Raw genomic sequence first — 127171 nt, 5'->3', positions numbered from 1 at the left:
ACTTTTTATTTCAAATATCAATGTTTAAAACAATCAAACAAATTAGTATGTATTTTGTTAAGTCATTTTCTTTAACTAAGAAGTTTTTAAATTAATTTTTATCATATTATATGTATTTATCATATTTTTCCATGCCTCAACTCCTCCAAAATGCCCCCCACTCACAAAAATCCAAACAAATAACAACTATTAACTAAAAAAAATAACAAAATAAAACAAGCAAAATAAAAAGCACACAAAAACAGAGAGTGTGTTTTGTGCTGGTTAACTGCTACTCCAGTGTGGCTGATATACCCAGTGCCGCTCTACTGGAGAACATAGATTGTTCCTGTCCCAGCAGGCAGCAATTGTATATAGCTTCTTGGTTAGGACTTTGTGTACATTTTCCCCTTTCTGTGGTGGTTTCCAGCTTTTTAAAGGGTATCCAACTGAAGTTCATATCTTCTGGGGGACCACAAAATAAAAAAAAAAAAAGATGAATGGACTCTAAGTGAAAGAGAGGTAAGGACACCTACCTTTAAGGTGGAGCAGCAGAGGGACGTGGTGTCTAGATAGGCCCTGTCTTCCTTTGCTCCTAACGTTACCACTGTTAAGCTGTTAGTGTATTTACCTTCTGTTCACCACGAGACTTCAGGAAAGGTGGACAGCCAGATAGTGTTGGTGCACGCCTTTAATCCCAGCACTCTCAGAAGCTGGTGGATCTCTGTGAGTTTGAGGCCAGGCTGGTCTACAGAGTGAGTTCCAGGACAACCAGGGCTATAGGAACACTCCCACTCCCCCCCCCCCCAAAAAAAAAACCAAAAAAAAAACAAAAACTAAAAAGGAAGAAAGAAAGGGCAGACAAACACAGCTACTTACACATCTATCTGGGAAGCTGACTCATCCCAATCCTCCCTGCCCTCTCAAAGAATGTGGCTGGCTCCCTTCCCCAAATGCTCTTCCCCTTTAACATTTAACTGTTGCTCTTGACTCTTGTAGGTTCTCCTTCTAACTTTGCCTAGCACTCCACCTTGACTTTTGTCCTGGTTAGTTTTTAATCGTAAACTTGACACATAAAGTCATCTGGGAAAAGGGAACCTCAATGGAAGAACTGCCTCAGACTGACCTGTAGGTGTATTGGTAGGGCGTTGTCTTGATTGCCAGTCGATGCAGGGCAGGGGTCCTGTGGGACCAAAGGACTTACTGTGGTCCTAGGCAGCTGGTCCTGGACTGGATAAGAAAGCTAGCTGAGCCTAAGCCAATGGGCTTGCCTGTTACACAAATGTTCAGGGAGCTGCCTAGGCAGGCTCAACAAACAGCTGGGAAGAGCAGCATTCCCTCCACCTCCCCCTTCCAAACCCACACTTGCCCGTGCTATAAGTAGACTGGCATCTATAGTCCCGAACACTGGAGTTAAATTACCCATGCCCAACCCAACCCTCTGCAAGCTCTCAGCTCTGAAGGTCTTTTGTTGTCGGTGGTGGTGGGTTTTGTTTTGTTTTTGTTGTTTTTTGAGCCGTAGTCTCATGTAAGCTGACCTGGAATTTCCTTTATAGCCAAGGATAGACTTGCGATTCCTGCTGCTCCAGCCTCTGCCTACTGAGTACCAGGGATTACATGTGTGTGGAATCGCACTCAGCTCCCCTGTGTTACTACTTAGGAAGATCTGAAATCCCACAGACCCCCAGCTCTATTCCACATTTTCTTGTGTGTTAGAAGCTGTAGCTGTATTGTGGGTCTTGTGACTAATACATGCTCTGAGATGGAGATCCTATGGATACTTGGGGTGAAGTAGCAGACTCTTTCTCTGTTCAAAGTTAGGCTAGAGTAAGGCCTTCCTGTTCTTTCCTGTGAGGTGTAGCCCAGCCCCAATGTGCTCATTAAACTCCAAGTGCTAGCACTGCATGGAATCTGACCTTGGGCTTAAGAAAACAGGCACACCACCATCACCACCACCACCACCACCACCACCACCACCACCACCACCACCACCACCACCACCATAACCACCACCCATAGAATCAACTGGAGGGTAACATTAGCATTCAGATGACATTTATGTGCCAAATATTTGTTTGTTTGCTTGTTTGTTTTCTCCAGCATTCTTAGTGAATGTTTCTGCCCTGGGAGTGGTGGTGCATGCCTTTAATCCCAGCACTCAGGAGGTAGAGGCAGATGGAGCTCTGTGAGTTCGAGGCCAGCCTGGTCTACAGAGTGAGTTCCAGGACATCCAGGACTATTTCATAGAGAAACCCTGTCTCAAAAAATAAAAATAAAAATAAAAATAAAGGCTTTGACATCTCTTGGCATCTTTCCTTTATTCTAGGCACACCATAGGGATCTACAGTGAAGGACAAGGGGCTCAAGTTCACTTACCAGCTGTATTTGTCCCTTTAAGGGGCTTCCCTAGAAGCAGTCTGCGTCTCATTGACCAGAGATGGTCAAGAAGCCTCACCTTTGACTCTGCCACTTGGAGACAAACCAGGGTTCTCTCTCTGAAAAGGAAACGGAAGATTAATACCTTGTAGGTTGTTACATCTAGCCTGTTATGCACCACAAGGAAGGAGAGAAATGACACTTACAGGTTTTAAAGATTTTATTAAGTCACCACAGAAGTGGGTCATTGATCCATCAGGGCTGCAGGACAAGGACTCAGGAGCCTTGTTTCTCCTAACAGTTTTGAGCAAGGACAGAAGTGGGGTTTATAAGCATAAAATTCATAAACAAACATTTGTTGCCAAATTACAGTTACAATTTCCACCAATCAGAGATCAAAGATTAGGTGCTTTCCTTGTCTGTTCCATCATTGTCAACTGACATACAATGCAAGCCTTTTTAGTCCAACCAATCAGATTCATTTGTGACGATTCTGCGGGAGAGAGGCCTTGGCGGGTGGGTTCAAACCACGGAGGTTGAGAAACAAACAGGCAGACAGGCATGCAGAAGGAGCTTACGTGGAAGGTTTTATCGAGAGAAAGGGAATGGAAATGTGGGGAGGGAAGGGAAGAGACTGATCTCTGGGGACAGGAGTGGCAGAAGAGAAAAGAAAAGACACACACACACACACAGAGAGAGAGAGAGAAAGAGGAACGAGAGAGAGAGAGAGAGAGAGAGAGAGAGAGAGAGAGAGAGAGAAAGTGGAAGAACAGATAGAAGTAGGCGGAGTTCTGCCTTCTAAAGGGACAGGATACTGTTTACCCTGCATGCAGGCAGGTGTGAGACAGGAGGGAATGTACTCTGCAAGATCCTCCCAAGGGTCGGATAAATTACAATTTGTTCCTTCTGTTGTTAGGAACAGCCATAATGTTTCTAAAGAACTAAAGGTGCTTAATGACTATCTCTATGGTTGAGGGAAGAGACTGGTCAGCCATTGGAGAGATCTCAGCTCCCCAAGGGCTTGGGAACCTGAACTTTATTTCACTCTACAGCTAAAATGGAGTCTGAAGTTAAAATGGCAGTACTTGGGCCAAGGTGGATTTGCATGCTCTCTTCAAGGTGGTTTCCCATTCCTACCATACAGAGACTTCTCAGAGCACCCCCAGTCAAGTACACAAACATTTATAAGTTCTGACGGTTGATGCAAATCTATACATTATACAGCATAGCAGTTAAGAGTCCACACTGACTGGCAGGGGACTTCTCTAGCATATGTGAAGCCACAGCTTAGTCCTAAACACAAGAATCTAAATTTTGGAGTCAGAGACATGAACATTCAAATCTGTACGATGCCACCCTATAGACATAGACAAGTCACAAAAGGCCTTGGATTCCTTATCTAAAAAGGGTAATTGTTATTTTTGCTTCCTAGGGTTGGGGTAAGAATTAAATAGTTTAAATATATACCCCATGGAACATAATAAAAACTCAAAGCCAGGCACAGTGGCATGTGTCTTTAATTCCAGCACTCAAGAGACAAAGGAAAGTGAGTGGATGTCTGTGAGTCTGAGGCCAGACTAGCCTAGGTAGAGAGTTCCAGGACAGTCAGGGTGACACAGAGAGACCCAGTCTCAGAAACAAACAGAAGCAAAACCTCAACCAATGTTGATAAAGTTATGAAATTGCTGGGACCAGCGACATGGCTCATTGGTAAAGACACTTGCTAGCAAGTTTAATGATCTAGTTTGATCTCTGGGGTCTATGAGGTAGTAGAAGAAAACCAGCTCTCAAGAGTTGTCTCTGGTTTCCACGTACACAAAATGGTATGTGCATACAGATAGATAGATAGATAGATAGATAGATAGATAGATAGATAGATAATAGATAGATAAATGGATAGATAGATAGATAGATAGATAGATAGATAGATAGATAGATAGATAGATAGAAATGGTAAAAATAAAGCTACGCTGTTCCCCTAGTGGCAGCAGTGGGCAGCGGGCACGAGACCACAGGAAGGCAACCAATTCCAGGCAGGGAACTGCATGGTGGGTGAGAGATGGGGATGGATAGGCACCACACCATCATGCAGAGAAAGTGGGTATTTGGTTATGGAGGGGTAAGGGAAAGAGGAGATGGGGCAAGAGCAAAGAGAGAGAGAGAGAGAGAGAGAGAGAGAGAGAGAGAGAAAAGGAGGGGAGCCATGGCTTAGCTACCTCTTTGGGAGAGAGATGGAAAGATGGAAAGGGAAGAGCTCAGACTGGAAGTAGAGGGAATATCTGTCCGTCTCAGTGTGTGTGGGTGAAGTGGAACTTGTCTCTTGAAGGGACAGGAGACCATTCCATAGATAGATGATAGATGTAATTAAAAACGTTCAGTCACTGTACAGATCATACTGAACTATATTTGAGCACATCTGTGAAAAGCCAGGAGCTCCCTGAGCAAGGATGCCACCTAGTCTCCTCCTGGTGGCACTTAAACATTGAAAGCAACCATTTTTAACTGTCAGTCGTATATAAATCCACCTGCCTTGTAAAAATTTAAAACACAACAGAGGAGGCTAAGGTCCCTTTTAACAGTCATATCCTTTACCATTCCAGGAAGTCAAAATCCTTAGTAGTTTGTTCTCTTCCCCCAGGCCTTCCCTTACATATTTTATATACCCCATACACACAGCTGTAGAAAATAGGAAGTATTAAAAATGTCACTTGGAAAAAAAAAATGTCACTTGGAATTTCTTCTTCAAATGAGCTTGGTCTTTCTTTTTTATGTACAGGGAATGGAATACAGAACCTTGCAGATGCTAGGCCAGTCCTTTATCACATTAAATATTCACATTAAAATTTTTCTTGTTTTGTTGAGACAAACAGATACAGATGTTCGTGAGCTGCTGTGAGGGTGCTGGGAACCGAACCCTCTGGAAGAACAGCCCGTGTTCTCATCTACTGACCCATCTCTCAGCTCCTCCTCTTTCTACTTTTTACTTGGAGACAGGGTCTTACCAAGTTATCCATGCTGGGCTTGAGTTCTCAGGCTGACCATGAACTTTGCAGCCTTTTGCCCCAGGCTCCTGGGTAGCTGAGAGTTCAGGTCTTCAACACTGGGGCTGGCTTTGATCACGCCTTTCTCTTGAATTCCTGATCCCACCCCACCCCCATCTACCCTGTTCTGGAATTACAGGTGTGCACCACTGCACCCAAATTGATTTTTTTTTTCAAGCTCTCCTTTTGCAGCTCTGCCTGGGTTGGAACTTGCTATTAGACTAGGCTAGTGTCAATCACAGAGTTCTTCCTGTCTCTGCTTCCTGAGTACTGAGATCAAAGGCAGGCATCACCAACTCCAGTCACTTTTATTTTTTGAGACATAATCTCTAGCTGGGAGTGGTAGTACACGCCTTTAATCCCAGAATTTGGAGGCAGGAAAATCCCTGAATTCAAGACCAGCCTGGTCTACAGAATGAGTTTAAGAACAGCCAAGGCTACACAGAGAAACCCTGTTTCGAAAAACAACCAACCAGCCAAAGAAACAAGTCAGAATCTCAGGTAGCTCAGGCTAGCCTTAAACTCCCAATTCTGCCTTTACCTCCCAAGCGCTGGAATTACAGGTGTGTGACACCATGCTCTGTTACTCAGGTCTTTCTTTCCTGTTTTTCTTTTTGAGATAGGTACTCACTAAGTTGGTCGGGTAAGTTGTGAACTCCTCCACAGCCTACCAAGGAACGGATCTTGTGTGATCCTCCTGCCTGTGAACCTCCCTAGCAGCTAGGTTTGCAGTCCTGCATGATCTGGCCCATCTTATGCTGTTTTCTGATTTTGGAAATTCTCTCTGTTGTTGACTCCAATGCGCTCTCCTCCTGACCCTTGTACTCGGTGCCTTCGCCACCCTTAGGACCAGAGAGAACAAACCTTATTCCTACTTCGCACACTGTGCCAAGCCTATAACGAGCTCAGATTCCTGCCTCCACCCCCACCGCCCTCATTTGATTGTTCAGTGTTTGTGTGGAGATAAACGAGATAATTTCTGTGAAAGCAGCCTAAGTTCTTTTCAAGGCTGGGATGTATGGAGAGATAGCTTGTTCCCAGGGAAGGCGCGTGAACGAGTCGTCCCTGCTCCCACCTAGAATATGCTAATTTTTATTTAGATATTTCTGAGGCAAAGTCTCATGCTGTAGCTCAGGCTGGCCTGAATCTCACAGCAATCCTCCTGCCTTAGCTTCTCAAGTGCTCAGGATTACAGGCCTGAGCCACAATATCTGGCTTAATTTTAAGTTTGTGGCGATTATAATGTGTTCTAATGGCCCATGTTTGATTCCCTGGGCCCAGGTGGTAGAAGGGGAGAAGAGACTCCTGCAGGCTGCCCTGGGGCCTCCATGTCACATGAAACATAGAATATGCATGTATGTGAACTTACACACACACTAAATGAATGAATGTAATAAGATATAAAAATGTATTCACTGGCTAACAACACATGAGAGAAAGGCTTACCATCCCTAACACTGGGGAAACTCTGAGAATGTCAATGTCAGTGTGTCATGGTCATGTAGGTCAGTGTAGAGAGAGGTTCCTTAATGAACTGGACCACAGTCACATACACTTGTAAGCCTTCCATAATAGGACAAAGGTAGAGTTTCAGTCTGGGCCATTATTAATATCCTATTTCATAAACAAATAAATAAAACAAATCCCTCAAAAACCAAATCCAAGAGCCAAAGTGCTGACACACACCTATAATCCCAGCCTTTGGGATGCCGAGGCTGCAGAATCTGAAGTTCACTCATGGTCATTCTCAGCTATATATAAAATTCGAAGTCAGCCTGGCCTATACGAGACCCTGTCTTAAAAACTAAATTAAATAAATTAGAATGAACATTAGAAGTAGGTAGTGTGGAAGAATGGCCCCCATTGGCTCATATATTTGAATGTTTAGCAGCATTACTTGAGAGAGATTAGGAGATGTGGCCTGTGGGAGTAATAAATATGTCACTGGGAGTGAGCTCTAGGATTTCAGAAATCCAAGCCAGGCCCAGTGGCTTGCTCTCTTCCTGCTGCCTAAGGATCTGAATGTAGAACTCTCAGCTACTTTTTCAGCACCATGTCTGCCTGCATGCCACCATGCTCCCTGTCAAAATGAAAATAGTCTAACACTCTGAAACCATAAGCCAGCCCCAATTAGATGCTTTTCTTCATAGGAGTTGCTGTGGTCATGGTGTCTCTTCACAGCAATAGAACACTAAGGCAGGGAGGCCCTGCAAAGTCTCGTGCCCATTTTTTTCTCTCACTTTTTTTTTTGTTTTGTTTTTGTTTTTCAAGACAGAGTTTCTTTGTATAACTTTGGAGCCTGTCCTGGAACTCCCTCTGTAGACCAGGCTGGCCTCGAACTCACAGAGATCAGCTTGAGTCTGCCTCCCGAGTGCTGGGATTAAAGGTGTGTGACACCAGCGCCCAGCTCTCAACTTTTCTGATCCTGACTCCTCTACTAGGCCCCAGGGAACTACCTGAACCAGCTTAGAATTGCTTTACTTATAAGAACCAGCTCACACTTTTGATGACTTTTCACTGAGTCCCACTGCCAGTCCCCATTTCTTATTTGTTGAACAGAAAGTCTCGTGCAGTCTGATCAGAACCTGAACTCCGTAAGGGGGGGAGCGGGGGAGGGAGTTTGACCTTGAGCTCTGGTCACCCTATTATCATCCCATAAACAGTGGGGTTGCAGGCACGCACCACTAGGCATGACTAATTTTTCTTCATTATTTTTGTTACTTTAGTTTAAAGTATTTAGTCATTTATTTATGCTTGTGTGTGGTACATGCAGGCCACAGCCCTAGGGTGGATGTCAGTATGAATTGTTTCTTTCCTTGCACATGTATCCAGGCTGATTTCAGACTTGTGGGCTTCGGCTTCAGCCTCCTGAAGGTGGGACCCCAGGCTTTTATCACCACACTCAGCTCTTCATTTCCAACGGTCACACATTTTCTTATGCAGAGACATGTACCACATTAATTTGTTTGCTATTTTGTTTGTGTTTGTTGATTGTTGTTTTTTTGTTTTTAGACAGGGTCTCACTATGCAATCCCGACTGGCCTGGAACCTGCTATTTAGACTAGACTGGGCTTGAACTCATAGAGATCTACTGGTCCCTACCTTCTGAGTGCTGGTATTAAGGTGTGCACCACCATGCCTGGTGGTTAGTTTTCTTTTGAGACAGGGCGTTGAACTCCTGATCCTCCTGCCTCTACCTTTCAAATACTAAGACTACAGGTAGTCACTACCATGTTTGGAATCATAATTTATTTGGCCAGGGTTCTGTGGGTGGATGATTAAATTATTTCCATGGTTAAATTATTTTTAATAATGGGGACTAGTTTTATGTGTGTATACATCTATCAGGTTTGTCTAACTTGCATATTGTCCAACTGGCCATATTTGGATATATTTAGCCAATGATAGCCATGAATTGAGCCCAGGAAAAATAGTAAACTTCAGTAAGACATCTTAAGAATTTTGTAATTTCTTCTGTAACTCAACTGTGTTGCTTCTGAACATGAGCTTTGTACATGACAATGTCAGCTGCTATGTGACAAGGTTGAGCATTCCCTGGTGGGGGTGGTACCACCTTTAACCCCAGCACTCAGGAGGCAGAGGCAGGCAGATCTCTGAGTTTGAGGCCAGCCTGGTCTACATAGGGAGTTCCACACTAGCTAAGGTGACATAGTGAGGCCTTGTCTAATTTTTTTAAAAAATTGGACATATCTGATTCCAGATAATAATTTCACTAATCATAAAAGAGAGGTGGTTTCAACTTGGAGTTCATTAGATTTAATCTTTTTTGGAGATTTATTTATTTTTTAGTTAATGTATGTGTATGTGTACTGGTGTGTTGAATCCCTTGGGCTGGAGTTACAGGTAGTTGTAAACCTGATGTGGTAGCAGGCCCCTAGATCTCAGCACAATTGACCCCATGATGTAAGTACCATTCAGGTAATAAAGCTTACCTGCCATAACTAACACAGAGGCCTAATCCATCAAATTGCAGAGTTCTGGGAAAAATCTCTAAATGTACTAACCTTGATTTTTGGCTTCTGTAGTTCTGCTTCTGGCTAACTGTTCTTGTTAACTGAAGTGTGCCAACCAAGAACATGGTTTCTGTGCTTACAAGTGCTCTGCTCATCCCTAGTTAATAAACAAGACATTCTTTGAAATGTGTGTGTGTGCCACCTGATGTGGATTCTGGGAACTGAACTTTGGTCCTCTGCAAGAGCATTAAGTGCTTCTGAGTGAGTGTTTCTGTTCTTAAATGTACTTCTAACATGAGCTACAAAGTGGAACCTCACATGGGTTGAGAGCCTTACCTAACGTCAGCCAACTAGTAAGAAAATTAAAATATCACCTTGGCTTTCTGAGTTCAAATATTTCCCCCAATGTGTAATTACACTATAACATACAGGAGAGTCATGGGGACACTTCAAGATAAAACAAAAGCTTTAGTCATAGCAAGGCATGATGGTGCATATGGCACATGGTGGCAGAGGCAGGAGGATCAGGAGGCCAGCTTTGGCTGCATACTTAGAGGCATACTGGGCTTCATGAGGCCCTGCCTTAACAAAATTAAGTCAAATTAAATTATATCCTGTAGCACAAATAAAAAAAAATCCAGAGACAGATATTGGAGTTCAACCTGAAGATCAGACAAGCAAAGCAGCCAGTCACTAACTCTTACCTCTACCTCAGACCAAAAATGAGTGAAATCCTATTGTAGACGGAGGCTGCTTGTTTGTTCCTGGCTGCCCAGACACAAAACAATCACACAGATACTATATTAATTAAAGCACTGCTTGGCCAATCACTTAAATGTATTGCTAGCTAGCTCTTATATCTTAAATTAACCCATTTCCATCATTTTATGTATTGCCACGAGGCTTGTGGTTTACTGGTAAGGTTTTCCAGCATCTGTCTCCTTTAGCGACTATATGGCATCTCTCTGGCTTTGCCTTCTTTCTCCCAGAATTCAGTTTAGTTTTCCTACCTCGCTCTATTCTGCCCTGCCACAAGCCAAAGCAGCTTCTTTATTAACTAATGCTAATAAAACATATTCACAACATACGGTGGGGAATCCCACATCATCCTATCTCTACGTATCCTGAGGGCTCCACACTCCACACTCCACTGAGGGTCCCCCTTACATTCCTCTCTCTGCCCAGCCCTACAGCGCCTGTCTCCACCCCTAGTGCTGGGATTAAAGGCATGTGACCCCAAATGCTGGGATCACCTTTGTGTGAGCTCTATTTCTCTTTTAGACAGAGTCAGTCTTGTGTAACCCAGGGTGGCCTTGACCTCACAGAGATCCTTCTACCTCTCTCTCCCCATTTCTGGAATTAAAGGTGGGTGCCACCACTTCCTGACCTGTATAGTTGACTAGTATGGCTGCTTTGCATACTGATCTTCAGGTAAACTTTACTTCTTAAAACACAAAAAATACACTACTATAAAACCCACACAAGCAGATGAAGAAAAAAAAAGTTGACCATTGTCACTTTCTTTCCTAACAGGGCACTGGAACCCTGGTGTTGGTTGGCTTCTAGATTTCTCCTCTGCAGCAGAGTTCATGAACTATTAGAGGTGGGAGGATGCTCTGGAGTTAGTTTATAGCAAATCAGAGACCTACTACAAGAGTCATCTGGGGTAGGAAGACCCCTCTGGCACTGTCCAACCTCATTTCCTCCTGTTCTGTGCTCATGGCTCTGGTGTTGTGCAAGGAAAGGCACACACAGTTTGGAAGGGAACATCTGAGACAAACTAGCAGGGACAACTGGGGTGGGGCCAGCCTGGACAGCATCAGAACCATAAGCAGGTTTTCTGAGCTGGCCCTTGAACAACTTTTTCTCTGATGATTTTGAGAATGTGGCACTATTAAAAGTCACATGGACATAGAAGGTGCGACTGGAACTCTCGCCGGGAAACAATGATGCATGATTTAATTTGAGGACTTGATTCATAGCCTGCCAGAAGCTCAGAGATGAGGAGTCTCCCTGCTGGCAAAAGGCTTCTTGAAGTAGTAAAATCCAATGAGACCTTTTCCAGACTGAATAACCTTGCGTAATTACTCAACCTCACTGAGCTCAGTTCCCTCATCTAAAAAAATGATGTACCGGGCGGTGGTGCATACCATTAATCCCAGCACTTGGGAGGCAGAGGCAGGCAGATCTCTGTGGGTTTGAGGCCAGCCTGGGCTACAAGAGCTAATTCTAGGACAGGCTCCAAAACCACAGAGGAAACCCTATCTCGAAAAACAAAACAACAACAACAACAAAAAAATCCAAAAAAAATGATGTTTACCTCAGTGGCCCACTAATGTGGGAATCCCCTCTATGTGCTGTAATTACCAATGAACTTCCTTGGCCTGTTAATAGGGCAGAGCTTAGGTAGGCAGGGAAGATGGATCTGAATGCAGGGAGAAAGAAAGGCAGAGTTGGAGAGAGACAGCATGGAGCTGCCAGAGTCAGACATGTTCAATCTTTGCCAGTAAGTGTAGTGAGGGGCTGCGGGCAGGCCTGCTTTTCGCCTCACCCAGCTCCCACATGGCTAGCTTAATCCCAGAAATAACAACACACAAATTGTATTCATTTAAGCACTGTCTGGCCCATTATCTCTAGAGAGTTAGTTACTGACTAACTCTCACATCTTGATATCAACCCATTTTTAATAATCTGTGTAGCAGCACGAGGTGGTGGCTTACCGGAAAAGATTCAGCATGTCTGACCTGGTGGCTGGCTCCATGGCTTCTGCCTCATAGCCCTCTTCCCAGCATTCTCTTCTGTTTTCTCCACTTACCTAATTTTCTGTCCTATCAAGGGGCCAAGGCAGTCTCTTTATTGACCAATGAAAATAACACAATAGACAGATAACCCTCCTCCATCAAGTAAGCCACTGCCACGTGGCGATACACAGATTACTAAAAATGGGTTAAATTAAGATGTAAGAGTTAGCCAATAAGAAGTTAGAGCTAATGGGCCAAGCAGTCATTTAATTAATATTTAATTAATACAGTTTCTGTGTGGTTATTTCAGGTGTAAGCCGGCCAGGTGGCAGGAATAAACAAGCAGGCCCTGCTCCAACAGTCCACCTAGAAATGTCATAGCTAGCTCTTGGCTTTTGCTGTACTTCTTTCTCCCCTTCTCTTCCTCTTCCCATCTCTTTCTCCTTTTTTTTATTCCTTTCTTTGTATTTCTTCTTTTCCTTCCCCCCTCCTTATTTCCCCTCCTTTCCTTCTCTCTCTCTTTCTTTCCTTTTTCTCTCATGGTAGGATCTCATATATCCTAAAATTCACTGTATAACTAAGGATGAATTTCCAACCCTTTACCTCTGTCTCCCAAGTGATGGAATTATAGGTGTGAACCTCCATGTCTATTTATGCTTTGCTAAGGGTCAAAACAGGGTTTTGTATGTGCATGCTAGGCAAGAGCCAGCTACATCGCTAGGCCTATATAGTATTCCTTTTTCAGTTAGACTGGGGATGCTGATGGCTGGTGTTGGGGGAAGGCACTAAATATTTATCCCAAGTATAGGAAAATTCTACATCTTGATATCTTGAAAGTAAGTTTGGGGATCCTTGACTTTTCTTAGTTGATAGACATGGTGCCCACTCATTTTGATTGCTCAATGAATACTCATTCACCACCTGAAAATAAGAAGGGAGGCAAAATATTGGGTGGTGGTGGCGCACACCTTTAATCCAAGCAGAGGCAGGCAGATCTCTGTAAGTTTGGGGCCAGCCTGGTCTACAAAACGAGTTCCAGGATGGCTAGTTTTGTTACACAGAGAAACCTTGTCCCAAAAAATTAAGAAAAATGGAGGGAAATCAGCTGGGAATGTAACTTAGTGGTAGAGCATTTGTCTTCCATGAGCATGGTCCTAGGTTCGGTCTCCAGTAGAAAGAGTAGGGGGAGGAGGGGAACATGCTTCTCACGGCGGCTCGGAAATGGTGGGGAGGCTCCACCAATACAGGGCTAGCTAAGATAGTTCAAGTGGAGCTCATCTTGCCTGCGGTGGTTATAGTAGTCCTTACTCCATCTCAGGAACGCTTCTCTCTGCAATCGATAGAAAGCACATGACGGAAAACCACAACAAATCCAAAGGCAGAGCTGTGGTACCTAGTCCCAAAGGATGCATCTCCAATAAAGCTCCCATACCCAAGGTTCAGGGATCATTGTGGAAGACAAAGATCCTCACAGAGGATTGGGGAGTTTGCTGGCTCCTAGGAGTGTCAGAAGCGACACCCATAAAGGCTCACCAACACGAATTCCTAACCATGAATGGAACAGGACGGCAATAGACATGCTACCATGGATGGGGAAAGCCCTTGAGGCCTCAGACCTACACAAAGAGCTACAGTCAATTAAGGAATGCTGAGAGGGGAGAAATAGTCTTCCTCAGCGAGAAGCACACCAAATTGCCGTCCAGTACCAAACAGTCAGGCCTGAAACATACATGCAAATAAGATCATACAGATGGAACAGGTGTATTTATGTATTTAGGGATATGTATGTTTGTTGTTGGCTGTTTTACTTTTTTGGGGGGCTTGCTCCCCCAAATATATCACACATAGAGTCTTATTCTTTCTTATGAATGCCAGGTCTTAGTTTGGCTTGTCTAGCTACTTTTCTTAACTTAAATTATCCCATCTATCTTTTGCCTCTGGGCTTTTATCTTTCTCTATTTTTGTATACCTTTCTTTACTTCTTTCTCTGTGGCTTGCTGTGTAGCTAGCTGGGTTACTGGCCCCAATGTCCTCCTCTCCTCCTTTTCTCCTCCTATTTAATCTCTCTGACTGCCACCCCCACCTATCCTTTCTCCTGATCTGCTATTGGCCGTTCATCTCTCTATTAGAGCATCAGGTGTTTTAGACAAGCAAAGAATCACAGCTTTACAGAGTTAAAAAATGCAACATAAAAAATGTAATACATTTTTTACATCATTAAATGAATGTTCCACAGCACAAATAAATGCAATACACCTTAAAATAATATTCTAAGCATATGCACATATATGTATGTAATAACAATTAATGAAAAATGAGACCATGAGTTTGAAAAAGAATAAGGAGGATACATGGAAGGGTTTAGAGCAGTGGTTCTCAATTTTCCTAACGTTGTGACCTTTAATACAGTTCCTGTTGTAGTGACCCCAACCATAAAATTATTTTCGTTGCTACTTTGTAACTGTAAGTTTGCTACTGTTATGAAGTATAAGGTAAATATCTGTGTTTTTTGATGGTCTTAGGCAACCCCTGTGAAATGGTCATTTGACCCCACAAAGGGATCAAGACCACAGATTGAGAACTGCTGTTTAGAAAGAGGAAAGGGAAGGGGCAATGATATAACTTCAAAATATAAATAATTTTTTAAAAAAAGGAACTGAAGAAAAGAGCTGAGTATTCTAAGTGTAAAGCAGGAAAGGTTCTGAAATTTTGCCTTTTATCTGTTTTCCTTAGCCTCAGCAACAGGCTGACAGCGTTCTGTTTGGGCAGTGGTCCTGTAGGCATGTGAACTCAGGGAACACTCTTCAAAGTGAACTAGAATTCAGGAGAAGATGCTCTGAGCAGGGCCCTGAGGGAAGTAAGGAAGGAACCCTACTCCTGAGGATTACTGGTTTTGCTCAGAAGATAAGACTGGAGAACCCAAGGCCTGCGTGCTCAATCCTGACCTCATGGTCTAGGAGAGAGCGGCTAGATCCTAGCTGTTAGAGGATAGGCAGAGGGTCATCAGTTCCCCGGGGCTAGGCTGGGAATCAAATAAACTACAGTCAGGAAGGGAGCTGGAGTTGGGGACGCAACAAACAGGCCTCTCTTAAAACCCAGCACATTGGTGGGGAGCCCAGCCTCCCATCTTGTCTTCACCCCACCGTCAGTCCTCTGCTGAGGCCAGAGGTTGCCTCTGTTTTCAGCTCTGGGGGCTCTTCCTTTCAGTCTTAGGGGATGAGGAGATGCACTGAGATGCTAGGAGGCACATGGCGGGCGCTATTTATGGCTTGGGCCGAACTTGGAAGGCCTAGAAAGAGTGTCTCTGACACTTGCTACTTTCTGGGAATCAGGGAGGCTCATGACAAACAGTGCTGGATGGTGCTAAGTACTCGTTTAGCAAGAAGTTTGCAGTCCATGGCATGGGTGAGGCCTGAGCAGGGGAAGGCGGACACAGTGACATCATTGAAGGGACTTTCTAGGGGCTGTCTTAGATGCTTCATTCACTCATTCATGCAGTTACTTAGCAGTTACGTCTCTCAGACCCCATTCTGTCTGCATGAGATACATGGCAACAAAGAAGACTTGCTATTCCCATCTTCATGGGTTTTGTGTTCTGGCAAGAGGAAGACAGTCCTCTTTCTCTCTCTCTCTCTCTCTCTCTCTCTCTCTCTCTCTCTCTCTCTCTTAAGTAACCAGTCATGGTGCTTACCTGCCACCCCAGAAGAAGGAAATAGGATCTGCAGCCTCCTCGATCGGCTTTGCCCCATGCTCTGCTTTCTTTTCCTGAGGAGTTGTGTATGTGTGTGCCTTACCGGGAACTGAACCACCGGCCTCACATTCTAGGCAAATGCTTTACCTTGTTTTTAACACTTTTCAAAGATTTAAGCCTTTCAAGTCAGCAAGGTAGCTCAGAGGGTCCAGGCAGTTGCTACCAAGCTTGACAACTTGAGTTCAGTTGATCCTCCAGCCCACGTAGTAGGAGGGAGCCAGCGCCTGCGGTTGTCCTCTGACTGTACACTTGCGCACACGGCCCAGGAATAAATAATTTTTTTAAAAATTTAAATTTAAATTTAAATGAGAATGATTTTTATTTGTTTGCCCATCTTTCTGTCTGTCTGTGTAGATACAAAGTTTCATGGAGCCAAGGCTGGCCTCAAACTCACTGTGTGGCAAGGATGCCTCAGCTTCAGATCTTCCCGCTCTCGGTCACCAAGTGTTCAGGGGGAGCCTGGTGCCTTCGGATTTAACACAATGAGGACATCAACAGAGGTTTCAGATGACTTCCCAGGGCTGCTGTAAGGGGGTGCCACACGACGAGTTATTTCAAACATTCTCACAGTTCGGGGGATTAGAAGTCTGAAACCAAGGTGTTGGTGAGATTAGTTCCTTTTGGAAGCTCGGGAGAGCCATCTGTTCCATGTTTTTCTCCAGGTTTTTCCTAGTTTCTGGTAATTCTTGGAATCCCTTGGTTTGTAGATGCAGCTTCTGAAGCTCAGGGTCTTTCTCCAATGCTGGGTGGCATTTCCCTGTGTTTATATGTGTCTAAATGGCTTAGAAATTTTTTTTGAAGATGTGTAACTCTGATTTACCTGGAACACACTAAATAAACCAGACTGACCTAGACCTCACAGAGATCTGCCTGCCTCTGCTTCCCAAACCCTAGGATTAAAGGTTAAAAGTGTGTGCCACCACGCCCAGTCCAAATGTGCTTCTTATAAGGACAACAGTCACATCGGATGTAGGGTCTAAGTGAGACCACTATGAACTCATCTCGAACTAATTAAGTTTGCAAAGATTATACTTTCAGATAGGCTCCTACTTAGAGGTACCAATGGGTGAGAATGCCGGGGGTCCTACTCAGTTTAGTGCAGACAGCTCGGGTCCTGCCTGTTGAGCTCAGGAGTCTTACCCAACTCGGCTTTTCAGGCTACATTCCATGTCTGGCTTTGTTCTCAGTCTCGACTTCCTGTCCTGCTTCCCATTTCTCAGCCTGGACCCTGCAAGTCTATCCTTTAGATAATATAAGCCAGATTGTATTGGATTCATGGGAGCTGCTTGGACACGGCCCTCTTTGGCCTTTTCACCAGTGATTCACGTGCTTATCAAAGTTGATATTACAGTTCCATTCGTTCATTTAGTGTGCTTGTGGGTGCAAGCACATAGGCATACCCCATGGCACACATATGGAAGTTAGAGGACACTCTAGAGAACCTGGCTCCCGCCCTCCAGGCAGGTCCTGTAGCTTGAACTCAGGTCACCAGACTTAGTGGTAACACGTCTACCAGGGTCTCTCTGGCCACTGCATATATTTTTAACTAGCACTAGAAGAAGGATGTCAGAAGGAAGCCCTGGTATTCGGCAGAAGCAGTCAACCACAACTCTAACGCTGGAAGCTCTCGGGTCTTGTTTAAGAATAAGCTCAGGCTGACGGCTCTGTTGGTGATGGAGGTATTTTCTCGGACGGTGGGATGGTTATCCCCACACATCTCAATCACTTGGCTACAGCGGATTCCTATCAGTCACAGCTGAGCCGCTGAACACTGCGAGAGAAACCTGGAGGAGGCAGGGTCCTCCCAACTTTAGAGCGGTTTTCTACGACAGAGGTTCCTACTCTTATTTTGGACCAGCTTATCAGTTTTGGATCAGGTTTTATAACTCTCTCCTGGGCCTGGACTGGGCTCAAAGGCATAAGAATATGTGAGAAGAATTCACTAGAATTCACCTGTAGTTTCTGGATCATTTCTAGAGAAGGGGAAGTAGGGACGCCGGTGAGGGAAGCATTGCTTGTATCTCTTTGCTCCTTTTAGGGTACAGAGTCCCGGTTCTCGGCACCCTGTGCACAGAGCTCAGCTGCCTGTCTGGACAGACGCTGCTGTTCATGGGTAGGAAGGTGCAGCCATCCAGTGAACCTGGAGCTTGGAGGAGTGGACCGTTCTATTTCACCTCTACCCTCACACTAGACAGAGTCAACTTTCAGTCTTCTAGAGAGTCATCTTTGGGTCAATTATCAAGTGAGCATGCTCTTTCCTTTTTCTCTGGAGAGCTGCCAATAGCTTTTAGATTTTTTTTTTTTACTTGAGAAAAATCACACCCCCACACGTGTGCTTGGTGCCCATGCAAACCAGATCCAGATCCCCTGAGCGGGAGTGCAGATGGTTGTGAGCTAGTTGTGGGTGCTGGGATTCAAGCCTGGCTCCTCTGGAAGAGCATCCAGTGCTCTTAACCATTGAGCAATCTCTCTAGCCCCAACCAAAACCTTTACACTGGTGTGTGTGTGTCCATGAAGTGTTATTAAAAATACCAAAACTTTCATTTCTCTTTTATTAACCTGACAAGAGACAATATTTCCCTTCTTACTTTCTGCTACTTTTTCTTTTCCAGTTGTCAATTATAATTACCAAACATAAAACAACAACAAAAGCAAAACAAAAAACCAAAAGCCTAAATATTGGGAGGGTGAAGGTCCTTGCACCCACAGCTCTCCAGGGAAACCAGGAATGTTAAGCAGGCAGGATTGCCCTCTCAGAGGATAGGATATATAACCTGTTTTTCTGTCCAGAAGACTGGGAACTGGAGGTGATTAACAGCCTGGTGACCTGCATTATCTGAATGTGCATATCACATTCCGACAACTAGGACCAGAGGTGGCTAATAGTCTAAATTGCCCTTACATTGTCTATATAGCCAGGGGCTCCCCTAAACTCCCACAACCAGGACCAGAGGTGGCTAATAAATAGCCCAGATTTCCTCTGTATGCCAATACCTGTATGCCTGAGACCAAGCCAGGTCCTTCCCTAGTCCCTTAAGTTAGTACAGGTAGCCTGTCTCTAGAATCCATGTTCTTGGAAGAAATATAACTTGGAGTTTCAGTGTAATTATGTGAAGATTGTATTAGACCAGGAAACTTTTCCCAAATTTTACTGGGTTTAAATATGCTGTCAATAAACCGCCTGGCACCAGACTCCCACAATTTGATCTTACCTCTTCAAGGGTCATTTCGCTGCCTGTTGTGACACCTGCAGAAACACCCCCCCCCCTTACATTTGAGTGCATCTTTGTCCATTTCAACACATTGGAGGCTGAGGCAGGAGAATCATGCATTCCAGCCCAATCTGGGCTATTTGGAGAGAACTTTTCAGCAAAACCAAAACAGGATCAACAAGATGGCTCAGTGGGTAAGGGTAGACTGCCACGTCCATAGACCTGAGCAAATAAGATCCCCAGAACCCATATGGTGAAAGGAGAAAACCCCTTTCCAAAAGTTGTGCCCTGACCTCCACACATGTGCTGTGGCATGCATGACCACACAGATACACAAAGACACATAAAGCAGATCAATAAACTACAAAACAACAGCGAAAACAAAGTCATACGGAAAAGACTAAACTTGAAGACGTTTGCCAGGTCTTGAGAGTAACCAAATCCTTCAACCTTTCAGCTTTCACCAGACCCTTTGAGACTAGGTACAACAGTAACTGTCCTGGCAGAAGCAAAGGTACCCTGGACACTTGTGCCCACCCCTCCTCCCCCATCTGAATGCTGAAACAATGGACTCTGAGGATGTGGGATTTCTCCAGAAAAGCTCATTCTGGGAGAAGGGACCTCCTGAAGCCCAGTGCCATCGGCAGGAGGAGGAACTTGTCTCTCAGAAAGAGATTTCAGAGAACTGACAGCTTGTTAGACCACCTTGTAGGACAGACTAGATTCCAGACAAGGATGGGTCAGTGATGATCAGGGCCAGGACTTGACAGGACTGCTTGACTATGCACATAGCTCTTGCCCTCTGTTTAAACCCAAACCTCACTTCAGTACCTGAAGATGGAGGTGGGGCTGCCAAACCTCTCTGTTTATTCTTCTTCCTAACATGGACACATCGAATAAAACCTTCTTTTATTTTGCGCTCTTCTAGTCTCTTTCACTGACAAATTGAGGACGGGTGACTGATTATCCTATTTCTCAGAGAAGGAAACTGAGTCTCAGAGAGGTAAACAGAAGGAGATAAACCAAGGCAGGTGAGGGCTCAGTTTCACTTCTTCCTCCCTTGACAGCCATTCTTTCTCTCTCTGCCCAGGGCAGAACCAATACAGCATGCTGCCATTCTGTTTGTACCAAGATGCCATGAAAGTGTAGGTTGATGGGGAAAAAATCCGCTGAAACCGCTCATATGGTAGGAAAGAAGGGCTCAGGCTATCTGCAAACAACTTTCCTTTGGGCACCAGTCCTACAAAGGGAATTCCCCCTTTGCATCAAACCTAGGAACAGCTGTTTTCCCACTCACTCCTTGTTGCATCTGCAAAGGGAGGAGCTTGGCAGTGCCCTCGAAGCAGCCAGCGCTTGCATTTTTCTCACCCTCACCCACAGAGACGGTTCCTTTACCTTGCAAACATCCTTGTGCGTCATTCACTGCAGTGCTGTCTCTTAGGGTGAAGTCTTAGAGTTTCTATTGCTGCAGCTAAACACCAGGACCCAAAAGGCTCACACATCCATATTGCTGTTCACTATTAAAGGGAGTAAGGACTGGAACTCAAACAGGGCAGGGTCCTGAAGGCTGGAACTGATGCAGAGGCCATGGAGGAGTGATGCTTACTGGCCTTCTTTCTTACAGAACCCAAGACCACCAACTCAGGGATGGCGCCACCCACCTTGGGCTGGGCCGTCCCTCCCTCATTGATCAGTAGTTGAGAAAATGCCTTACAGGTGTGTCTCAAGGAGGCATTTTCTCAGCTGAGACTCCTTCCTCACTGACGACTCTAGTTTGTGTCAAGTTGACACAAAACCAGCCAGTGCAGGTGACAATACCTTGTAGACATCCTTAGTTCAGGAGTTCATGGTGGCCTCAGTCCTTCCTCATATGCCCCCTGAGTGTAGCATTCCCCAAACCTTGGAACACAGATATGAAGCATCAAGATGTGAAGCCCTGACTTAAAGCAAGTTTTAAATTGGTTTCTTTCATCAGTGTCTATAATTTCTAGACAGGCTGCCATGTTGTGAGCCTTGCCAGTCTCCTGGGTCCACAGTGACTTCCTGGCATAAACAGACTTTGCTCCTGGGACCCCACGGCCACCACCTGTCATTCCCTCCCAGCGATCCCGGCCTCACCTCTTTCCTTCCTGGTCCTGTAGCCTGAGCCCCATGTGCAAACCCACAGAGTCTGTCTGGTTATGTAAGTTTCCCATCACTGAGTGGGGTGACTCAGTACCAAGGTGATGCCCTGCTTTTCCCCAGCCCCAGGCGGCAGAGAAACTGGAATGAAAAACAAGTCCTGCTAATGGGGTCCAGCTGAGAGCCTCACTTTCTCAGCCAGCCTGGCAAATCCTCTGAGCTCAGGGAACTGTCCTGGCCAGTGGAATTCTCCAGCTTCCTGCTCATTCCCTGGTTCCTCTTCCCCTTCTCACCTTGGCTGAGGATCAGAATGGTTCTGATTCAGTTCCGCTTTGCCCCAGGCCTACTCTTTTGAGAGTCCCAGCTATGGGCTGAGATATCTCCCATTTTTTCCATTTTTTTCTTTTTTCTTTTTCTTTCTCTCTTTCTTTCTTTCTTTCTTTCTTTTTTTCTTTCTTTCTTTCTTTTTTTTGGTTTTTCGAGACAGGGCTTCTCTGTAGCTTTGGAGCCTGTCCTGGAACTAGCTCTTACTGGCCAAACTGGCTTCGAACTCACAGACTAAAGGCACGCACTACCACCGCCCAGCCTCCCATTTTCAAGTTCATATACTGAAACCATTATTCCCAAGGTGATGGTATCAGAAGATGGGACCTTTGGGAGACGACTGGGTTCAAAGAGGTCAATGAGGGTGGAATATCTGTGATGGGATTGGTGTCTTCGTAGGAAGAAGGTCTGAGACACCGTGGAAGGGAAAGAGATACAGTCTGAAACACAGGAAGTCCCCTGTAGTAGACTACTAGCCTATGGCATGCCAGCGCTCAGATCTCAGACATTCCACCTCCCAATGTCTGTCGTCCAGGCCGCACAACTATGCTCAGGCAGGAAGTGAGTCTGGTGTGGAAGAATGTACAGACTGCCGCTCAGCCTGGACACAAACTCTCTCCTCAACTGTGGGATCACCACAGAGTAAAGGCATTATTCAGGAGCACTGGTGACAGCAAGGACAGACCGTGGTTGACTTCGGACTCATCCCTGACCTTCCTCATCCTCTTTTCTCTTTTCCAGAACAGATAGAAGGCTCTGGAAGAGGTTCTCCCACTGCCCAGGCACGGAGGACCCACGTCTGCCTGAGAATGGTTGTTCATTCCATTCATTAGCACCAAGTGTCAAGCCCCTACTTTACGTGGGCTCTTGCTGCCAGTGGGATACGATGAGATAGGAGCAATCTTGTCTGCATAGAGCTACACAAGGTAAAGAGAGGACCAACATGGAGAGAGCAGATACCTACTAACTGGTAAGTACTCCGTGGAAGATAAACAGAATGGATAATGACTTGGAGGAAAAACTCTGATTGAAAAACCTCTATCTACAATGTGAGGAAACGTCTGGAAGGGGTGGGAGACAACAGAAGCAAAAATGCATTAGAAAGTACATGGTGCAACACAGCAATCAAGCTTAATATAAACAAATCAAACGCCATCTTTGGACTTTGCCCATTTCCTGTCTGAACATAACAGCCTCGTGTCTGACAAGCATGTTAGAGCTGTTTAAGTCACCCAGGATCTCAATGTTAGGGTCCCTGTAAGGAGGGGGTAGAGGACATATTGGCCAAGTAAAAGTTATGGTCCCTGTGAAGACGTGACAATCCAGGATCCAGTCTATATAGAGAGATGCTCTCAGAGATGTGCACATCCTTTGCACCCTTTTTATATTAAGAATTGCCTTGTATTTCTGGAACAACTGCTAAAGGACAAGGGTCCCCAGCTCCTAGAAGCTCAGGATACAACCACCCCCTTCCCCACACCCTAGGCCCTGAGAAGGCTACAGTCTGTCCCTCTTTGAGACCATGTTGACTATAGTCCACTCTGCTTGTTATTTTGCTTCTCAGTCCAAGGAGGTGTCTAAAATCACAGTGTTTCTGCATGCAGAATTCTCTCTGGACAAATGACGGGGGGTACAGGGCTTCACCACACTGCCATCCTCCGGGAAGCCCAGTGGTAAAGTTCATTGACAGTGTTGAGAACTCAAAAGGCTATCCAGGTAGGGTGCAGCAGGGATTGGTTTCAGACTGTCCCTGGGCATCTTTCCTTAGATTTCCTTAGAGCCAAGTTTACTGGACAAGGGATCTTGATCCCATGTTCCCTCCTGCACTGGACAAGACGTCTTGATCTCAGGTTCCCACCTGTCGGACACAAGGCCTGATCTGAGTTCTGGGCCTCTTGAGTTCTGACATTCAGTAGGCCTGTTCCTTCAGGAAGACAGTGTTTTTCTAACTCCAGTGAATTCTCTAAGAGCTTCCAGGGATGTAGATTGGAAAGCCTGCTGAATCGGGAGCACAATGAATGGAGTGTAGACATTTGTCCCTTGGTGAACTCTAACCTGTTCCTGTTTCTCAACAACCCCTCCCCCTGCCCCATACCCCAGCTCTTCCTAACTTCCCAGGCTTTGACATTAATGATGCTCTGTCAGAATGTCCTTTCTCTGACTCCTTATAAAGGCAATTCCCTCTCAGCCGGGTGGTGGTGGCGCATGCCTTTAATCCCAGCACTTGGGAGGCAGAGGCAGGTGGATCTCTGTGAGTTCGAGGCCAGCCTGTTCTACAAGAGCTAGTTCCAGGACAGACACCAAAGCCACAGAGAAACCCTGTCTTGAAAAACCAATAAATAAGTAAATAAAAATAAAAAAAAGATAAAGGCATCTCCTTCTCTTTTAGGTCTCACCTCAGATGTCACCTCCTCAGAGAAACTTTTGTTTTCTTCTCTTTCTGACCTGTCCTTCCTTATTTATTTTGTCTACCACTCTAACTTTTTTGTTTATGCATCTATTTATTGTTTATTACAAATTCCCACCAGCAAAGGACCTTGTGGTGTTAAGTGCTACACAAGTCAGTACTTAGCAAATATTTGTAGAACAAATGTGATCTGGGATGCCCTTCTATATGCTGTGAATATGTTTTATTACTATTGGTTAATAAAGAAATTGAGTTGGCTAATAGTCATATAGGATAGACCCAGGCAGGAAATCCAAACAAAGATACAGGGAAAAAGAAGGCAGAGTCAGGGAGCTACCAGAAAGCCCTGGGGAAGCAAGATGTGAGGTAACAAGCCACGAGGCTCATGGTAAAATATAGAATAATAGAAATAGGTTAATTTAACTTGTAAGAACTAGTTAATAATAAGCCTGAGCTAATAGGCCAAACAGTTCATAATTAATATTAAGCCTCAGAGTGGTTATTTAGGAACTGGTGGGTAGGAGGAAAACCTCCAGTTACACAAATGAATATGTAAAGAAGATTTAAGACCCGGGGTATTCAATCTATAGTATTTGATCAAATCATCCCAGAAACCTATAAACATTTACTTAATCTTCATTTTGAGAGGAACATGTCTACCAGGTTCCAAGTGCTCCTCCTACAAATGTACCTGAGAGCCACTTCCTACAGGAAATCCCATCAACACCATACTAATATACCATCATGCTTTATGGTTTGGTCAGTGCAGGATGGCTTATGTGATGGTGGCCTGTTGGTCTGAGAAATCCATATTGCTTAGTGACATTACTGTCCTCATAGTGTGGGATCCAATGCATTTCTTGTGTTGTGATAGTGATGTGTAAACAAGTCTACTGTTCAGTCGGTCACACAAAAAATACAGTATGTTTAGTCAAGGTACAGGCCATAATACTTGATTGTGATAACACAAGTCTGTGTTGCTTGCTCACATATTAATCATTACCATTGCTTTATAGTGTGTACTCCTATATATATTTTTAATAACCATTATAAAATAATACATTGTGTCTGATCAATAGCACCTCTTATACCTTGTGTTTACTGGGTGCGCTCTTGCTTAGCTTATTTTCTCTTGTGCTTGATTTATTTGTATTTGCATTTTTGAGACAATCTCAGCTAGTCTATGCTGGCCTCAAACTTATTATAAAGTGGAGGATGGTTTCAAACTCCCAAGTGGTGAGATTACAGGCATATGCTGCTAAATCTGAATTTTATTGATTTGTTTTTATTGTTTAGGAGATATGATGGTTTGAATGAGGCTGGCCCCTATAGGCTTATATATTTGTTGTTGGACCTTTGGAAAGGATTAGCTCTCTCTCTCTCTCTCTCTCTCTCTCTCTCTCTCTCTCCACACACACACACACACACACACACACACCTCTTGACTGTATCACAAGATGCAAGCTCTCAGTTACTGCTCCAGTGCCCAGCGCTCTGCTTGCCTGCCTGTCGCCATGTTCTCTGCCATGGTGGTCATGATCTTCAACCTTCTGGATCGGTGACCCCAAAACTAAATGCTTTCTTTTATAAGTTGCCTTGGTCATGGCGTTTTGCCATGGTAATAGAGAAGTTACTGAGCCAGGTTTGTTGCTGTTACCAGGTCTCACTATTTAGTTCAGGCACTTGTCACCACGTCTGGCTTGTGCTTGATGTAATCATGTTTCCTTTATCACAACCTTAGAAACAGTAGGCTAAATGACATAGACAGGTATTTATTAGCTATATAGCCTAAGTGTGCACCTGGCTCTAGCATCTAGGTGTGTGTCATTTAGCCTACTGTTTCTAAGTATCAGCGAATCAATCCCACACCAGTTATGTTTTAAGGGGTTATTAATTTTGGGGGGTAAAACTTACATACACCATAAACCATCAGGAAGGGAGCCTAGTCGCTGGAGCAGGAGCCGGAACCAAGAGGGCCTGATCCGGGATCTGTGGCTCTTTTTAAAAGAGAAATATACCACGCCCCAGTGGGCTGGTATTTCAGCGGCTATTGGCTGACAGAGCGGAAGGCGCTCCCCGCAGCACTGTGGGCTCCTGCTTCAGCGACTATTGGTTGAGGCAGCGGAAGTTACTCCCACAACACCTCCCCCTTTTGTTTAAGTAAGAGAGTTCTAAGCCTACTACGAAATTATATACAGTAAGTACAAACCTACACAATTATATACAATAAATACAAATATCCTATTCTAACTAGCTTAAGTCTTGTATAAGAAATAACTTGGCCAAGTCATGAAAGGAAAGTAACTACATTTATATAATCTTCAATCCCATCAAAGATCTGAGAAGGGAAATAATGTTACCTGAGTAATTAGGAAGTGCAATCAAACTTCCAGAACATGTAACAAATCACAGAGACAACTGGCTACCTGGGCAAACACCCAAAATCACGTTTGCAGCGTTGAAGCAACCAACTTTGGCTAAGGCCTAACGTAACTGACATACCATTTTCAAAGGCAAGGAACTTTTCAAAACTATCTTATCCTGTCTTGGCAGGATATGACAGTCCTGTTTTATCCATTTACGGATACTCTGTAACTCTGTCAGTAGTTGAGGTATGGGCATTTCTTTACCCAAAGGCCAGTTCTGCCAAGAAGAAAGGCTCCAGGTGGAGTGTCTTTGGTGCTCAACATTCTCTCGGGAATAGATCAGTGTTGCCAGGAGCAATTGTGTCTCCCTACCACAGAACTCTGAGTTAGATTAAAGGCCATTTTTTACAGCTCTTTGAAGAGGTTGAAGATTATCTATCTATACTGAATATAATCTCTATGTATCTAAAGAACCTGATTAGTCTAATTATAAATGACAAACTTAGATGACTATTGATCTATATTATTCTCAATATCTATCTAACTTAAAGACTGAAATAGTAAACAACTGTGCAATAAATGGGGACAATATGACCTCCAAATATAAACAATGTGCAAGTATACATTGCAATATGGTAAATATATATCAATACATAAACAATATATAAGTATCTTAATCAGAGGTAGAAGTGTACAATGCAATATGGTAAAATATATCAATACAATATATATATGTCAATACAAAAAAATGTTTTAAACAGAGGTAGAAGCATGCATGCATAAAATAGTCAACATAATTTAACTTTGTATCAATATATAAGAATCAATACCAATATATTTGTCTAAAAACAATAACTCACAAGTACAAAGCTATTATCCCATAATCCAATTATCCCCCCCCCTTTTTTTTTTGAAAGATTTCTGCACTTATAAAATATTGGTTGAGGCAGCGGAAGTTACTCCCACAACATTTAAGGTTGTGATAAAGGAAACATGATTACATCAAGCACAAGCCAGACATGGTAATGCAGTTTTCAGATACCCCATTGTTTAGTGACGCCTGTCTAAGTAAGTCAAGAAGAGCCCAAGGGAAGGGCTTTCAGGCATCCTCAACAGGCAATGGAGTCTACTTACACACACCTAGATGCTAGAGCCAGGTGCACACTTAGGCTATACAGCTAATATATACATGACATTTAGATGCACGTGTATGGACATGAACATACACATACTCCCCAGATAGGCAGGCAAGAAAGTGTTGGGAATGACTCTTGAATTTCCCTCCGCTTCCAAAAAAGGAAGTGTTTCTGAAGTGTGACATTCTTGCTGTCTGCACGGGGTCTGCTCAGTAATAGTGAGTGGCGGGGAGGGGGAGGGTAGAAAGCATGGGGGTGACAATAGGCTGCCAAGAAAGTGCTGCTCCAGGCAGCAGAGTAGAAATTTCTCTCCAGAAATCCTTTTGAATGTACCACCCCCAACCACGCAGATTTTAGGGCTAAATGACTTATGTCTTCATGTACAGTAATGATTACCGTTGCTGCAGTGCTAACATAGGAGGTTTATCTATGGGGATAGAAGCAAGGATGCCCCTGCCCAAGCTCCTTAATCCTCTCTGAGTGGGGAGGACTGTTCTGCCTTTCAAAAATAAAATACAAAAATGAACAGCCACTTTGAGCCAGTGAGCATTTTCTCATTGGCCACAGAGACAGGTTTTAGTGAGAAGGCAAGATGAGAAGTTAAAGAACCCTTGGGGAGCAGGGACTGGGAAAATGGTGGTATCTTGTCTCCTGAACCATCAGAAACCTTGCCACCAGGCTATGTGTCCAGGCCCCATGCATTTATTTTTATAACAAGTTAGATCTGATAACCATGTGGGGGCAGAGTCCTTGTCTTTAGATGGGGTTGGGGTGGAAAGAGGTGGGGTATGGGGTGAGATGGGGTGTGGCAGACTGGGGAGGAATGGAATTGTCCATTCCCTGAACCACAGAGAAGTTTTACTCTCATCCTTGGCAATCAACCAATTCTAGAAAATGGAACTTTGTTTTAAAATTTGTCTATTTCCAAAGGCTTCCTGCCCCTCCTGGCTACTCTCTTCCTTTTTCCATAGGGAAAATGAAACAATGGACAATATTACTATTCTGAAGGGTAGCATCAATATATAGCATCAATACCTCAGCGTTTGCCTCGGGGAGCTGGGAGAAAGTTTTCTTTCTTCCTTTTTCTTTTCCTTTGGAGCCTGTCCTGGAACTTGCTCTTCCTTTTTCTTTTCCTTTGGAGCCTGTCCTGGAACTTGCTCTTGTAGACCAGACTGGCCTCGAACTCACAAAGATCTGCCTGCCTCTGCCTCCTGAGTGCTGGGATTAAAGGCGTGCACCATCACAGCTCCACTATGGGAGAAAGTTTTCCATCAAACTAAGGCAACCTGAGTTACTTACTGTGTCACTCCTGTTGAAAGACTCTAAATGCATTTCGGAGGCCTCTCAGCTCTAAAGACATTTTCTGAAGCCCCTTAGCATTTGGAAAGGGGACAGTCGCCTCCCCCTCCCCCCCACTCCCATGCTGGACTGCTCATCCTCCTGTGTCCTTGTGAATAATCTTCAAACATAACTCCATTCTGGGAACTGAGGCAAAGACAACCCACAGATGTTGACTCAGTTCCTGATGTATTGATTTAGTCACTGGGACAAGATCAGGATGGCCCACAGATGCTCCCCCTTATCTTACCCGATCACACAGCTATTCTCCTGCCCTGGAATAGACCAATCACTGCTAGTAACCCTTTGAATAAGCCAATCCAATAAGTTGGAAAACAACCTTCAGGTTCCCCCCTTTGTATCTGCGGCTTTTTGCTTTAAAGGATGGGCTGTAACAGCTATCGGAGGTTCTTCATATCCCGAACCTCAAGGGCCCTGTCATGACAGAATAAAAATCCTCTTGCTTTTGCATCAATTGTGGTTGTGGGAGTGGTGTCTGGAGCAACTCCTCCCTGATGTTTGGACTTTGAGTCCAACACTGTTCCCTGAGAAAACAAGACAAAACTCAACAAACCCCAAAACAACAGTAACACAGAAGATACAAAGTCTCATTATGTAGCCCAGGCTAGTCCTAGATTCCTTATTCTCCTGCCTCAGCCTCTCAGCTGCTGAGACTACTTTCTGGAGACAGTTCTCTTCTTTCAGCATGGAGTCTGGGGACTGAAATTCAGGCTACAGACTTCCGGTGCAATTGAACCAGCCCATTTTTGGTCTAGTACTTCGAGTTTTGAGACAGAATCTTCCACTGCTATAGCCCAGGTTGCCCTAGAATATCCTATGTAGCCCAGGTTGGCCTTGAACTCTCCATCTTGATTACTGGATCAGAAGAAACCACTATGCTGACTTGAAACTAATGTTAGTGTTAGGAATATTTCCTAACTGAGCCTCTCTGCTGTCGCAAAGAACTCCAATCAAACCAGATTAAACTGAATCGAAAATGACGTTTAATGTATGCAGTGCTCTGAGTGGCCAGGAGCATGGTGGGGGAGGGGCGGCAGAGAGGGAGAGCACGTGCAAAATCCGAAACCATGTGTGTCTGTGCCCCTCCCTCCATCTTAAATACCATGTGGGAGTGGTCCTGACTCTCCTGGGGAGGGCTCAGCACTCAGCAGGCCAGGAGTTGGAGTTTAAGCACTTGGCAGGCTGGGAATTAGAATCCAAGCGCTTAGCAGGCTGGGAATTGGAGTACAAGTGCTTGGCAATTCCCAGGCCAGGGGCTGGAGTGACACCTCCAACTCAGTATTACAATTAGTACAAAATGTATTTTTCATTGAGCTTCAACTTTGAAACCCTGATTCCTGCCTCCATCTCCCAAGCGATGGGATTAAAAGGGTAAATGTGCCGGAGGTGGTGGCGCACACCTTTAATCCGAGCATTCAGGAGGCAGAGACAGGCAGAGCTCTGTGAGTTTGAGACCAGCCTGGTGTATAAGAGCTAGTTCCAGGACAGGCTCCAAAATTACAGAGAAACCCTGTCTAGAAAAACCAAATAAATAAATAAATAGGCAAATGTACCACCATGCCCAACTCAGACTTAGTTAGAATTCTCAGTATAGATTTGGATCAAAAAAACCCTGCAGCTTTCAGATGAATCCCCAGTAGCTGAAGAAGATCAAGCAGAGAGTGCTTTAGAGGTGGTATTAAGGGTGTACTGGGCACCTTGCTGTATTTAGCAAGCGGGGTTCTGTATGGTAGATCACGTGAGGCCTGAGCTCAGACCAACTGCTTTGGAAAGAACTTCTAAACCAGATGGACATGGCTATCAGAATTTATTTTTGTTACATTTAAAATTTTGTACTATATGTGTTGGGGTAGGGGGTGAGTATGCCTGGAGTGTGGAAATCAGAGGACAGCTTGTCAGAGTTGGTTGTCTCCTACCATGTGGGTTCCAGAGATTGAACTCGGGTCATCAGGCTTGGCAGCCTTTATCCTCTGAACCGTATTGGGCCCTAGAGCTGATTTTAAATTCTGCCTTTAGGGCCGGAGATGTAGTTCAGCTGGTCAGCACTTGGCTGGGTTTGATGGACAGCGCAGTGGGAACCAGGCCTGGAGATGCATACCTATAACCCGAGCCCTTGGGGAGGAAGAGGAATGGGAGTTCAAATTCAGCTACTTAGTGACTTTGAGACCAGCCTGGGATACCTGAGATCCTGTCTAAAAACAATAACAATAAACAAACAGACTACTAAACAATGATAATAATAATGAGGGCTGTACTGGGTGATGCATGCCATTAATCCCAGTGCTTAGAAGGCAGAGGCAAGCAGATGTCTGTGAGTTTGAGGCCAGCTTGTTTAGTGAGCACCAGGCCAACTAAGACTATGTAGTGAGGCTATCTCAAAAAAAAAAAAAAGAAGCAAACTAACAATAAACAGACTAATCTCCCCCCTCCTATTTTGCCTTTACCTTCTACTCCCTCCTTAGCAGATTACTTTTCGTTCCTGTATCTTGGTTCATTGATCTGTAAACTTATTATCTGAAAAAAATAACTACAGGGTTGTTCCAAAATTAAGTAATATATTCAATGAAAAAGGCTACCAAGTGCTCAGCCGATCTTCTTATAGATTTATTGATTTTCTTTCTTTCTTTCTTTGAGACGGAGTCTGGCTAAGAAGCCCAGACTAGCTCTGAATTTACAATTTGAACTCATGGAGAAGAGTGGTTAAAATGATCAAGACCACATTGTGCCAAGCCTCATGAGTCACCATGCCCTGCTTCAGGCTTCTTTGTAGTAAAGAACCGTGTGAAAGAAGAACGTTTGAAGGTACCTAACCAGAGACTGTTTCTTCAGCTTAAAAAGTGTGGGTGGATATTGGAGGCGAACTGATGTGAGAATCCCTTCCCAGTCCAGGTAGACATGGGCTGACTGTCAGCAATACATTCTGAGAAATTTGTCCTTAAGCAGTTTCTGCCTTATGTAAATATCATAGGTCACATTTACACAAACTCCAGTTGTACAGCCTGCAGCACACAGACTATGTGGTATTTTATGTGTCTATATACACATGGTGTGGCCTATTGTTCCCAAGGTCACAAGGAACAAGACAACCTTCTCACAAGCCTCTCTACTCGTAGGTGAAGAGCTACAGGCAAATGTCGGTTGCTCAGAGAGAGTCAGTCTTCTCCAGGGACGAGCCCCACATTAGGTTAGCCAATCCCAAGAGATCAGCCTTGCATAGGAGCAGCGCTAAGTGAATTTGGCAGGTTGTCTTTATAAACACATATACGTGGAAATATGTAACAATAACAAGAAGAGGTCAAAAGTTTGAGAAGGGGGTGGCTTGGGAGGAGTTGGAGGGAGGTGAGGGTAGGTGACGTGAATACAGTACTTGTATAGAAAATGCTCAAACAATGGCGACCTCAGTGTAAGTCAAGCACCCGAGGAACTGATGCAACTGAGAGACACAGGGCCAGGTGTGTGTGGCCCATAGCTGCAATCCCAGCCCTTGAGGCTAGAGAAGGAAGGTAGAGAGTTTGAGGCCAGCCTGGGCTCCACAGAAAGACCCTTTCTTGTTCTCAGAACCAAGAACCAAAAACTAAGAACAAGGTGTCTGGGAGTGCGACTGTCTTGGCATGTCTTTACAGAAAACTTTTTAATATATAAAAGGAATGCACTGCAAGAATTATAAACAATTGTATACTAACTGCATAGATCAGTAACACTGTCATTTGTTGTTATTGTTGAATATGATTCTCTACCTGTGTTGCAGGTTTAGACAGCTGCATTGCAGCAGATTTGTTTGTACTGCCATCATTATTAGAAATTTTGGACAAAGCCAGGTGGTGGTGGCGTGTGCATCCCAGCACTCAGGAAGCAGAGGTAGGCAGATCTCTGTGAGTTCGAGGTCAGCCTAATATATGAAGTTCCAGGACAGTCAGGGCTATGTAGAAAATCCATACCTCAAAAACTAAATAAATTTGGGGCAATATCTTGTTCTATGTCATTGGGTGATGGGATTTCCTCCTCTTTTATTGATTTTTTTTTGGGGGGGGTTACTTATTTATTTACTTGAGACAGGGTCTCATATATGCCAGACTGCCCTCAAACAGGAAATGAAGCCAAGGAAGGCCTTGGACGCCTAACCCTTCTGTTTCTTCCTCCTGTATGGTGGGTAAAGGGCATACTATTCCCAGCCTATTCACTTCTGGGGATCGAGTCCAGAGCGCCATGCATGCTGGGAAAGTACCAGCTAGCTACCATCCCCACCCCTCCTTGATGTGGGAGAATTGTCTGTATTCTGTCAATCATATTTTAATAAAACGCTGATTGGTCAGGCAGGTAGTATAGGCGGGAAAACCAGACAGGAAGTAGAGGTGATGCAATGAGAACAGGAGAATTCTGGGAAGCAGAGAAGTTCCTCAGCCACTCCTGCAAGCAGACCACCGAAGAGGCAACATGTAAGCTGTCACATTGAGAAAGGTACTGAGCCCGTGTGGCTAACATAGATCAGAATAATGGGTTAAGATAAGTCATAAGAATTAATAAGTAGCCTGACCTAATGGGCCAATCAGTTTATAACCTTATGGAGTCTTGTGTATGATTTTCTTTGTTGCTTGCCAGCTGTTGGGGTTCTTGGAGGGATGGAAACCCCAACAAGCCGGCCCCCTCATGTTACACCTCCTCCTGGCTTCCATCTCCCGATGCAGCTGGAATGATCCCAAGCGCCTCATCTCCCTTCCTGTCTGTCTCAAGTGCTGGGATTATAGGTGCGTGCCACCACACCTGGCTTCCCTTTATAACCTTGTGGGATCACTGTTGTTTACTGAAGCATTGTGACAGAGTGCAGATTGCTGGGACCGTGTTTGCCGGGATCATGACACACCTTTAGAGAGGGTTTCCAGCCACCCCCACACTTAACCCAATGTCTGAGGATTTCCTGGCATCTTAGACCCACTTTAACTCGGCAGGACCATCTGTTGCACCAAGAGTCCTGCCTGCTGCTCTATTGTCCTCCTTCACAAATTATTATATTATGGAACCAAGCTGGAACTCAGGTTGTCTGAGTGATACATTTTTTTTTTCTGTTTTCTTTTGTGGAAGATCTCTTGTTACTGTTCACGTGACAGAGGATCATCGCACCATCTCCCACGGCCAATTTTGGATATTTCTGCCTGAGAGAGAGAAGATCCTGGGTCCCAGTGTTGGTCTTCTCCAGAGCGCCCCCTGGAGGAGGTGGTGACCGCAGAGCTTGAGCGCAGAGAGAGATAACAGGTGACTAAGGGTAAGCAAAAGTGTGCTTCGGAAAGTGAGGCATTTGTATGAAGGAGTCATTTATAAATTTATAAATTAGGGAGCATAATAATAAGTCTAACTATGTAGTGTAGTAATTTTATTACTATATAGAAGTAAATATAAATTTATATGTAATATATTTTATATTTATAGCAATATTAATGTTTATATTTGTTATATAGAAATATATTTATATATAAATAATATATTAATATTTTTATAGTAAGCATACATATAATTGAACATATATTATATAAATGGAAGAAATGTTTCTCAACTGATTTTTTAAAATTATAACTTTCACTGATTCTTTCTGGATTTCACATCATGCATTCAGATCCCACTTATCTCCCTGTCTTCTTGTAACTTTAACCCTGAGCCCTTGCAACCTTAACCCCAAACCAAAACCCCAAATCAAGAAAAGTTAAAAGAAAAACCAAAATCCAAACAAAACAAAGAGACAAAACAAAAATAAAAGTACACAAAAAGTAGAATCTTATCATGGTAGCTGTAGTGTGGCCCACTGAGTCACAGAGTATACCCTACCATAATTTAAAAGCCAAATTTGAAGCAAGCTTTAACTAAATGCTGGCCAGGTAAATGGGCTCTGGACAGGTTTGTCTCTTGGTTTCCAGATCCAAGTATCCATTTACAGCAGCTTAAGTATTTCTCATCAGGTCTAATCAGAGACAAGCACACATCCTGACAGACCTCCAGCCTATAGCCAACCAGAGGCAAGTGTACATCCTGATGTATTTCATGCCTAAGAACCACCACCCCTTCCCCCATGCTCACATGTGATCAAGCACATCTGGTGCAGATGGGTCAAACAAACTTGTTTAAGGTAGTGAAAAACATTGGCTTGTTATTTCTTATAAACAGTAGTCTCCAGCATGTTAGGAACTATCTGTCCTTGGGCAAGGGGCTTACAGATGGGGGCTCTCATGCCCTTAGGACTGGCTCACTTTCACCCTCTGATAGCAGGGTCAGCTCTGGTGTGCAGCCCAGGTGGGGTGCAGGGCCTGTTCTCCCATGTGTTGCAGCTGGTGAGGGCCAGGCTAGTTCTCTCACTCTTGAGACCCTAGGGCAAGTGCTCTCACATGCCACAGGTGGCAGTGGTTAAAAGGGCCATCTTTCCCTTACTAATGCTACCACATGACAGATGAGGGGTGATCAGATCAGGTCTCATGCTCTCATGCCCTCAGGGTTGGCTCACCTGCTTCCTTGACCACAGGGTCAGCTCTACTATGTGACTCAGATGAGGTGCACTCCTATGGTGAGGTTGGGGATATGCTGGAGTGGGGGCTAGCTCTCCCGTGAGGAGTAAGACCAGCTTACCTGCTGCAGTATCCAGTGAAGGGTAGGGCCAGCTATTCCAGGTTCAGTGAAGCATGGGGCTGGCTCACATAGAGTAGTTACAATGACCCTGAGCCCATAGCTCAGGTTGGATGCAAACATGGCCCCAGTGGCATCATAGGCAACCCAGATAAACATGGCTCCTGGGGCAGCATAGTCCCTGGGCACCGACATGGTCCCAGGAGACTGACCAGACCCCAGTCTTAGTGACCCTTGGTGACAACAAGAACCCCAGACATCAACTCAGACCCCAACTGCTGTCAGGCCACGGACCGAGATATGACTCCCTGAAGCAGCCCTGGCCCAGATGACAGCACAGGACGCTCACATCAGGATGTCCCTGGTGGCAGCATGACCCGCGGATATCCTCATGGCCACAGGTTGCAACCCAGACTTCAGGCATCTATGTGGCTTTTGGTGGCAACCTGGGCCATGGATATCAATACAGTCCCTGGTTGTGGTAGGACCATGGACCCAGACATAGTCATAGGCAGCAGCCCAGGCAACACACTCATCATCCAAGTCTGAGGGCTACACGGTGAGTTTTAGGCCAGCTTGGGATACATAGTGAGATTTTTTTTCTTTTGATTACATTTTATTTTTCAGATTATTATGTGTGCACATGATGGGTGGGTGTGTCATGTTGAGAGTGTAGAGGTCAGAGGACAATTGCTGCACTCAGTCTCTTCTTTCACCATATGTGTTCTGGGACTTGGACTCAGGTCATCAGGCTTGGTAGTAGGTGCCTTGACCCTCTGAGCCATCTGGATGCTCCAGTGAGACTTTCTCACAGACACAAAGATAAATAAATGAATGTTATGTACACACAGAAAGAGAGAGAGAGAGAGAGAGAGAGAGAGAGAGAGAGAGAGAGAGAGAGAGGAAGAAAGAAAGAAAGAAGTAAAGAAAGAAAGAAAGAATGAAAGAAAGAAAGGACTAGTGATCTAACTAGACTAGACTCTACACAGCTCTCTCTGGGCTTTTCCCTCTGTCTCTCTGGTCATATTACCCTCTTGAAAGCAGACATCAAGACTGATATTTGCAGACTAGAGTTACTCGTAAGCCTCAAGACCTCTGCTTCTTCCCCACCTTAACAGGTTCTACACACTCAGATACTGAATAGAGGGAATGGTCCCTCCTTTCTAGTTCCCAGTGGTAGGATACTATCAGCTCCCTAGAAATAAAAAGTTTATCTGTCTGGCCAAGTGTGCTTTCTTTCCCAATACAGAGTCTCCCTGCAAATCACAGCTCCTTGTGCAAGATCCTGCGCCCTGGAAGTCCCAGAAAGGCACAGGGCAAGGCAATCTGGTGACTTTTTAAAAAAATTTTTTAATGGTTTATTTAACTTTATTTTATGTGCATTGGTGTGAAGATGTCAAATCCCCTGCAACTGGATCTTTAGACAGTTATGAGCTGCCATGTGGGTGCTGGGAATGGAACCCAGGTCCTCTGGAAGAGCAGTCAGTACTTTTAGTCACTGAGCCATCTCTCCAGCCCCTGCTTGGTGACTTTTTTAAGGTTAGTAAATCACCAGTAGGATATTGCCTAGGGTTTTATCTGAGACCCGACTTTGGTTTGTTACCAAGTGGATTTTCCTATCTGCATATCTGTTGCTCAAAAATGGAAGCGATTTCCACAATCCCCGGCTTCAGTCCTTCCGCTCCAGAACAAGGCGGCATTGTGCAAGCGAAGCTGCTCCTAGTTTTGAATTCGTCTTGTCCTAGATTTACCTGTGGGAGTGGGCAGTGCAAAGAAGGGATGGCTTGTTAAAAATTTTACAACTCAATAGCAAAGCCGACATTCAAATCTATAACTGATTTCTGGGTCATTGCTCTCCCGGCACCAGATTAGATATGGTGTGTGCAGGCGGTCCTATCAGGATACCTAGGCCTCCAGCTGACCAGAACTTTCTGTTGCTAATTCTAGGGAGTGTCACCTCCTTCCTGTTAAGGCCAGTTGTGACTTAGAGAAAAACATGTCCTTCAGTTGAATAAGAAGGTATAGTAACAGTTTGGGGTGAAAACTCAAATAAATGAAATTTTAGAAAAGATTTTCGACTTCAGGTCTTAGGTATCATTGGAGGGAGAATCATATAATAAAATTTAGTAATTAAAAAAATTATCCAGATGTGGCAGCACATGCTCTTAATCTCAGGACTCAGGAGGCAGAGGCAGGGGATCTTTGAGTTTAAGGCCTGACTGGTCTACATAGTGAATTCCAACCCAACTGGAAACTCTACATAGTGAGACCCTGTCTCAAAATAACTAACTCAATAAATAAAAACAACAACAGTAATAAATTATAATTAAAGATCTCAGATGATGGCCAGGTGTGGTGTATGCCCTAGGAGACTGTCAGGAATCCTATTGGCTGTTCAAGGGACTTCTGAATTGGTTTACATGTTGGCTCCTCTTTTGCATAACCTGTCACCCTCCCTTCCCTGAACCCTTCATTCTTATCTTGGCCTTGGTGGAGAGGTGGCATCCTCTTCTCTTGCAAGTCCCCTTGGAGTGGACCTCAGGTCAGAGTCTTCAAATGTTGGGAATGGATTAGTAGTGGGATCCTCCTCAGATAACACATCTCTGGCAGTCCCCCAGCGATTGCCTGGGAAATGTCAGAAAAGGGAAAGCCTGAACTAGGTCAGGCTTGCTTCCCAGGGATCCATTAAACATTTTCAAGTCCAGGATTTATGCCCATTGCTGAGTTGTTCTTGTGGTCTACACTCAAATATATCAGTCTGTGGCCTTCTATCTTCCGAACCTGGGTAATGCTGGTCTCTGGTTTAGGCAAAGAGTAGTTGGCACTTGGTAAGACTAAACAGGAGGCTTCATAGTCAATGTCCTGTTCCTGGATTTAAGATCAGGTCTATTAAGCTCCAGATTCAATTCTTCTGGAAAATGCTATCTGTCTGGGGGACTTCTTTCTGGGCAGTAAACATACTACTAATTCTATTTTGGTGTGATTGCTACTGCCTGGCTGCTATCCTTTCTCATCCTAGACCACGAGGGGCAAGATTAGGGGGCCAAGCCGTCATCACCACAGAAAAACACCCTTTTTGTTTGGTCCGCTCTTGCTTCAAACCCACCCTAGGCACACACACCAGATCCCTTCCCGTCTCTTCAAAGACATGATTGAAACGCCTATGTGAATTTTCATCTACAGTCTCGCCATTGTATCAAGTGTGCACTAAAGCTCGACGTTTGCCTAGGGGAATCAAGGCAGTGCTGTTAGGGCTCCTTCAGCATCTTGTTTATGTCCTTAGCTGGACCGCAGCCTACTGTTGTTTCAGCCATGATCATGACAGAAGCAGGCTTGCCCTTCTGATCCTGGTTTTGAATGTCTTGCTGGAGTACACTTCACACTGAGGATAAATGTCTAATCCTTTCCCCAGTCAGCGAGACAAACGTGCATGCCAAATGTACCTGCTTATCCCCGCTGGTGATCTGAGCCAGGCCACCTTCTCAGCGCTTCTTTGGCCTAAATGCACCAGAACATTCTCCTCGGGCGTGTGGACTTGAATCGTTACAGGTTCCAGGAAGGCGTCATTACAGGCAGCCAGAGTCAAGGGCGGCAGTGCTGCCTTGGACCGCAGGAGACAGATTCCTGCTGAAGACCTGGGAAGCCAGTTTTCTGGCCAGAGCCTCGAGCAGAGCGGAAGGACAACTTTGGGTTAGACAGAAAGATAGTAGGACTCTCCAAGCTTAGGCCACCTCAAAGCTGGTGTCTTTGAACCCCCACCCCTCTTGTTTTCTTTCTCCTTTACCAGTCTGCATGCCCTGCTGTCTCTTTTGTCTTTCTGCCCTTCCTATGGCCACCCTAGCCACGTCTCTAACCAGAAGACCTCCTCCAATTAGTTTCGGTGTATTTTTTTAAACATTGAAACAGGGTTTCTTGCAGCTTAGGCTGGTTCTGAACTCATTACATAGTTGAGGATGACCTTGAACTTTTGCTCCTCTGGCCTCTGTGCTCCAAGGGCTGGTATGTCCATGGAGTCACATGTAGATATTACGAACTTGAAATGTGGTAGGTCTGAATTAAAATGTGTTATAAAAAGAAAGTAGATATCAGATTTTAGAGTCATAAAAAGAGAGGAGAGGGTGCCTGAACTGGCCTTGTCCCATAGTCACACTGATGAACATCTCGAATATCACCATAGAACCTTTGTCTGGGGATGGATGGAGATAGAGACAGAGACCCACATTGGAGCACTGGATTGAGCTCCCAAGGTCCCGTTGAAGAGCAGAAGGAGGGAGAAGATGAGTAAGGAAGTCAGGACCGCGAGGGGTTGGTCCACCCACTGAGACAGTGTGCCTGTTCTAATGGGAGCTCACCAAATCCAGCTGCTCTGGGACTGAACGAGCATGTGATCAAATGGGACTCTCAAAATGTGGCTGACAATGGGGGCTGACTGAGAAGCCATTGTTAATGGCACTGGGACTTGTTTCTACTTCATGTAGAACAAACATGCAAACTAGGGTGCATGGGACCCTAGTCTATTTGGATACACACCTTCCTAGGCCTGGATGGAGGCAGAAGGGCCTTGGACTTCCCACAGTGCAGAGTACTCTGCTCTCTCTTAAGACTGGAGGGGGAGGGAAGAGGGTGAGTGGGGGAGCGGGAGGGGAATGGGAAGAGGGGAAGAAGTGGAAATTTTTGAATAAAAAAATACACACACACACATCATCTTTGAAAGAGTTGTTTTGTCAGGCAGTAGTGGCACACACCTTTAATCCTAGTACTCGGGAGGCAGAGGCAGGCGGAATTCTCTGCGAGTTCGAGGCCAGGCCAGTCCACAAGAGCTAGTTCCAGGACAGGCTCCAAAGCTACAGAGAACCTTGTCTCAAAAAAGAAACACCCTGTCTCGAAAAACCAAAAAAAAAAAAAAAATAAAAAATAAAAGTTTTAAGTGGGTGTCTTAGAAATTTAAAGTCCCAGGCATTTGTGCTGGACAGGGCTGCTCAGGATCTGAAGACACTCGCCATGTGCATTCATGCTTGTTTACAGGTTTGTTTACAGAACCAATATTCTAGTCCTTTCTGTTTTCCCTTTGCAATATGCCAGAGGTTAAGTGGCTTTTAGAATTTTTCAACTGTTCGTTCCTGGTTCCATCTGTTTTGAATCAGAAAAAAAACAAAGCAAAACTCGATACCACCACCTCCACCGCCAACATCAACAAAAGAAATCCCCCAAGACTTCAAGGCCTTCTTCGGCAAGCTAGGGAGGCACGAGAGGAGGGCTGGGAGCAGTGTGGTGACCTGGAGAGGCGCAGGAGAGCCAGCTATTTCTTAGTAGGCAAAGAGATCTGTCCTTAGGGCTAGGAGGTGACCTAAGTCACATTCCCAGAATGGTCCTGCCAGACACTTTAAGAAAACAAGATAAGAGAATGCGAGCTAGGATCTGGTCCAGGCCAGTCTCGGTGTGGCACTCACATTTTACCACGTTTTACCTGAGCCGGCTTCCTGAAGGGTACAGGCTCCTCAACCTCCAGCCCCCTGACAAACTGCTTTCTGCTCAGGGACAAGGGGAATAACTTAGGAGCTGGGAAAGACCCTAATGATCTGTCTTTCCCAGTTTTCTTAAAGGATTAAAATACCAAACTAGGAGGGAGAAAGAGATTATTAACAAACTGCTTAGCTGGTTTCATTGAATTCTTCCTGGGGATCATGGGTCACAGTTTCATACAATAAAATTTACTGAGAGTTTTATAAACCCAAGGCCCCACCTTCAAATTCCCGGGCTAGGGCAGTGGGATGGGGGAGGTGATGAGTTAAGGCTTGGAACTGACTTGGTTAGGGAGTACAAGAGCCCAGAGTCAGGGTGGAGCTGCCACAGTGCTCCGTGCGGTTGCAGATCCTTCTACTTTCAGGTTGCCTTCTCTCCACCCCATCATCCCTGCATTCCAGAGTCGTGGGCCAGGCCTTTGTCAGCGCCAGTAATCGACTCCAGTGTTGAGCCAGGTGTGTCGAATCGCCAGCTTCTTGAAACTCACATTCTAGTGGAAGTGCAAAGAGTGAATGTTTGCACATTTTAGTGTTATGGTAAAAATAAAACGCTGCAGGTTCCCGAGTGACTGCAGTGAGCAGCGGGCACAAGACCATGGTGGGCCACAAAGGCAGTTGGTTCCAGGCAGGAAGCCATGTGGCGGGTGAGAGACCTGTGTGTGTGGCGGGCAGCCAGTCCCACAAGGAGCTGCAGATGGGGTGTGTGAAAGGCAGAGACCTATTAGGCACGCCATGTAGAGAAAGTGGGTTATGGAGGGGAAAGAGAAAGAGGGGAAGGGGGAAAAGGGAGAGGAGGAGGAGGAGGAGGAAGAGAGAGAGAGAGAGAGAGAGAGAGAGAGAGAGAGAGAGAGAGAGAGAGAAACACAAGGGGGAGGGGAGAAGTGGAGAGAAGGGAGAGAAGCAGAAGCTGCCTCTTTGGGAGAGAGGTGGAAAGGAAGGGACTCAGGTTGGACTGCTTGTGGGGCAAGTGGGCAGGGCTTGTCTCTTAAAGGGACAGGACAGACCATTACACTTAGGAATGTTATGTTATCTATCCATTCTTAAACTATTTAGTGGCCATACTCTTTGGTCTTTGGATTTAGTGACCATACTCTGTGGTCTTTGGTAGCTCTTTGTTGGGTATTATAAAAAATATGAGTAAAGTTAGGACCTTACCCTGGAAGAATCTGTCATAGATTTCAGGAGGCTGAAGTCAAGAGAGCACAATGGAGCATGCATGGTTTATGAAGCGTGAGGCTATCAAAGGCCATTTCCATGTCCAGACATTTTGCTGTCTGGGAAGTTGCTGCTGCCTACCTATCTAGTACTTCAGATGCCTCTCACGTCAGTGAATCTTAAGACCAACGCAGACAGAAGGCATGCATGGATAAAATATTCAGATTCTAGCATTGGTACTGAATAGTTCCCAGTGTTCTTTAGCTAACTCGTACCCAGAGAGAGCATTAAGGCTTTCCAAATCAATTAGACCTCCCTAGCTCCTCTCCCTTATCTCTCTTCAGATCTTATCCATGATATGGAAAAATACATTGGATATTGATTGCCTTCCAGAGGTGTGTATGTTAAGCCAGGCATGGTGGCACATTCCTTTAATTCCACATTTGGGAGGCAGAGATAGGAGGATCTCTGTGAGTTCTGGCTAACCTGGTTTGTATAAAGAGACCCTGCCTCAAAACCAAAACAAAAAGCAAAAAAAAAAAAAAAAATCTCAAACAACCCTTCCTCAAAACAACGACAACAGCAACAACAAACTCAACACCCCAAAACTAAAGGTCTTTGTGGCTGCTGTCTCAGGTCCCATCAGGGTAGGACACTGTCGCCTTGAGGCCTAGTGAAAGGTCAGTTCACCCATCATTTTATGAGTTCTCACAAAAGCATCATTGTAGGAGGAAGCATCGTTGTAGGAGGAACAAACCTGATTCCACCAGCTCTTTCTCTTGCTTCAGTTTGCAATAGCTCCAGTGTGTACTCCACCTTGATTATCTTCACCAGAGGTCAAATCAGTGGTGACCCACCACCCTTAGTCTCTGAACTTGCAAAGTTGTAAACTAAGTAACCCTTTTATTTCTGTAAGTTAGCTGCCTCCGGTATTTTTGTTTTAGTAACACAAGCGGACTAATACATGCATAGCTGCCCTTTTCTTCAAGGTCTTCAAGACAAGATGCTCTGGGATGAACCTGTGTGTTTGTTTTTCTCCCCCCATATAAAAAGGAGGTGGAGTTTATTAAGAGAAAAAATTTAAACTGAGATTTGTGCAAGGGCTAATAGAAATGGACTCCAAGAAAGAAGAAGAGACATCAAAGGGCGTGGGCTTCCCAAAGGTAAGTTGCCTGGGGTTAGGGTTTTGATACTGTCTATTAGTTGCCTGTTTTTGAAAGACACCTGAGTCTCAGTCACTTTGTCTGTGAGATTTAATCTATGGAAAGCCAAGGGCTGTTCTGAATGGCAGGGAAGAGAAGGTGGTGCATCACTAGGGACATACAGGCAGTTTCTAAGAAGCCAAAGAACAAGGCCAGGCTAGTTGTGGGCCTCAGAAGGAGCTGGAACCACAGATACTGAAGATCTCTAACAAGGAAGAGGGTACCGCCTGGGTGCATCTTCCTCCTCTTCCTTCTCCATCCGTACACTGTGTCCTCCTGAGGTATGCTGATATCACTTCAGCTGAAGCTTCCATGGTGGCCTCCATATTGCCAAATCCATAGCTTCCTACATCTGTGGAATATTGTTTTCTCTTCTCTCTCCCTCTCTCTCTCTCTCTCTCTGCTTTGTGTGTGTGTGTGTGTGTGTGTGTGGGACACCTCTCTTCCTTGGTTCTACTCCCATATTTTTGGTTCTTTGTCCTTTAAAACCCTTAACTTCTGGTGCTGGAGGGGTGACTCAGCAGTTAAGAGCACTGGCTGCTCTTCCAGAGGACCTAGGTTCTATTCCCAGAGCCCACATGGCAGCTCACAAGAGTCTATAACTCCAGTTCTAGGGATGTGATGCCCTCGTCTAGCGTTTGTGCACACTAGGCACAAATGTGGTGCACAGATTTCCATGCAGGAGAAACACCCATACACATAAAATAAAAACAAATATTTTTTAAAAAAATATCCCCCTCTTCTTTTCTTTCCTTTTTTTAAAAAATATTTTTAGTATTTTAATTATATGTATGTGTGTGTGGTGGTGGGGTGTTTGCACATGAATGTAAATCAGAGGTGTCAGATCCCCTTGGGCTGGAGTTACAGGCGGTTGTAAACTGCTCAGTGTGGGAGCTGGGAATTGAACTCTGGTCCTCAAGAAGAACAGTATCTCAGTCATCTCTCCAAGCCCCGAAATAAATAAATCTTAAAATCTTTAGCTTTCTTTGAATGACCTTTCAAATTGATGTTCCTGTAATCTCGGTACTTACCTCAGAGTTGAGGTAGAACTGGAAACCTTATGCTGAATTTGGCCCATCCACTGACAAAAGGGCGGATGAAGTGTCTAAAAGACTGAATTCATCTGGTAATAAAAAGTAGATAATTATTGATCCATACTATGACACATGCACTTAGAAGCACGCTAAACTAAAGACTCTATTTGTATGAACCCCAAACGCTATTATTCCATAACATACAAACCTCTAGAGACAGCCTAGACAAAGGACGGTGGCGGAGGATGACAGCTAAAGGGTGGGATGTTCATTTTGGATACCATGAAAATATTCTAAAAGTGGTTAGTTCGGTGGACACACAAATATATCAGATGATACTCCCGAAACATTAACAGCTACTGAAGTGCATTCTTCAAAAAAGGGAATTTCATGATATGTGAAATACTTTTCAACAAAACTTGGTTTGTTTGGGAAATGGCTGAGCAATCCAAGGTACTTGCCACCAAGCCTGACCTCAGTTTCATCACCAGAACCGACTTAGGAAAGAAGAGGAATAACACCCTCAAGTTTGATTTTAATCATCATGCATGTGCCACGGCACACATGTGCACCAGCGCACATACACGATTAAAGGACATTTCAGAGGCCAACGCCAATACTTCCAGCGGTGAGGTGGGATGGACAATAGTCCCAGGAAGGAAGTCTGATGTCCTGGGCCAGGTGAGAATGGGAGATGACGTCTGCTCCTGTTAGCGGGGCAGGACGTCAGGATTGCTTCAGCCACGTACCGTGGCGGGCCGGTCTTGCCTGCCTTAGGAAATAGCCAGCTCTCATTGGAGTAGAATTCTGAGTTCAGTCAAGAGGCTTCCTGCTCCTTCCCTTGGCTTCCCAAACCTCTGCTGTCCACGCCCAACCTTGTCAGTTCCTGGCTGCAAACCTCTCAGGAACCCTCATCTTCACATTCCTCAATGGAATGGGCCTTCCCTCCCCTCTGGCTCTGGCTCCTACGTGTGTCCCCAGTGACACAGGCAGTCTATATTTTCTCAAGTCTTCAAACCCTGGTTGGAATGCTTTTCAGTTCCCCACCTTTCTATCCAGACCCTGACAAGCCTGACCTTCAGGATGGCTCAGATGGCGGCTTCTTCTTGGATCCTGGCACTTTTCCAGGTTGTCCAGCATTCTTCCTTACAGTCCTTCTTTCTTTCCTTCCTCCCACTCTCCTTCCTTTCTCTCTCCTTTCTTTCTTTTAGAGATTTATTTATTTTATGTGTATGAGTAGTTTGCCTCCATGTATGTGTTCCAGGGTGTTGCTTATGCAACACACTGTCTAAGCTACACACGTGGGACCCTTTGCTTTAGTTTTCCTACTTTGTGTTCTTAGGGCAGAATACTTAACTTCTCAATGCCTCAATTGACTCATTTATAAAAGAGGGAAGATGCAATATCTTCTTCATAAATGTGCTATGACATTAAAATGCCAGTGTGATAAAATATATATTATTTAATACAGTATCATATATTGTTACTATTAAAACATATTGAACATATATGTTAAAGTGCTTTGCACAATGTCTCATGGAATTCTAGCATTAAACAAATGAATTTGTTATTAAAGCTTTTCATTTTCAGTTTTTTTGAAACAGGGTCTCATCACTATGTAGCTCTGACTGTCCTGGAATTCACATGTATGCCAGACTGGCCTCAAACTCACAGAGATCCCTGTCTCCTGAGTGCTGAGATTAAAGGTGTGGGCCACCAAACCTGGCAATAGCTGTTACTGCTTGTCCCCAGTAGCCCTTTAAGGCAAAGGCAATCACTAATGCACTATCTAGACTACTACCTGGCCTCTGGCAGGTACTGTATATATATATATCCCCAGATACCTCCTGAGTGTATATATATATATCTTGCGATACAGCGTGTCACAATACTACCGCTAATAAAGAAGGTGTAGTTCTAAGTTTTATTATATATATATATATATATATATATATATATATATATCCCTTATATATATATCTTCAACATTGGCTTCTCCATTGTCTTTCAGGTCATTAAGAGCTTGGTGAAGCAATAGCTCAATGTGGTTTTTAAAAATGAAATGAATTGATTTCGTGTGGAAGGGGGGGTGTATGTGCCACAGCACACACGTGGAGCTCAGAGGACAATTTTCAGGAGTTGGTTTTCTCTGTCAGTCATGTGGCTTCCAGGGATTGAACTCTGATTTAGCAGGCTTGGCAGAAAAGTTCCTTTGTGGCTCCTGAGCTGTCTTGCCAGCCTTCGATACAATTTCTAAATACTTTTCTTCTTAACTAAGGTGGAAGGAGAGAAATGGAATATTCTTAGATCCTCAGCCCTGAACTGTGATCCGGTTCCTAGGAGACTGACTGGAAGTCATTATTTCTTGATAAGAGAGTTTTGGTGCCTCTCTGATTGTTCCTACTGGCCTACTTCCTTGGCTCCATGAGAAGCTTCCTTTTTGCTTTAAGAGCTTCTTCGGTCCACGCCTGGGAACTTTGAAGAGTTTCAAAGACTGTGATGTGTGCAGAAAGAGGAGCCTGGATAGCGCGGGCACAGATCAGCTGAGGTCGTCCCGGGGGACGAAATACAATGAGGCTGTGAACTTTGCTGAAGGGTTGAAGTAGAGGTAGCAATCATCCCTGTCACGCTTCTGCGGGGGCACTTGCAAGTCCTGAGAATGGGGCTCAGTCATCACCCAGGGACTCGGGTGGGTGGAGAGCTAGACCAGATTAAGTCATTGTGACAGTATTTTCTAAAATCAAAACAGAATCAACTATGGCTCAAAAGAATTTTACACACACACACACACACACACACACACACACACACACACACTTTGCAATCTCATTTATGTCAAAAGTCATGCTAGGATTAAAAACAGCAAACTTGGCATGAGGGAATATCCTTATTAGAGAGAAAAAAATCCAGCAAAAATATTCTAGTTCTAGTGCTGGTGGCACGTGACGACTGAAATACCAGTACCTGAGAGGCTGGGGTCAAAGGGTCATTGGAGCTCAGAGTTCAAGACTAGCCTGGGAGCCAAGACAAAACTCTGTCTAGAAAAACAAGCAGCAGACGAACAAAGGGTGTACACTGTGTCACAATACCACCACTAATAAAGAAGGTGTAGTTCTAAGTTTTACTATTATTAAATATTTTATATGTGAAGGTGTTTTGCCTACATGTATGATTGCAACATAATCATGCCTGGTGCCTACAGGGGCCAGAGATATTCCCTGGAACAGGAATTACAAATGGTTCTGAGCTTTCATGTGGGTGCTCAGAATCGAACCTGAGTCCTCCACAAAAGCAGCCAGTGCTCTTAATCACTGAGCCATCTCTCCAGACCCCTAGTTTTTGGCCCAGTGTTTGCACTATTTTGCTTCTTGTTTTTCTAACTGATGTCTAAGAGATCTTAAAGAATTCTGGTTTGCTTTCTCATTCTTTAATGCTCTCCTTTGATGAACAGAATGTTAAGTTTTAATATTTATTTTTATGATTTATAAAACTATAATGAGGGCTTGAGGCACCAAGATTGGTTCTCTCCTTCTAATGCAAGGGTTCTGGTGCAGCAGGCTTATAGTTTTAAGTCATTGTATATTAATTATCGATTTAAGTCATTTGCATATTTGTATGGGATATTTAGGGATAATATTCATGGAGTCTAGCAAACTTAAATCCTATATAGTTCTGTGGAATACAAGTAGGTCAAGAGAAAAACCATCAGAGGCTTAAGCAAGTTAATCTTATTAGTATTATAAGGAAGTAAAAAGGAGTGTGAAAATCTCTATTTGGTAGGACTCAGGTATGATTTGTAGACCTGGAAGTAGATTCCAGCTTGACAGTGGCCTGGCACCTTTTTTTTTTTTTTTTTCCTGAACTCCTTACTGTTTGGCTCAAGCTAAGCCAAAATAAGAGCTTGTATTAGAAGTGATGCTTGGGAGTTTCGCCACTGTTTTCCTGCTTCGGTGGCGCCACACCATGAGCTGCAGAGAGAAGAGAGCTGGCTCTTACCCAGCTCATGGCAGACCTCTTTACAGAGAAATGCGTGCTGTGGGGTTTACGGCTTAAGTCCTGTCCACAGCAGGGTGCTTAGTGGAGGAACACTTCTGCGAGAGTGTAAGCCCTGCAATCACACGCTCCCGTGAGACTCGGACTTTGTGAGAACCCAGTGCCACACCTTGGAGAGTTATAAGAACCGACTGGCCCGTTTCCAGAGCACAGCACATAGATGTTTTCCAAGGAAGACAACCAGTGTTGACAAAAGAGAGAAGGGAATGGAGAAAACGGCAGAAGTGCTGCTTTTTGTATGCGCCCTTGTCTCTGCTTCCAGCTCTTCAAACCCAGGCGTGCTCCTCCTGTTCCCATTCTGCCCCTGTTGAGACAGGTCCTCCTTCTGCACTAGGGCAAGTCCTTTTTCATTTTGTTTGTTCGTTTGTTTGTTTTTTCGAGACAGGGTTTCTCTGTAGCTTTGGAGTTTGTCCTGGAACTAGCTCTTGTAGACCAGGCTGGCCTCGAACTCACAGAGAACTGCCTGCCTCCCGAGTGCTGGGATTAAAGGTGTTCGCCGCCGCCACTCAGCCGAGCAGGTTCTTTTTCATGTGCATAAAAACCAGCCACCTGACTTTAAATCATCCGGCTTCCCAGGTCACTAGCCCCGGCCTGTGTTCTGGAAAAACACCAGTGGGTTTTTGTGATGCTCCAAGTAGACCTTGTGGGCATCCGTGGTGTTAGGAGGGTTTGATCTTTGCATTTTATTCCTCTGCTCCTGCTCTCTGGAAGAGAGCGGGTGGGTCTGTTCTCCACGGCATTGCTGCCCTTTCCTTCTGGGTTCTGCTTTCCATCACCTGTGGTGGTTTGCATAGGAATGGCCCTCACAGGATCATATCTTTGACTGCTTGGTCATCAGGAAGTGGCACTACTTGTTGGGGCTTAGGAAGAGCGGCCTTGTTAGAGGAAATGTATGCTGGGGGTGGGCAGTGGGGTTTTAAATGCTCAAGATGGTCCGGTGTCTTTCTCCTTCCTGTTGCCTGCAGATCCGGATGTGGATCTCTCAGCTCCTCTAGCACAAGTTCTGTCTCTGTGCCACCATGCTTCCTGCCAAGCTGATCATGGACTAATAACCCTCTGAAACAGTAAGTCATCCCCAATTAAATACTTCCCTTTGTAAGAGTCGCAGTGGTCATGATGTCTCTTTGCAGCAATAGAGCTTCAGCTAAGACTTATGGGTTCTGGAGATTAAACTCAGGTAGTCAGACATGTGATGCAAATCCTTAATTCTTGCTAGCCTGTTACTGTTATTACTACTATTATTATGCTGAGATTCTATGTAACCTTGTGCATTAGTTACTTTTGTATTGCTGTGATAAAATCCTATGACCAAGGTAACTTATATAATAAAAATGGGCTTAGGGATCCAGAGAGTTAGAGTCCCTCATGGTGGAGGGAAGGCAGGGTGGCAGGAACAGCTGGGAGCTCACATCTCCAAACACAAGCAGGAGGTGGAGAGTACACTGGGAAGGCATGAGACTTTTGAAACTTTAAAGTCTGCCCCAGTGACTTGCTTCCTTTAAAGTGGCCACACCTCTGAATTCTTCCCAAATAGTCCCACCAACTAGATACAGAATATTCAAACATACGAATTTATGAGAGCTATTCACATTCAATTGACCATCCTGGTCGGCCTGCAGCTCATGGAAATCCACTTACCTCTGCCTTTCAAACTTTGAGATTAAAGGCATGGCCACTATGCCTGGCCCCAGTAATTCTTTTCCTTTATTTTTTATTAAATTTTATTTTATGTGTATGGATCTTTTGTGTGCATATGTGTCTGTGCATCACATTCATGCCTTGTACCCACAGAATCCAGTAAAGAGAATCAGATGACCCTGGAACTGGAGTTACAGATGATTGTGAATTGCCATGTGGATGCTAGGAATTGAACCCAAAGAGCAGCTAGTGCCTTTGACTATTGAGCCATCCCTCTAGTCTCCCCACTTCCTAATAATTCTTAAATTCATGCCTGCAACACCAACATTTCTGGGCTGGTACCCCACACTATCAGTAACTCTCTATTAGATCTAGGTAACCCCAAACTGTCATGCTGCAAGTCAACCGCTAAATCCACCACACCCAGTACTTTCCCATTCCCAGTTGAAATCTGCCCTTCTGTCATTTACTCTTTTCAAAGCTGGGGGTCAGTATATCTGTCTAGATGCCCATTTCAGAGGTCAGGCTTCACACGGTTCTCTTTCTTTTCTTTTATCTAAATGTGATATATCCTAAAGTCTTATTAGCTCTATATCATGATCGTTCTGCTTACCAGCCTTCTCTGTCATCCATGACCTGTTTGCTTTTCCAGATTTGTTTTTATTTTACTTACGTGTATATGTTTGTGAGAGTAAATGCCATGTGTGTGCAGGTGCCCATGAAGTCAAGAGGAGCTGGAGATCCAGGTGGTTGTGCGCTGCCTAATGTGGATTCTGGGAACTGAACTCGGGTCCTCTGGAAGAGCAGGAAGCCTCTCTCTCTCCAGCCCCCATCTGTTTATTTAAATCCAAGCTTTCTCCACGCCGGAGAGTAACTCCAGGTTGCAACTGACAATAACCTTGAAAGCTCACACTTGGTTCTCTTACTTCTCTTCAAATCTTTGAAGACTTTTTATCTCGTCTAGAGTAGAGCTTTGCTCCTAGACAGAGACTCAGAAAGTCCTTTACGATGTAGTCCTGGCTTATTTCTTGGAGTCCACTCCTGCCAGCCCTCCTGTTCAAATGTCCCTTTGTGACCTGCTCCATAGACTGTGAGGTCTTTGGCCCTCTGCTCAGCAGCTTCTCCTTTATTCAGGGTCCCTTGGGACAAGGCTGTCACCTTCCTATGATTTCTCTTTAGAACTGGAACACAATGTATTAGTTTCTCCCCCTCCTTCATGCTGTCCATACTTCTATTATAGCATTCATTGAACTGGTTTTCTTTCTTTTTTTTTTTTTTTCCTGGGATTTCGGTGTGTAATAGCTCTAGCTGTCCTGGAACTAGCTCTTGTAAACCAGGCTGGCCTTGAACTCACAGAGATCCGCCTGCCTCTGCCCCCGAGTGCTTAGATTAAAGGGATTAAAGGCATGCGCCATCACCACCGCTGCCACCACCGCCTGGCTCATTGCATTGTTTTATAAAGTCTTTTCCTTTTTGTCTCCTGCTCTCTTAGGGACTTTTTCTTATCCATTACTGTACTGGAATGTCAATTTGACACCAGCTAGAGTCATCAGAGAGGAGGGAGCCTCAGCTGAGAAAATGCTTCCATAGATCAGGCTGATGGCAAACCAGTAAGGCATTTTATTAATGAGTTATTAATAGGGGAGGGCCCAACCCCCTCTGGGTGGGGTCATCCTTGGCCTGGTGGTCCTAGGTTTTATAAGAAAGTAGACTGAGCAAGCCAAGGGGAACAAGCCAGTAAGCAACACCCCTTCATGGTCTCTGCATCAGCTCCTGCCAACAGGATCCTGCCCTGCTTGAGTTCCTGTCCTGAGCGGTGATAATGGTGATAGAGAAGCATAAGCCAAACAAATCCTTTCCTCCCCAACTTGCCTTGGTCATGGTGTTTTATCACAGCAACAGTAAGCCTAAGTAGCACAATTCCCATATTTCCTCAAAGTGCCTGGTCCACAGAGAACGCTAAGTAAGTATACATTTTAATGCTGCTGCGTCCTCATTTTCTGCTTTTTGACCACACTCTCCGGTCTGACTGAAGGTGTGGACAAAGCCCGCTCATTTTTTTTTTCTTTCTTTTCTCCAGCTGAGCCAGTTCAAATAGGACACAGCAGGCCCTGAGAAGTTGTCATAAGAATGGAAGATCAAGGACTGGGAGAACAAAGGGCACATTGAGCGGGTTCCTGCCGGGCTGACTGGAATTGCACCACCCCCGAGTGCTTGCTCAGAAAATAACAGTCATCCTTTACGGCCTAATCCTGTCTTAGGCTTTCCAAAGTGAAGGCCAGCTGGTGTTAAGGTACTGATGAGTGAGTGCAGGAGTGTGTGTGTGCTGATGAGGACTTTTTGGAAGACATGTCAATCAGTGAATGAGTGTGGCCGCCTTTCGGGGAAACGGTGGGCAGACACTGAAGTCTGAGACATACGTCTTTCATTTGGATTTTGTTACTGTTGTTCATTTATTTGAGACAGAATCTCACTTAGCCCAGACTGGCTTGAAAGTCAACCTATAGCTGAGGATGACCTTGAACTTCTAATCTCCTTGGCTCCTTTTTCTGAATGGAATTACAGACCTCTCCCTCCGCCAAAAGGGGTTAAGACTGCGAGAATCACTCCCAGTTACTAAGTGGGCAGGCGGTAGCATTTGACTCACAGTTCATACCATAGTTCTGACTGTTCGGTGGCCATTTATCGCAACACTAGTGCTTCTGAGATCAGACAGGCCGGGGCTCATTCAGGGTGACATACATTTAGACACCTTGCCATTTAGAATAGCTATATTTGGGATACATGACAGTAGAGGATGCTGATTCCTGATAGGCTAATGGCAGCCTGCACCTACTAATGCTGGAGTAGAACACCGTGACCAGAAGCAACGCGGGGAGCAAAGGGTTTATTTATTTATTTATTTGGTTTTCGAGACAGGGTTTCTCTGTAGCTTTGGAGCCTGTCCTGAAGCTCTTGTAGATCAGGCTGGCCTCGAACTCACAGAGATCCGCCTGCCTCTGCCTCCTGACTCCTGCCTGGCAGAAAGGGTTTATTTTATCTCACAGCTTGTACTCCATCACCCAGGGATGTCAGGGGAGGAACTCAAGCAAGGCCAAAGCCTGGAGATAGGAACTGATTGCTGCAGAGGCCATGGAGGGGTGCTGCTTTGGGGCTTGTTCCTTATGGCTTGCTCAACCTGTTTTCTTATACACACCAGGACCTGTGTAGGGGTGGCGCTGCCCACAATGGGCTGGGTCCTCCTACATCAATCACTAATTAAGAAAATGCCCTCTAGACTTGCCTACAAGTCAATCGTAGGGAGGCACTTTCTCAGCTAAGAACCCTTCTTCCCAGGTTTGTCTTGGTTTATGTCGAGCTGACACAAAGCCAGCAAGCACACCTACTGAGGGTCAAGTGCGGGCCAGACATTCGGCTTCAGCCGGGGTTGGAGACCCTCGCCAGGCATGGGGGGCAGGGCCGCCGGCTTTGCAGATGTTTGCCCAGCTAAAACTCACGCCAGGTGCTTGCCAAGTTCCTGGTTCTGGTTTGTATGCGTACTGCCATAGCAAATGTGTCGTTGCCATGGAAATGGTGTGTGACAGGTTACATTTTATCAGATCTGGGTCAAATTTTCAAATTTGCAGACAAAGAGGACCAAGGAACAGAGCATATCATATCCAGCTGAAAATCATCCCGGCTCAGACAATTCTAAGACAGCAGCTCTCAACCTGAGGGTTGCAGACCCTCTTGGGGGTCAAATATCAAAAGTCCCGAGTATCAGATATTTGCATTATGGTTCATGACAGTAGCACAATTGCTGTTATGAAATAGCAACAAAATATTTTCTGGTTGGGGGTCAGCACAGAAGGAGGAGCTGTATTAAAGGGTTGCAGCATCAGGAAGGCCGAAAACCACTGCTCCGGGATTTGCTGAACTTTCCTGAATTCTTTAACTTTAATTCGTTAGGCGGTTAGTTTCTAAATCTTGAACTTAGCCTCTCACACGTGCTAGGCACGCACTTGAGCACCGAGCACCCCCAGTCCACTTGTACCTTTGCTTTGAGACAGACTCTCACTAGGTTACCTGGCTTCTCTGCACAGCCCAGGGAGACCTTGGCTTTTTTCTTATTCTTTTGCCTCAGCTTTCCAAGTAGCTGGGATTAAACAAACTCGTTCTCTCCTGAGATGGCAGCGATCTCATTCTCCAAGAAGAATTCACCTTTGCACAACACCTGCTGTACTTTCTACATGTGTGTGCGTGCATGTATTCTCAAACTGGTACTCTTCTACACAACTGCACACACCGTAAGGCCTTGGCTTCAATCCCTAGTGCTTCCAGAGAGAGAGAGAGAGAGAGAGAGAGAGAGAGAGAGAGAGAGAGAGAGAGAGTGTGTGTGTGTGTGTGTGTAGGGGGTGGAGGAGTCACTGCAAGGCTAGGCCAGCCTAGGGTACATACATAGGAAGACCCCATTTTGTGTGTTTTTGTTGTTTGGTTCTCTTTTTCTCTCCTTCCCTCCCTCCTTACCCCCCTTTTTCTTCCTTCCTTCCTTCCTTCCTTCCTTCCTTCCTTCCTTCCTTCCTTCCTTCCTTTCTTTTTCTGTTTGTCTTTTGAGACAGGGTTTCTCTGTGTAGTTCTGGCTGTCCTGGAACTCATTTTGTAGACCAGTTTGTCCTCTAACTCAGAGGTCGCCTATCCATGCCTCCCGAGTGTTGGAACTAAAGGTGTGCACCATCACCGCCTGCCTGAAAGACCCTGTTCAGAAGACCCCCCCCCACTCGTTATCTCTTAGCTCTTAGGTGTGCAGTTAAACTTCTAAACCTATCTGTCAGTATTCTGACAGTATTCCTGAGGACTCTATGGAATAATGGGAAAGAGTGGGCAGATCTCCCCATGGAATTAGCCACATTTAATTTGTTTGTTTTGAGATGGGCCTCACTATGTAGCCCTAGCTGGCCTGAAATTTACAGAGCTCCGTCTGCCTCTGTCTCCCCAGCTCTGGGCTTAGCCTGTTACCACACTTCTATACCTGCCCTTCGCGCGCCTCTGTCCAGACAGTTTCTCTCCTCAGAAACCAAAGCTCTCAGGCCCTACATGAGGGTTGCTCAAGACACTCAGCCAAATGCGGATGTGTGTGGCACTGGGGTGGCAGTCGCCTTCTGCAGCTCCAGGGAGCCTAGTACAAGCTCCGCGTCTGTCCTGTCCCCACCATGCCCCACCCTAGCTTCCTCCCTGACCTCGTTAGTTCCCTTTCAAAAACTGGAGTGTGACTGTTACCAGGGCAACCCAGCAGCAGCTGCAACCCCCAACAACAAATTCAGTTGAGGGTGATGCAATTAGGGTGCTGTGGGTTGGAGTGGGGTGGGGGCTGGGGGCTGGTGAGGGAGGTAAGAGAAACAGAAAGACAGAAACATCAGACAAGGAGTAGAGAGCTTGGAGCTGTTAGAGGAGTTGGAGTCTCTGAGCTGAGCTGGGGCCTGACCTGGCCTGCTCTCCTAGACCTGCCTTCCTGCCTTGGCAACCCACCAGCACCCGCATGGGGACAGCTTCCATGCTGTATTAGATAGTTCCTTCTTGGCTTCCCTCTGATTTCCTAAGCATTCTAGGGTAACTGTTTGGCTGGGGGGCTTCACTCCAGCCCCTGGCATAAGCCCCCTCCCCTGGGAGTTGCCTCCGTCCAAACTCCATCTCCTAAAAAGAAAGAGCACCAAACAGTGACCCTATCCAGGGAGGGTCAGGAAGGCTTGCCAAATGGTAACCCCTCCCCAGAGAAGGTCAAGATCACTCCCATAGGCTATTTAAACTGCCCCCCCCCCCCATAGAATGATACGTGGTCTCCCTTTTCCTCTCTTCCCCTCTCCATGCTTTCCCAGGGCCACCCCGGAGCATTTATTAAACATGGGCATCTTTTATTCAGTCTGATTTGGTTTGACTGGGATTATTTGCGTCAGCAGAGAGGCTTGTTTAAGAGAAATATCTAACATTAACCTGTGCTTGCGGAGCCCTTGGCAGCTTGGGTCTGTCTCTGAGCTTGCTTCCTTCAGGCCTGAGTGTCTAAACAATAGCTCCCACGTGACTTTCAACTCTCCTTGTGTCCTCAGACAAAGTGAAGGCCTTCATTGCACACTGTTGGACAACAGGAAGGAGAGCCTATGTCTCAGGGTAGCAGTGGCTGAAGGCCTTTACGCAAACTTTCCAGTTTCTTCTTCCTCTTCCTCCTCTGCTTCTCCTCCTTCCCCTCCCTCCTCCTTCTTTTCCTCCTCCTCCTCCTCTTCTTCATTTTGTTATATTTTATTAGGTTTTATTTTGAGACAGGTTCTTATTACACAACTCAAGCTTCTCTGAAACCCACTATGTAGCCCAAGCTGGCCTAAAATTTATGGCAATCTTCCTGCCTCAGCTTTCCAAGCACTGGAATTTCAGATATGAGTCATTATATCTGGCTCTTAGATCTCAGAGATTTCCTGATGTATTGATGTGAGGAAACATATTCTACATCTGGAACACAGATTTGAACCGTGATTCCTCCCATTTATGTTAAGATCCACACTTGCTCATATTAAACAACTGGACAGCCCAGAAACAAGGAAAAGGGGCCCCAATTCTGCAGCTTAGAGACAACCTCTCTGGCATCTTGGTGAATTTTCTTTGCTCTTTTTTTTCAGTGTCTATTCCATCTGTTTTTTCTCTATCATTACCCATGACATACGGCATCTATTATTTGATAATCGATCCATTGGCATTCCCTTATGAGTATTTCTCATAAGAATCATCTTCGAAAGCAGAGCTAACATCTCACGAACTGTAGACATTTGCCTTACAAGACTCAGGCAAGCTTCTTATCTAGAATTAGTTACTAGTTAGCACTGAGAAGAGTTGCATCCTCACTCACACCTCACTGACCCATACATCAGGAAGGCAGTGGGAACAGGCACCCCCTATTGAGGAGCAGACTCCCCAGTTGAGATCTGTAGGCACAGTGCGGAACAGGATACCTGGGGGGATAGGTGGGCACAAAAGAATGCTCTGTATCTTCTCATTGTCTGTCTAGATCTGTCCCCATCCTTGACCAGGAAGCTTCTTGTCAGAGAGAGTATCAGCTAGTTACCTGACAATTGGTACCAAGGCCTAAAACTATGTGGGCGTATGAATTATTTGCTTTGGAGACAAGGTCCTTCTATGTAGCCCTGGATGGCCTGGAACTCACTATGTAGACTAGACTGACCTAGGACTCATAGAGCCATGCCCACCTCTGCCTCCTAAGTGCATGTGTTCCATACCTGGTTTAGACATACTTTTGATACTAAAGAAAACAAATGGTTCAACATGAGCTCTACAAAATCCCAAACCGAATCAGACAAGAAATTGTGTCAGTATTCCCGAGAGGTCCAATATCCTTCCACATCATCACATATTTTCCCAACTCCCTGGGTTGCGCTTGATCTTACATAAGCTCTGTCGAGCCCTTTCTACAGAGCTGTGTGGCCAGCCCAATCCGAAGGCCACTCCTACAGCAGTGTGCTGCCCAGTTCCCAGAGGCAGATTTCTTAGGGATAGCACCAAGCGGAAGAGTGGGGGTATTAGTGAGAAGACTGACCGCTGGCTGTTCTGAAGGAAAGGGCTCAAGAGTCAGGTATCTCAGATTTGGGGTTCAGCAGCTGGGTCCAGTCTGGGAGGACTGGGAGTATTTCAAACAGGAAAGAGGTGACAAGAAAAATGAGATTAAAGGTGAGGGAACAGGAGCAGTGCTGACTAACCCAACAATGTAGTCCATTGATTGTAGATTGTAGTGATATCTTGTTTATACAAATAATTGCCTGAAGATCAGAGGGCAGAGCTAGCCACTACCTAACCATAGAGGTCAGGAGGTCTGTACAGACAGACAGGAAGTGATATGGCTGAGAGAGGAAGTGATAAGGAGGGTGGGAGAAAACAGAAACTCAGTCTCCTTTGGGCTGGGAAGTTGAGAGATAAGGTGCTGTAGTTTTGCTCCTCCATCTCTCTGATCTCTCAGCATTTTCCCCAATATCTGACTCTGGGCTTTTATTATTAAGACCTATTAGAACTCATGCTATAGTAGATCATCCAATAAACAATGAAACTCTTGGGTTTTGATAATTAGGATTTAATAATGGTCAAAGACCATCCCATGGGTTGCCTGAGGCAGAAGCAAGAAAGATCAGAAAGAATAGACAGTAAAGGGTCCCTTCCCCTTGGTTAGTTAGGGCCTGGTGACTTTTAGTTGTAGGCACCTCAACAGGTTCTGAATGGGCAAAGAGAAAGACAGAAAGGACATCAAAGAAACAGAGCAAGATGGGGAACTAGAAGAGAATAAGAAAAGCGAGAAAGCTTCCACTCACGATGTGCATTAAATGTCTGCTGTGTTTTAGGTCTTTGCAAAGAACTCAGAGCATAGAACGGGAGCCTAGGCTCTGCTTTCAGTGCGGGATGCAGCAGAAAACTTGTTCCTCGGATTCTTGCCCACGTGATGGTTTCTTAAAAAAAAAACCCATAGATATCTGGATGATGTTAGCCTTAGTACTGTTGGGAGAGGGCAGCATGCAGGTTTGATATGTCTGTAGGGCTGGCTCCTGGATGTCATTCCTTTATTACCGCCTGCCTTCAGGAGGATAGGCAGCATATCTCTATCTTTAGATGTACAGAAAAGCAAAACAATTACAGTGAAGTACCAGGTTCATAGGAGAGGCTAAGATTATTGAACAATGGACTAAAGCTAGAGGTAGGGAAATCTCCCAAGGAACTATGTATGTACACAGGTACAAAAGGTCCCTTTAAGAGACAAGCTCCGCCCTCTCTCTCTCTCTCTCTCTCTCTCTCTCTCTCTCTCTCTCTCTTCTCCTGCTGTTCTTCTAAAGAGGCAGGCTGATCCTTGCCTCTTCTTCCTTTCTCTCTGTATGTCTCTTTCCTTCCCCTTTCCCCTTCCCCCAATAAAATCCTCACTTAAGCTCTGCCTACAGGTATATTTGTCTCTCACCTGCCACACGGTTCCTTGACCCGCCAAGGCCTCTCACATGCCATTTTACACCACAAACAATGAATACATGGTTCATGATTGATAGATACATCATTTATGTGGTACATGACTGTACCAAATTCTTTGAGAAGGAAACTACACTACTATAGACAGACAGGCTGTATATGATGATCACACCCTGGATTTATGCCGCACAGCAGCTTTGAATGCTTGGAACAGAGTTGGAGAAGTTGAAAAGAAAATTGAGTCATTTACTAAAGTTTTACAAGGCCCAAAGGAAGCCTTTATGGATTTATTACAAAGATTGACATTAGCAGTAAACAGAATGATAGCAAACTAGACAAATAACAATTAAATCTCTGTCATTTAAAAATGCCAATTCACCATGCAAAAGATAATTAGGCCATTAAAGGCAAGGTTAGCACATTTGGAGGAATGAATCCGAGATAGAATTAATACTGAATCTCATGAACATGATGATGCATGGATAGGAGAGTGTTGAGGAAAAATCAAAATGTCAAATGTTATAATTGTGGCCAACAAGGTCACCTTAAAAGGGATGGTAGACAGGGCATTCCTAGCAACAATTTTTTTCTTAAGAATAATCCATTTAGAATGCCCCTCCTGGATTGTGTGAAAGGTGGGCCATGAGACTCAGAAATGGGAATGTTTAACTTTGTGATAGAGTATAGTCATAGGAAGTTTTCTAGTGACTTTCTTTTGACGAATATCTATTGATCATCATCAACCATATGTTAGATCTGAGCTAGAAGCTGCAGGATTTATGAAATGTTATCTTTCATAGAGAGCAGGAAGTAGCTGGGGGCACGCTACACAGAGAGATCAAAAGTCAGTAAGGGTCCAAGTGAAGAAGCTATCATAAGGGTCTGAAGAGACAACAACTCAGTGGTCAAGAGCACTTGTTCTCTTACAGAGGACCAGATGCAGTCTCCGGTACCCACATGGCAGCTCATAGACAACTGTAATTCCAGTTCCAAGAGATCTGATGCCCTCTTCCAGCCTCTGAAGACATAGGCTTGCACATGGTCAAATTAATGCAGACAAAACACCAATTCACATAAAATAAAAATAAAATAAATCTTTAAAACAAAAGAAACTGTTACAAGAAAGGACATGAATGGGAAGATGACCTTCCGGGCCTTGAGTCTTGGGACACAGAGTGCTGTGAGTTTGGGCAGGGTGAGAACATGCGAGGCTGGCATGGGCTGGGAAGGTTTTGAGAAACAGGAGAAACATAAGCCAATCTGGAACATGGTTAGGATTTCAAGAGGCAGAGAAGACAAGAGACTGTCAATGGCAAGCAAAATAAAACAAACAGAAAACCCAGCTGTGGAGTAAGAGAAACATGGGCGAGGGTGGTGATCCAGCTAGTCTATGCAAAGGAATCTTGGGAGGTAAGGCTGGAAAAGATGGTGCATTCAGGTTCGGGAAAGTGCCTTAGATTCCATTACAGGTAACATCTCCTTCATTATGAATTCCGAGACCCTCATGTTTGCTCCCTGGCTTGGCTCTACAGCGAGCCTGCATTTTTAAAATGCTACTATTTAGCATTTGTATACAGCCTGCATGTGTTTCTTTGCTGTATGTATGTGTCATGCCCATACGGTGCCCTAAGCAAAATTGCACATTCTATAGGGCAGAAAACTTGGGGTTATGAAAACCGACATGACAGAGTGGAGGCAGACTACCTTAGAGCCTGGAAGGTAAGGAAGATTGAAGACTATCCACTGAGAAGTTAGGAGCTTGTTCTGACCGCCTGAAGGAAGTCCCAGTCACGACCCTGTCACTACCTCAAAGCTAGTCAGGACTGTTTTTCATGTGCTGGATGTCTGGACCTCTAGGGACTAGATTTGGTATCATCTCCCATCTATTAATACGGGGCCCTCAAATAGAGGAAGAAGAGACACACTTCTGCTGGAGACTCTAGGTGTTCCAGTTTTACATTCTTTGGGTTTTTTTCCTGATCAAGTGGGGTTTTGTTGCTGTTGTTTGTCTTGTTTGTTTGTTTTTAGAAGAATCACATATAGTACAGACTGGTTTCAAACTTGGTGTGTAGCTAAGGACAAACTTGAATTCCTGATTGATTCCCTCTTTCTTCCTTTTTCTTTCTTTCTTTCTTTCTTTCTTCCTTCCTTCCTTCCTTCCTTCCTTCCTTCCTTCCTTCCTTCCTTTCTTTCTTTCTTTCTTTCTTTCTTCCTTTCTCTCTCTCTCTCTCTCTCTCTCTCTCTCTCTCTCTCTCTCTCTCTCTTTTCTTTCCTTCCTTCCTTGCTTCCTTGTTTTTGTTTTTTGAGATAAGGTTTCTCAAACAGTCCTGCCTGTTCTGGAACTCGCTTTGTAAACCAGGCTGGCCTCAACCTCACAAGATCCGCCTGCCTCTGCCTCCCGAGTGCTGGGATTAAAGGTGTGTGCCACCACCGCCCAGCTCACTTTTTCTTTTTTTATATGTCAGGCTGACCTTGAACACACAGATTCTCCTGCCTCAGCCTCAGAAAGTGCTGGGATTAAAAATGTGCACCACCATGCCTGACTTTGTTTCCGTACTTTCTTTTTTTTCCCCTTGAGACAGGGCTTATTTGCATAGCCCTGGTAGTCCTGGAACTAGTTCTGTAGACAAGGCTGGCCTTGAAATCACAGAAGTCTGCCTACCTTTGCCTCCCTGAGAGAACTGGGATTAAAGATGCACATCACTGCCTGGCTGTTTCTATTTCTTAAGTGCTGGAATTACACACCCAATTAGACGTGGTGTCAGGGCTTTGTGCCTGCTAGGCAAACATTCTTTCAAGGGAATTGCAGCCCAGCCTGATTAACCCACCCTTCCTTTCTTCCTTCCTCCCTCCCTCCCTTCCTTCCTTTCTCCTTCTCTCCCTCCCTTCCTTCTCTCTTTCCTTTTGTCTTTTAAAAATTTATTTTAGGGGGCTGGAGAGATAGCTCAGAGGTTAAGAGCATTGCCTGCTTTTCCAAAGGTCCTGAGATCAATTCCCAGCAACCACATGGTGGCTCACAACCATCTGTAATGGGGTCTGGTGCCCTCTTTCTGGCCTGCAGGCATACATGCAGACAAAATATTGTATACATAATAAATAAATAAATATTTAAAAGAATAAAGATTTATTTTATTCTTCATGTGTATGAGTATCTTAGAGCGGAGGGGTTGCCTACTGAGGTCAGAAGAGGACGACAAGTCCTGTGGAGTTGGAATCACAGGCAGTGTGAGCCGTCTTATGTGGGTGCTGGGATCCAAACTATGGTTCTTTGGAAGAGAAACTAAGGCTTTCAAATGGTGATCCATCTCTCCAGTCCCTCATCAAGCGTCTTGACATCTCCAAACCAACCAAATCTCGCTCTTTAAAGAGAGCCCTGCCATGTATCCCGTATTCCTCTGATTGTCTAGCATCCCATGTCTTTTTTTTTTTTTTCTACCTGTTCTCATCTTTGACCCCAGGAGGAAATCAACCAGGAGCCTTGGAAATCAGGTGACTAAGGGCAGGAGACCAGCCCTGTGCAGAGCAAACAAGGGCTGCCTGTGTGTTTGCTTTGGTTTAAAGAGTTACTGGGGATCCTATACTAACCTTTAGTTCTGCAGGGAGCTTTGCTTCCCTTGTAAAGAGCTGGTGGAAAGGAACAGTTTCCTCACGTGACTCGTGAGGAAAAATTGCCCCGACCTTCTCCTCTGTGGTCAGCAAGTGTGGCAACAACACCAGGGTCATGGGCCCCAGTCACGTGTCAGGACAGTGGCCGCTCGGGACTATCTATGTTCTTTTCCAACTTAGAGCATCGCCTTTTAGCTCAGCATCCTTTCGAGTCATATTCTTTGATGACCCCAACCACTCTTCTCATGGGTATCTGCACCCAGACATGACTAGAGCCCTTCATGGCAGGACATGCACACAGTGGTCTCATTGACCTGTTGTCCCTTGCCTTGGTCTCACAGGTGCCTCTTGACATGGTTCTCTTGGGAGAAAAGAGAATAATGAGGATGAGGGTGAATCTAAGTAAGAGGTCTTTTGTTGTGGTTCCTAGAAGAAATAAAAGGGCAAGATATCCACCCCCCTCCCACTTTTCTTTAAGAGGAGCCCTCTCATCTTACCAGGTGTCTGTGGCTGGGAGTTTCACTGACTCTCAAGGCCCTGCAGATGTGGACCACATCTGGTCTGTTCCTTTCCCTCACATCCACGCGCAGACCTTGTAACCAGTTGCCTCCTCTGGCCTCTGCTCATTGTATTCCTTTCTGCTGATAAGTCTCTCCCTTCTCCCGTATCTAGTCAAAGCTTCCTGTCCCTTGAGGTCGGCACAAACCTCCCACCTCTCTCCAGAATGTCTCTCCAGAATGTTCCTCACATTTAGTACTAGCTCTGCTCTTGTTTTATGTGGGTCAGTTTGGCTTTCCCATATAGTGTTCAAATTCTAGGAAGACAGAGGCCCCACAGAATCCTCCGCGAGTGTTCCCCCAACCCCGAAGACAGCCTTCATTTCCTGTGCTCGCGCTTACGTCGTTCTTTCGGTCACTTCTGAAGGACTCTGAGCCCGCTGAATGAAGACAGAGACCCATGCATGCTGGCTGCCTGGCTGATTTATTTATAACTTATATTAAAAAGAAGAAAATAATAAGCAAAATGAAAAAAGACTGAGTATGATCTTTATTCTGGGTCTTTGGAAATGCGCACATCTAAATCTAACAAAGCCTTTACATGCGTTTCTGTCATTTAACTGCCTGCCAAGGGACTCAGACTCGAGCCTCTGTTGGGCTCAAGAATCAGTAGCACCTAACTGGGGCTGGAGAGATGGCTTAGTAGTTAAAAACACTCACAGACTTATAGAAGACCCAGGTTCGGTTCCCAACACCCACATGTGGCTTACAACCACCTGTAACTTCTGTTCCAGGAGAGTTGATGCTCGCTTCTTACCTTTACAGGCTCCTGAGTGTCTGCGGCGAACATTCACACACTCAGGAATACAAACATAAAATAATATATATATATATATATTTTCTGTTTTTTGAGATAGGGTCTCACTAGCCTTAGCTGTCCTGGACTCTGTAGACCAGGCTAGCCTCGAACTCACAGAAATCAACCTGCCTTACATACAGAGATCCCAAGTAAGTGCTGGATTTAAAAGTATGTGTCACCATACCCAGCTAAAATAAACACCTTATACCGTAATAAAAAGAAAGAAAGAAAAAGAAAGAAAGAAAGGAGGAAGGAAGGAAGGAATGAAGAAAGGAAGGAAAAAAGGAAGAACATCTCACTATGTGGATCTTAAAGGATCTGAGGCCTTGTCCCTGGAGAAAAGTCTGGGAAATACTTCAGAGTTATTACTTACTATTTCTCTTCCATTTCTCTTCCAGCTGTAGCGGGAAGGAGAAAGAGCTATGATCCATTGCTGCAGAACAAAGAAGAGATGACCAAGGAGGACCAAAGGGTCAGGAGCTAGAATGAAGGGCTTTAGCTTCCAAGAGCACAAATTGATTCTCAAAGCAAACAGTGTTGGCTGAAGGGACCAATTATGCAAGCGGCAGGGCAGTCAGGGCAGTCGGCAGCACCTGAAGAGACCTCTATGTGAGGGGAGTGAGCCCGTCTGGGGAATGGCCAAAACTACCACAGCTGTGGGTCAGTTAGGAAAGGTACCCGAAAAGAGCTAAATTTAGCCAGGTGCCTGAGGGCATGAACTTCAAAGGGAAAGGGCAAATGAGGAACCTCTCACTGTGCCAAGGAGCTAGACAGAAAACACAGTACCCATGGCTGGCGATTGCCAGCCGCTAAAGGTGGCTGTCGGCTCACAGCGGCTCCAGCTGTAACTGCTACCTGGTCATAGAACAGCACCCGGGGTGCGTGTGCACATGTGTCTGTACACTGAGGTGCTTGATTCCTCCTGGAGATTTCCATCAGGAACCATATCAAGCTCTCATGCTTGCTGAGAAACTGAGAAATGTGATGTTTTCTCCAAGAACTGGGTGAAGGGCTGAGAGTTACAAAAGCCTATCAGAGTGTACCCAAGGGTCTGAACAAGCAATTCCCAGTGTGCAATAGCTTGGTAGTGCGATGGCAGATTACCACCCACCAACGGACCACAGAGGAAAGCTCGCTGTTTATCTGGACAGTGTGTCTAAGGGGCGAAGAGTTGGGAAAAGCCATAATGAAGGTGACTCTCAGGATTAAGATGGGCAACAGAAAGCAAGAGCTGAGAGTTCTTGCTATTGGTACCCTTTTAGAAATAGTCACTCAGCCCTTGGAGGTTAGCATCATTTCCAAAACACAGATGAGGAAATGGATAAGCATGGTGTTTATGTAACTTTTGAAATATCACACAGATGATATGGGATCAAGTGTGGCTGCCAACTCCAAAGCCTGGATACTTCTGGGTCCTGGGTTCTCTCCATTCTCCCTGGGCGTGAAATCCCATTCAGGATGAATCTACAGAGAGCCTAGTGTAACCAGGATACAGGGGAGAGAAGGGGGTTTCTTGCTGGTAAGACCTCCTGGATTTTGGACCAATCAAAAGCTAACAATCCATTAACACCCTCCTCGGAGCCAGCTTGGTACTTTGCTACTGGAAATTTTTATTTCTTCTAAATGACTAGCCGCTGTTGACTACACTTGGTAGGTAAAAGGGGATGCCACCGCCTGCTCTCTTTGCTTTTAGCATTTCTGCTAAATTTACCTTTCTGCTCAGTGCCCAGTCCCCTTGACCTTTGCCCTCAGCGCCGGGAAAGTGCATATTTGTCCAGCCTTTATGCCACATGGCTCGGAGCAACACATGCTCTACTCTGGACTAAGTCCACTTAGCAGAGGGGTAGGTGGCTTTCTACTGACCCTTCCCTGAAGCACTTGTATTTCCCGGGCTCTCCTGGGACCTCTGTTAACGGGGAACAGTGATAGGATGGGGCAAAGGAGACAGAAAACTGTTTTCACTGTAAATCGGGAAGTGGCCCTAGATAACCACTGGAGCCTTGCTCCACCCTTAACTAACTCCTCCCCCTTCCTCAGTCACTCTGAGCACTTGCTTCCTATAACATATTCAACACTCTCAGCAAACAGTGAGAACTCATTTCCAGGTCCAGACATTCAAGAAGCGCTCAGAGATGGTGCTGTTCCCGGAAGTCACGGAATTTCCTTTGCTCTTCCCATCTCAACGTTTATGTTTCCTTACAGCTGTGTCCTGGGCATTTTCTTGTCCCGGGGATCTCATTCTCGCTGGGAAATCTCATTCTCCAGTGTGACAGTGATCGTCAATCATTCTGAGATCTCTCTTTGCAGATCCAACATCTGCGACTTCACCAGACACCTCCCCTGGAAGTCTGGAGACACAGTGGGGATTTTACGATTTGTTCAACTTGGAGGGGGTCAATCTGTAACTCAAAGGCTGACATCTCAGGCCCTGGAAAGCCTCTGGATTGTTCCTTCTACAGCCCCCCCTCACCTTTGCTGTCTTGTGAGGTGAGATGACTTGGAGTGGTGGGAGTGTCACAAGACTTGAGACTACCATCCAGGCTGCCTCCTCTAACATCCATTTGTCTACAGGAAGATTATAGGGCGAACTGAGGGAAGCAAGGTGCAGTCTCAGTTAGAATTCTAGCTCTAGTCTGGGGCAAGACCCTCTGCTCTCTGAACCTCTGGAGGCGGTTGCACTGGATGGCGACTAAGATCCTCTGAGTTTACCCTCTAGTGGAAGCATTTCAGCACTTCTGGGTAGGAGAACTTTCTAGACTACTTAGCTGATAGTTTTTGCTGAGATGATGCTGTCATCTTCAGCATTTTAGCAGATTTCATTCTGTTTCTCTACAGCTTTGTCTCTATACTGTACTCCTCTTTCACCTTTACATAGAATTTTTATGCATTTAAAATGTGTTCTTTGACAATTATACATACATACATACATACATACATACATATATTCCATTCTGATCTCTTGCCCCTCCCATCCCTACCAGCTCACACTCCCTACCAGTCTCTTTCCCGGATTCATGATTGTAGGGTTTATTTCGTGATCCAGTTTAGTTTAACCAGGATCATTTTGTGACCATTGGATTGGAGCTATCTAAGGGAGCCTGATGAGGTCACCAGGGGGTGCACAGTTGGGGGCAAGGGGCAATGACTCCATTCTGCCCATATTTCTCTAGGGTATATAGTTCAGTGCTGAGGGTGGAGTGCCCTCTGAACACCCCATTCTCTAAGCCTGTTGGTGGCCTATTCTTTTTTTATTTTATTGATATTTATTGAGCTCTACATTTTTCTCTGTTCCCTTCCCCACCTCTCCCCTCCCCTCTTAAAGTCTCTCATTGTTGTCTAAGTTCTCTGGGACTGTGGTTTGTAGGCTGGCTTTCTTTGCTTTATGTTTAAAAACCACCTATGAGTGAGTACATGTGATAATTGTCTTTCTGTGTCTGGGTTACCTCACTCAAAATAACGTTTTCTAGTTCCATCCATTTTCCTGCAAAATTCAAGTTGTCATTATTTTTTTTTCTGCTGTGTAGTACTCCATCGTGTAAACATACCACATTTTTCTAATCCATTCTTCGATTGAGGGACATTTAGGTTGTTTCCAAATTCTGGCTATGAGAAACAAAGATGCTATGAACATGGTTGAGCATATGTCCTTGTGGCACGATTGAGCATCCTTTGGATATATACCCAAAAGTGGTATTGAGGAAAGGTCTTGAGGAAGGTTGTTTCCTAATTTTCTGAGAAATTGCCACCCTGACATCCAAAGGGGTTGTACCAGCTTGCATTTGGTGGGCCCATTCTTATGCAGAATAATATGCACACACTACTGTTGCTTTCTAGTTTGATCTTCTATTTGATTTCAGAGGAGGTTTCAGATGTCAATCACCGCCTCTTTGTGCTCACGCATTTCCCATCTCTCGAGGAGATAATGAAAATCTTCCTTGTAGTTCACTTGGAGACCAGTGAAGGATTTTATGCCAACTTAAGCAATGAACTACAATCTGATAATTAATGAGTGTTTACTTTTGTCTTTAATTTATTGGAATCTATAGCTAAATCCCCTCTTCCATGTTCGTTATCCTTGCTATATGCATTTTCAACTGGTGAAATCAGATGTCTGTGAATTATTTTTGTTTTATTTATTGATTGTGCTCTTATACAGGCTATGGTGTGTGTGTGTGTGTGTGTGTAGGTCAGAGGACAGTGCTCAGGTGTTCTCGCCTGAGAGTTCGCTCCTGCCACCTTGTGGGATTCAGGGATGGGCTCAAGCACCTTCAGCCGCTGAGCCACCTGACCTCCTTAAAATGTTTTCTTTTGACACTCCCATTGACTTGAAAAACAATCACCTGGATTGATTCCATAGTTATCATTTTTGTAACCAGAGTCTTATCCCAGAATAGTTTGAAACTTGCAGTCCCCTGTCTCTGCCTTTTGGACTCTAGCAGATTCTCCATTAATTTAAAACTCAAACCAAACCAAACCCAAACCAAATGTGCTTTCCCACTATTCTGCACCTTTCTACCCTTTAGGAGATGTATTCAGCCTTGTATCTTACGTCTTCCAGTGAACTTATTGTATGTTTTCAATCCTCATTGATTGTTTTGCTCTGATTGACATCTTTTCGCTTTGCCTTGCCATTAGGTAGCCCAGGCTGGCCTTGAACGCATGATCCTTTTGCCCTGGCCTTTATAGCTTCCACTAACAGTGCGTATGCCTGCTACCTCTTCTTAACCACCTCCTCTGCTTCGTCTGTCCTCCCACACATCCTCTTTTCCAAAAGTCACCCTCAGCGGGACCACCAGTGACCTACCGTTGAATACAAATTTGTCCCGACCATCCTCTGAACTGTAGCGAGTCAGTCTACACTATTGGTGCTGTTGGGCACTACCTTCTGAGAATTGCCATTCCCACTTTCCTTGATCTTAGTGGCCCGAGTACCTCCTGCCTTCTCTCCAGCCTTTCTGGTTGCTCCCCAGGCTGTTGTTCCTGCTCAGCCTTTCCCTGATGCCTTTCTGTTAATGCCCTGCCAGGCTCTCTCCCCTCTTCCTCCACACTCTCACCCTGGGTGACCTTCTCCCCTCTCATGACTCTATCCCACATGAGCGCTGATGATGTCCAGGTCCCGTCTCCGCGCCGGCTCCAGACTCATCTCATCAGCTGCCTTCTGGCAGTGTCTGTCTCCATTGATGCCTCCAAGCGCAGGCTTCCAAAGCTGAGCTCATCCCGCCATTCTAGCTCGCAGGCCTCCTCTTTCTGAAAGGCATCAGCACCCACCTAGTGGCCTAAATGTGAACTCTGTATCTCTAGTCTGGTGTTGGATTTCACCATAAACACAAACAAGCAAACAGAGGCTTGGAATACCAAGAAAACAAAACCATGGTGCCAAGAAAATATTTAGAAAATGCAGTGCCTTAAAAAAAAAAAAAAGAAAAGAAAAAGAAAAAAGATAAAAGAAAAAATGGGGGGGGGTCAGAGTGGCCATACATGAAAAAAAAAAAACCAAACAGAAACATGCTGAACTTTCTTATATCTGTATTATGATTTAATATTGTTTGTATTTTGGATGGTATTTTCAGGAGAGTGAATGGCTATAACCTTCTCAGTGACAGATCCATTGATGTGCTAACAGCCCCGGCACTCTCTGTCACCTTTTCTCCATGCTCAGTTGGTTCCCTAAGCCCTGTTGATTTTGCACCATTGATAACAATTGAACCATTTCTCATGCTATCTCTGCGCTTTTCGGTCTGCAGCCTAAATTGCTCGAGTAAGGTCTTAGCCAGCTCTCCCTTGCCATTCATCTTCCACAAAGCTGTGGTGTATTCCTGGGTGTCACACTCCTTCCTGAACTCTCTCCAGCGCCACTTGGTAACATCAAGAAAGTTCAGCCTCCAAACCTATGTGTCCAGCCTCTCCTAAGTTGGTCGCCCCCCCAACTCCTTAGCACTGCTTCACATAGAGCCTCGTCCTTCAAGATCTCCTTTGCTTACTCTGTCCTGTGTGAGCCTCATCCTGCACTCCTATCTCCATGGCGAGATAGGGAGATAGTTCACGAGACATAAAAGGGACAGAAGACACTAAACCTGTGAGGTCCAGAAAGGAAGGGACCCTCCTGCCTCTGCAACCTGGTTGCCTGAGTCTCACTTCTCATCCTCAAAACGGATGTGAGAATGCAATCCACACTGCAGAGGATTAAGAGGACAGAAAGTTAACCTGACCGTGGTGTTTAGAGACAGGGCCTTTAGGAGGGGTCTAGGACTGGATAAAAGTCGTCAGAGTAGAGCCGCCATGACGAAATCCTAGCGACTTTAAAACAGTGGTTCTCAGTCTTCCTAGTGCTGTGACTCTAACACAGTTCCTCACGGTGTGGTGACCCCCACCATAAAATTATTCTCACTGCTACTTCATAACTGCAGTTTTACTACTGTTATGAATCTTAATGCAAATATCTATGTTTTCTGAAGGTCTTGGGCGACCCCTGTGAAAGGGTTGGTAGACCCCCAAATGGGTCCCTACCCACAGGTTGAGAACCACTGCTTTAAAAGAAAAAAGAAGAGACCAGATAAGATACGTGTCTGTACTACATGCGTGCCACCTCCTGCTGTCCTGCCACATCGGGTCTCCACAGAAAGAAGACCCCCTCAGATACAAACCCTGGACCTTGGACCTCCAGAAGCGCTAGGCGAATCTGCTTCCTGCTTACACACAGGTAGATGTAGAAACTTAGAAACAGGTTTCCTTTTCCCCAGGGCTGTCTTCAGACATCGCTTTTGTCCCTAACATGCAGGTAGGTTCCTTACTGGGGCTCCGTGCAGAAGAGGGGCCATTGTCCTCTTCTCAAAGCTGGCCGCAGTGAGGGCATCTTCCGGACACCAGCCCCGCTCAGCTGACACAACCCGTGTCCTCTGTAAACAGTGCCAGGAGAACGCCATGGCCTCTTCAGTCTGGGGCCCTTCACCAGGGGGCTCCCAGTGCGGGGGTGGAGGGCGGGAGAGCTGGAGCGAGCCAAGCTGTTTGTTTTCTCCTTTGTGTTAACAATGCAACATCTGTTCCCCAGCCTGGCAGCTGGACCAAAGTGAAATGATGTGAGCATTCATGGCTCTTTGGTTAGCAGGCTGGGTGCTGTGGGGGGGGGGGGGAGGAAGGAGGAGGCAGAAGGGGTAGTGCGAGGAGCCCCACACCCTCCGTGGACAAGAACAATCACAAAAAGAAAATCTGCAGCCCCCATACACACACACCCCCATCAAGAGAAAAGCTAGGTGACTTGGTGTCCTGGTAGATTCACAAATTGTAACTATTACCCTGCAGGTTTAAAAGAATCACTCAATTAAAAGGATAGTGTTTGCATAGTAAATATCTATTTTGGCTCATGCACTTTGATAAAAATTGTCTTTATTTACTTAAGAGTAAAGCTGACAGAGGTGGAATGAGACTGGAGAAGGATCATGTGAATGAGGAACACAGCAGGGGCGGGGGAGGACCGAGCACCCAGGCTGGTGGCTTGCCTCTTCTCGCTCCATCCCTTATGCCTTCCTCAACTTTGGTACCTAAAGGTGGCTGGCTCCATGGCTCTGTCCCTCTCATCTGCATTCACTCACAATATTCTCTTCAGCCCAGCGGGTACGAGGTCCTTTCCCAGTTCACACCGTACACTATATCCAGGTCCGGAACTCCTGCCTCCTGTATCCAGCTTCTTGCTTACCATTTCCAGCTTGCCGTCAAGGGTCTATGAAGCTAAGCATCCCTAAATGAGCTCTTGATGCCCTGGATGCTGTCCACCTGCACTTCCGTCCACCTCATCCCGTCGTGTAGTGGTTTGAATAAGAAATACCCCCCAGGGGCTCAGGTATTTGCATGCTTGTTCTCCCATGGATAGTGCAGTTTGGGGAGGTTATAGAATCTTAGGACGGTCAGTCTTGCTGGAAGCAGCACAGCTCTGCAAATGGACTTTGAGGGTTTTTAGTCACCCCTGCTTCTAGTCCACTCGTTGCTTCCTGTGTGTGATTGAGATGTGATCTCCAGCTTCCTGCTCTGGGCTCCTGCTTCTGTGCCTCCCGTCTCTTTATGGGCCCTATCCCTCTGGAACTGTAAGCTCTTGGTTTTATTTTTGTGTTTTTAAATATTCAATTCTTTTTATTTTATGTATATGAGTGTTTTGCCTGTGTCTGTGTACCACATGCATGCAGTGTCTTTGGAGGGCATTGGAGACCGTGGAACTGGAGTTAGCGTTGTTAGCTACCATATGGGTGCTGTGAAATGGAGCTGGGGTCCCATGCAAAGGCAGTAAGTGCTTTCAGTGAGCCATTTCTCTGGTCCCAAGTGTGTCCTTCTATGAGTCCCTTTTGATTATGATATTTTATCTCAGCAACAGAGAACAACTATCTTATGGTATGGTTGTATGAAAGAAAATGGTCCCCCAAGGGGAGTGGCCAATCAGGAAGTGTGGCCTTGTTGGAGGAAGTGTGTCACTGTGGGGGAGGGCTTTGTGGTCTCTTCTCAAGCTTCACTCAACGTGATAGTCAGTCAACTTCCTGTTACCTGTAAGATGTAGCACTCTCAGCTCCGGCACCACGGCTGCCTGCACGCTGCCATGCTCCCTTTCATGATCATAATGTACTGAATCTCTGAAACTGTAAGTAAGCCATCCTCAATGAAATGTTTTCTTTATAACAGTTGCTGTGGCCATGGTGTCTCTTCACAGCAATAGTAAACCCAGCTAAGGCACATTGCTTAATGGCAGCTTCGTTATTCTTCACTTCCCTACTCTCCCAGCACAGTTTGACTTTAATGAATCTCAGTCCCAAATGTTCCTTCTCACCTCAGTGATTTTTTTGGAGCAACCATTAGTTCTTAACTACATATTACAACAGCCTCTTGACCGCTGTGTCTACTTCTGCAACTTCCAACTTCTCTTTCTGGTTTTTTTGTTTTGTTTTGTTTTGTTTTGTTTTGTTTTGTTTTAAACAGGTTTCTCTGTATAGCTTTGGAGCCTGTCCTGGAACTTACTTTGTAGACCAGGCTGACCTCAAGATCCTCCTGCTCTGCCTACTGAGTGCTGGGATAAAAGGCCTGAGCCACCACCACCCAGGCTTCTTTCTGTTCTTTTAATTAAAGAATATTGTTGTCAATTCATGTCTGAATGAGTGTAAGTCCGTGTGTGTGTTTGTGTGTGTGTGTGCGCGCGTGCAGGTGTACCTGCTGAGACCAGAAGAGGATGCTGGATTCCTTTGGAGTTGGAGTCACAGGTATTTGGTGCTTGTGATGTGGATGCTTTTACGCAGACCCAGGTCCATATGACTGCTGAGCCATCTCTCCAGCCCTTGCATTGTCTCTTCTTGTTAATCTAACCTCAGCCTGTGAAATTGTAATTTTATCTGTTTCTGTTTAAAACTTCCAGCAACTCCCCATCCTATTCAGAGTGTAGAAGCCTTTCAACCATCTAAGAACTTCTTTTATGCCTGGCTTCCTGCTCACTGTCTCTGATAGTCTCACTGATAAAGGTCCACCCACCTCTTTCCGCTCTGAGACCATGCCAGGCCCAGTCTCAGCCCAAACCGTTTTCTGGGCCACTTTTCTCCAGTGTCTGTGAGCTCTCCCGTCTCCCCCTTTCATCTTTATCCTGCTGTTTCCCATGTTTTCTTTTTTCCCTCGTCCCCCCCCCCCCCACACAGTATTTTCCACACCTACATCTTCTTCTGACTTACTTTGTTAATTGTCTCCTCCAGTGGTGAGGGAGCTGTAGGAGGCAGGTGGGAGAGTTGTCTGGAGGCAGGGGTAGTGAGGGGAGCTTTCTGGAAGCGGGAGTGGGAGGGTGGGGAGTGGTAAGGGGAGTTTTATAGGAGCAGGTGTTTTGTTTTTTTTATAATCAGTTTTGTGCATTGATATATATATCTAGTCCCTGGAACAGTGCTTGACACATAGAAGGCGTTCTGTTAATTATTTGGTATATGCTGAATTGATGAATAAACCAGTGGATAGGTACAGGAACTCCGCTATTGTTTATAGCAAAGAGGCTAGGCTGCTAAGGGATTATTGTGGCCACTCAGTACCCATAGGAAAGTGGTTATTCTGGCCGTGACTCTTCTCTGCCCCTGATAAAATAAGAAGGCAAAGCAGATGTCTCAAACCTGGCCATGCATGTGTCTTCTGGAGAAGGGTTTGGTTCTACCTAGTGAAAGATATGAACAAAAGCTCTACTCCCTCTCATTCCCTCCTGTGCTCCTTAACAGGTCAGCTGCTGTTGAAGCCTCTCAGGCAAAGGCGGTGGTGAGGACTGGCTGTCCGGCAGCCGGTCACCCAGACACAGCACAGCAGAAAGCTTAGGCTGCAGGGTGCCAGGGTAGAGCCTGAGCTCTCACATGGCGGGGCGACCACTACTCGCTCTCCAACTCCCTTTGTTGGAGACGTCGTTGGTCCTTGAGGGTGGCATCCTTCCATGAGGCCCTGTTTCTTGAGCCTCCTTTTTCACCCTTTAAGGATCGGAATGGAGTGAAGGAAGATGTCGCAGAGCTGAGCTAATCCCGGCTCCCGGGAGCTCCCACTCTCACGCTCACTAAGAACTTCGCGTGCGTTCTTGCGTGTTCTTTTCAGCTCTTAGGAGTAGTTGTTAGTTGCCTGTTGCAGGTCTTATTGTGTTATTTCCATGTGTGTGTATAACAAACATGGATCGTGTCCACTCCTCCCTAACCTGTTTTATTACCCCATCCTCTTCTTTATGGACAAGTAATAGTCTATTTCTCTCCCTCCTATTTACCCATCTGTCTGTTGATGGGCACCTAGGCTGAGCTCATTACTTGTCTATGTACATATCAGGTTCATGCCTGCTGGGTACCCAGGAGTGGTATAGCTGGGTCAAATGACAGTTCTATTCTTAATTGTGAAAGCTATGTACTTATAATCAAAGTAGTGTCCCTAATTTATATCTACTGCTTATAAGGGCTCCACATTTTCCTCTCCATCCTGGCCAAATTCACTGTTTGGTTCTTGCTGTTTGTTTCTGGATGTGCCATTCTGATGGGATGAGATAGCCTCAGCAAAGCTTTGCATTTTCCTGATGACAAGAATGATGAGCAGTTTTTAACATATTTATTAGCCATCAGTACCTTTCTCTCTCTCTCTCTCTCTCTCTCTCTCTCTCTCTCTCTCTCTCTCTCTCTCTCTTCCAAGACAGGGTTTCTCTGTGTAGCTTTGGAGCCTGTCCTGGAACTAGCTCTTGTAGACCAGGCTGGCCTCAAACTCAAAAAGAGATTCGCCTGTCTCTGCCTCCTGAGTGCTGGGATTAAAGGTGTTCATCACCACTTCCCAGCTGTCTGTACTTTTCCAGAAAAGTGCTCGTTCAGTTCATTGGTCCATGTATGCAGTGCTTTACTTGTTCTTTGAGTGTTTAGTTTTTTGGGTTCCTGGTATTTTCGGGGAAATTCGACCCATTCTGTAGCTGTGTCTTCACTCTGTTGATCATTTCATTTGTTGCCCAGAAACTTTCTTTTGCAGTGGATCCCATGCGCCAGCTCGTGCTGCTGCCCCCTGAGATTCAGCAAGCCCAGGCTTCACAGATCTCAAGCTGTTTCCTTACGTGGTCTTTGTTTTCCCTCCCTAGTAGTTGTAGAATTTCAGGCTCTCCACTAAAGTCTTTGATCTGTTTTGAAATAATGTTGGCATGGATTGACAGATTACATCTTGTTCAGCACCATAGATGTGGCTTCTTGGGCTGGGGTCAGTGCCTTTATTAGCGAGGCTGCCTTTTCTCCAGTGTAAGGTCTGTGGCCCCTTTGTTGAGAATCAAGTAGCTTAGGAGCTGATAACCATTTCATTCATAAGCACAAATGATAGACCTATTGAGTTAGCTGCTGGGATAAGGTCAGAATGACATGGCTGAAGGTGGTGGTAATAAACGAAGCCTTCTTAACCATCATGGCTCAACCTAAGGCCAAATGAAAGGAGAGTTAAAGAGATAGTAACGATTCCAAGTGAGAACATTTTGATGTTTCTGGTGCATCCGAAGGTTTTAGTATCAGAGGCCTGAACATAGCCCAGACTGTTTCCATGTTCGTTAAGAAAATACTTCTGGCATTTTGTGAAAGTATGATTTTATTCCCAAGGGATAGCTGTCAAGTGTTTGAAGAGAACTCTTCTGTCTTGAGTGCCTTCAGCTTTTCCAGCTAAATGTTGTCTCCTCATAGTGCCTTATGTGTCACAGTGTGGCTCAGTTCTGAGTGTCTCACTTTTTATCATCCAGCATGCCTGTCAGCTTGCAGCAGTGGCCCTCGGAAGTGAACCAACTCCTTCTGAGATGGAACTTCCATGGCTTCCGTTCCTAGCTGCACGCGTGTGGCAACCAGATCACGCCACTTCCGCCATCTGCACTCTGTGAAAGGTCGGCAGTCATTTCATCCTCCTGCAGAGAAACTGACTTGAAAATGATTTTTTTTTTTAACTTTGGCCGGGTGGTGGTGGCACACGCCTTTAATTCCAGCACTTGGGGGGCAGAGCGAGGCAGATCTTTGTGAGTTCGAGGCCAGCCTGATCTACAGAGTGAGTTCCAGGATAGCTAGGGCTGTCACGCAGAGAAGCTCTGTCTTGAAAATCAAAAACAAAAAAGTATTTTGACTTTGAAACAGTAACATATTTATTTAAAGAACTTACAGTAACTATGCAAAGAAGTCACCCGTGTCCTTTCCTCCGTCCCCAGCTCACAATGTCCAAACCAGGAAGCCCAGCTTGGTGCAGCATGCCTGTAGCTCCCTGTCATCACATCTATTTCTGACTTGCAAGAACCACTGTGCCTGCACTGCACTCCAGCCCTGTGCCTGCACTGCGCTCCAGCCCTGTGACTGCACTGCGCTCCAGCCCTGTGACTGCACTGCGCTCCAGCCCTGTGACTGCACCTGCTTCTTTAGCTGCTATGCTGCTTCCCCATCAGCTGCAACAACTGTGTTACCAGGGTTGAATTTTTGAGAGAGTCTCATATCACTCGTATCACCTGAGTTTTCCTTTTTTAATATTTCATATATATATATGTATGTATATAAACTTTTTTCATTTTTTGAGACAGGGTTTCTTTGTGTAGCTTTGGAGCCTGTCCTGGTATCCACTTTGTAGACCAGGCTGGCCTTGAACTCACAGACCCCCATCTGTCTCTGCCTCTAGACTGCTGGGATTAAAGGCGTGTGCCACCATCGCCCGGCTTGTGTAGTTAGTTTATTTTTATTTTATGTGCATCGATGTTTCACCTGCACGTGTGTCTGTGTGAAGGTGTCAGAAGACCTGGAACTGGAGTTACAGACAGGTGTGAGCTGCCATGTGGGTACTGGGAACTGAACACGGGTCTTCTGGGTGTCTGGCTCTTAACTGCAGCACCATCTTTCCAGCCCCATTCTTAATGTTTCTTAATACCCCTCCCAACAGGAAAACTAAACCAAAAAAACCGGGGAATGTGTTCTTGGTGCTCAACAAGAGCTGAGTACTGACTTTCGGATCTGTTACTAGCATGTATTAATTATACAAAGTAATAGCTTTCATTATGACATTTCCGTATGTGTGTATAATGTGCTCTGACCATCACCCTCTCCTCTATCCCCTGCTCTCTCTTTTCCACATCTAAAACGCTTTTCTTTGAGACAGGGTTTCATTGTGTATCCCCGGCTGTCCTGGAACTCACACTATAAACCAGGCTGACCTCGAACTCAGCTCTTCCTGAATCTGCCTTACCACAGTGCTGGGATTAAAGTCATGAGCTACCACTACCAAACCCCTGTTTTACTTTTCTGTCCACATATAAAATAAAAATATGAGTGTAGTTTATTTCACTTGACATACTGAGCATTTTTCCTGCAAACAATAAGGTTTTGTTCCTCTTTATAGCTGAATGAAATCCCATGTGGTATATACACACATTCTTCTTACAAATTCATTTATTGATGGGCACCTGGGATGGCTACAGAATGCGGCTATTGTGACTAGCCATGTATCAACATGGAAGTGCCAGTATCCCTGTGGCATTGGGTCCTCTGGAACTAGAGTTATGGATGAGTGTGAGCCGCCATGGGATTGCTGGGAATCAAACCAAGTGCTCTCAACTACTGAGCTGTCTTTTATAAAGACTACTGAGCAGTGTTTTATAAAATGACTCTCATTGGGATTCTGCTTTCTCATGATTAGGCTTCTGTTTGGGTGAAGATGACAGAGTACGACTCTTCATCACGTCAGATCCAAGACCCTAACTTGTCCTATAGCTGCTGGCGGTGGATTTAAGCTTTCTCATCTGCCTGAGGGAGTCTTTGCCAGGTTCTCCTGGGATCTAATCAGTCTGGCTGCTTTCCCCATCCCTTCCATCCTGTCGTCTTTGAAAGAGTCACTAGGTGTGGACTCCATCTTCCTGAGAGGGCATTGGGATTTATTCTGTGTTTTGGTTTGATGGAAGCATCTTCGCTTCATTGCCCTGATGCTCCCAGAGCTGCCCAGGGCAACATTTTCACCTCACCCCTTGTTTTTTTTTTTTTTTTTTTTTTTTTTTTTTTTTTTTTGGCATACTCCCATTGCTAAGGTTGTCCTCCTCCTCCTTTCTTAGTTTTGAATACTTCCTTACTTTCTGGCACTCAAGATGTTTTGTACTTTTCTCGTTTATCTCCTGCTGGAGTCATTGTCAGCCATTTCTCCAAAGAGTTCATCCCACTTTTTAATACTGCTTATCAATACCGGTATTATATAATTTGCTTTTTTTCTTTCTTTCTTCCCTCCCCCAACTACCCTGCAAGTTCCCTGGGGACAAGAAGTTTACTGTTTTCCTGGTTATAAAATCAATTTGGTCAGGTCAGTTCTGACCATGGACCTGAGGTTTGTGTTGTTCTTTTGTTTTTTTGTTTTATTTTTCCGAGACAGGCTCTTGTTAGTAGCCCAGGCCTGGACTCTTTCTATAGACCAGACTAGCTTCAAACTCACAAAGAACAATCCGCCTCTACCTCCCCAGCGTTGGAACTAAAAGTGTGTGTCTCCATGCCCTGCTCAATAGGTATTTGTCTCTGAACTTTAATCTGCCCTTCAGGAGGAGGGGGAAATTGCCATTTACTTGTTTGGCTATTTATTTACGCATTTATTCATTGATAGGGTATTATATGTCCAAAGATGGCTATGAACTCACTGTGAAGCTGAGGATAATCTTAAACTTCAGATCTTCTTACCACCGCCTCCTGAGTGTTAGGGTCACAGATGCATGCCACCATGCCTGGTTTATGTGGTGCTGTGGACTGAAGCCGGGGCTTTGTGCATGCCACGTAAGTACTCTATAAACCAGGCGACATCCCAGCCTTTGTTGGGCTCTTGGGAGTTTTGCCTATAATAGCTCTTTTCCCCTAAACCTCCCTTCATCTCCTGATGACTTTACTTGATCAAAAGTGAGCCTAAAAGTCAAGGGTGGTGGCACATGCCTTTAACCCTGCTACTCTGGAGCCAGGGCAGGTAGATGTCTGAGATCAAGGCCATACATACATGCTATGGTCTACATAGTGAGTTGGAGGCCCGCCAAAGCTATTTAGTGAGACTCAGTCTCAAGCAAACAAGCAAACAACATCCCCACCAAAGCTTAGAGTGTCAGTTCCTTTATTGCTTCCTGAACTCTGTGTTCTGCAAGCAAGAGAAGAATTTAGAGAAGTGTTTTTAGAAGAAAAATGAGACCCATAGCAGATTTTCAGACTCTGGAAAGGACTTCTCTTCACACCCACACCTCCTCTGCTGTGTTAGCCATGGTTCGCCTTCCAGCTGTGTTTGCTGCTGCTGGCTTCACCACTGGGCTTCCTTCCTGAGTTCACAGGTAGTCAAGACCCCTTTGTGTCCAGCACATCTGCAAAGTACAACACAGTTCCTCGGCATGTGTGTGACAGTCACAGACAGCGTTTACTACCCCTTTGGTTAGTACCCTTTTGGCCTAGGGTTGTGTTTACACTCTTATGTAAAAATTTACTGCCTACTTTATTTTTTAATCTTTAGTATTGCTATGGAATTTAGTTGCACTTGCCGCCTCCTTAGCGGTTTTCTATGGTATTTCTTAGTTGTTGTTTGGAGACAGAGCATCACACTGTAGCCCAGGTTGGCCACAAATCCATGGCACTCAACCTGCCATGTTTGCAGAATTCTAGGATTACAGACCTGCACTGCCATGCCTCGCTTGCCACTCTTAACAGCCTACATCATTCGCACTGTTACCTGGGGGTTCACCTCACTCTCCAGATACCACCAGAATATTTTTTTTTGTTTGTACAAATCAGCATCTTTTCTGTCACTTGCTTCCTGGGTTTGTCTGGATTCACCCTGTCTTTGTCCAGAATTTCTCCACTTCTTGGTAATTTCAGGGTAGAACATTTAACTCCCTGTGAGGCCGTCTGCTTTTGTTCTTGGTGTTATTTTCTTAGTCATTGTTTTCCTTTCCACTTTCTGATAGATTTTGAAAGTTCCAAGTAAAAACAGTAGGGGAGGAAGAAAATGAGCCAAAAGTATGTGAAATGCTAGGGTAGAGAGGTTGCTGTTGTCCAGGGGAGACCTCACTGAAAGGACGCCTCCGAGTACCACACTGGAGGAAGGCAGGGACCAAGAGAAAAGAGAAAAGAGCCCAGAGAAAAGCATGGCTGACAGAGAAACCAGTGCGGAGGTCCTGAGGCAGGTGTAAACTGGTCCTGACCTACAGCTAACGAGCCACCGGTGTTCCTGGATCCCAGTGAGGTAGGAGATGGCAAGTAAATGATTCAGTGAGGTAACTGAATGGGGAGCAGGTCACACAGATCATGCATAGTATTGATCCCTTTGTGTGCATGCTGCAAAAAAAGATGTACCACAGTTAGACACCCAGTGTGGTCTAGGAGGCTTAGAGCTGCAGAGGCTGAGAAGGCAGAATGACTAAAATGTAATAGATTGAATCAAGTTCTTCCTCCTAAATGAAGACTTGAGTCACTAAGCAGAAGGGAAGAGTAGTTATGTCCAGCAGACACCAGGCTCCAGCTGGTCCCGAGCACACTGTGAGGCTTTCTCGGTTAGTTTGCTGACAACTCTATATTTCACAGTTGGAGAAGGAGAAGCATGTGTTGGTAGGGAGAGGCATGGAGTCTGGTCTCTGACTGAAAGTGCGGCACCATCTCTGTGCAGAGAGAGGATTTCAGAACTGGGAAAAAGTACAAATAGAACCCTCACAGGCTTTCCAGAGTATCCCGTTCTGAGTCACGTGACATTGAGTCTTCATGGACTGTCTTCTGTGTTTTCTATAAGGATGCTGCTGAGGGCAAACAAGTTAAGTCAGTCAGCGTCTTTGGTGAGGACCCTTCAGAGAAGCTTCCTCTGGGCGAGTACCAGCTGTTGCTCAGTTATCAGGCACCTAGTTATCGAAGCTTCAAGTGTCTTCCCGACATAGTTCCAAGAGGTACAGCCAGGCTTTTGTGCTCATGGACCTTATATATGTGATGGATCATGTATAGGAATAAAAATGTTTCATGTAGTCATTATGTACTATGAGAAAAAGAGTCAGCAAAGTGAATACTGAGGAGAGCAAGCAGAAAGGATTTCTTTGAAGGTGGAACTTCTTACTGAAGCCTGAAGGTGGAGAACAAGTTTGACATGCAAATATCAGAGGGAAGAACATTTCAGAAGGATAAAGAAACATAGCAAAGAGCCTACAGAGTACCTGGGTGACTCTGAGTGACCTTGGCTTGATTAATGAATGGAAAGGAGGCTAGAAGCTCTTTGAAGAGTCAGGGAGGTGCCATCAACCCCAGCACAGACAATTGGACTTCCAAAACATTCCTAGTCGGACCCCGGACTCTTCATTCTTTTGACAGGTTTGTAGTTTCCTGTGCATGTATCATTCACTGGTTTTCCTTGAGCAAACTCTGAGAGTTGATGCAAGCTCTTCAGTAAAGGTGGAATTATGCAGTTGAAGAATTTCAAACCTCTAAGGGGAAAAATTTTCCTTCCTTCCTTCCTTCCTTCCTTCCTTCCTTCCTTCCATTCTCTCTCTCTCTTTTCTTCCTTTCCTCTCTTCTTCTCCTCCTCCTTCTCCTCCTCTGCCTCCTCCTCTTAATTGTATGTATGAATCTTTTACCTGAATGCATGTATGTGCACCATCTGAATGTTTGGTACCTTTGGAGGTCAGAAGAAGGCATCAGATCCCCTGGAACTGGATTTATAGATAGTTGTGAACTTTCATGTGGGTTCTGGGATGAACCCAGAACTCTGCAAGAGCAACAAGAGCTCTTAACCACTGAGCCATCTCTCAAGCCCCGAGCAACTTTCCTTTTATTTTACATGCTCTGGCTCAGCAAGTGAAAGGCTCAATGTCCAGGTCTGAGGACCCGAGTTTGGTCCCCAGAACCCATGGGGAGGAAGAGCCGATTCCTGGAAGTTGCTTTCTGATCTTCACCTAGCTCTGGGGTAGGTCCTTTCCCTTCCCCTTCCCTAATACCATAACATAAATATACACAATAATAAAACAATTTTTTTTAATTAACTGAGCAGTAGTAGTGCACACCTTTCATGCCAGCTCCTGTAGCCACCAGGGCTACACAGAGAAGCTCTCTCTCAAAAAAAAAAAAAAAGAAAGAAAAGAAAAAAAGAGGAAGAAGAAGAAAGAAAGAGAATAATATTTTAAATTAAAAAATAATTTTACACATTGTGAACTAATTCAAAGAACTACTTAAATGAACAGAGATCACACTCCTCCATTGCTAAGATCTCAACAGCACAGCCATTGGTTCATATTTAAAAACTTATTCCAACATCTGATGACTTTGGAGGGGCTTCATATAGAAATATTTGAACTTAAGCTGTCATATGGTCACCAGTTCAACAGTGACACTGTCTGCTTGTAGCTCACCATGAGCTCTCTTTGCGAATGCTACATGAGCTGACTTAGTAATATTTCAATTCGTTGTCTCTCTACCTAGCACTTTCTCTTCTCGTATTCCCTCAGAAAAACAGAGAGAACAACCCCCCAAAATTAAACCCCAAGGCAACTCAAAAACAGAACCAGAAAAAAAACTGGAGGGCATATTCCTGTTCACACCCCTTCCATCTGGCCTCTGCCACAACTGGCAGTGTAAGCGCTGACCTAGCATGAGAAAGGCTCTCCTTGGGACGTGTGGCCTGGGCAGCAGCAGTAGCAGGAAGCACAGGAAATCCCACGAGATGTCCTGTGGGTGAACACTTGCCAGCCTGTTCTGCAGACTCACGGGGTCGACACGTCTAAGTGTCTGCAGAGGCTGCTGGAGCAGATCCCTGGCTTTCAACTGTCGGAGACTCCTTCACAACTGGCGCAGTAGCTGCCGGGCAGAACTGTCAAGAGTCCAGCCACAGCTCGTGGCTATTGTGTGCGGGTTGGGGGCAGGCTGAGACAGTTCTTGTTTTATAGCTTGAAGCCCAGGCAACCCGGTAGCTAATGTTGGCAGTGAAGGGAAACCGAATGTACTTTCTCTGCTACTGCTTCCCCAGCCAGATCAGTCAGACAGTGCCACTGAGCTCTTGAGAAGTCGCTGAGAGAGGAAGGGCAGGCTTTGTGGTGCAAAGGATCTGCTGATCACGAGAGGGAAGGGGGAGTAGTTAGGTGAAAGGCCAGAGCTGACTTGTTTGGAAGGCTCAGGGATGGGGCTTTGTGACCGTTGTCTTGCATTTGGGGGTAATTTAGCTAACTGTAAGCTAACTGGTCACAAGTGACTATAAGTTTCTGGACAAAGATACTGACACCATGACATCCAGTTACCAGACAGCCACACGCTTTATCTTTTATTGAGAAAGAAAGAAAGAGAGAAGGGGTGAGGGAGAAGAAGGAGGAGGAGGAGGAGGAAGGAGGGAGAGAGGAAGGAAGGAGAATGTTTGGGGGGAAGAAGGGAGGAAAAGCGAGAGAAAAGTAGATAGAGAAACAGTTATCTATATTTCTATTATATAGATAGACAGACAGACAGAAAGATTTTTACTGCTCCTTCTATGGGAAATGTTTCCCGATAAAGCAAGTCACTGCTGTACTCATGACTGCTCTTTGCAGGGTTAGCTTGGAAGTACTACATGGAAGCCAACATAGAAAGACCGGACCAAGGGGTAAAGGTCGGCGGGCCCCCATTCCCCCAGCCACATGTCCAGCTACAGTGCCCAGTTCTTGTTTTGTGCTGCGTCTGATCACCTGACCACACATCTCAAGCAAGCACTGGAAACCTGGCGTGGTTTGACTCTGTTGTGCCAAATCACTGGGTCAGACCTAGTTGCTAGAGCCCAGAAGATCTCCCATCTTCAGTCAGGCTCTCCCGGACAGCAGTTCTTCAATAAGATGCCAGTTTGCCTCATCTAATCAAATCTGCCTTTAAACCGTACCCTGCTAACCGCTGGCTGTGACCCATGTGTTTAAGAGAAGAGGCAATGCTCAGCCTCCGCTGGGCAGGGAGCACAGGGTTTTCATCACTAAGTCTCTCTGGAGGAAGGCTGAGCGCCACCACCCAGGGAAACAGGAAACACACATGAGCCTGCCTACAGAGGTTTGTCTCCAGGATTTTCAGATACATTTTTTTTGTTGTTATTTATTTAAATTCTTTTTGAAAATACCTTTTTTAGAACTTCATACATGAGTTGTATATGCATATGACTCCCACCCCTTCCCCAGGCCCCCTCCAGCTCCTCACGTGTTCCACTTTCCAAATTTATGAAGTCTTCTTTAATGATTACTATTCCATATATCTGCACATGTGTATATAACCTACCGAGTCAGATTTTTAAAATCTTTATAAACTTGGGCTCTCATTAAATGTTACTTTTTTGTTTTGCTTAAAGTCTTCTTATAAATCGAAACAAAATTGCAAGAGATCCTGAGTGAAATAAAAAGTTTCAAAGGAGCAGGGGGACACAGAAGAGGATAAGGGGAGAAGGGGAATGTGTTGGAAGTATATTATGTTTCCATATAAAGCTGTATAGTGAAACACATTATTATGTATAATTGGGGATACTAATAAAACACCAGGTAAACAGCAGCAACAAATGGTTTTAGGTCTTTGCCCATGATCAATACATTTCTAGATTATATCCAATCTACTGTCTGCTGTGATAATATTGCCACTGTGTAATACTTTCAATACCTTGAAAAAGACAGGCTGGAAAGACGATCCCCAATGCAGAGCTTTGCACCAGGCGTGTGGCCCACAGTTCCAGCAGAGAGAAAAGCAGGTTAGGATGTCTGTAGACTCGGTGGAGCGAGGTTCTTGAAGAACCTGGCTCTCACGTCTCACCCAGCCTTACAAGTCAGAGGTTCAGGATTTTAACTTGGCAGAGAAACTCCATCCCTTGCTCTGAGTAAGGGCCTTGCCTGGCACGGACTTCTGCGAAGCTGATCAAGGGCCATGTGATTTTCTGCAGCAGGATTAGCTAAGAATAATATAGAGCCATTGTAAATCCACTTGAGGATATGGGGGAGCACTGGGGATAGGAAGCAGAGATTCAGTTATTAAATATGTTCGCCTATAATTTAGGTCTTAGTCATATTGGGGGTGGTGAACAATTATGCTGAGATAGTCTAAGGAATTGCTTAACAGGGAAGCGTCATTTCCCTCTTATTAAATTTTTATTTATTTTTATGCTTGTGAACGTTTTTGCTCATATGTGTGTATGTGTACCATGTGTGTGCAGTGCCCAAAGAGGCAGAAGAGGGCATTATATCAACTGTCACTGAGTTCCAGACAGTTGTGAGCCACCCTGTGAGTGGTGGGAACTGCACCCAGGTCCTCTGGACAATTGCTGCATCTCCAGGAGGTGTCTCTTCTTGTCACAAAAAGCAAACCTGGACTAGAAAACGGTGACTTCTTCCTCTCTTTCTCAAGGTCACCAAGTCCCTAGGAAAGCACAGTAAAAAAAAAAAAATGGCCAAGGGGTCCAGAGGAGAGGGCCTCCTCTTTGTTTCCTCATTGTATCCTTCCACTTTTATTTTAACATTCATTTATTAAGGTGCAACTTATTATACTGCTAAGTTAAGATGATTTATATTAACATAAACAAACGTGGGTCAGACCTTATGGGTCTGTGTGGCTATGGACATTCCAGATGGGGGCTCACAGCTGGCCCAGCTGGAATCTAGTTCCGCCACTGCCATGCTTTCCCTAGCACACTGCTGCTGCGGGTACAGTTCTGATAACTCGGCTCATAGCTCCTTTGCTCTACAAGGTCTACAGATTGGATGGAGCCCACACCGAATACCACTGTTCCGCTGGTGAATAACTTTAAAACTGGGTCTCTGGGTCTTCATAACAAAAATGGTTCGAATCTACTGGGTTCTTAGTAGCGACGTTATTAATTTGGACCCTGTGTAATCAGCTGTTATCTTCCCCCACTTCCTGTTGATCCACACTCAGATGGTGTTTTGATGATCTAGCGTCTGTCTATCATAATCCCTTGATTGCCTCCGATGCCTTAACAGCAGCAGTGGTGGAAACCCTAAGCTCCTCTGTATCCCCAAGTTCAGCCAGAAGCAGTCAAATTGACTTGAGGTCCATCTCTTAAGTGGTTTTATTGTCTTAATTCTTTTTTTAAAAAAATATTTATTTATTTATTTATTGTGTATACAATATTCTTTCTGCGTGTATGCCTGAAGGCCAGAAGAGGGCACCATACCTCATTACAGATGGTTGTGAGCCACCATGTGGTTGCTGGGAATTGAACTCGGGACCTTTGGAAGAACAGGCAATGCTCTTAACCACTGAGCCATCTCTCCAGCCCTATCATCTTAATTCTTGAGAGGAGAGTGTTAGGTAGCCAGGCAGATATTAGCAGACTTGGAAGCCATTGAGGGCAGACCTTTCCCTTGTGGTATTTCCCCTCCAAAATCTCTGATACCGGAGGAGGATGCCGCCCTTGTTTAGCAGGGAGGAGCTGAGAAAAAGACGACTATGACGTCACCTGGCTAATAACACAAGGCCAGGATGGCAGCTGGGGCTATAGCATTTTGTAAACTCCTTCGTTTTGCTTGAACTGCGACAGTGCCGGTCATTACAGGAATTTGGTTCCTAGAAGTAAGTTAACTCATTTCTCCAGATTCTTGATTTCTCTGCCCTAGGGAACCCCAGGAAAGGTGTTTATTGATCACCTAACATTTCTTAACTGGGTATCCTAGCAATGACCAACTGTGAGTCAGAAAGTAAAGTTTCCAACTCCCCGCCCCACCCCATTTGCCCTACAGTTCCCCAGACTGTTAATAGAAGCAGGCTGAGGTTCACTCCACCCCAAGTAAAGGCCTGCACCGGTGTTAAATCATTCTCGCTGGTCGTTCTTTCTCACTGACCTTTCTACAGTTGAGAAATTATAGTATATATTTGTAATGCAGTTTAAAAGTCTTACAAAATTGAAAAATTGAATTGGCACAAAATATACAAGAATGCTGATGACAATCATAGAGATTAAGATTTTTTTTTTCTTGTTTAGTTTTTCAAGACAAGGTTTCTCTGTGCAACAGCCTTAGCCATCCTGGAACCAGCTCTGTAGACCAGACTGGCCTCATACTCACAGAAATCCACCTACCTCTACCTTCTGAGTGCTGGGATTAAAGGCATGTGCCACCACCACCTGGTGAGATTAAGAGTTTTTAAAATCAATGTTCTAGGTTAAAAAAGTACTAAGGTTCATCATAAGGACTTCATAGTGAGTCCTTATACGTTGTTCTCATTCACCTGCCTCCCCTCACCCTCCACTGCCCAAGATGCAGATTCACGATTCCAGGAAAGGAATATCTTGTCATTTTAGGGAGACCCATGAAAATTTGAAAAGCAGTCTGGGTGGGAAACTATTGAACAAGATCTTGACCTTCTACCATTTGATCTTATCCCCACCGAAGAATATTCACTGTGTGTATATGTGTGTGTGGTGGAGGGCATGCTAAAATAGTCATAGCTAAGAGTTCTGCAGGAACCAAGCAAACTAAAGATTTTTCAATGACAGACCAGGAGAGTACTCTGAAAGAGCTTTTCAAAAATATATTGCTGAACAAAAATCCACATTTCAAATATTGCTGTCCAATTGTTTGTTGATAGCTGCTCTCTAAAAGTATGGTTACTGTTTTGTACTGCCTTTCACTTTCACTCTGTGAATTAGAATTATTGAGTGTGTCAGACAGAAAAAGCTATTGCCCCATCTTACTGACTCTTGTACAGAGGGCCTCTAAGGCGTCTGGGATTTCACGTTGCGCCAAAGCTGTGACCAAGGCATTTGCCTTGTTCTTGTCTCTGATGCCAGTGGGAAACTTTCAGCTTCATTCTTAACTAAATTACCTGAGAAATTTTTAACTTTAAAGGGGCAAAATAGAGACTGGCTGAGGGGTTAAAAGTACAAGTCACTGAGGATAGTAATCTGAGTTCCTTCCTTGGGACCTTCCCCTGTTGGAAGTAGAGGGTCTGTACCCCTGGAACTTGTCTCTGACCTCCACCTGTGCACTGTGGCACACACACACAAAGCATAATTTTTAAAAGTAAATAATAATAATTATTATTTTAATAACCTGAAAAACATTTTTCAAAGAGCTAAAACATTTATCTGTATTTATGTCTCTTGCTGTCTGTGTTTCATTCATTTCATATGTAATTTGACCCACGGGTCTCAATTCTATTTCACAAAGGGAAAATTTGGCAAATTATTATTAGCTTCATTACGAGTATCCGTATTTTTATTTTGGTTACCATTCTTATCTCAGTAGCAAGATGATAGCAGAAATGTCAACAAAGCGGCTGAGAAAACTAAGACAAATCTCCAAGGGGTCTCTCTTTCCCAGGGTATTCAACAGTATTCTGTCTGGCCTCATCTTTATTCTCACCCGATTAAAAATTTCCACTCCCAGGGCCCAAGGCAAATGTAGTCGTTTCACTGCACCGCAGCCCAGCAACGGAGAGGTCACTGGTGTGGGCATGAATGAGAAGTGGTTATGAACACAATGTGCAAACCCTGAAGTGCCAGCCGCTGGGCGATGCTCCTGTTTGCGGCGGTAGTGCTGGCGGTGTCAGCGATGACGATACAGCGCGGTCTTCCGACTCCAAATTAATAGGAAGAACCGTGATCTACAGATCCCCATCTGAGTAGATGTTCTAAAGGAGTCCTGGCAGACCCGGAGTGAATATCCCAGAGTGGAGCCAAGGCTGGCTGATTAAAATGCTAAGGGTTCCCAGGTTCCCCAGGGTTCCGAGGTTCCCGTCAGCCCTGTGAAATCTGAGAACTACAATGAGCTCTGCCTCTCCCTCACACTTCCTTTCATCTGTTCCACTCCCAGCCTTGTATGCATCCTTTCTTGTTTACATTTCTCTTCCCACTCCATCAGGGTGGCTCCCACTCTCTGGACCATAGGAGAGGTGTCAGTAGTGGTCAGTGGGGCGTGCAGAAAGGCAGGACCGATGGGATGGGGAGGAAGCACGTCCACAGTCCCTAGTTTGGTTTGAATGCTTTGAATGTATTTCCCCCCCCCGAAGTCATGTGCCTTTGATGCGGTCCTCAGCACGGCAGGGTCTAATGAGTGTCGTCTGCATCTTGAGGGCATCACCCTCTTGCATGATGCTACAGCAGAACGTGGGTTCCTTATAAAAACGATAGTGCTCATTCCTCCGTCACCTCTCCTTTTTCCTCTGCCCTTCAGCCTGCCACCATAGCATGACCCAGCAAGCCCATTGCCTGATGCCAATGCCCTGGCCTTGGGTCTTCTGTCTCTAGACAGAACGGGGAGAAAAAAAGGAAATCTCATTATACATCACCCAGTCTCAGGTATTCTAGTTTAGTTATGCAAAACGAAGTAAGACATTCAGGAAAGTTCCGTGGCATACCCCTCACAGCCCACTGACTGCCCACTCTGTATTGGCTGAGTTCTTTGGAGACAGCTGTCTACTTGGGAGGTTACCTGGGCTGGTCCTGAGCCAGCAATTGATTTCTATGTGACTGCAATGTCAGTCCTGTTTCTTGTATGGCAACTGGGATTAACTGTATCACACTATCTTTCAGAAGTTATGAATTTGCGGGCTGAAACTTAGCTACGTTGCTTTAGGGACCTTTCTAAAGTCAGAAAACCTCACTGCTCCTTTTCCATTGCTTTCCTTAAAATGTCAGTCTAACCCGAATGTTCAGCGAAGGGTTACCCTATCGATGGAGTGCCCGGGGATTGTTCAGTGGACAAATAGTTTACTGCTTACTAACCACCAGGTGATGTGCTTGGCTGCAGTCCTCTGGAGGAGACAGAGCAAGTACCATGTTACAGATGCAGGGGTCTTTGCATTGTTTGGGCAAAGTACTTAGTAAAACATCTTTAAAAGTATCTGCAAGTACTCCAGGTACTCAGTATGAGGTAGTTGTAATTCCATTTTGGTGGGAAGATTGAAGAAAAAAAAAACATTAAAGAGAAACAAGAAGACTTCGTGGGGAAACAGGCACTGGGAAAAATAGAAAACACTTGTTTTAAAATGAAGCAAAACAACAACAAAATAAAATCCAAATATTTATTAACATTCCAAAGAAGCCCTTTTCATTGTTGTCATTCTTCCACAAAAAAAGGGGGGGATCATTTTGATGTTTTAGATACAGGGAAATGTACCCAAAATGATATGTGTGTGTGTGTATGTGTAGCTGTATCATGTATACATGTGTCATCTTTGAGGAGAGGCCATGTTAACATCCTCTGCATTGTTCAGTATTACTATTATGTGCTGCCAAATGAGCACTGCCTATTCTTTTTAATTAAAATGTACTACTGGTATGTTATGGGGGAGTACATGTGTGCTGTGGCATGCATGTGGAGGGCAGAGGACAACTTTGGGTAGCTGGTTCTCTTCTCCCACCTTGTCGAAGCTGTCTGCCTGTTGCTGCCTGGCAGTAACTACAAACCTCGGGCTAGCTGGCCTATGTGCTTCCTCCCAGTCCTCTGTCCCCACCTCCTGTATCCCTGCCGGAGTGCAAGGATGGCTGATGTACACTACCACATCTGCCCTTTATAAAACCTTGCTTCTTGAGACACAATGCAGGTGTGTGAAGCAAGGCCCTTTGCCTGCTGAAGCCTCTCCCCAGCAGCACCCCACAGCATATCGTTATTAATAATTATTTTGGAGATGGTGTCTCACCCACTGACCCTGGTGCTTGTCATTTCAGCTTGACTACCTGGCCAGGGAGGTCTGCTCCCCCAGCCGCTTGCCTCCACTGTCCATAGCTGGTATTAGGGTTTGCTGTTCTTTCTGGTGATGGGCATTCAAGCACCCACACTGGTGCAGCAAGCCCTTTGCACACCAAGCCTCTTCCCCCAGCTCCTTAGTAACACTTTAAAGTATAAAACCTGGTAAAGTGCAGCAGCCCCAAACTACAGAGAGGTCTGAGAGAGGGCTTTGTGATCTGCTGTAAGACCAAGCGCTCTCCTAGATATTTCTCCATCATTGAAGGCTGAGTTCTCACCCGGGTTTCTGCCCTGCTTTGAAAAGGGGATGCGTGAGTGGGGGCTCAGGGGTGGCTGGGAAGACTTTTGCTCTCTCTCAGCCCTGCCCGATCTTGGCAGAGTTGTGGCCCTGAAGAGTCTGTTTCCCATGCGGTCAGCATGGCCTCCCACAGGAAGCTTGAGCTTTGAAGATGCAGGCTCTCACATGAGGACACGCGGGAGGGACACTGTGTTCCTCTCCTTTGCTGGAACGTGGCCTGATAAACGTGACTATCTTACTTCTACTGTTAAGAGCTGGTGGATAAGGGGTCAGTTTGTTTCACCTTCGGGAAGCTAGAGCCGACAGATTGCAACATGAAACAACCAAACCACACAGCTTCAAGTTTCCTCAGACAATGGCAAAAGTAAATGAACAGAGCTGGCAGAGAAGATAATTTTCTTTCATAAAACAAACAGACCAACAAACAAAAACCAAACCAAACCAACTAACCACCCCCGAAGACCCAAACAAACCACTTATTGATGTGTGTGTGTGTGTGTGTGTGTGTGTGAGAGAGAGAGAGAGAGAGAGAGAGAGAGAGGGAGAGAGAGAGAGAGAGAGAGGTGTCTGGTGCTCTAGTTCCTGACAGACTCTACTTAGTATTATATAGAGAATCCACTTTGCTTGTGAAGATAAGGACATATAGGTGAATAGATTGGACACCAGTCCAGCTAATATTCATATATGTATGTGTGTGCCTGTATACAATGTGTGTGTGCAGTACATTTGTGTGTAGATGGGCCATACATATGTGTGTGCATGCCTGTGCCAACCAGAGGTCAGTCTCAGGCATCGTTCTTTAAAGAGCTGTCTGTCTGGTTGGGGGACAGATTTTTTTCCCACGGGACCTGGAACTCACCAATTAGGCTAGGCTGGCTATCGGCAATCCTCAGAGATCCACTAATTCCCAACTGCCCGTGCCAGGATTATCAGTGGGAGCCATCGTGAGAGTGAGCCATCAGGTGCTGGGATCAAGCTCAGACCCTTGTACTTGGGCAACAGGCACTTCACTGACCAATCTGTCTCTCTGGCTCCATAATATTCTTTTTCTATGAGACTCCACATTTTCCTGTCTGGCCTTGCAGTTGAAGCTGTACCTTCTGGCAGTGTGTGCTGGGCAGGATCTACCTCCAGATCCCTTCCACAGGTGTGCCGCTCCGCAGACTCTGTTATAGTGACACTTGACTGAAGGTGTCTTGGACTTTCTTCCAAGAGATGTACAGCTGGAGGACCCCTCCTTCCCACAGAGAACAGAAGGCCCCAGTACCTTATGGGCATTTTCTGGAAAGTCAGGGGTTCACCTGTCTCATAGGCTTGGCCAGGAGGAACCGCTCCCGCCCTCCCGAGATTGTTGACTGGCCAGGAAACCAGAGCAGGTAGCTAAACCTGTTTTGTCCTTGTTATCTGGTACTTGAACCATCTGGGAGTTTTGCCTAGATAAACTCCGAGACCCTTCTTGGCACTGACATCTTATCGCCCGTGTCCTGTCGGTTCCACAGCTGATTTGGGTTCAAACAGCGTCACACTAACCCTGGCATTGGCTGGTTTGTGTTCCTATGACCCTCCCCCACTGCTGTGAGATCTCTCTACTCAATTCATTTCTAGAACTCCTCCAGGGACCCTTACTTGTGCGCATGTGACCCCATATGGCCTCTGCCGTGGTTCCTCACTAACTATGCCCCTCTTAGTGACATTCACCGCACAAGAAGTCACTTAAGGGTCCCTGACAATGCTGTTGCCAATAACATTCCTGATGGCGCAGGTGTCTGCCAGTGCCACTGTCCCCAAGCTATAGACCAATGAGATGTCAGTCCCAGAGCTCGGTATGCCTCAAATGCCTTGACACTAGTACAGAGGGGTAGGACTTCTTCCTTGTGTCAGCCACCCTTTGTACCTGGTGTCTATCAGTCACACAGTTAATATATCCCCTGTAGCTTCTAGACAACAATGGGTTGTTGTACCTGCAGCCAGGAGTTCTCTTTCCCTGGGACTAGGGGAGGGCTTTGCTGATGTCTGGGGGACTGGCCTCTGTTCTGTGGAAAGACCTATACTGCCACCCAAATCTCCTCAAGTGACTCTTGCCCCACCTTTCAGTCACAGCCCTTCCCCGAGACGTCTGAATTCCTGTAATGAGCACTGCTTGGGCTGAAGAGGGAGGACGTTGATATGCTATTTAAGGGGGAGAGAAGAGAATCGGGAATGTTGAAGCCATTCATCTTGAAGACTATTCATGGAAGCAGGGGAATTAAACACTGTATCCTTGAATATATACCCTCCACGCATGAGGCCGGGCCATTGTTTTCTTCATAATGACAGTATACCTCTGGGGGTTTGCGAAGTGGACAAGGGCGTCTGCTCAGCACAATCGCACAGCGCCCGGTCAGGTATCAGGAGGAAATGGGAACAAAGCCGCATTGTCAGGAAGCCTGAGGGCTGACCCAAACTCAGCAGAACTCAGAAGATTATTTTGGAAAATATTTCCTATACCACTGCCTGTGGCTATTCAACCCGATTCATAGTCAGCCGGGCCTGGAAGAGGAAAACTACTGATCGCCCAGGCGAGCGGCCTTTGTGCTGGTGTTCCATTAAGAAGACCCATGCAAACAGAAGAGTAAGGAAAGTGGACTGAGCCCCAACTCAGAAGGAGCCCACAGTTCGGCACTTTGTTTCTCCAGCTTGACGAGCAGAAACCATCAAAGTGAAGGAGACTGATCTAATTAAGCATGAGTTGGGATTAAAGACTTCTTGCCTGACTACCTGCTCACTGGATTAACTGGGGGCTCAATGAGGCAAAGGGGACCCCAACAGGGTGAACACGGGATCTTATTAAATGTGATTTGCTGCCTGAAAAGATTGCCACCGCAGACCCTCCCTTGAGCGGATTATCAGCAGCCCCAGCTCCTTTGACAATTGTATAGGATGCTCTAAAGTAGATGGGGTGCACTGGGGAGGACACCGAAGGCATTGCACATGATGACTGTCTCAGCTAGAGCTTGAATCAGGACTGTTAATAAACCAATTCATTCCTTTAGGTATGGAGAGGAAAGAAAATTTGGAGGAATCCCATAGAAAAGAGTAACGGTGAAACTCCACATGGAAAGAACAGACCTGCCACTCACGAGTGAGTCACCTCACGCAGATGGCGGTGACCTTTAGGAGTCATTCATTCATTTATTTACCCATCCATTCACCCGTTGTTCCCATTTGCAGAGCCCCTGTGATTGCTGTGGAACCAAATAAAAAAACTCACTGCTTCCAAGGAGCTTTCAGCCTGGAGGGTGAGGTAGACTAGCAGGCCACAGAAGCATTATGTAATGGTATTGTAAGTTTGAGGAAGGCAAAGCACAAGGTGCTATGAAAACAAATAGCAATAATGGTCAAGGGTTAGAAAAATTTCCATGAGGATAGCTGAGCTCCCTGAGGGATTACCAGAGGCGGGGGAGGCGGGGAGCTGAGGGACACTTAGGCAGGAAACAGTAGCACAAGTGAAGGGAGAGGCGGCCAAGGGAATCGGCAGAGAACTGAAGCAATAAATGAATACAAGTGAGCAAAGATAAAGACAGAGGAAACGAAACAAAATCAAACCCAGGGACAGTCGGGTGAAAACCTGCTCCTGAGAGCCACCAGCTGAGGCTGGAGCATGTGCGCAGGGCCTCTCTAGCATCCTGGCTCCAGCCACACTGAAACTATAAGGCTTTCTGTGACTGCAGGAGCCCAAGTCCTCCACTCCACACCTCCAGGCTGATAGCTTGGGGCAGACGGATGCTGTGTATTTCTATTCATTCATTCATTCATTCATTCATTCATTCATTTTAAGGCAAGGACCCACTATGTAGCTCAGGTTGTTCCCAAAGCCTTCCAGGTGCAACAGTACAGGTGGATGCCACTAGGCTCAGTTGGTGAGTTCTCTATAATGTGAACGCAGGTGTCAAATGGGCGAGCTGCATGCTGGAAGGGAGGATACAACGAGGGCGATCGAGCACCTGTGATGGAACAGGTAATGTCAAGACACATTGTATTTCTTGTTTTATTTAATATGCCAGTGCACCTGAATGATGAACAATGTTCTATTCTATTCTATTCTATTCTATTCTATTCTATTCTATTCTATTCTATTCTACTCTACTCTACTCTACTCTACTCTACTCTACTCTACTCTACTCTACTCTATTCTATTCTATTCTATAGCTGTGCCTCCGAGAAGGAGAGTAGTCTGGCCCCAAAGAGGTAGGTGTCAGCAAGCCTGTTCAGCCTAGGGTGACTTCCACACCATGGGGTTTCAGTATTCCCACTGTGCGTCACAGTGCTGGCAGAATCCACAATCCATCAGGTTCAGACCTGTTAGTGTCTAGAAGAGGAGACAGGGGCTCACAGAGGCTCAGGGACTCTCTCTCTCTCTCTCTCTTTCTTTTTTAATTTTTTTCTTAAAGTAAGTTTTTGTTTGTTTGTTTTTTTGAGACAGGGTTTCCTCTGTGTAGCTTTAGGCAGTGCTGGAACTCTCTCTGTAGAACAGACTGGCCTAGAACTCACAGAGATCTGCCCACCTCTGCCTCCCAAATGCTGGGATTAAAGACCTGCGCCACCACTGCCCAGCCTAGCTCAGGGACTCTTATGCACTAGGTACTAGAATGAAACATAGGATTGATTCAATAATATTATTCCATGAATATCTCTATTTGTTGCTGTTTAAATAAATAAATGAATGAATAAAAAACATTAACACACATAGTTTATATGAAGGTGCCAAAAGGATACATAAATTCATACACAATTGGCATCATTTTTCGTGAATCTCACTTTTTTTTAATAAAAAATTCAGAGTGGAAAAATGTCGAGAGAAGCTGAGTATGGTGGCACATACTTTTAATTCCAGCACTGGGGAGGCAAAGGCAGGCAGATCTCTGAGTCTGAGGTCAGCCTTGTCTATAGATCCAGGATAGCCAGGGCTAAACAGAGAAACCCTGTTTTGAAAAACCAAATCATTCCAAACCAGCCTACCAACCAACCAACCAACCAACCAAAAACCCAAAACTCCCCCAAGAACACATTTTTGAAGGAAGCAATCCCACTGTAATGCGTTTTTAAATTTGGAATCTTTCTTTTTTAGGGCTCTTAAGGGAATGCACACTTGTATGGAGCACCATATGCCTTTTGTGCGTCCTTCCACATCCTTTTAATAAAATATAAAGTCCTTAATTCTCCAGTAAAATGTCATCTTCAGAAAACTATCCCCAATCTTGAACTAGTGGAAAAATACGAAGCAACAGGAAGATCAAAATGATACCCATTGCTCCATCAAAGGGTGACTTTGACATTTGCGGTCACACGATTGCTTCAAAGTAGTTTGGACTGTAAGTATATGACTTCCATCTTCGAATGTCAGATTCAGCATCTGGGAGACAGGGAAGGTGTACCTGATGTCCGCCATGGTCTCTTCTAGCTTGAAAGTTCAGAAAGACAGTAGATTTTGAAGGTATATTCACAACCAACTCACCCCCTCTTGATTAATAGCCTCCAGCTGTCAATCTCACCTGCTGGCTCCTTTAATTTTAATTTCAAGCCCTTCTGTTCCGGATCTTGAAAGGGAACAGTTAAGATTTTCAATTCCTGGGCCGGAGCGCCCCCTAGGCACGTAGAGCTAAACTGTGACGTGCTTGGCCTGACTCAGGATTCTGGGAAGTTGATGTCTCAGGTCAGCATCAGGTCCTTGAACTTCCCTGTGAGGCAAGCACTGCGGGACTTTCCTGACTTGGGCAGAGAGGGTGCAGGAGGGGGAAACGGAGGAGGTGGCAAGCTGTCCAAGTAGGAACTGCAGAGGCTAGGCAGGGCTGCTTCTTTAAGGGATACATAGGGTTAGATAGACTGCGAGGTGGGAGATAACGCTAGAGACTCCGCAGATACGGTCCAGCATGAAAAATTCAACCCCGCAGTGAGTGCGTCAGAACTGAAGAACCATCGCTTAAAAAAAAAAATGTTACTGTTAGAGCCAGGTGGTGGTGGCACAGGTCTTTAATCCCAGAACTCTAGAGGTAGAAGCAGTCAGATCTTTGAGTTCGAGTCTAGTTGGGTCTACACGGCAAGTTCAAGGACATCCAGGGCTACACAGAGATATCCTGTCTTGGAAAAACAAGACAGCAACAAAAGATCACTGTTAGAACAGGACACCCATTACATATCTATTCTATAATAACTCCCCCCCCCCCCCCCCGAGATGGTGTTTCTTTGTGTAACAGCCCTGGCTGTTCTGGAACTAGTTCTTGTAGACCAGGCTGGCCTTGAACTCACAGTGATACGCTTGTCTCTGCTTCCCAAGTGCTAGAATTACAAGCATGCACCACCACTGCCTGGAGTGTTTATAACATTTTTGCTTCATTTTCATTTCTTTTACTGTTTTTTTACACTTATCTCCTATATTCATAGCTCACAAACCAAAGCTTTGTGTTATATGGTATGTTACAATGAGACATTTTGTCTCTGTATGTTTGCTGTGAGGTGTGTACAGTGTATATTGTGGTGATGTAGTGTATATGACCAGTATGAAATAATTATGTGTGTCTCTGTGGTATATGTATGTAATGCAAACAGCATATATGTGTTATGTGTGTAATATTATGTTTCTCTCTATGTCTGTTATATTTGAGTGCTGTGGGCTTGTGGGTGTGGTCTATGATTGTGTATATTTGTGTGTCCATGTTTCTGTGTGGTATAAGTGTTACCGAGTGTGTGGTGTATATATCTGTGATGAATATATTTCTGTTTCTGCCCAGTGTTTACATGGTCTCTGTGTGTGCAAGAGTGTGTGTATATGTGAGTATGAATGTGTGTGTGTGTGTGCTGTGTGCATGTTTACCAACTCTAGTGTCTCCAGTCCAAATTCAGGCCTCGGTAAACATTCTAGAAAGTGAGATTTCCCAGGAGCTTCTGAGATTGCGCCCAGCATCTAAGACAGAGTGGGGCAAAGCACTTTCCCTGGTAGACGTCTGAGAACCTGCACAGTCACTGTGTGCTGCGTGGGGGGTGGTGGTGGTGACATGCTGCTTCTGCTGAGCCCAGTGTCTGCGGTTATCAGCTGTCAGCACACTCAAGAGCCATTATCGCAGGCCACAGCGTGCTTGACTTAACAGGGTATGTGTTTTTTCTCTAGGATATGTTTGTATTGTCTACTGAAGAAAGATGTGTTTCTTGGGTGGATCAGTCAGTCCTTTTCCTCGTTAGGGCAGCCTGCATCAATGCTGTCAGCCTTTTTGTAGGAGTAGGAAGGGCTGGCATAGATCCAAATCAACAAAGTGCCCTTTCCCCTAGATTCTAGCTGCAGCTCTGACTTGTTGTGTACACACGGCGATGCCTCACCCTGCACAGTGAGCATGCCTTCCTCTGGGCTCAGTCAGCTTCCTACCTCCTGACGCAGAAGGCAAGGCAGTCAGTGGTGAGACCAAAGCATTCTAGGTTTAGCTCTCTGTCTAATCCCATAAGTGAGCTCCTCCAGTAACCACTGCGAGATGTGGCCATACCCTAGGTTAGTTGCGGGAAGAGGATGTGACTGACGCTTGAGAGCTTGGCTCAGAATAAGATAGAACCATCCAGTCTCACTCCTTACTCTGTGACTGGGATACATAGGATCTTTCTTTGGGCTTTGCTTCCTCGCTTGCACCTGCCTCACTGAGAGCTGGGCAACAAACCTGGCACAGAGTTCATAGCTGAATCCCTGGGATACAACCTTTAATTCAGTGTGTGGATTGTCTTACCAGACGCAGGCTTCTTCTATGGGAGAAGAGGCTGGGAGCAGTGTGCCTCCCAGAGTCCTCTGTAGTCAAGGTGCTAGAAATAAAACATCTTCTCAATGAAAGATGTGCAAGCCTGGAGTTGGGGTGTGTGCACGCATGTGTGTTTGGGGTATGTGTGTCCATGTGTGGAGGCCAAAGACAGAGGAGGATATTACGTGTCCCCTGTTCTATCACTTTCCAACTTTATTCCCTGGAGACGGTCTCTCATTGAGCCTGGAGCTAGGCAGCAGCCAGCAAGCCCTGGGATCCTCTCGTCTCTGCCACCCTGCCCCAGCTTTGTAACCAGGGTCTCCTATAACCACAGCTGACTTGTTACACAGAGCCTCCTGCTTGCGAAACAAGTGTTCTCACCTGCTGAACTATCTCTCCAGTTCCACAGTTTTCACACATCTCAGTTCTATTGCCCCCTTCCAGTGGCCAAGATCTGCTCATATCTGACCTTGCACACCTCAGCTTCCAGTGTCAGGAAAACTGGGGTTCCCCTTACTTGGGGCTTTCTTTCAGTATCTTAAAAAAAAAAACAAACAAAACCCATCTCTTTTCAGGAACTGAAACACTGAATTCTTTACCTATTTGAAAAGTACACGTGTACACTTCCAGTATGCTTCTGAAGTATCCTCAGGTATAGATGCATCTCCAAATGGAAGATGCAGCTTATCAAATAGCAACAATTGCCCTGACATTGTTAGGGACTTGAGCCCCTTGGGTTACAGAAAATAAATGCATTTTGAATTTGTGTGCTTAATAATTTATGGAAAATGTTTAAAAACAAAAAACCAAACCTCCCAGTGCTCTTCCAGAGGACCTGAGTTCGATATCCTGTACTCACATGGTGCCTCACAACTGTCTGTAACTTCAATTCCAGGGCATCAGACACTATCTTCTGGTTTCAAAAGGTATTAGGTATGCATGTGATACACATACATGCAGGTACAACACCCATACACACCCAATAAAATAAAAATATTTAAAAAATCTCCCAACTTCTCATTGCATGTACAAGACATTTAGGAGAGGTGTTCCGTCTCGAGGGAGCTGGTTACAAACTGGGCGTGGTGGCCATGTGCCTTGTCCTTCCACAACTTAGGTTCTGGAACCTTGACTAGGGGTGATGAGAGAATGAAGAAATGACAAACACAGAGACATAGAAAAGCTAAGACCAGATACACTGGGCTCTCTGATGGAGAAGCCACAGCACCCTGGAAGTACAGCTTGTTTATTATATATACAGCTGGACAAGGAGGCAGGATATTACATACATCTTCACAAGGAGATGGATTTAGCTCATCTCAGTAGGGACAGTCTCTGTAGGGGAGCAGTCTTCAGGCCCCAAATAGCTTGGGGGAGAAAGCTGTTTGGTGGATATGTTCTGCATATACTGTCACTATTTCTACTCAGACCAGCAGGGAAGACTTTGTCATTTTTCTGAGCCCAGCAGGGGCTTTGCCACCCCTGTGGGGCTGAGGTATTGTGGTCTTCGACAAGATGGTGCCCATATCAAACAACACTCATTCACTCAGGACTTCACTGGTTCCCTGAAGCCACATCTATAATCTTAACCCTTAGGACTCAGAGTCAGAATTAAAAGTTCAAAGCCAAGGGTCAAGAGTGATGTGGATACAGTGCTCATGAATGAAGTTCTCAAAATGAATAATAAACTATTTTTGAAAAAGTTTAAGGTCATCCTTGGTTATCTATTGTACTGACGACATGACTGCTTCATGGTTTTGTTAAGGGTGAGGTTTCAATGTAGATGCGAGAGAGAACAGTCAGAGGCATCTGGAAGAGTCTAGAGCAGAGAAAGAAAATAGGAGACTGAACATGGCCAGCTGACTGGATGCAGTCATGACAGAAACAGAAAGTAGGAGCAGAGACTGGGCTGAGGGTGGGATTGGAGGGAGGAAGAGAATATGGGAGAGCAGAGAGGGGAGGGAGACAGAGAGCAGAAGACAGAGTGAGCATATCAAATAGCAGGATTATAGGAGGAGTAGCTGGGGGAAGGGAATCCCATGAGCTGGGGAAGTTTAGGGTAGGGAAGGAGGTGAGAAAAACTAGGATGCTAGCCTGGCCTTTGAAATCTTGTACCTGGTACTTGATGGTGGGAGATACAAAATAATCCCACAGTAGTTCAGAATTACATATAATAAAGGGCTATTTATTTAGGGGAGAGTTACAGATCACTGTCCTAGATCACGGCCCTCTGCATGAATGGGGAACAGGAACAGAGTCTAGTAGCTGGAAGTGAGGGCCGGAAGCAAGAGAGTGAGCACAGACTTTATAGCTGCATCTGTAGACCATGCCCAAGTGGACTGGTAACATAAAGGCTATTGGCTGAAGGAGCAGAAGGAGCTCCCACAGCAGGTACTGAGACTGAGGGAGACTGGAGGCCAGCATGTGTTTTGATATCTAATAAGCACTACAGATAGCCATTTGTTCCTTCTGCCTTTTGGAATTTGGGGAAATGGAGTTTCCTTTGGACCTGACATCGCTGAGCCAGCATGAAATAGATACAAGAAATCTGTCTACACACACACACACACACACACACACACACACACACACACACACTCACTCACACACTCTATAATTAAACTTTATTTTAATCATAGGAGTAGGTTGTAGCCAGAGTTCCTGATCTGGGCAACCACGATTGGCAATGGGTGCATCTCCCAGATTCCCAATGCATGTAGCATCTCCCAGTTTTCCTTCTTAGAACTGGAGTAAAGTTCACAGACATTTCTCTCTTCCTCGACCTACCTCAAACATGAGTGAGAAACCAGTGTTGTTTTCCTAGGCTGCATGAAGAGCCTAGAGCCATCTGTGGTATCAGTAGCGGAGGGAGAAGCAGGGTCCCCTGAGGAGGTAGGATCTCACTCTAATCCTCTCTTGGCTTCATTATCACCTCCACCTCCTAATTTTCAGGTTTTGTGCCATGTGACATTTTATTACTTGAAAAAGCAGAAGCTCGATTTTTCTTTCCTCCCTCCCTCTCTCCCTCCCTTCCCCCCTCCCTCCCTTCCTTTATTTCTTTTTTTCCTTCAAGACAAGCTTTCTCTGTGTAATAGCCTTGGCTGTCCTACAACTTCCTTTGTAGACCAGGCTAGCCTGGAACTCATAGAGATCTGCCTACCTCTGCCTTCTGAGTGCTGGGATTAAATTAAAGGCATGTACTACCACACCCGGCTAATTTTTTCTTTTCTCTTGCATTTTTGAAAGAGTGTTTTCCAGTATACTCAAGGCTGACTTTAAGCTCAGTGTAGCCAAGGACCCTCCTGTTAAATTGAACTCAAGAGCACAATGGAGTCAAGAGGATTTTTGGAGAAGTTGCTTGTATTCAAAGCTGATCAAGTAAGCATGTTGGGTAGCTCATAGTTCCTCAATATGTGCATGCTCTATTTAGATGGAGGTGACCCCCAGGCCCAAGTACCCTGCTATGCCAATCAGTGTGGCTGAGACAGCAAGGACTCAGCCATGCACTAGGTAGATGCAGTTTCTGCTCTTTTGGATCTAAAGCTCTGACTGGTCATTGTCTGTGTCCCTGGATTCTTCTTCATTAGGACGTGACTTCCTGGGGAGGTGAACTGGATTGTCCACTGTCCTCCCAGACTCCTACCTTTATCTCCCCACCTCCAGCTTGGAAAAAAATTAAAACCTTTTTCATTTCAAGATAATTGCAGTCCCATAGAGCTACAAGTCATAGAGAACTGAACTCAGGCCCTCTGGAAGAGCAAGAAGCACTCGTAACTACTGAGGTGTTTCTCCAGCCCTCATGTTGTCTTTTAATAGACTCTTACGTCCAGTTCATGAACTATGGAAGTTAATAATCTGGTCTCTGTTTCTAAAAATTTATCATGTCAAGAAAAATGACACCCATAGAATCATCTATTATGTGACCTTTGGGTTGGCTTTTGTACTCTGAATAATTCTCTACTCCTTTGGGGATTTGTGGAAATGGTTTGACTTCTCACTGGCTAGTGTTCCGTGGTGTGGCCACAGCACAGCTGTGGGACTATTCTTTCCTCACAGGATGCCTGGGTTGTATCTAGTTTTGCTGTGCTTTTCAGTGCTAGAGATTAAGTCCAGGACCTTACACATGCCAGACAAGTTCCCTACCGGTCATCAGTCCTCTTCAATATCTGTGTTTGAGTCAAGGTTGTGCTGAATTGTATCCGCTGGCTTTGATCTCTTTGTGTAGTTCAGGCAAGCCTTAGATTTATTATCCTCCTGCCTCAGCCTCCCAAGTAGTTAGACTGTAGTAGACCTGTGTCATAATTGTAGGCTTTATTTCCAGTTTTTGATTGTTAAAAACAAATCGGTTATTTTATAGGTTTCTGAGATGAATGCCCAAGCATGAAATTGCTAGGTTTTCTGTGGTTTTCTGTATCACTGAGCATGCCCATCAGCGATTTTGAGAGACTGGCTTTTGCACAGCCTCACCAGCAGGTAAATGTTTGACTGGCTGTTCCACCAGTAACTAAAAGAGTGGGCATCTAACAGGGGACTTTATCTCCTGCTCCCAGCAATCTCTTTAGTCATGTACAAATTAACTTACATCCAACCCTGGCCAGGTTCAGACGTGCCTGAGACCTCAGCCATGGTCAGTCAAAACCTTAGGCCAAAGTCACAAATTCTATATATATATATATAGTGAGATATTTTAGGTTTTTTTTTTTTATCCCGTGGTCACTTCTAAAGAACAACCATTCCCTTATTTCCTCCTGAAAGGTACCCCAGAGGCCAGTTTGTACCATAGGACTCTGACCTACCCATGTGGCATGAAGGGGGCTTTCGGTAAGCCTTTTAGAGACAGCCCAGTCCCTTCTCTTTGTGTGTGATCCCTATTTTAAACCCCCCATCTGATAGCTCTCTTCGGTAGCTACAACCCCCATAGCACACATTCCTTTTAAGTTGCTTATCTCAGGTACTCTTGTTGTATCAATGCAAAACTATCAAGATACATTCCAACAACAGTTTTTCATTTGTTGGAGATCTTTGAGTAATTTTTTTAATCTTTTTTTGAGGGGGGCATTGAAACGGTTTCGCCATAGTTTTAGAGCCTGTCGTGGAACTAGATCTTGTAGACCAGGCTGGTCTTGAACTCACAGAGATCCACCTACCTCTGGATTAAAGGCTGGGATTCAAGGCATGCACCACCACTGCCCGGATTAATTTTTTTATCCTTAATTAAAAATATTACTTCAAAACTGGGAGGTGATGGCACATGCCTTTAATCCCAGCACTCAGGAGGCAGAGGCAGGCAGATCTCTGAGTTGGAGGCCGGCCTGGTCTACAGAATGAGTTCCAGGACAGCCAAAGCTACAGAGAAACCCTACCTCAAAAAAATTACTTTAAAATAAAGACTATATGCTGCAGATATAGTGCCAATGCTTTCTTTCTTATTTTGGGTTGCCATGAATCTGCAAACAGCCAAATACTATGGAGACCCTTGGTGAGCTCTGTTCTTGTTTTCTGTTGTTTTCTGATATTGTTTCCTATATCCCTTCAAGAACATGCCTCTAGAACTGTGTGTGTGCGCGCGCGCCTGTGTATGCTTCTTGGCTGGAAAAAATTTAGAGATATGTGTCAAACTTTGTCTTGCTAGCTTCAGCTTGCCAAATACTTCTGCCTCTTGAACCAACTTGAGGCCATTTGTAAACACAATGACGTGTGTTTTCAGCCAACAGTTTCAGGGGCCAAAGAGCACAGAATTTTAGGGTTTACCTCACATCTACCCCAACATGCTTCATTTAAGCTCTTCGAATCTCAGGTGCTTAGGGAGTCAGGGAATCACCCTGGGCTTTGCTGTCTTCCCCATGAGAATATGATGATTCCTTGGCCAAAACGTTTTCTCAGATCAAGCTATACTACATTATTGATTTTGGAAGTCCATCAAAATGTACATAAGTATCAGATGGCACTTGTTTGTATGATCCCTAGTTGGTGTCTAGCATTTTCTAGTATTTTGTACTGTCAAACTTGTTACCATTTATAAACTACGGGCAGGTGATCCGAGGCCGGTCCCAGGAGGGGCAGCAGCGGGTCATCCAAGGCATCGGTGGGTCCTCTTGGCGGGTGGGAGACCCCGTGGGTGAGAGACAGATACATATGCCATGCAGAGAGAGTTTGTGGATAGTTTATTTAGTGAGTTATGAAGGAGAAGGGGAAAGGAAGAAGGTGGAAGGGGAGAAGAGAGAAGAGAGGCAGAAGCTGCCTCTCCAGAAGAAAGGCCAAAAGAGAGAGAGAGCAGGCTGGTGAGGAGGCAGGAGATCTGCTTGCCTCAGTTGAAGCTGAAGCAGGAACAGGAGGGGGTAGGGAGTGTGGGGTGGTGGTGGTTGGGAGTGGGTGGGGCTTGTCTCTTAAAGGGACAGGGTACCCCGGTGACAGACCAGGCCAGCAGATTATAACAGCACTCACTAACTGTCCTTGCGCTAAGCCATCAGTTTAGTCTTCCTTTGGCTCCTCCTTCACTGAAACAAAGAAAACAATAATCTTTGTTGTCTTTATGACTTCTAAAGTCTCGGCTTTTCCTGACATTATTATGCTGTTAAACCTTTTATATTCACTTTTCGATTCTGAGTTGATTCCTTGGGCTCATGAGATGGCCCAGTGGGTAAAGGCACTTGCTGTGAAGCCAGAAGACCTTAGTTCAATTCCTAGGACCCACACTGTAGAAAAAGAGAGTTAACCATGCAAATTGTACTGTGACTGAACTCACTCTCTCTCTCTCAAAATAAGTAAACAGAGAAAGAAGCAGCTCAACTAACTGGTGGGTTTGGAGTCAGATAAACTTGGGTTAGGCTTTGGGTTCTTTATCACCTGCTTTTACCTTAAATTAGTTCTCCTGTTCACCCTTCAGTTTTTCTTCACCGTTTAAAATGGGGGTGAATCCTTAGGATGGTCAGAGAACTGAAGTAATTCCCAGCACGTTGGGAGCACCACCATTTTTATAATTATTTCTTACTGTGCTCAAGCGTGTTATGGGCTCAGCAAATAGAAGTTGCCTTTGTTTAATGATTCTTACACACATGAGTGAAATGATTACTTATTTCCTGTCTTTATTATATGACTCTTGACTGCTGCTCTGTCCAATGAGGGCCTCATTTCCTCAAGTTAACTTCTGCTTCTTTCGGGAAGGCGTTTACCAGACTATTCTTGGAGACTTGGGCTTCCTGGTGTTCAGATAGAATCCCTTCGCAACAGCTGTTATGTTATTGGAGATTTTTCATGTAAAAGTCTGAGCTTTGGCAACCCTACCAAGCTGTTCTCAGCTACCCATCCTCAACACACCAATACAAAAGACAAACACTAGTGAAAAAATAGAGAAAGGGGATGTACTCAATGTGGCCGTATTAGAAAGAGGGACAAATAAAGGGATTCAGTGACCCCCTCCCCAGCCGTCTTTGGGGTTCTGATATGAAACTTGGGCTTAAACAGGGTGCAGGAAGCATGCAGGATGGAGCAGTCTGGGTCAAGGCGAGGCCCTCCCCTTTGACCCATCTTTGTCTAGATGAAATCTTTCCTGCAAGTTGGTCTCAGAAATTGCCAGAATTGTGTAAAACCTCATCCTGGGAGACAAGTTCCTCATCTGGCTGGCATCGGGGCTTCAGCCTTCCCTTTCCTTTAGCATGGGACTCCTGGGGAAATGCCAGTGTCTTGGGGACTAGTGTTTCAATACTGGCAGCTAAAGGAAGGGGACCCTGTCTCTAGTGTCTCCTGTCAGGCCAGAGCTGTTAGTAGCATTTTATCATGTCAGTTTTCTGATCTATATTTGTAAAACGTCTCCCACATCTATAAGTGTTTCCAGAGTCTAACGATTCCGTCCTGTAATCCTCCTCTAAGATTTCCTGGCCTCTGTGTTACTGACATCTCTAGAGCTGGAGAGACCGTTCTCACACATCATCATTTTTCCATTGTCATTTTAGTTAGTCGGGATTACTTTGGGTAATGGAGGCTCTGCCATGCAACACACATCCAAACTATGGCAGAAATCACTTTTTTTATAGTTATTTTATTTTTATCTTTAAAAATACTTTATTTTTAAATGAGGTAGTAGTGGTCCATGCCTTCAATTCCAACACTCAGTACTTGGAAGCAGAGGCAGGTGGATCTCTGAGTTAGAAGCCAGCCTGGTCTACAGAGCAGGTTCCAGGACAGCCAGGACAACACAAGGAAACCTTGACTCAACAAAACAAAACAAAACAAAGAGAGGAAAACATTCGTTTGATTTTTGACTATGGAAGGAGGGAGTTGTGAATGTCTGCAGTGCCTATGAAAGCCAGAGCAGGGCCCTGGGTTCTCGGGAGCTGCAATTACAGGCTGTCCTGAGCCACCTGATGAGTACCAGGGACTGAAATCAGGTCCTCTGCAAGGACGCTGACACACTTAGCTGTTTCTTAAATTACATTTATTTATTTATTTATGTGTGTATGTATGTATTTATTTAGTGTTCATGTATGTGCACACAGAATGTGGGGGTCAGAGATCAATGTAAGGCATCTTTGTTTGTTGTTGTTGTTTTGTTTTTTTGAGACAGTTTCTCTGTGTTGCTTTGGGGCCTGTCCTGGAACTCACTCTGTAGACCAGGTTGGTCTCGAACTCACAAAGATCCACAGCATCTCCCAAGTGCTGGGATTAAAGGCGTGTGCCACCACCGCCCTGCTGTCAGATATCTTCCAGTCACTCCTTGCACCCTTATTTTTTTTGAGACAATGTCCATTCAGCTGGGCTGGCGGGCCACTGAGCTTCAGGGATTGATCTGTCTCTGCTCCCCAAGGGCTGAGGTTACAGGCTAGTGCCTCCATTCTCGACTATTTATTCATTTAAGACACCTAATCGAGCATGATCAACTTACAAAGGAACACACCCCTAAAGAAAACTGACCGTCCCTCCCTAGCAGCCACGACTGTCAATAGCTCCTCAACTAGGTGTGGAGGCTTGTGTGTGCCTCCTCTGTGTATGAAGGAATGTTGACTAGTTTGATCTTGCTCAGCCAACCATGGCTGCAGTGAGTTCATGGTGCATGGCCCTGGCATGTCCAGAAGGCACCGCTTAGCCTCAGTTCTCCCTGATCTGTCTCTCACAATCATTCTGTCCCTTTCTCCACAATGTTCCCCAAGACTTGATGGAAGGGAGTGTGACATGTGTGTTCCATTTGTGGCTCAATACTCCACAAACACTTATTCTTCGCTCCATAACCAGTCGGAGTCTCTAAATACACCACAAAGAGTAACCTCTACTGAAGACTGAGAGAGGCACCCATGTATGGGTAGAGAGATACAAATTTAGAAGGTAGCTTGGTACTATGTTCGTTTGGTGAAATAATAGCAGTAAAGGTCCTTTCCTGTGGCTTAGAGCTCCCTGGCCACGGGTTTTTGGCCAGAGTTACAGAATCAAGCATCCATTTCCTTGTGTGGTGTAACATGAAGGGCCTGCTTGTTTGTGTTTCTGTCCGCCCAGTTTCCCCCAGCTGTTTAGTCCCAAAGAAAAATCACACACAGATCTCTGTAAGTTATAATGCTGATTGGCCCATTAGGTCAGGCTACTTATTAGCTAACTCTCACATCTTGATTAACCCATTTTTCTGATCTATGTTAGCCACGTGGCTCAGTACTTTCAGTGTGGCAGCTCACATCCTGCTGCTTTGGTGATCTGGGCAGGAGTGGGAGAAATCAACTTCCTCCTCCCCAGAATTCTCCTGCTCTCTTTGCATCATTTCCACTTCCTGTCTGGTTTTCCCGCCTACACCTCATGCCTGGCCAATCAGCGTTTATTTAAAACATGATTGACAGAATACAGACAATTTTCCCACACCAGTGTGGAACAGACTGTCATCAGAAAGTGATTGACTACCGCTGAAACATTCATGCCGCTATTATACCTCTGAGTACCGGCTAACTTATAGGGTTTCCAGCTGGCTATGACTGTTAATAACTTTTCTCCAGAAGCATCTGGAATATCACCTTTTGATATTTTGAGAGCTATGCAGTATAGAGAACCTTCAAAGCAGTGCCAGCTTTTTATACACGTGATGGGGTCTGAGCCCAGGTCCTAACGCATGAGTGGCACCCGCCACTTTACCAGTTAGGCCATCTTTCCAGTCACCATGAATTGCTTTATTTTTTCTTTGTATTGTAAATATTATAGCTATATCCTTTGTTTTTTTTTTTATTTTGTTTTGTTTTGTAGAGACAGGGTTTCTCTGTGTAACAGTCCTGGCTGCTCTGGAACTTGCATTGTGGACCAGGTTGACCTCGAACTCACTGAGATCCACTTGCCTCTGCCTCCCACGTTCTGGGATTAAAGGCGTGCAGCACCACCACCTGACTTTAAATATTATAACTATGTTCTTATTAATTTTACTATTAGGACAGATGTCTAGGTGGATAACAAAGTGAGAATCCCACCAGTTTTCCCTTTCTTTTTGACAATTGAATGCATGTATGCAACAAATTGCCGTCATACGCTTTCCCCGTTACCTTCTCTTATCCTCTTCCTATGCCTGATGACCCCTTCTTCTTTACAGCTAATTCCTCTCCTACTTCCACATCGCATGCGTGTGTGTGTGTGTGTGTGTGTGTGTGTATGCTAAAATTTGTGCCAGTAGCCATGGCTGGTTGTGTCTGTTCATGACTGCAACAGTCGAGTCCCATCTGGAAGACAGCACGCTATAGACCCCCTCCCATCCTCCATCCATCATCTCCCTGCCCTCTCTTGTGTGATGGGTCCTACGCCTGAAAGGGGGTAACATAAAATAATGTGACCCTCAGCCAGGCCTTACTTATTGAGGGCTGTGGACATCTTATTCATGATTTTACAGCCATCTTAGGGGCGCCCCTAAATTTCTTAATGTGTGTCACTCTCTATGAGGATTGTTGGCAGTGGGGTAGTTAGTGGCTAGCAATCTTGGGGACTCTTGACAGACTCTTACATTTCTAGTACCTTTGTGTCTTTGTAAAAGAAATCAACAAGCCATAATGGTTATATGTGTGTGTGTGTATAATATAAACGTACACATATACACACACACATATACATACTTATATTTGAATGTGTGTTTATACATAATGAAATGTGTTTGGAATAATATTGTATATGAGGATTAAATTTTTTACTTTTTTCTTTCTTTCATTTTTTTTTTTTGGTTTTTCAAGACAGAGTTTCTCTGTGTAGCTTTGGAGCCTGTCCTGGAACTAGCTCTTGTAGACCAGGCTGGCCTCGAACTCACAGAGAACCGCCTGCCTTTTCCTCCTGAGAGCTGGAACTAAAGGTGTGGGCTACCACTGCCTGGTGAAATTTTTCTTAATATTATATAATATTAAGAATGTATAATATTATAAACTTTGAAAAAAAGAATGTATAATATTATATTAAGAATATATAATATATATTATATAATAATATAATACTTATATATATTATATAATAATATATCATACTGATGACGGCTCACATCTCTGAGAAAAATGTCACTTCTGCCTCTTAATCAGGAGGAACCTAAACTAAATCCAAGCAAGCCTTAGCCCTAAACTTCTCTCCTAATCTACAAATTCTTTCCGATGGGCCTTGAGAGGATGTGAAATGGCATTGAATCTTTATTTGATTTGATCCATCATGGCTTTTGCTTTTGGGGCTGTAGAGATGACTCAGCAGTTAAGAGCACCTGCTGGTCTTGCAGAGGACCGGAGTTCCATTCCCATATTGTGGCTCACAACCACTCATAGGTACACATGAAATGAAATGTATATATATATATGCAGGCAAAACCTTCATACACATACAAAAAAATAAAAAAAGCATAAGAAAGACTTTTACTTTTAAATTTTATGTGTGTGGTTTGCCAACACCTATGTTTGTGCACTGTGCCAGAAGAGGACATTGAGTTCCCTGGAACTGAAGCTGTGGATAGTTATAAACCATGTGTGGGTGCTGGGAATTGAACTCAGGTCTCTTGCAAGAGCCGCTAATGCTCTTTACCACTGAACCATTTCTCCAGCCCCACATTAAGACTTTTAAAAAACAAACTTTGCAAAGTTTGATTATTTAGTATACTATCTTAAATTTATTCTTCAAGAATTTTATATGCATATTTGCAATGTGTTTTTAAACACTTTTAAATTATTTTTTATTCTTCTTTTTTCTTTTTTTAAAAGCACTTCTTTTTTAATTGATTTTATTGAGCTCTACATTTTTCTCTCCTCCCTTCCCTTTCTCTCCCCTTCCCTTTAACCCTCTCCCATGGTCCCCATGCTCCCAATTTATTCAGGAGATCTTGCCTTTTTCAACTTCCCATGTAGATTAGATACGTGTATGTCTCTCTTAGAGTCCTCATTGTTGTCTGGGTTCTCTTGGGTTGTGAATTGTAGGCTGGCTTTCTTTGTTTACCTCACTCAATATGTTTTTTAGATCCCTCTATTTGCCTGCAAATTTCAAGATGTCGTTATTTTTTTCTGCTGTGTAGTACTCCATTATGTAAATGTACCACATTTTCCTTATCCATTCTTTGGTCGAGGGGCATTTAGGCTGTTTCCAGGTTCTGCCTATGACAAACAATGCTGCTATGAACATATTGAGCACACATGTCCTTGTGGTACGATTGAACATTATTTGAGTATTTACCCAAAAGTGGTATTGCTGGGTCTTGAGGAAGGTTGTTTCCTAATTTTCTGAGAAATTGCCACACTGATATCCAAAGGGGCTGTATCAATTTGCCCTCCCTCCAGCAATGCAGAAGTGTTCCCTTTACCCCATAACCTCTCCAGCATAAGTTGTCATCAATGTTTTTGATCTTGGACTTTCTTACCGGTGTAAGATGGAATCTCAGAGTTGTTTCGATTTTGTAATGTATTTTGATCATTTTCATCCCCCACTCTCCTCTCCAACTCCTCCAGGATCTTCCACTCCACCCCATGAGAACAGACTTTGTAATGACGCTATTACACTTCACTATTGACGTTACCCCTGTTATCCTTTTCCTTTTTCTCTAATTGCAGAAGATCACTTTGTTCCAGGCAGCAGCTAAAGGGATATACACTTATGCCTACCTTGGAACTAGATGTGGCCATGTTTCTGAGCTCTGGCCAATGACTTAAGTTTCAGGCTACTTATGAGATGATAATCATAACGTTGCTAATGCTCCAGTAGCCGTCTTGACCATTATGTTGACCTCAAAAATTGAACTCAATGTTAGATGTTATCATTTGGATTGCTCACTTGGAGTCCTTTTATACTGTCTAATGAGTGAAATGATATTGTTCAGTGAAATTCAAGTCAAATGTCAAACGTTTATTTAATTTGAATCTGACTGTTTTTACTGACTGTTTCTACAATCTATATGAAAAATTAGAGATTAGGCACAGCTGTGCCTGGAGAGCTGGCTGAGCAGGCAAGAGCACTTACTACCATTGCAGAGGACCCAGGCTTGCTTCCCAGCACCCACATAGCAGGTCCCACCCACCTGGGAATCCCCACATCCACAGGACCACGTTACAGCCCTCAGAACCCTGTTGTCTGTGGTGGTTAAATAGTAGGAAAATTAGCAAATAACTTATACACAGATTGGACTGTAAGGGAGCACAAAAAATAAGAACTTTAACTCCAACAACAGTATGATTTAATTTTAGAAATTTGATGGTTATTAAAAAGTAAATGAGCCAGTCATGGTGGTATATGTCTTTAATATCAGCACTTGGGAGGCAGTTGGATCTCTGTGAGTTCAAGGCCAATCTGATCTACAAAGTGAGTTCCAGGACAACTATGGCTACATAGGGAAACCCTGTCTTGAAAAACCACACACACACACACACAGACACACACACACAAAGACATAAAGTATGCATTTTACTAAAATATAATAAAACAGAATAAAAGATTGAAAGTCAAGAGAGTAGTTACATGGAGTTTTGGGTTAAGTCAAAGATGTTGTGAAATATTACTTTAACTATACAAAAATGTGTTACATTTGTTTATGCAACATTACAAATTATTACGTTTGATTTTGTTGCTTTGCCTGCTTAAGGCACCTAATTGGTCTAATAAAAAGCTGAATGACCAACAACGGGCAGTAGAGGGATAGGCAGGATTGGCGGGCAGAGAGAATGAGTGGGAGGAGGAATCTAGGCTTGGGAGGAGAAAAGAGAATCAAAAATCAGGGAGAGGAGAGGAAGACACCTGGAGCGAGCCAGCCAGGCAGCTGCCAGCCAGCAAGACACAGAGAAGGACATACAGTCTGAAAGATAAAAAGCCCGGAGGCAAAATGTAGATGAAGAGAAACAGTTTAAATTAAGTTATAAGAGCTAGTGGGACAAGCATAGGATAAGGCCGAGCGTTAATAACTGATAATAAGTCTTTGCATCATGATTTGGGAGCTGGTTGGTGACACAAAACAAAGCCTGCTGTGCAAAGAAATGTAAAAAAGGTGACCTACCAACACACTGTTAGTGCTTCCCTGATTTTGTTAGCTCTGCCAAACACCTAAGAAAAGGAACCACAGTTCTGCACAAATTTTCAAAAACTAATTTATGAAACTTAAAGTACCCTGGTATCAAAATCTGACAAAAAACCTGTAACATGAGGGGGCTGACTTGTTGGGGTTTCCGTCCCGCCCGGTAACCCACAGCCGGCAAATCCCAAGGAAAAAAATCACACACAGGACTCCATAAGGTTATAAACTGATTGGCCCATTAGGTCAGGCTTCTTATTAACTAATTCTTACATCATACGGTAACCCATATATCTACTCTGTGTTAGCCATATGGCTTGGTACCTCTTTCAGCTGTCAGCTCACATGTTGTTGCCTCTTCAGTGGTCTGCACAGGAATGGCTGAGGAAGTTTCCTCCTCCCTAGCCTTATCCTATTCTCATTGCCCTGCCTCTACGTCCTGTCTGGTTGACCCACCTATACTTCCTGCCTGGCCAATCAGCATTTTATTAAAATGTATAATTGACAGAATACAGACAATTCTCCCACACCATTTCCCTCTTTTTTTTTTAAACAAAGGAAAATACCCATAGTTCATTTGTTGGGAACATGGGCGTAGTATTTCAGGCTACTTCCTGCTGGTTGGGGGTGCTGATGATCTTATGGGGACCTAAAGAAAATTTAGAGTTATAATCAAGTCCTGACTGGAGTATCCTGTGAGTCTTGATCATCTCAGGCAGCAGTCTTGAATCTGTTCTGGATGTAGAATTCAGACATCCAGGCCATCTGTTCCTACCGGAAATTTCTCAGGAGGTCTCCCTTGATCAAAGATGATTTTTCTTAACTCTGAATAAATCCAGAGCCTCTCATTTTCTGTGGAAACAAAAGCAAAATCTCTTCTCCAAAGTAGCATACCTTTTGACTTCAATTTTGAAGCCAAGGTATTTTCAAAATACCTATCTTGGATTAATTCTGCAGCATTTATAAGCAAATATCTTTTAGCAGCTGTTGTTCCTTCCTCAGCATTCAAACAATTTAAAGAGAGCATAATAACATACGGTATCAAGATTCTCTGTGTATTTTCCATCTTTATTTTAACCTCTATTTCTTTTATTTTTACTTTTACTTTTTGAGACAGGTTCTCTGTATATCTTTGTCCTGGAATAACTCTGTAGACCAGGCTGTCCTTGAACTCACAGAGATCTGCCCGGCTCTACCTCCCCAGTGCTGGGATTAAAGGTGTTTGCTACCACACCTTGAACTCACAGAGATCTATCAGTCTCTGCCTCCCAGGTATTGGGATTAAAGGCGTGTGCTACCACACCTTGAAGTCACAGAGGTCAATCTCTACCTCTGTCCCTTGAAGTCACAGAGGTCAATATGCCTCTGCCTCCTAGGCATTGGGATTAAAGGTGTGTACCACCACACCCTATATCTCCCTTTCTTTCTTTTTTATTTTTAATGATTTTAACCTTTTAGCCTGCATATATTTTTAACACACTGTAATACATTTAGAGGTTTTCTTCTTCTTTGAATCTCTCTTTACTGTATATCTCTCTTTTTCTGACCACATGAGTCTTTAAGGAGAGGATTAAAGCCGTGGCTTTGCCGGCTAGATCCAGCCCATTTGTTAGCTTTTCAGCCTCATGGCAGAGGTACTGCTGGAGCCATTTTTATTGTCACAACTCAGTGGCATTTCAAGGTCCCTGCTAGCAAGCAAGCCGCAGCATTCTGCTCACAGACCACACTCAGTCGGACTGCCTGCCTGTAACAGTCAGAGATTGACCTGGCAGGACAGCCCAGAAAGCTGGCATTTTAAAACAGGGCAGCTTTTTTCCTGCTACGACTGAAAACCAAAAAGCATGCATTCAGCTTTTCATCAACACAGTTTAAGTGTTTCGTGGCAGGACCTCTTAATGAGCTGCAAGGTTTTGCAGCTAAGGCTGAGTCAGGAAGCCTCTCAGATGAGAGCGCTTGCTTGCCTCTCGCAAGCAGAGCAGACCCGAGAAATTGCTGCTACCAACAAAACATGCTTTACTCTATTCTTTCCCAAGCTTTCTCGAGCTTTCTGTGGATTCAGCTATCCACGTGGACGCCATCTGTAACATGACGGCCGGCTTTTTGGGGTTTCTGTCTGACCCGGTACCCCACAACTGGCAACTCCCAAGGAAAAATCACACACAGGACTCCATAAGGTTATAAACTGATTGGCCCATTAGGTCAGGCTTCTTGTTAGTTCTTATGACTTATCTTAACCCATTACTCTGATCTATGTTAGCCATACAGCTCAGTACCTTTTTCAGCTGGGCAGGTTACATGCTGTCTCTTCGGTGGTCTGCACAGGAGTGGCTGAGGGAGTTTCCTAGAATACTCCCAGTCTCTTTGCTCCACCTCTACTTCCTATCTGGCTTTCCTGCCTATACTGCCTGCCTGGCCAATCAGCATTTTATTAAAATACATGATTGACAGAATACAGACAATTCTCCCACACCAAAAACCCTCTTAAACTGCATTATAGAGCAATATCTTTCATAAACACAAGTGTAAATATTCTTAATGTTTTTATGGGGAAGTCAGGTACACCCATTATCACAGTTCTCAAAAAGCTAATGTGTAGCCATAGGAACAGAAGAGAATATGCTCATCTATGTAGAAATTCATAAGAGATAGAAACTAAGTAAAAACTCTAAGAACTGAGGATGGAGAGATGGTTCAGAAAGGCGGGTGGAAAGATGTTCGGAACTAGGGGTGGAGAGATGTTCAGAACTGGGGATGGAGAGATGTTCAGAACTGAGGGTAGAGAGATGGTTCAGAACTGGGGGTGGAGAGATGGTTCAGAACTGAAGATGGAGAGATGGTTCAGAGTTTTCTTCATAATAGTCAGAAACTGGAATCAACCTAGATGTCTCCAGCCAATCACTCATAAGAATGTAGCCCATGCCTGATACTAGGGTAAACTTTAATATCCTATGGCTTTTGGTAGTGGCAGTATCCTCTCATGCAGGGTACCTCCATTCTTACTCCAAAAGTAAAATATTTTTGTGTCAGACAGTCATTGCATGGGTAAACTTAGATAAGCCATATATAGAGTTTTCTGTACACAGGCACCTGCTCACAAATGGAAGTGGTTTACATTTTTTAACAAAAGATTTCTTTATTATGTATATAGTGTTCTGTCTGCAAGGATGCCTATACACCAGAAGATTACAGATAGGTGGGAACCACCATGTAGTTGCTGGAAATTAAAGCCAGGACCTCTGGAAGAGTAGCCAGTGCTCTTAACCACAGAGCCATCTTTTCAGTCCTGGAAGTAGTTTACCTTTCCTTTCATGGACAGAGTCTGCAGAGCAGGAACCACACACAGAGAGAAAGAGAAAACAGAAAGCAGCTCCAGTGTTTCCCAAGTCCAGTGATTCTCAGCCTTCCGAATGCTGTTCCTCACTTTGTGGTGAACTCCAAACACAAAACTATTTTCTTTGCTACTTCACTACTGTTACGAATCACAATTTAAATATCTGATAAGCAGGATCTCTGATATTCGGCCCCTATGGGGATCATGACACACAGGTTGAGAACTGTTCTAGTCCAACTCTTTTCCTACAGATGAGGAAACTAAGTCCCAGAAAAGTAGAGGGACTTGCCTGAGACAGGTATTAGAAGCCACGTAACTCGACTCTCTTCCTGCTCTTAGCAGCCAACGTCTGCCCTCAAAGGTCAATCCATTAAGAAGAGAGAACATTGCCTGCCTGTCTTGTTTAGTGCAGATTTACACAGACTTCTCTCAGCGGGTTGCGATGGCATATGCCTATGGACCTTTGCACTTGGGAGGCAGAGGCAGGAGGACTGAGCGTTTGAAGGCTTGTGGCTCTCTGATGACAGATCTGTTCAACTTTACTTTGCGTTGATTTTTCTGTCCTCAGCTCACCATCCAAGGCAGATAAATACATTGAGATATCGGAAAAATAAATTTAGCTTTTATCTTCTCCCCACCCAAGAATGAGGTTGATCTATTTTTTAAAAAGGGTTTCTTTTTATTTTCAAATTATTCCTATGTATACGAGCAGGGGTGATATGTGTGTGTGTGTGTGTGTGTGTGTGTGTGTGTGTGTGTGTGTGTGCTAGAAACTGACCTTTCATCCTCAGTCAGAGCAGTGTGTGCTCCTAATTGCTGAGCCAGCTCTCTATCTCCCCACCTTGGCTTTAATTCTGAGTCAATGCTCAAGTTTCATTTCCCTTGTTTTTAATAATATATTAAAGGGAATACAAGCTTTCAGATAAAAGAATGATTTTAATTGTCATAGTGTGGGATAAGTGCTTAGTGGAGATAGATTTATATGTGATTGTTTAGGGGGAAGATAGTACATACAGGCGTTGTCGCCGTCTGGAATTCAGGGCATCCTCTGAGGTCTTGGAGCATAACCTATGGATAAAGGAGAATTCTTTATCAGTCTCGCAGTGAATAATGGATGGAATTGGTAAGGCTAGTTCTCATGTCAATTTTGGATACAGTTTTTTTTTTAAAGATGGACAAATGTAAAAATATTTTCTTGGGATGGTCATGTGATAATGTACACAGACTTTTGGTAATTCACACAATTTGGTAATAAAAAATGAAGTATTTAGAGCTATTCTGTCTGCTAGACTTTTCCAGTTAATAGACTTTAATTACTTTTCTTTTTTAAGCTTTTATTCTTCTTTCATGCATTATATGCTGACAGCAGCTTCCTCTCCCTCCACTCCTCTCAGTCCTTCCCCACCTGCTTTCTCCCCTCATATCAACTCCTCCTCCATTTCAAAAAAAAAAAAAGTAGGACATCCAGGGATATCCACCAAACATGATGTAACAAGATATAGTAAGACTGAGCACAAACCCTCATATCATGGCTGGCTGTTACAATCCAGTAGGAGAAAAAGGGTCCCAAGTGCAGTCTAAGAGTCAGAGACACTCCCCCGCTCCCAGTCCCATTGTTGGAAATCCCACAAGAACACCAAGCTACACAACCATTAGGTATATGCAGAGGTCCTAGCTCAGACCCATACAGGACCTGTGTTTGCCACTTCAGTTTCTGTGAGCTTCTATGAGCCCTGCTTAGCTGATTCTGTGGACTGTGTTCTTCTGGTGTCCTTGACCCCTCTTACTCCTAAAATTCTTCCTCTTTCTCTTCTGTGGGGTTGCCCTGGCTCCATCTAGTGTTTGGCTGCAGATCTCTGCATCTGCTCCAATCCCCCTTGGTTCCTGGATGATGTCTCTTTGGTGACAATTGGACTACTAGAGCAGAGTAACATTATGAATCATTTTATTGACTTTTTATTTTATTTTAAAGTTGTCCAGTCACGCTTGGTTCTTTCCTGGGTCTCTAGGCTGTCCTACCTCTGGTTCCTGGTCATTCAGGCAGTATCAGAATGGACTTCCTCTCCTGGTGTGGGCCACAAGTTGGAGCAGTCATGGATTGGCCACTCTCACAAGTTCTGTGCCACTATTGTCCCAGCACATCTTCCAGGCAGGACAGATTATAGGTTGAAAGTTTTGTGTCTGGGTTGATGTCCCAGTCCCACTGCTGGGAGCCTTGCCCGATTACAGAAGATGGCCAGTTCGGGTTCTGTATCCCCTATAACTAGGAGACTTTGTTAGGGTCACTCTCGTAGATTCCAGGGAGTTCCATGGCACTAGATCTCTACCTTGCCCCTCCAAGTGCCCCTCTAATTTCAGTCGGCCCTCCTAGTACACTCTCCCTCCTTCTTTCCCACCCCTTCCTGATCCCTTCAGTTCCCATCCCCATCTGCCCCAGTCCACCAGCAAAATCTATTCTATTTCCCCTTTGCAGGAATCTATCCATCCCCACCCCCTCTACTTGAACCCTCCTTGTTACTTACCTCTCTGGGTCTGTGGATTGTAGCTTGTTCATCCTTTACTTAACAGCTAATGTCCACTTATAAGTGAATACATACCTTGTTTGTCATTCTGGGTCTGGAACATCTCACTCAGGATGATCTTTTCTAGTTTCACCCATTTGTCTGCAAATTTCATGATGTCATTGTTTTTTAACAACTGATAGTTCATTGTGCAAATGTACCACATTTTCTTTATCCATTCTTTGATCAAAGGGCCTCTAGGTTATTTCCAGTTTCTGGCTATTAAAAATAAAGCTGCAATGAACATGTGAGCAAGTGTACTTGTAGTAGGATGGAGTGTCCTTTGGGTTTATGCCCAAGAGTGGTGTAGCTGGGATTTGAGGCAGATAGATTTCCAATTTTCTGAGGAACTGCCATATTGACTTACACAGTGGCTGTACTAGCTTGCACTCCCACCAGCAGTGGAGGACTATTCCCCTTGTTCCAAATCCTCGTCAGCTAAGTTATCCCTTGTGTTTTTGATCTTAGCCATTCTGACAGGTAAGATGGAATCTCAAAGCAGTTTTGATTTACATTTCCCTGACGACTAAGGATGTTGAACATTTCTTTTAGTGTTTCTTGGCCATTTGAGATTCCTCTGTTGACAATTTTCTGTTTAGATCTGTACCTCACTTTTTAATTAGATTATTTGGTTTGTCGATGTCTAGTTTTTTTATTTTTGTTTTTAGTTCTTTATATATTTTGGAAATCAGCCCTCTGTCAAATGTAGGGTTGGTGAAAATCTGTTCTCATTTCTGTAGATATCATTTTGTCCTTTTGATAGTGTCCTTTGTCTTATAGAAACTTCTCAGTTTCATGAGGTCCCATTTGATTGTTGATCTTAGTGCTGGTGCTGTTGATGTTCTGTTCAGGAAGTCGTCTCCTGTGCCAATGAAAAGTCTATTCCCCAATTTCTCTTCTGTTAGATTCAGTGTATCTGGTTATATGTTGAGGTCTTTGATCTGCTTGGACTTGAGTTTTGTGTCGGTGATAGATTTGGATCAATTTGCAGTCTTCTACTTGTCAACATCCAGTTAGACCAGCACCATTTGTTGAAGTATTGTGTATTTCTGGCTTCTTCATAAAAACTCAGGTGTTCATAGGTGTGTGGTTTCCATTGATCTACCTGTCTGTTTTTATTCCAATATCATGAAGTTTTTATTTCTATAGTTTCATTGTACAGCTTGAAATTAAGGATGGTGATGTTCTTTTATTGTATAGGATTGTTTTAGTTATCCTGGATTTTTTGTTTTTCTATATGAAGTTGAGTATTGTCCTTTCAAGGTCTATAAAGAATTTTATTAAAATTTTGATGGGGATTGCATTTAATATGTAGATTGCTTTTGGTAGGATTGCCATTTATACTATGTTAATCCTACCAATCCAGGAGCATAGGAGTTCTTTCCATCTCCTGATATCTTCTTCTAACAGATTTTATCATACAAGTCTTTCATTTGCTTAGTTAGAGTTACCCCAAGATATTATACATTTGTGGATATTGTGAAGGGTGTTGCTTCCCTGATATCTTTCTCAGCCTATTTGTCATTTGTATATAGGACGGCTACTGATTTTTCTTTTCTAGTTAATCTTGTATCTAGCCACTTCATTAAAGTTATTTATCAGCTGTAGGAGTTTCCTGGTAAAATTTTTGGGGTCATTTATGTATATTATCATATCAACTGGAAATAGAGCTACTTTAGCTTCTTCCTTACTAATTTGTATCCCCTTGATCTCCTTCAATTGTCTTACTGCTCTAGTTAGAACTTCGAGTATTATGTTGAATAGATATGGAGAAAGTGGACAGCCTTGTCTTGCTCCTGATTTTAGTGGAATTGCTTTGAGTTTCTTCCATTTAATTTGATGTTGGCTATTGACTTGCTGTAAATTACTTTTATAATGTTTAGGTCCCTTGTATCCCAATTCTCTCCAAGACTTTCATCATGAAGAGGTATTGAATTTTGTCAAAGGCTTTTTTTTTTCTTAGCATCTAATGAGATGATCATCTATTTTTTTCTTTCAGTTTGTTTATATGCAGGATTATCTTGACATATCTTTGTATATTGCACCATCCCTGAGTCTCTGGAATGGAACCTACTTGCTGTGTTCTTGGATTTGATTTGAAAGTATTTTATTGAGTATTTTTATATCTATGTTAATGGGAGAAATTGGCCTGTAATTCTTTCTTTGTTGAATCCTTGTGTGGTTTGAGTATCTGGGCAACTATGGCTTCATAAAATGAATTTGCCAATGTCCCTTTTGTTTCTATTGGAATAATTTGAGCAGTATTGACATTAACTTTTCTTTGGTTTTCTGGTAGAATTCTGCATGAAAATCATCTCGCCCTGGGCTTTTTTTTTTTTTTTTGATTGAGAGGCTTTTAATGATAGCTTCTATTTCCTTAGGGGTTATAGGTCCATTTAATTGTTTTTCTGACCTTGATTTAATTTTGGTAAGTGGTATCTATTGAGAAAATTGCCTATTTCTTAGATTTTCCAATTTGGTGGAGTATAGGTTTTTAAAGTATGACCTAATAATTCTTTGTATCTCCTTGGTGTCTATTGTTAGGTCCCCCTTTTCATTTGTGATTTTATTAATTTAGATATTTTCTCTCCATTTTTTGGTTACTTTGGATAAGAGTTTGTCTGTCTTGTTGATTTTATCAAAAAACCCAATTCTTTGTTTCATTAGTTCTTTGTATTGTTCTCATTGTTTCTATTTTATTGATTTCAGCCCTGACTTTGTTATTCCCTGCCATCCACTCCTCCTAGTTGAGCTTGCGTCTTTTTGTTCTAGAGCTTTTAAGGTGTGCTGTTAAGTTGCTAGTATGAGATCTCTCCAATTTCTTTATGAAGGCACTTAGTGCTATGAACTTTCACTGTGTCCCATAAGTTTGGGTATGTTGTGCATTTATTTTCATTTAATTCTAGGAAGTATTTAATTTCTTTATTTCTGCCTTGGTCCAACAGTCATCATAGAGAGTTGTTCAGTTTCTATGAGTTTGTTTGTAGGCTTTCTGTTGTTACTGAAATCCAGTATTAATCTATGGTGGTTTGATAGGATCCAGGGGTTATCTCAGTTTTATTGTATTTGTTGAGACTTGCTTATGACTGAGTGTGTGATCAGTTTTGATGACTGTTCCATGAGGTGCTGAGAAGAAGATGTATTTTGTGTGTGTGTGTGTGTGTGTGTGTGTGTGTGTGTGTTTGGGTGAAATGTTCTACAGATACTCTTAGGTCCATTTAGTTCATAACGCTTGTTAATTCCAATATTTCTAGGTTTAGTTTTTGTCTGGATGATATGTCCATTGGTGAGAGTGGAGTATTGAAGTCTCTCACTATCAGTGTGTGAAAGTCAGGGTGTGATTTAAGCTTTAGTAGTGTTTCCTTTACAAACATGGGTGCCCTTGCATTTAGAACATAGATGTTAAGAACTGAACAATCATCTTGGTAGATCTTTCTTTTGATGAATATGAAATGTCCTTTCCTATCTCTTTAGATTAATTTTGGTTTGAAGTCTATTTTATTAGATATTAGAGTGGCTACACAAGCTTGTCTCTTAGGTTCATTTGCTTAGAATATCTTTTTCTAACACTTTGATCTGAGATGATGTCTATCTTTGATGTTGAGGTGTGTTACTTGTATGCAGAAGAAGGATGGGTCTTGTTTTTGTATCCATTCTGTTAGTCTGTGTCTTTTTATTATGTCCATTGATATTGAGAGATATCAATGTGTGTCAATGACCAATGATTGCTAATCTTGTTATTTTATTGTTGTTGTTGTTAGTAGTGTGTGTGTGTGTGTGTGTGTGTGTTTCCCTTCATTTTGTTAGATTATTTATTTTCTATATTTTCATAGGTGTAGTTAACCTCCTTGGGTTGGAGTTTTTACTGTAATACTTTCTATAATGCTGGATTTGTGGATAGATACTATTTAAATTTGACTTTATCATGGATAGAACATCTTATTTTCTCCATATATCTATGGTGATTAAAAGTTTTGCTGGGTATAGTAGTCTGGGATAGTATCTGTGGTCTCAGAGTCTATAGAACATCTGTCTAGGCCCTTCCAGTTTTTAGAGTCTCCATTGAGAAGTCAGGTATAATTCTAATAGGTCTATTTTATATATTACTTGACCTTTTTCCTTTGAATCTTTTAATATTCCTTTTTTGTTCTTTATGAGTAGTGTTTTATTACTATGTGTTAAGAGGACTTTCTTTTCTGGTCCAATGTATTTGGTGTTCTGAAAATTTATTGTACTTTTATAGTCATTTACTGGCTGAGTTCTTCTATTCCTATTATTCTTAGGTTCAGTTTTTTTTCATAGTGTTCCAAATTTCCTGGATGTTTTGTGTCAGGAAGGTTTTAGATTTAATATTTTCTTTGATGGATGTATCCATTTATTCTGCCTGAGATTCTCTCTTCCATCTCTTGTATTCTGCTGGTGATGGCTTGCATCTGTAGTTCCTGTTCACTTACCTAGATTTTCCATCTCCAAGATTCTCTCAATTTGTATTTTCTTTATTGCTTCTGTTTCCATTTTCAGGTTTTGAGTAGCTTTACTCATTTCCTTCACTTGTTTGTTGATTTTTTTTCTTGGCTTTCCTTAAGGGATTTATTCATTTCTCCCATTGTTTGTTTGTGTTTTCCTAGATTTCTCTATGGAATCTACTCATGTCCTCTTTAAGAACCTCTGTCATCCTCATAAAGTTGATTTTAAGGTTGTTTTCTTGTGCTTCAGCTATGTTGCAATATTCCGGTCTTGTTGTAGTAGGATAGCTGGGCTCTGGTGGTGCTGTGTTACCCTGGCTGTTGTTGACTGTGTTCTTAAGCTGGCTTCTAGGCTTCTGGGTTTGGGGTAATTATAGATTTAGGTTCAGATTTCTCAGTTTGTCTTTTTTGGATGGGTGTTTTTTTCCTCCAGGTTTCTGTTTTCTCTCTGGTCTTTTGGCCTGTGGTTCTGGTGGCCAAAGAGTCTTCTGGGCAAATAGGGTGCCTCTGCTGGGGTTCTGGTGGCCTATGTGACCTCTGGGGTTCTGGGAACCTGTGTGATAAACCTGTGTGATTACCTATGTGAACCTCCTGGTAAAGCTGGGGACTCTGGCTGGGGTTGTGGTCCAACATGTGGTGATGAGGGGATGGGACTATTGGGGAGAGGCTGGGCAGGCTCTGAGGAAGCATTGGCAATCTGCAGGCAGGGGCTTCTCTGGGGTTCTGGGAACTGGCATGACTGTTGGTAGAGCAGGGGCTTCCACTGATGTTGTGGGCCAGGATATCATCTCTTAGACTTTTAACTAAACACAAAATATGAAACTATCAGTTGAGTTTCTCATGGGAGTTGCTGGATGATGCTAGATTCTCAGAAAGGTGTTCTCTTTTGCTAAGAATAAGATGCATATGGCTTGGGAGCCGGAAGGTCAAGGTTTCCTGTAGCAACTGAGGAGGCTATGAATGATATCATGAGGGAGAAAAGCATGCCTCTTCCAAGTATAAGCAATCCGTTAGAATCTGTGTTTAATGGAGGCTCCAAAATTCACCTCAGTGAGAACAATATGAATATTTCAAGTTGTGCCACGGCAACCTGAGAGAAACCTCTGAAGATCCGAGAGAACAGTCTAGTTCTAAGAAGCATGGCTTCTTCCTGGGCCCCTGAACTAAATCAGCTGCAAATGAATGCCCAGGAAGCTGTAAGCATCGCCCACCATAAAGAGCTATGCATATTGATCTTAGATTTGTCCCATTCATTCAGTTTCCTTTGTTTTATTGCAGTTAATATCAATCTCTTTTCCTGGGCAGTGCTGTGCACTTGAGTGCATGTGCACTCAGACCAATTCCCTAAAACTGAGACCCGGTATTTGGAGAAGCCTCTCCTCCCTGTTGGTTTTAGTCATGGAGTTAGAATGAAGATTTTTGCGGTTCTATCCAGGGGGCCGACATGAAATTCTTGTACAGCTTAGCTCGCATACCCAATGAATGGGAAGGATTTATTCTCCCTATTAGCTAGACTCACAGAAGGTTTAAAGGATATTGTTGATTGATTGAACGCCTGATTGTGTTAATTAGAGGGTTCAGACTCAGAGGAAGCTGGTCACTTCTCATCGCTGTGACCGAACATCAGACACAAGCAACTTAAAAGGGGAGGGGTGTGTTTGGGTTCAGTCCATCTTTGTGGAGAAGCATGGGGGTGGATCCAGTTCTTCTACATGGTAGGTAGCATACTGCTTGCTCGTGTCTTCGTAGATGAGGATGCACAGGAAGGGGACCACCAGCTGGCTTTCTCCTCTTCCATTTTTCAATTCAGATTGTGATTCTACTCTATGAGATGGTGAAACTCGCCTTCTCTGTGGGTTTTCCTCACTCGGTTAATCAGCTCAGACAGACCTGAAGGCAAAGATCAGGAATATCCCAGGCATTTCTTAATCCAATTAAGCTGACATTCAAGATCCTCCCCAGGGATCTTTCACAGTGTAAGTTTTAGCAGAAAGGTACTCAATCAAGACAGTTTCATGCCTTTCCACTATTCTTCAGTGAAACTAAAGTTCTTTGCTCGATCCCTTGGGCTTGTGTACTCTGGCCATCCTGTGTGTTTTGCCATTCTATCTGCTGTACTAGAATCTCATCTTCTTTCCTACCAAAGAGCTTTACCTCAGCTATTCCTGCTGTTCAGAATGTCCAAGGCCTGGCTAATTCCTGTATTTGTGGTCTTAGGTTAAGTCCCTTCCTAACCCTCTCCTACCCCCAGTAGGCTCTCTTTCCAAACCCTGCTTTTCCTTTGTAGCCTTTACTGTCGTTGTTTTAATTGTGACATCTGTTTGAGTAATTCTAGTTTATCAGTGGATGACAAGTTCCAGGAAGTCAGAGGCCTGTTGTGCTCAGAGCCCAGTGCCCACGTGGCAGCATTTCAGTAAGGAGTTACTGACTGGATGGAGGTTTATAGTGGTAGGGTATTGGTTCCCGTAATTATGATTTCCCAGGAGGCACTGTGCTTTGAACATTCATTACCATCTTTGCACAGAGTGGCTCTGATCACCACTTTAGAGTGGAAATTACAGCTGTCTTTCCTTCCTCACTAGCATTCCCTCTACTAGAACCATACTGACTGGGCAAGGAAAACTGCTTTTTACTGTGAACAGTGGAAGTGGGGCTGACTCTCTGCAGAGACAGGAGATGAGAGCCAGCAGGAGACCCAGAAGAGCATCATCTCAGTTAGAGGATGAAGGCCAGGGAGGGAGGCCAGGGCCTATCAAGGACCTCTCCATCACCCAGGTAACATAAGAACAATTAGCAGCAGCCCAGTGGCCCTACTTGTCTTCAGAAATCTGTAGGCCAGTTCGGAAAACTGAGTCCTGCTTAGATTCTCCAGGCCCAGTGGGCTCTCTATGGAGTAGTATCCAGTATCTCCTTCTTCCCCCGAGAAGAAGAAGAAAAAAATCAAGTGGTATGGAAACCTGGTAATGGACAATGTAATTGATTTTCACACCAATGGGTGTAACATGAGGGCCGGCTTGTTGGGGTTTCTGTCCCACCCGGTACCCCACAGCCAGCATACCCCAAGGAAAATCACACACAAGACTCCATAAGATTATAAACTGATTGACCCTTAGCTCTGGCTACTTATTAGCTCTTATAACATATATTACCTCATTATCCTTATCTCCATTAGCCATATGGCTTGGTACCTTTTTCAGCTGTCAGTTCACATGTGGCTTCTTCAGTGATTTGGTCA

The 127171-nt window shown here is 44.5% G+C and overlaps 3 long non-coding RNA genes across 5 annotated transcripts; 2 read left to right on the top strand and 1 right to left on the bottom strand.

Annotated features, from left to right (window-relative positions):
- The first annotated feature begins 33106 nt into the window (after positions 1-33106).
- Positions 33107-70879, top strand: LOC125391809 (uncharacterized). 3 transcript variants are annotated; one of them, XR_015737911.1, is made up of 6 exons: positions 33107-33245; positions 33867-34047; positions 49325-49423; positions 52078-52290; positions 66246-66425; positions 70394-70879. It is a non-coding gene; the product is annotated as an uncharacterized LOC125391809 (long non-coding RNA). The 3 variants fall into 3 exon arrangements; XR_015737910.1 differs by lacking the exons at positions 66246-66425; positions 70394-70879 and adding an exon at positions 59906-63572; XR_015001386.2 differs by lacking the exons at positions 33107-33245; positions 66246-66425; positions 70394-70879 and adding exons at positions 33391-33532; positions 59906-63572.
- Positions 41083-44391, bottom strand: LOC125391810 (uncharacterized). The gene is made up of 2 exons (XR_015001385.2): positions 44304-44391; positions 41083-41406 (listed from the first exon to the last, which is right to left on the bottom strand). It is a non-coding gene; the product is annotated as an uncharacterized LOC125391810 (long non-coding RNA).
- Positions 70880-75664: 4785 nt separating the features above from the next.
- On the top strand, positions 75665-77729 carry LOC148122106 (uncharacterized). Its single transcript, XR_015737806.1, has 2 exons — positions 75665-76302; positions 76618-77729. It is a non-coding gene; the product is annotated as an uncharacterized LOC148122106 (long non-coding RNA).
- The last annotated feature ends 49442 nt before the right edge of the window (positions 77730-127171 follow it).

This window comes from Myodes glareolus, chromosome 5 (genome assembly GCF_982192425.1).
Source record: "Myodes glareolus chromosome 5, mMyoGla1.1, whole genome shotgun sequence".
Taxonomy (NCBI): domain Eukaryota; kingdom Metazoa; phylum Chordata; class Mammalia; order Rodentia; family Cricetidae; genus Myodes; species Myodes glareolus.
This window is presented reverse-complemented; position numbering and strand designations above follow the sequence as displayed.